This window comes from Heterodontus francisci, chromosome 25 (assembly GCF_036365525.1).
Source record: "Heterodontus francisci isolate sHetFra1 chromosome 25, sHetFra1.hap1, whole genome shotgun sequence".
In the NCBI taxonomy this organism is placed as follows: Eukaryota; Metazoa; Chordata; class Chondrichthyes; order Heterodontiformes; family Heterodontidae; genus Heterodontus; species Heterodontus francisci.
In genome coordinates, this window is record NC_090395.1 from 42,983,885 (window position 1) to 43,101,045 (window position 117,161).

Sequence of the window (117,161 nt, forward strand, 5' to 3'; positions counted from 1 at the left end):
GTGTCAAAATCCTGGAACTCCCTTCCTCAGAGCACTGTGGGACTGTGGGTGTATTTACACCAGATGGACTGCAGTGGTTCAAGGCAGCAGTTCACCACTACCTTCTAAAGGGCAATTAGGGATGGGTAATAAATGCTGGCCTTGCCAGCGGCGCTCATATCCCATGAAGGAATAAAAAAAACTGAGACAATTGGAGCTTTAAAGACTAAGGTATATAGAGTTTTCCTCAGTAAAGGCATCAAGGCATATAAAAGCAAATCAATAGAGTCGAGGTGCAGATAAGCCACAATCCAATTGAATGGCTTGAGGGTGTAATACTGGTTCCTAATATTCCTATGTTCATTATGAAGATATGTCCATGACAGTTTTGGCTCATTTATGAGCCCTCACACCCCAACTTGTAATTCCAGCATTAACACTTGAAGAAATTTGGATAAGTTTTCCTTACTTTGTGTTCGAATTTCAATTTACTTCAGTTCCCAAAGAAATAAAGAGTAGAACTATATACACTGGAGATCACTCAGTACAAACAGCTCTTGATGAATAGGGGCCTCAGCCTGTGGCCTCTGCACTTATATAAGGAGCAATTTATTGGTTTGTACACACAAACATGAATCCCTTAAGTGTCATTATTCTATTATTTCTATACTATCTAATTGTGTGTACCTGGTTTTAAAATTGCCATTTTGTAAAGTAAGGATTTGTTCCTCCCAAATGGGGTACTTCCCCAATATTCTGATGAAAAATAGATTTACATTTGGTCCATTTGCACTGGTAGAATGTCCTAACAGTTATGGCAATGATTCATTCTAAACAAGTTAATTGTTTGTGTTGAATTAGCTCAATAATCTTTGAAAAGCAGAGCCTTCCCTATCTTTCATTGATTGCTAGTCTCAGAAAGCAGTGGTTGTCCCAAGGTTTTCCTCTCAACTTTTTCCTTGTACAGTTGGTGAGTCGACTACGTTCTCTTCTTGAAGCAACTTGAAGGTTTTTCAAGCACTTAAACTATGCACATGCCATCCAGTTTACTCTCACAGTTGACAGATTATAATTACCAATGTTATTAATTTGGATCTTAAAACCAGAGTCTGTAATATCAACAGTTTTTACTGTTACTCCAATTGAATCAACTGAGCTGATTTCAGCCAAGCTCAGCACAATCACTGGATCCTTCAATATACGATGTGGAAAGTTAACTTCCCGAATGTGTGGCCAAGCACAGTTCTCTAAAGTTTCACAGAAAGTTCGTACTTCTCCTGAAAGACCTGTTTAAAAAAAAGATAAGCAACATTGCTAAGAAATATTTTCAGCCACACAAGTATCTGCATAGCATCTCCTGAATGTGCTGGCTCATATTTGCTACTAAAGCTTCTAAAATTAAATTGCATTCATGTTTACAATTTTTTGAAGCAAACTTTCATTACAATTACAATAAAATCAAAAATAATGTTAGCGGTAAGGATGGAAAGTCTACGAAAGATAGTCTTATTTAAAAAAATATAACTGATCCAATCTCACCCAATGACTGAGGGGGTTTATCCAGTGAGTAGCCAAGCCATACATACCAAGAAAGCCCTAGATCTGTGCAAAATAGCTGATCTCAGACAGTACAGTGGCTGGGTTTCTACAATTGGCTTCAGCATTTCAGAGTTGGTGTGGGGAAAGAAAAAACATAGGATTTCCTCTCCTGATCACTAACCAACAACCCTTTTGGATGATTATGTGCATAGATGTTGAGCTCAAGAGTGAAGATTATGGTAAAATAGCTAATCAATAGCCAGAGGTAAGGCTCACACCTGAATAATGGGCATCTGGACAAGCTACTGGAGGGAGAAGGGACCCACAGAACCACTACTGCAGGTACATTCAGGCGAACAGGAGAAAAAAAAATTAAATCCAGTTATCTTGAGAAAAGGGTCACTGAATTATTCATGACCAATAACAATCCTCAACTCCCTGATGTGGCAATACTTACACTGTTCTACAGTGCTCTTGAGAGATGTTTCAATTTTCCCCAAGCTTTTTTGTAGAGTATGAAATGCTTGATCCAAAGCATCTGCCAGCTCTTTACTTTGCTTAATCCCACTACTTTCAACCTGTATTAAAAAAAAATCACAATGTCAATGATGTAGTTTAATTTATATAGAACTCACATGGTATGATCAGTAGATGCATCTTGTGCCAGTTTGTTCTGCTGACTGTCAGTTCCACAGCCATTTTGAGTGGCTGTGCTACTACATAAGCCATGATGTTACATGTGTGGATCTACACAATTTAACAGGGTGTATATGGTAGGTAATTAAGATTACAATCTCTCTACTGTTATGACAGGTGAGATCGGGTCTAGGGGTTCCCTCTCAGCCTTTGCCTGGTTTAACAGTAACAGGGTTTAATTTTAGAAACACCATGTTTTTAGCTCCCCCTCAGGTGAATCCTTGTTCACTGCTCCAATTGTAAAGCAAAGAAATCAGTCAGGTTTCCTTAGATTTAAACAAGAAAGGTAGAAGTTTATTAATCTTAAATTCTAATCCAGTTAACGACTATGAACATGCAACGCAGCCATGCTAGCATGCATACGTGATAAACACACACGCAGATAGAGACAAAAAAAGTAGAAAGAATAAAGGATAACAGCAGTTTGAGGCAATCTGTTAGTTATTTACTGTCCTTTGAGTTCAATGCGGAGTCTTGGGTTGCCAGTAAATCCTGCTGTTCGTTGGGGCCCAGTTCACACTTCAACTGGTTTCGATGTAGGAATTTTTTCTCTCGAGGTTTACGTTGTCTTCCATGGGTCCGGTAGCTTGGGAGAAAGCGAGAGAGAGCCAGCCAGGAGAGAGGCTTGCTTGTTCCAGCTTCAGTTGCAAAACTGCCTTCTCATTTCAAACGGTCCTGTAACTAGTTCAAAAATCCTAGACCAGCCAGTTAGTCATGTGACCAACTGATTCAACCAGTCCTGGCTTTCCAGATTGTATCATCTTAGCAGGACCTGGACTGCACTTCTTTGCACCTTCAATGTTTGGTGATCAAAATCCATTTAGGTTAATTGGAGCAGGGAATAATCCTTTGTCTCCACAAGCAACGGCTCTTAGTATGAAAATGTCCTTCCAGTCCAGTGTCTGGTGATCTTCAAACAAGTAATTTCTTCACTCCAGCAACAGTTTAAAAATCAATGTTCATATGACAAAATTAATATACCTCATTTTTGGCAGGTGGGGGGCGTCTGCATCACACAATAGTTGCAAATATTTAGCTCTTATTCACATCCTATCTGCAATTGGATATGTGTAAAGATAGCTGGAAAAGTTGGGTGAAGAATGGAAATCCTAAAGAAAGCTTGGCCAACAGATGTCAGAGATTAAAGGCCAGGGTCTAACCCACGGCACCACACAATTTTCTATTTGCCCATTAATGTTGCCATCTTTATGCCCCCAATAGTGTACACGATCAAATTTGAGATATTTCAGTCACCTACAGACATATAATAGTTAACTAGCTATCAACTGCGAACTATGTTACGAGGTTATGACACAAAGGGTTTAGGTTTGATCATCATTAACATCTGAGTGTATTAGACTTGTATAGTATTCAGTTATATTGTGGACTGTGTACAACAGTTCAGTTTGTTCTTTTTCAACCTTTAAGTTTTGACATTCAGGTTTTAATGTTTGAACTTACTTCCTGCTATTGCTATTTAATTTTGGAGGGCAGGCTTTTAATATTCTGCTGCCACTGCCGAGATATTTCCATTTGGGTGATGCCTTCCATTGCTCCTTCTACTTCTTCCAATTACCCTCATTGAGGGTAACAACATAGTGCAGAAAAGTGCTACAAAAAGTTTAAGCAAAATAGCACAAACAAACTGGTACAGTAGCGCAGTGGTTAGCACCGCAGCCTCAAAGCTCCAGCGACCCGGGTTCAGTTCTGGGTACTGCCTGTGCAGAGTTTACAAGTTTTCCCTGTGACCGTGTGGGTTTCTGCCGGGTGCTCTGGTTTCCTCCCACAGCCAAAGACTTGCAGGTTGATAGGTAAATTGGCCATTATAAATTGCCCCTAGTGTAGGTAGGTGGTAGGGAATATGGAATTAATATAGGATTAGTATAAATGGGTGGTTATTGGTAGGCACAGACTCAGTGGGCCGAAGGGCCTGTTTCAGTGCTGTATCGCTCTATGACTCTACTTTACTTATGTGAATGTCACCTCGAGGGTTTTTTAAACCCTCGTACAATCAGCAAAGATTTCAAGTGTCCGAATATCCCTAGAGACTGCGCATCCCAGACTCATCTAGTTTCCATGCCAAATGAAGCCAAACATGGTGTAACTTGCACTATTTGTGTGAAACTAAAGAAAAATGACAGCCAGATTGTGGTTGGCTTGGACTTGGATGGAAAATGTTACACATGCCTGCACAGACATATTTGGATAGAGTCATTTGTATAGCCAGTGGGAGGAGCTTCAATCCTGGCAGGGAATTGCAGAAATGTGCACGCAAAGGCAGAGATGTCTTTAGCAAGACTTTTATAGTCTGTACAAGACAGAAAAGGTCCACAAGAGGATTTTCAGTGAAATGTAAATGTTTAATTTGAAAACAAATAGATTATTGGGAGTTTATTACTTTTATTATTGGTGAATAGAGAAAAAAAAATCTTTGCAATTACGCTCTTACATTTCCCATTAACAATGTGCATTGCAGTCAGTCAAATTATCCCACTGTCTACCAAACCCATATAATGCCAGAATACATTAACCAATCGAGTTTCTTCCAAGCACACTGCAGCCTGCCAAGTTTTACTGACTAGCAGATATTATAGTGAATGAAGAGGAACTTTTTCAAATCTCCTGGTCTCATTTTAGTATTCACAGAATTCAATTACAACATCAAGAACATTTACAGTGCACTGTTTAAAAACAAAACAAACATACATAATTTGGATCCTTAGATCAAAGGACATCACACACACTTAAAGCTAAGATTCCAATTGTCCATTCCTCTCAGTTTGTTGTATTTGATTTAAGTAAATAAGTTTTACTTCTGTAATATGTTGTATTTACAGAGATTTTCTGTGGACCCTGCTCTCTAACAATTTGGTGCTGCAGGAGAATAGCAACAAGGAATTCCAACCCCAGCAGATCTTCTTCACAATATTCAGGTGCACTGTAGTTTTTAAACAGTCCGTTAGCTTTCCATTTGGGCAGAGATGCATTCCAATCTTGATGGAAAATACTCTACATGTTCACACAAAAATACCTCAAATAGGCACTTGCGTGAAGTAAATTTATACAGCAGCTGCTCCATGAGCAAAGTTCTGAAATGTTTATATTTCAATATTTGTTACCTTGAGCTGGTTACAACTCTTCAGAAAATATGTGGCACATAATTATATATTTTTGAAAGTAAAACCTGCCATTGGGGGGTCACTCCAAAGGGAGTGACTTCCAAAGTGACAAAATACATCAATTCCACCAAGATGTAGCACGATAAATTGCTTTTTCCTTAATCAGCCTGAATTTCTCCCAGCAGTTTTCATAAAACTTTTCTGTTTGGCCTATTTTTGGTAAAAGTGAGTTACAGATAAAAAGATCTTTTGTAAAAAAAAACACATTAAATGCTGAGGTAGATGTACCATGGGCCAAGCATTTCTTACTGATATAATTCTCAAGTAAAATAAATTGAAGACTCAACTTCCCCCACGAGCTTCGGGCACATCTACAGAACTGTTTGTGTAGGTTTACTACTGTGCTATGTCAAAGGAGACGTAAACAATTACTTCAAAATAAAAAAGGTTTAGTCCTCCCTACTAAGTCTTTGAAAATGATGGAAAAGCTGTAGGCACAGAGTTTTGGCTGCGTGCACAAACTTAGTTTAAATTTTATTCAATCTATCCAGAGCTCCCTCGGTCATGTGTTTATTCACAGAATTCTACTCAGTTGAAACACCAGACACAAACCTCAATCACAAACCTAAAGCCAGGAGCCATTTTGCTCAAAGCTTTATTACAACATAACACAACCCAACAGAAGTATGCAAATCTGGCAAGCTACTTTAAAAAAAAAACACAAAAGGAAAAGCACAATAAACTGGAATGGTGGAGAGTTCCGTCACGCAGAATGCGATAAAATGGTCTCCAATATCAACTTTATTGTGCTGACTGCCCGTCAGGCACATTAGCCATTGACTTATGAAGAACTCAGGAAGTGAATTTCCATTCCAGTGAATTTCAAAACAGAATAATGACTTCTTTAATCATGTTGATTAACTAAACCAGGAATTTCTCACAGCTAACCCTTTGGTGATCAAAATGCCTGATATCCAAAAGCAACAGAATATAATCCCAGTCTCCTATGGGAGGCTCCAAAATAAGAGATTTCAATTTAAAACAACAGACAATTCCTTTTGCGAGTAACAACAAAAGACATTAAGGATATCTTAATTACTCTTTAATATATGTAGTTTTGTAAATTTTAAACAGATACATGCTGAACATCCCAGATTAGTGAAATTGAATCTCAAACAACTTACAAAAGCTAGTTAGAAAATAATTCCAAGGAAACTTGTGGAAAGATAATATTTCTATCTTAAATTCTATCAAAATATCAAGTCACTGCCTTCCACGTTTAGTTGGAGGGCAGATATTCTAAATTGTCATAAAGTATTTTCTGGATTCCTTATCAAATATAAAGCAAGACAAAAACCTTACTTATTTTGACGAACATCTTTCTCTAATATTATTCCACTCGCATGAAGAATGCCAAATTGCAGAAATGAATGCTCTAACAAACAGAATCCATACTTATAACGATGGTAATCAATTTGGATTAATTTGGGGAGTTAAAACAAACATGGGGGCAGAAATCCATTTTGTAAGCAAACCACAGTTGGTAGGATTTTCTGGCAGGCATCGGGACCCCAACGTCGGACCCATATCATGGTCCCGAGCCCGCCCATGTCATCAGTGCGCCTCCTAATTCGCCACCTCTGTGCTCTCTGTCCCATTAAGGACGGAAAAAGTTGCTCCCGATGCAGCAGGCCAGATCAATCAGAGGGCCTGCAGTCCCACTGGGAGAGGTGGGTGCTGCCAAGGCAGGCAGATAAACACAAAGGTGCCTCAATATGGAGGCACCCTCAGCTGCCTGAAGAGAAGCAATAAATTAAAGAGGCCTGAAGCCAGTACAGCCATCAGGTTTGAGGGAACCCCTCCACAAGCCTATTCATGGATGAGACTGCGGCACTGCATCCCCGTGGCCCTGACATCGGGGTCTGAAGCCACTGGTTCAGTTGGCCCCTAGCCTGCCACCGAGGCTCTCTCGATTCAGGAGCTCGGGGCCTCCACACACAGTTGGGGGCCACTCTGCCTTTGGTAAAATATAGGTGTCCCCAAGAAGGGACTTAATTAGATTAATTGGCTGCCTGCCTCCTGACCTAGTTCTCAGCCCTCCCCAGGGAATGCCCCCCCAGAGATGGGAATGCGTTGGGGAGCCATCCCAACATGGCTTCTCCCATTTTCCTGGCCCTAGCCCCACAACCCCATCTCCATGGGACTGAGAAAATCCCCTCCAGTATTTCTACAGACCTGAGTGTGAAACAGCACAAAAGAACAATAGTTTCTTGTGGTTGAAAACTTTGTCATTGTAGCCTATTAATCAGCCAGGCTTTTGTTGCTATAGCAAAATGCAACTTAAAAACAATTCATGAAGTGACCAGCATAGAATTATTTCAATTACTGTAAAGTGGCTGTACAGACCGATCTTTCTAGCTTCTGTTCTGAAAATATAGAAGTAGAAATGCTTCTCGAAATCAGGTAATGAAAAATCCAGATGGGTCCACTTTCAATGATGCCACTTAGTTTTGGTGCAATACAGAAGTATTCACAATGGTTTGGATTGAGCCAGCACCTGAGCACAGTACTCAAGTAGACATGTGGACCAACCTGTTAAGGGAGCGGCTCCTCAATAATTTTTATTGTAGCTAATTAATCAATAAAAGGTGATTTATTGAAGCTGAATGACCTGGACCTTTTAGCATTTACCTTTGTGATGTGATCCTGCAGATTGGCTATCACTTCATCCATTTTACTATTTCTGTTGTGCAGCTCGCTGACATCATCAACTACAGTGCTACGAACAGCATTCTCCAGCTCTTCCACAGAGACCTTCTCTGTTTGCAACCGATAGGCAAGTTCCCTGAAATGGATGCAATACATTATTACCCAAGTAATACTCATTTTGTGCAGAACACAGAAAATCTCAAACAAATCAGAGCTGGGATTAATCAGTCGGAAGTTAATGGCTGCTAATATTGGCTTCTTAATGTTATATTTTCCTTTCAGTGTATTCAAATCAGAATCAAAAACATGGTTAAACCTGATATTTTCCAGCTCTTTTTTACTAGAGAGGTGCTCTGCTTGTTGGACTGATGCAGTCTCTTTAAGTCCCAGTAGTTCCTTGCTATGCTGCACCATCTGTGACTGTATAGCATCAGTCACCAGAGCTGTCTGATTCAATTGTTTTGTTAATGTAATCACGCCATTAGAAAGGGAGGGAAGACTATGGTCCACTAATTCTTTGACTGCATTCATATCCTCAGCACGTTGTTGAAGAGCTTGAAGGTCCTGTCTCTCTACTTCAAGGCTTGTCACTCGACTTGTTAAACTTAACAATGAGGCAGACAGTGATTTTACACTTTCTTCCACTTTTGAGCTTGTAGACTTCATACTTGCAACTTGCTGCTCAGTCCTTGCAAATTCAACTTCTCGAAGTTCAACTGCATCCTCCACATACTGCAAATCAGTCTTTGTGAGCAAGTCCTTCCTGAGTTCGCTCAGGCTTTTACTCATCTCAGTTTGTAGTGTAGTCAACTTATTATCCAAGTCAGAGGATTGAATCTGTGCCACAGTTACTATTGTCTTATCCATTTTCTGTTCAGAATCAGACTGAGCAACCTCGAGATTCATCAACCTTTGTTCATATTCTTCTGTGATTAACATCTGAAATAAGCAAAAATATTTTTCTTCAGAGGAGGTAAAAATTGAGAGAAATTTTCCTACTTTTTAATCCATGCATAATCCATCTTCAGATCAACTCTATACTGAAAACAAGATTTTATGTGCATTTCTCTTCCAAAAAAAGCTGAACATTTGTAACTAATTCTTTCCCATTTACTTTTTCTGCTCTTTACTCTCTTATTTTTCCTGCCAATAATTACTTTAGAATTCAAATCCACTTCAATGAAGCTGAAGAGATATAGACAGGAAAAAAAGGCTGCACAAATTTTTGTGGTTGAACACACTTATTTTCATATTTTTCTACCATCATAATGGATGCAAATTGCCTGTAGGTACAGGAGTAATGGAATCAAGTGAGACTTTGTCAATAGCCAAAGCAAGCCTACATCTCTTTCTGGAATGAATTTGGAAGCTTGTCTCAAAGCAGACATATGCTCATGTTAACTATCTAACTGCAAATTATTTTTTCTTTCTTTATTCACGACCTGATAATACTGTATGTGTGTGTCAACTGCACTGGTGATCAGCACTATTATGGGATGCAAGCTGCATAAAAAGGAAAATTTAACAGTCTGCATTGTCTAATAAAATTAGTCGGGATGAAAAGATAGGGGTTAAGTGTTTGAGCAAGGCCATGGTTATCGGTTGAGTGGTTCAGGTTCTCTGTTGAGTTATTATTGATGGAAGACAGCCCTATAGTATGTTTACATCGAACCACAGCGATGCCTTGGATAGTGAGGAGGTGGCAAACACTGCTTTCAGGTGAAGCAGCGATTTACTTGTACTTCTTTCAATGTAGTATACAGTAGTCATTGCTCACAATGTGGTGTCCTCGACATTGGGGAGACCAAACGCAGATTGGGCGATCGCTTTGTGGAACACTCCTGCTCAGTCCGAAATCATGACCCTGAGCTTCTGGTTGCTGGCCATTTCAACACCGCTGACCCCGCCACACCCCCCCCCCCTCCCCCCTCCCCCCCACACTTCCACTCGCATGCCCACATCTCTGTCCTGGGCTTGCTGCAGTGTTCCAGTAAACATAAATGCAAGCTCGAGGAACAGCATCTCATTTACCGATTAGGCACGCTACAGCCTGCCGGACTGAACAATGAGTTCAATAATTTCAGAGCATGATGGGGCCCCCTTTTTATTTTTAGTTATTTTTTCTTTGTTTATTTTATTTTGTTTCATCATTCTTTTTTTTAAAAAAACACTTTTTTTTTTCATATTTGTGCTTTAGGCCAGGGCTGTCCATTTTTCTGTCAATTAACACACTCTCTGATCTAATGCTTTGTCTTCACCACACCATTAACATACCATTTGCCTTTGCTCCATGACCTGGTCAGTTATTCTCTGTGACCCTCTGTCCTATCAACGCCTTCCCTTTTGTTATCTCTTGCCCCACCCCAGCTTTATTTGCTTAAAACCTATTACATTTCTAACCTTTGCCAGTTCTGATGAAAGGTCACTGACCTGAAACGTTAACTGTGCTTCTCTCTCAAATGTTTCAAAATCTGGACGCCTTTCGATCAACGTCCAGGAAATTTAAAAATCCTATTAAAACTACAGGTTATGATAATCATACACACTCACTATTTCCTAATCTCTTATAAACCCATTCTCCAGGAATAATCGTGATAAACTCCTTACCAGCTCCAAATTGAAAAATTAAGCAGGGGGTTATCTGTCAAGGTAAGTGCATACCTTTTGGTTCAGCTCATTCACTTGAGCCTGGATCTTTTCAAACTGAGTCAGTTTCTTTTGCAGGATTTGGATGGTTTGATCCAGGTTGCCTATGCTTTGGAGCTGTTGCTGAATGTACCAGCCGCCAATGCCGCAGCCAGTGACAAGCAGCAGAAGGAGAATCCACAGCAAAAACACATCGGCTGCAGTGGAGGGGGATTCGGACACATCTTTGCTGTCAGGTCGGCTGGAGTTTTCCTCCCCACGCTGGCCGCCTTTCCCTTTCCGACTTCTCATTGTTGCAAAACTTTCGCCAAAAACGTTCCTCCAACTTCCACTCGGGACCTGAAATTGACGTGATTGACCGGCGGCTCCGAGCCAGTGATAGGCTGTTCCAAATCCGATTGCCCAGTCAGAGGCGAGGCACTGATTGATGGTCGCCGGAACCAATTATACGAGGACACCCGACTTTAGAGCAACGTCAGTGCACCAATCACAAGCCTGGACTGCAATCCTGCTAACAGAGTCAGAGTGTTTTCCACATGTATTTCAACTGTTTTGAGCTCATCTGAGCTCTGCTGAAAGCTGTTTGAAAACAGTAAAAATCAGCATGTAATAGGTTAATGGTAAAATATGTTGTTCGTTGAAGTTTAGTAATGACTTTATTGTGCATAAATTGACTGCAAAACAACAAAGACTATACTTCAAAAGTGATTAATTGGCTTAAAGTACACTCGGATGCCCAGAGGACGTGGAAGGTGGTGTAAAAATGCAAGCTCTATTTTGGATATAATTTGATGTTTGCTTGGAGTTGCTCATGTTGAGACAATAGTGTGCTGCCTCTGTGCCTTGGAGCATTTTTCTATGTTAAAGGTGCTGCATAAATTTGAATCATGTTTGACATGCTCTATTTGCCCGCCTTTGTCATTATAATCTTGCTGTCTCCCTCTTCCACCAACCCTTCTTCTACTTTTTCTCTTTATTATTTGTTTTTCATGGGATGTGGGCATTGCTGGCATCCATAATTGCCCTTGAGAAGGCAGTGGTGAGCTGCTTTCTTGATCCACTGCAGTCATTTGTGTAGTGGTTTTGTACAACTGAACAGCTTGCGAGGGCAGTTTAGAGTCAACCACATTGGTGTGGGTCTGGAGTCACATGTAGTCCAGACCAGGTAAGGATGGCAGATTTTCTTTCCTAAAGGATATTAGTGAACCAGATCAGTTTTTATGACAATGATAGTTTCATGGTCATTGTTACAGAGACTAGCTTTCAATTCTAGATTTTTATTAATTAGTAATATATTACTTGAATTTAAATTTCACCAGCTGTCATGGTGGGATTTGAACCCATGTCCCCAGAGTATTAACCTGGGTCTCTGGATTACTAGTCCAGTGACATTACCACCACGTCACTGTCTCCCCTTTTTGTTGCCTTCTGTTTCTCTTTCTTTCCTCTTCTGCTTCTCTCTAAACTCTTTCCCCCCTCTCTCCTGTCTTTGTTCGATTCTGTTCCTTGGCTGTTTAACCACCAGATCCTTCAATAAGCAGCAGTCCCATGCTCACAGACTGGAGTACCAGCTTGGATCATTACCCCAAGTCCTATTTTGGGAGCTTCAATCCACAACTTTCTGACCCAAAGTCAAGTGTTCCACCAATATCGCTGACCCACCATCGATGTGTGCATTAAATGTGTTGTCAATGACCATATTAAAGTATTGATCTTAGCACTATTTCCCAGACATTCCACAGTAACAAAGTGTTAGCATGGTTTCATGTTGCCCTCCTCACAAGTTCATCAGCTACTTCTGACCAGTGAATATCCTCTTACCAATCTAGCTCTCTAACAAAACCTTGCTATTTTCTATATAGCAAGATGCCAATTACTTAACTATCAGTTATTTTATTCGTAATTCAAATTAGTATATCTTACATGGCATTGCTCACTGGCAGTCTAGGTCTTGGAGTACAGTTTCTAATGTTTACTCCAATCCCACTAAAACATAACCATGATCGTGGTTTATTTATTACTAAAATATAAATTTATCAGAATAACATTTGACTGAGATAAAACATTATGCACCTTACTGATACTGAACGATATAGGTCTCACAGATATAATTGTATTACTATTTACCTATCTTTTTATGGCTTTTTAAAGATGCAAATAATTTTATTCTCGCTCAAATCCTCTTAATTTCAGCTATTTATTTGTAATAGTTTTGAGGGTTTTCTTATAGTATGGACTTTCTGTTAGCATTAAACTTGCTTTCTGACACATTTTACTTATCAGACTTCAGATGTCACAATTTAAATATTGTTTTGGAACATTGTAAATGGAGTTATGGGAAATCTGCTATTATAAAATATTTATAACTTTCTCCTGCCCCTTCCACTGCATGGACGATTTGGCTATTGCCTATAACAACAACATTGCCTATCATTCCACTTCAAAGAGAAATTGCTGATTTTCTTTAGGCCTTTGAAATTCGAGATATGCCACTGCATCTAACACACTCTAGGTACATGTTGGCCTATATGTAGCATCCCATTATTACAACATTTGCAGCGAAATATTGAGGTAACTAAAGAAAATAGACCTGTATCATCTTAATGTAACTCTAACTAGTGGTTAGAAAATATAAAAGCTTTCACCACAATGAAAACAATGTATCAGTCATGAACATCAACATTGCAACTTTTAATGTTTTATTTATACAGTTCAGCAAAGTCAAGTTAAGAACCTTAGCAAAGCTTTAGTTTTTGTATCACAGCAGCAGTATTTAAATACTTCTGTGAGCATAATGCTTCCAGCCATCTTGATCTGTCCCAGAAGATGCAGTTTGTAAATCACAAACTAGCTGATAACAATTTAAAGTACATTTCTCTTTAATCTGAAAAATGACAACTAGTCTGTTTATTTTCTTTGCATTTTTATTCTTTTTTCGCACACAAGGAGAGTATGATTTTTTAAAAATAGTGTGCTACAGTCCAAAGAAGGGAATTACTGTCGTTTAGGGCTTGGGAGTTTTAAGTTCTTTGGACAACTTCATTCCAATGCCATACACATATATTTAAAAGCAAACGTGTTAACCAGTTAGCTAAAAATAATGCAGTGATTAATTTAAACCTCTTTTTTAAATTTTATTTTTCAAAGTAAGCTGATATTTTGGCTGTTGCTATTTAAGTCACTTTGTTATTCTGCACAATCAGACACTTGTAGTCACTCTGTTGAGGTTAAAGTAACATTACAAAGTAGTTTTAAAGCCGAAAGCAACACTTGATTATTGCCTTTCCATCCTCAAATCCTGTGATATTCACACAATATACTTTTATTTGTAGTACCTCCAAGCATTGTAATTTATCCATTAAATGAGTATCAGGTAACTGTGATACTGAAAGTAATTTATTCAGTCATATCCATAAATGCTTGGAAAACACACTATTATACATATACTGAATGGGTAACTTTGAAAGATCATCTCCATTGGTAAGATTAACATGTATCCCATGGTTACCTACTGAGTATTTTGTTTCAATTCAAGAGCTTATTTTATAATACTTTTTGTTAAGTTTTAATGAGAGGGCACTATAAACATGGAGGACTGGTCAGAGATATTTGAGACAGTTTTTAATTCTCATCACAAGCTTTTGGGCTACATCTCAACAATTCTCAAAAGTGAGAAAGTAACTCTAATTGAAGCATTCCACTCTGAATTTCCGCTGCTTGAGAGACGGCGCAAAGTGATAACTTAAGCTTTTCACTAGAGTTAATATTCACAAGAATCATCTTAAGTCGATCTCCAATTATAACAGACAAATCTCCAGAGCATGTGTTTTCAAAGCGGGGTTCATGGACCATGAGAGTTAATGAGGGATCCTAAGGAGTTTGTGAGACCCATGGATTTCTGACTGGGGATGGGTATTTCACATGAAGCGAACATTTTATGGAACATTCTGTCCTTGTATGGAATTTTTCTGTGCATGGTAATTTCCACAGACATTTTGTTGCTCTTTGAATAGTTGGTAATGTATTTTGTATATTAGGGAGTTCCTGAAAATGGGTTGAAATGAGCAGAAGCTCCCTCACACAGAAGTTTGAAAATCATTTTTCTCGAAAACTACTCTCCATACATTTCTTATGGTGCTTTACTTCCGAATCCCATACTCACATTTATATAATTCTAAAATGTCATTTATTAATTATATATTAAACTCAAAATCATTTTAAAAATCCTTCACAATTTCTAAAATTCTATATTGATGAGAAACAGAGTTCTGAATGCTGTATTTAAGTTACATGCTTTCATAGTTGTGCAATAGTATAATATTGTAGTGACAGAGTGAAATAACTTATGGCTAATTTGTGATCAAAAGTTAACAAATTACTGGCTTTTATGACTTAACTAAATGGAGCAGACTGTATCATTCAACATAGTAAAATAACAAAAGGTTCTGCATATATTTCTGGGTTGAAAAAACAGAATATGCTGCAAAAACTGCAGTGCACAGCTTCAAGAAAACACTAGTGACTAGCGGAAGGATTTGTTATGCCAACTTGATTTAACTGAAAATAAAACCTGGCTTATTAGGAATATGGAATACCTATAATAAATCAATCAGGCCGCAAAAGCACCTGTACTTTCAACATTATGGGTGTCATTTTGCTACCAAAATGGCGTCCACGCTGCACGTGCACACTTTTGGCATGGTCTGCGCCAGACGCCATTTTGATAATGCATTATACAGGCATAAGAAGTGTGCAGAGTAGGCAGATCGTGGCATCAGTCAACTTGTAACACTGATTTGACTGCACCAGTCCAGCTAACGCCCTCTATTAAACATGCGTTCAGCAGCAGAAATGACCTTCCACCAGTGCTATTCAAAAGGATCATCAACTACTTTCAGGTTAGTTGCTGATTTAATTTCTACTGGCTCTGTCTGAGTTTGTAGAAGTGCTATGAGTTTTCTCGTGCTGTTTAAAGTTGGTCAAGTTGACAGGGAGTGATACTACATGTGGAGAAGAATTTGATTCAGACTTCAAGGGTTCTGGTCAGACCACTTTCTCCCAGTCCTGGGTGCTGTAGTTACCATCTCTCTTGGCTTACATCATGAATGGGAAATTGAGCAGAGGCAGCACAGAAGAGGACAAGTTGCTCACAGAGGAAGCAAGAAGAAGGGAGAAGGGCTGCAAGGATGAGGCCTTGTCGACCCAGGGTCTTCGGGAAGCCTTTCTCTTACACCAACTTAAGCAGGAACCGCAATGTACCATCTCCGTTTTATGAAGGAGGTGCTCCCTGAAATCTGCCACTTCTTGCAGGCAGACCTGCAGTGTCGGAGCAGGGCAAGGACGGCAATGCCAGTGACAATGAAGGTGATTGTAGCCAGGAATTTCTTTGTGTAGTGATTCTTCCAGACTGGAGTAGGTGATACCTCTATCATCTCCCAGTTCACCACTCACTGCTGCATAAGGGAAGTAACTGACATTCTTTATGCCAGGAGAGGGGAATAAATTGTCTTCTCTCTCACCAGACAGAAGTAGGCACAGCATGCACAGGCAGGTTTCCCCATGGTGCAGGTTGCCATCAATTGCACACACATGAATTTTCAGGTGCCGCAACTAAACACTGAAATATACTACGACTGCAAAGGGTTCCCCTCCTTGAATTTGCAACTGGTGTGTGACCATGCTGATCACATCAATCAGATGAATGCCTGGTATTCTGGCAGCAGTTGTGATGCTTTTATTCTGTACCAGTCTGCAGTTCCCTCCATATTTGAGCCACCACATCAAACCAGAGGGTTAGCTACTGGGTGACAAGGGTTATCTACTGACCACCTGGTTCATGACTCTGCTGTACAACCCAACCACTGGTGGCCAGCATACATATATTGAAAGCCATGCTGCCATATGAAGCATCATGGGGTGCTCAAACAATGGTTCCTCTGTCCAGACCGCACTGGAGAAACCCTCCAGCACTTGCTAGAAGGTGTGTCATGATTCATCATGGTCTGCTGTATCTTGCATAATCTTGTCATGATGAGGGCACAGCCCTTGTGACCAGGGATACAGTGAGCAGCTGAGGAGGAGGAGGAGGAAGAAGAGGAGGAGCAGGAGGAAGGGAGGAGACAACCAATACTTCCCCTTTCCTGCTAGGCTATCTGTGATTGCCTCATCCAATATGGTACCAATAAACATAATCTCAAATCCCCATTCAACAACAGTCACAAACCTTACCTTCCCTCTGTCACTGAGCATCACTGCGTCCTCTTGGCCACAATGCTGAAATAAATACCTCCAGAAAAGAACCATTCCAAAGCAACTTTATCAAACAGTCCATCCAACATTCCATACCAAAGTCAACTAATCACAGTTGTGCATTCCCTTAGTGCCTGTCTTCCAGGTACCTTTGCTTGGCCTGGTGCTGTTATGCTGTGCGACATCAGTGGCTGCAGCATGGCTGGTGGAAGACTGCAAACTTCCACTGGGGTAGATTACAGATGGCCTTGTAGGATGCCCACGAGCAGCTCTGGGTCTAACTTGCTGGAGTTCTTTGAGGAGGTAACAAAGAGGGTTGATATGGGTAATGCTGTTGATGTGGTGTACATGGACCTTCAAAAGGTGTTTGATACAGTGCCACACAACAGACTTATGTGCAAACGTTTAGCTCATGGAATGAAAGGGATGGTAGCAACATGGATGCGAAATTGGCTGAATGACAGGAAACAAAGAGTAGTGGTTAATGGATATTTTTTCAGGCTGGACGAAGGTTTGTAGTGGAGTTCCCCAGGGATCAGTGTTGGGACCCTTGCTTTTCCTGATATATATTAATGACCTAGACCTTGGTGTACAGGGCACAATTTCAAAGTTTGCAGATGATACGGAACTTGGAAGCATTGTGAACTGTGAGGAGGATAGTGGAGAACTTCAAAAGGACATAGACAAGTTAGTGGAATGGGCAGACAGGTGGCAGATGAAGTTCAATGCAGAGAAATGTGAAGTGATTCATTTTGGTAGGAAGAACATGGAGAGACAGTACAAAATGAAAGGTAAAAGAGGATGCAGGAGTAGAGGGACCGAGGTGTATATGTGCATACATCATTGAAGGTGGCAGGACAGGTTGAGAGAGTGATTAATAAAGCATACAATATCCTGGGCTTTATTAATAGGGGCATAGAGTACAAGAGCAAGGAAGTTATGTTGAACTTGTATAAGACACTAGTTCGGCCTCAGCTGTAGTATTGCGTACAGTTCTGGGCACCGCACTTTAGGAAAGACGTGAGGACATTGGAGGGAGTACAGAAAAGATTCACGAGAATGGTTCCAGGGATGAGGTGTTTCAGTTATGAAGATAGGTTGGAGAAGTTAGGACTATTTTCCTTGAAGAGAAGGCTGAAAGGTGATTTGATAGAGGTATTCAAATTCATGAGGGGTCTGGACTGCGTAGATAGTGTTACGACCAGGTGCGAAAGGTATCTAGGGGTCTGTTACTATCTTCATCTGGTCTTATTGTAACAGGGTTTATTTTAAACACACTGTGTTTTGAGCTCCCCCTTTGTGAATCCTTGTCCACAACTTTCCAGTTATAAGGCAAAGAAATGAGCACAAACAGGCTTTCTGTGGTTTAAAGAAGAGAGATGAAATTTATTCAACCTTAAACTTAAACTCTAATACGGTTATTGCCTACGGATATACGACATGCCCAGGCAAGCATGCACACGTGATACACACATGCCAAATAGGGACAGAAAAGAGCAGAAGTAAAGATAAGTAGGACAATTTGATGCAATCTCTTGTTACTGTGCTTCGAGCTCGCTGTATTCCTTGATTGAAGATATGGTCTTGCGTTGCATTGTGGCCCAGTGTTCCTTTTAAAACTTGTTCACATAGGAGACTCCTCTCTTTGAGTTTACATGTCTTCAATGGTTTCCGAAGTTGGTGAAAGCAAGATGAGGGCAGACAGGAGAGAGGTCTTATCCAACCAGGAGCCAGGAACTTTTTCTGATCTCAAGTACTGTTTTCTCCAATTTAAAACTCTTAGTTTAAACCTCTGCAACAGCCAGTTAGTCATGTGACTAAAACTGGTCTGATCACTTCTGTGTATTGGGGAAGCAACTATTAGGTCCCCATTGTTTCAACACTGTCTGTTACTATGCAAAAATATCTTTCCAGTCAGGGGCTTGCACTTTTTAAGTTTTAATGTTCATATAGCGAAATAATGTGTGCCTCAGTCTTGGCAGGTGGGGTGGGGGGTGGGGTTTGCCTGACAATAGAGAGAAACTGTTCCCACTTATTAAAGGATAGAGAATGAGAGGGCACAGATTTAAAGTATTTGGTAAGAGAAGCAAAAGTGACAGGAGGAAAAACCTTTTCACGCAGCGAGTGGTTAAGGTCTGGAATGCGCTGCCTGAGAACGTGGTGAAGGCAGGTTCAATTGAAGCATTCAAAAGGGAATTAGACAGTTATATGAAAAGGAAGAATGTGCAGGGTTTTGGGGAGAAGGCGGGGAATGGAACTCGGGGAATTGCTCTTTCGGAGAGCTGGTGCAGACACGATGGGCTGAATAGCCTCCTTCTGCACTGTAAAGATTCTGTGATTCTGAAAGCCTAGCTATGGACTGCACCACCTCAGCATGGATGGCAACACTCTGGGCTGGCTGACTGACAGGCAATAGCAGGCTGCTGGCAGTGGTGGCAAGGTGAATGCTGTCATCCTGAGAGAGCACAGAACGTTCCTGCTCCTCAGAGCTACTGTCGCTGGTACGGGGCAGTGCCTCAGCAATCCTAGAAATCTGCTGAAGGACAGATCGCTAGATTACTGTGAGACCTGAAAACCCCTTTGAATGCTGGTATCTGAAGCCCTGGTGGCAACAGTCTGAGCCTCCCTGCGAGCTCTGCTTGGGGGACCCTCCTGATTGGGCACTCTGTGGTCCACAGAGGGCTCCTGGTTGGAAATGACATCCCCCCCAGCCCTCACGACTGAACCAGCCCTTCTGCTGGGATTTGCCTGACTGGTCCGACAAGCCCCACAAACCAACCTTCATTCTGGGGCCCTCTCCCTGCTGGCTGGTCTGGACCTGCTGCAGATTCAGCATTGGCCACCTCTCCTGGTGGCGCTGCTGAGACTGAAGAGCTGCCGGCCCTCTGATTGGCCAGCAACTCTTGGAGCTGGGCTCTCATCTTTTAAAGGAACAAGAGCTCTGGCACCAGGCAGTTAATTGCCTGAGTGCTAAGAATTTCCATTGCGGGGGGTGGGGGGGTGTTGAAGGGCCGAGGCGGGGTTGCTCCCAGCTTTTCCTGCGCAGTGTCAGGACTCCCACTGCGGGAACAAAATTCAACCCGTTAACTCTGTTTCTCCCTCCACAGATGCTGCCTGACCTGAGTATTTCCAGCATTTTCTGTTTTTATTGCTCGACCACAATCTATGCTTCCAAAGCAACATTGAGCCATCTGCTTCTGCTTGTGCTGCAATGGAAGCACAGGCATGAGACATCAAAAGCTGCAACATGGTTGGGTCTACAAGTGTTCACATGGAGTTGACCATGCTGGAAAGGATGGGCTCCATGCTCTGCACAAAGCTTTGTGCTGAGTAGGTGCCTCCATACTCCTTAACAGTCACAGCAGGCTTTCTGGCAGGCTTGACAATGCCCAAGTATTTCATTGAGCATGCCCATCAGCCTCTTTCCCTCTGCCGCCCCATCAAAGTCCTCATCTGAATCCACTGAACAAAGAACAAAGAAAATTACAGCACAGGAACAGGCCCTTCGGCCCTCCAAGCTTGCGCCGATCCAGATCCTCTATCTAAACATGACGCCTATTTTCTAAGGGTCTGTATCTCTTTACTTCCTGCCCATTCATGTATCTGTCTAGATACATCTTAAAAGACGCTATCGTGCCCGCGTCTACCACCTCCGCTGGCAACGCGTTCCAGGCACCCACCACCCTCTGCGTAAAGAACTTTCCACGCATATCCCCCTAAATTTTTCCCCTTTCACTGAACTCATGACCCCTAGAAATTGAATCCCCCACTCTGGGGAAAAAGCTTCTTGCTATCCAACCTGTCTATACCTCTCATGATTTTGTACACCTCAATCAGGTCCCCCCTCAACCTCCGTCTTTCTAATGAAAATAATCCTAATCTACTCAACCTCTCTTCATAGCTAGCGCCCTCCATGCCAGGCAACATCCTGGTGAACCTCCTCTGCACCCTCTCCAAAGCATCTACATCCTTTTGGTAATGTGGCGACCAGAACTGCACGCAGTATTCCAAATGTGGCCGAACCAAAGTCTTATACAACTGTAACATGACCTGCCAACTCTTGTACTCAATACCCCGTCCGATGAAGGAAAGCATGCCGTATGCCTTCTTGACCACTCTATTGACCTGCGTTGCCACCTTCAGGGAACAATGGACCTGAACACCCAAATCTCTCTGTACATCAATTTTCCCCAGGACTTTTCCATTTACTGTATAGTTCACTCTTGAATTGGATCTTCCAAAATGCATCACTTCGCATTTGCCCTGATTGAACTCCATCTGCCATTTCTATGCCAAACTCTCCAGTCTATCTATATTCTGCTGTATTCTCTGACAGTCCCCTTCACTATCTGCTACTCCACCAATCTTACTGTCGTCTGCAAACTTGCTAATCAGACCACCTATACTTTCCTCCAAATCATTTATGTATATCACAAACAACAGTGGTCCCAGCACGGATCCCTGTGGATCACCACTGGTCACACGTCTCCATTTTGAGAAACTCCCTTCCACTGCTACTCTCTGTCTCTTGTTGCCCAGCCAGTTCTTTATCCATCTAGCTAGTACACCTTGGACCCCATGCACCTTCACTTTCTCCATCAGCCTACCATGGGGAACCTTATCAAACGCCTTACTGAAGTCCATGTATATGACATCTACAGCCCTTCTCTCATCAATCAACTTTGTCACTTTCTCAAAGAATTCTATTAAGTTGGTAAGACATGACCTTCCCTGCACAAACCCATGTTGCCTATCACTGATAAGCCCATTTTCTTCCAAATGGGAATAGATCCTATCCCTCAGTAACTTCTCCAGCAGCTTCCCTACCACTGACGTCAGGCTCACCGGTCTATAATTACCTGGATTATCCCTGCTACCCTTCTTAAACAAGGGGACAACATTAGCAATTCTCCAGTCCTCCGGGACCTCACCCGTGTTTAAGGATGCTGCAAAGATATCTGTTAAGGCCCCAGCTATTTCCTCTCTCGCTTCCCACAGTAACCTGGGATAGATCCCATCCGGACCTGGGGACTTGTTCAGCTTAATGCCTTTTAGAATACCGAACACTTCCTCCCTCCTTATGCCGACTTGACCTAAAGTAATCAAACATATGTTCCTAACCTCAACATCCTTCATGTCCCTCTCCTCGGTGAATACCGATGCAAAGTACTCGTTTAGAATCTCACCCATTTTCTCTGACTCCATGCATAACTTTCCTCCTTTGTCCTTGAGTGGGCCAATCCTTTCTCTAGTTACCCTCTTGCTCCTTATATATGAATAAAAGGCTTTGGGATTTTCCTTAACCCTGTTTGCTAAGGATATTTCATGACCCCTTTTAGCCCTCTTAATTCCTCGTTTCAGATTGGTCCTACATTCCCGATATTCTTTCAAAGCTTCGTCTCTGTTCAGCCACCTGGACCTTATGTATGCTTCCTTTTTCCTCTTAGCTAGTCTCACAATTTCACCTGTCATCCATGGTTCCCTAATCTTGCCATTTCTATCCCTCATTTTCACAGGAACATGTCTCTCCTGCACGCTAATCAACAACTGCTCCTAATCTACATTCCCCAGCTCCTGCCGAATTTTGGTATAGTTGGCCTTCCCCCAATTTAGCACTCTTCCTTTAGGACCACTCTCGTCTTTGTCCATGAGTATTTTAAAGCTTACGGAATTGTGATCACTATTCCCAAAGTAGTCCCCTACTGAAACTTCAACCACCTGGCCGGGCTCATTCCCCAACACCAGGTCCAGTATGGCCCCTTCCCGAGTTGGACTATTTACATACTGCTCTAGAAAACCCTCCTGGATGCTCCTGACAAATTCTGCTCCATCTAGACCTCTAACACTAAGTGAATCCCAGTCAATGTTGGAAAAATTAAAATCTCCTATCACCACCACCCTGTTGCTCCTACACCTTTCCATAATCTGTTTACGTATTTGTACCTCTATCTCACGCTCGCTGTTGGGAGGCCTGTAGTACAGCCCTTACATTGTTACCGCACCCTTCCTATTTCTGAGTTCTGCCCATATTGCCTCACTGCTCGAGTCCTCCATAGTGCCCTCCTTCAGCACAGCTGTGATATCCTCTTTGACCAGTAATGCAACTCCTCCACCCCTTTTACCTCCCTCTCTATCCCGCCTGAAGCATCGATATCCTGGGATATTTAGTTGCCAATCATGCCCTTCCCTCAACCAAGTCTCAGTAATAGCAATAACATCATACTCCCAGGTACTAATCCAAGCCCTAAGTTCATCTGCCTTACCTACTACACTTCTTGCATTAAAACAAATGCACCTCAGACCACCACTCCCTTTGCGTTCATCATCTGCTCCCTGCCTACTCTTCCCCTTAGTCACGCTGACTTCATTATCTAGTTCCTTACAGGCTTTAGTTACTACCTCCTTACTGTCCACTGACCTCCTCATTTGGTTCCCATCCCCCTGCCACATTAGTTTAAACCCTCCCCAACAGCGTTAGCAAAAGCACTCCCAAGGACATTGGTTCCAGTCCGGCCCAGGTGTAGACCGTCCAATTTGTAATAGTCCCACCTCCCCCAGAACCGGTCCCAATGTCCCAAAAATCTGAACCCCTCCTTCCTGCACCATCTCTCAAGCCACGCATTCATCCTGACTATTCTTTTATTTCTACTCTGACTATTACGTGGCACTGGTAGCAATCCTGAGATCACTACCTCTGAGGTCCTACTTTTTAACTTGGCTCCTAACTCCCTAAATTCTGCTTGTAGGACCTCATCCCGTTTTTTACCTATATCATTGGTGCCTATGTGCACAATGACAACTGGCCGTTCACCCTCCCCCTTCAGAATGTTCTGCAGCCGATCTGAGACATCCCTGACCCGTGCACCTGGGAGGCAACATACCATTCGGGAGTCTCGTTTTCGACCACAGAACCGCCTATCTACTCCCCTTACAATCGAATCCCCTATGACTATAGCCCTTCCACTCTTTTTCCCGCCCTTCCGAACAGCAGAGCCAGCCACGATGCCATGAACCTGGCTACTGCTGCCTTCCCCTGGTGAGCCATCTCCCTCAACAGTATCCAAAATGGTATACTTGTTTTGGAGGGAGATGACCGCAGGGGACTCCTGCTCTGCCTTCCTGCTCTTTCTCTGCCTTTTGGTCACCCATTCCCTTTTCTCCCTCAACAATCCTAATCTGCGGTGTGACCAATTCGCTAAACATGCTATCCACGACCTCCTCAGCATCGCGCATGCTCCAAAGTGAGTCCATCCGCAGCTCCAGAGCCGTCATGCGGTCTAACAAGAGCTGCAGCTGGACACACTTCCTGCACGTGAAGGAGTCAGGGACATCAGCCGTGTCCCTGAGCTCCCACATTGAGCAAGAGGAGCATGACACGGGTCTGAGATCTCCTGCCATTTTTAATCTTAAGCTTAACTTAGCAGAAAAACCCATGTGTGACCTCACCCTCTGGGGTGCTGGCATCAGTGCAACACTTTTCCTCCTGCCATGCCTGCAGACCACTCCTGCCCAGTGATTCACCAAGTGCAGATCCTGCCTCTAAGATACCCTCTAAAGAATGCATAGTGGTAGTATCTAAGCTGGTGGCTGCGAGTGTGAAATCGAGTGATGGTGTTTTGTCATCATCAGTATCCTTCTCCTCTTAGACTTATCTGTCTTAGGGAAAATGTTAGAAGCTATTATTAAAGACATTATAGCAGGGCACTTAGAGAAATTGAAGGTAATCAGGCAGAGTCAACATGCTTTTGTGAAAGGGAAATCATGTTTAACCAATTTATTGGAGTTCTTTGAGGGAGTTGCATGTGCAGTGGATAAAGGGGATCCGGTGGATGTATTGTACTTAGATTTCCAGAAGGCATTTGATAAGGTGCCACATCAAAGGTTATTGCAAAAAATAAAAGCTTATGGTGTTGGGGGTAACCTATTGGCATGGATAGAAGATTGGCTAGGTAACAGGAAACAGAGAGTAGGCATAAATGGGTCATTGTTAACGTTTCGGGTCAGTGACCCTTCATCACTGCTTCTCTTTCCACAGATGCTGCCAGACCTGCTGAGTGATTCCAGCATTTCTTGTTTTTATTTCAGATTTCCAGCATCCGCAGTATTTTGCTTTTATATAAATGGGTCATTCTCTGGTTGGCAAGATGTAACGAGTGGTGTGCCACAGGGATCTGTTTTGGGGTCTCAACCTTTTACAATTTATATAAATGACTAAGATGAAGAGACCAAAGGTATGGTTGCTAAATTTGCTGCTGACACAAAGTAGGTTGTGAAGAGGACATAAGGACAAAGGGATATAGATAGGTTAAGTGAGTGGGCAAAAATTTGGCAGATGTGGGCAGATGTATAATGGGGAAAATGCGAAGTTGTTCATTTTGGCAGGAAGAATAACAAAGAGCATATTATCTAAATGGTGAGAGATTGCGGAGCTCTGAGATGCAGAGGGATCTGGGTGTTCCAGTGCATGAATCGCAAAAGGTTAGTTAGCAGGTACAACACGTAATTAGGAAAGCTAATAGAATGTTATCGTTTATCGCGAGGGGAATTGAATACAAAAGTAGGGAGGCTATGCTTCAGCTACACAGGGCACATCTGGAGTACTGTGTACAGTATTGGTCTCCTTATTTAAGGAAGGATGTAAATGCATTGGAAGCAGTTCAAAGAAGGTTTACTAGACTGATACCTGGAATGGGTGGGCTATATTATGAGGAAAGATTGGACAGGTTAGGCTTGTATCCGATGGAATTTAGAAGAGTAAGAGGCGACTTGATTAAAGCATGTAAGATCCTGAGGGGTCTTGACAGGGTGGATGTGGAAAGGATGTTTCCCCTTGTGGGAGAATCTAGAACTAGGAGTCATCAGGGGTTGCCCATTTAAGACAGAGATGAGGAGAAATTTTTTCTCTCAGAAAGGCGTGAATCTTTGGAACTCTCTTCCTCAAAATGTGGTGGAAGCAGAGTCTTTGATTATGTTTAAGGCAGAGGTAGATAGATTCTTGATAAGCAAGGGGGTGGAAGATTATTGGGGATAGGTGGTAATGTGAAGAAATCAGTTCAGCCATGAACTTATTGAATGGCGGAGTAGGCTCGAGGGGCCGAGTGGCCTACTCCTGCTCCTAATTCGTATGTTCATATGACTTCATACTGTCACACCACTGCCTGACCAGGTGGCAGTTCTTGGGTATCTGAAAAGGGAAAGGCACATGGGTAGGGTTGTGGTAAGGGAAGGGGGAAAGCAAGAGGTGAATGCTTACACCATCTGCAGCTTATATTTCAGAAAAAATTGTGGGATAAGGGGGAAGTAGAATGTGAGATGATGGATTAGGTAGGAACATACCGTCATCTTGTATGATTTCAGCCCCGCGCTTGTCATGATCTCAGTCATGTTCACTCCAATGATTGCCAGCACCGTCTCCTCCCTGGGGCTGAAAATATACAGCTGTACCCGTTCCCCCATCAGTTAAGTGGTGTAGAGGTTATGCACCACCTTGTCCTGAAAGAGAGGGAAGTGTGTCAGTGGGTGTGGCGCAATGCATTTGGGTGATCTGCCTGTCATAGTTCAATAGCTTAAAGTGTGTGCAAGCTGAGGGATGTGGATGTGACCCTTGCAACAGTGCTAAGTGTATGAAGGTGAAGTGAGGCTATGAATGTTACGTATGAGTCACACTTGACAGAGAATGTTGGTAGGTGAATGAAGGTGAGTGTGGTGAATAGAGTCATAGAGAGATACAGCACTGAAACAGGCCCTTCGGCCTACCGAATCTGTGCCGACCAACAACCACCCATTTATACTAATCCTACATTAATCCCATATTCCCTACCACATCCCCACCATTCTCCTCCACCTACCTACACTAGGGGCAATTTACAATGGCCAATTTACCTATCAACCTGCAAGTCTTTGGCTGTGGGAGGAAACCAGAGCACCCGGCGGAAACCTACGCGGTCACAGGGAGAACTTGCAAACTCCGCACAGGCAGTACCCAGAGCTGAACCCGGGTCGCTGGAGCTGTGAGGCTGTGGTGCGAACCACTGCGCCACTGTGCCGCCCCCGAATGGAGCAGTATGTGTGGCTAGTGGTTCATTTGTAAGGATATAGCATTTGGAGATACATTCACTGACCTTGACCACTCATGTGAGGTCATTAAGCTCCTTCCTGCACTGCATCCAGGTCCTTGGTGCTACACTGATTGCATTGACAGTGATGGTTGTCTGGTCTCACTGCCTTCTCAGTGTCTGTAAGGAGGGCCTTTTAACTCCCTCTGGGTAGAGGACCTCTCCTCACATCTGCCTCCTGCACTAAGGTCTCCACTAGTGCATCAGTTAAATTTGGAGCATGCTCTCTGCTCTTTTGCACCATTTTCACTTTTTGTCCTGCTCAGATTCTCTTCCACAAACAGTTCCAGCACCCGCTGCACCCAGAATGTACCTCCTCTTTAAGAGGTGCAGGTTGGCTTTAGTTGGTGCTGGCTTGCACAAACTTGGGTCCCCTGCAAAGGTATGCAGCCTCTCAGCAGTGCATTTAGCACCGGACCGCACACTACTATAGTTTAAATTAGAGGCAACATGAAGTTTGTGTGTTGCGTGCATCACAACGAATGGGCGCAGGTTAACTGTGCATTGTGATCTCCATGCGCATTTTTGGGCATAATCCAATATTTCCCCATCAGTATCTGATCATTAATTAATACACATGCCACAAAGTGCAAACCAATGTTTTATAACTAGACTGAAATCACATTTTACAATCCTCCCAGTGTAGTATGTTTTTATTTCTTGCATGTTTCATTATCACTTCTGCAGATGTTTCCATTCGTTGCATGAACAGCTCACTATATATCAAACTATCAGTCAGAAATGAGAGTTTACTTTGACTCAAAGTAATGATTTGATCAAACTTTCTTCTTCCATCTGGGTTGCTTATCTAAAAAGGGCAAAGTTCTTTGCAAAGTTTATTCATTCTGTGTAACAAAGAAAAGTGAAACAATCACTCTTTGTGTCATCTCTTTGATCATAATTCGTTATATCACATGAATCAGTACATTAAAATAATATTGCATGAGAATTTTAATCAAAAGCTTTTGTTCCTTTCTTGTTGAATTCTCACAAAGGTATATACATACATGAGTGAAAGGAAAGTGTAGCAGCCAAAACAGTATATGAGCAGTTTTTTAAAGCTGTACTGATATATATTTGGGCTGAATTTTACCACCAGGGAAGAAGTTCCACCACCAGGACTGAAAACGGGAGCCAACCCCATGTCAGCAGGCAGCGGGGCCCTGTGGTGGCATTTTACCAGTGGCAGCCAATTAAGAAGCTGCCATGGGGACTGCCGTCCAATTGAGGATGGTGCCCTACTCCCAGAGCTATCGGCCCAATCAGAGGGCCGGCAGCCTCAGCAACGCCACCATTAGAGGTGGTCACTGCTGAGGCTGCAAGATGAATGAGAGAGCATGGTCTTCGAAGGCAAGGTAGGTTTGTTTTAATGAGCTGGGGCAGGCCCCGGTGATTGGGGGTGGCACACTTTCAAGCATGACACTGTAGCTGTGGGAGTGGCCATTGCCACCATGGGGGTCCCCTCTGTGAGCCATGGAGCAGCCATAAAGGAGGCCCCCCCCCAACCAGGAACCTGCAGGGAAGCCACTGGGATTTATCTGGCAGTCTCCCCAGGCAGCAGTGACCCCTCCCAATGCAGGTAAAATGCTGATGGGGCAGGAAGCACTCTTAATTGGGCACTTAATTGCCTCACAAGACGGCCACACCATTAAAGTTCCTGCCACTGATAATATGCCATGGCAGCTGAAAGACATCAAGTTCCCCTCCAAATGCCTTCTGCTGCCAGTTTACCAGCCCTCTTGCCTCCCAGACCGTCTCCATAGAGCTGGTAAAATCCAACTAAAAGTTTAAGTTTGCAATTTTATGGTGTTAGATGCTTAGCATGATATACAATTTAAGGTATTGTTATGGAAGTGCCTCTGTTTTGTTAAATATATTTTTTGAGGATTCATTTTTGAAAGATTGAAGAAATGCTAAACTTTTGGGTTTTCAAAGGGGGTCATGTAAAGGCCACTTGACTTTGAAAAACAGTCCCTCGAAATGTCTTTTAAACAAAGTGATTCCTGACATCGCAGCCAGCCACTGACGTCATCAGGCTGCGCCAAGGTGCGCACATGCGCAGACGGTCTCCTGCTCTCTGCGCGTGTGCTGCGTTCCGACTTGCCAGGACTGGTTAGCACATGCACCGATGACGTCATCGCGTGATGTGTGCATCTTCGGGCAACGCGCCTGGTCAGCCTCTGCGCATGCGCTTTACGCGTACAGCAATGCAACGCTAACCGGTATTCACCCATGCATCAAGCTCTGCTCCCCACCCCCCCTCACAGCTCTCTCCGATTGCTCCGCTGTTTCAGCCACTCCGCTCCCCCCACCCCCACCCCCGCCCCTTGCTGCTCTCTCCGGCCACTCCGCTCTTTCGGCCGCTCTGCTCCCCGCCCCCCCCCTCGCTGCTCTCTGGCCGCTCCGCTCTGCCCCCCACCCCCACTGCTCTCTCTGGGCGCTCTGCTCTTTTGCCTGCTCCGCTCCCCCCCTCGTTGCTCTCTCCGGCTGCTCCACTCTTTCCAGCCGCTCTGCTTCCCCCCCCCGCCGTCCCCGGCCTGCTCGCTCGCTCGCTCACTCCCTCCTGCCATTGTGTGCTGCCATGTGTTTAGGTTAGGTTGCCTTCGTGTGATTATTTGAGCAGCGCCATCTTTAGTCCTGGCAGCTGCCTGAAGTCGCAGACTGTGACGTTTTAGTGGCATATGCTGCACTTGCCACTGCAGCGTCACCTAGTGGTAGCATTGTCAGCAAACGCAGCCTTTTTTAAAAGGGGCACTGAGAGGTCTTGTGAGGAAAACAAGAATTTCTGGGAAACCGCCTGACCTCCTGCAATAACAACAAACCTTTTCGGAAAACCACCTGAATTCCAGTTCAATAAGCAACAGAGAACTTTGGACACTTGGAGAAGTTGTTTACGAAGAAGTGACAGGTCAAGATTGATGAAGGTCAAAAGGTTGACCTCCTGTTGTCAGTTTCGCTTTTGAATTGTTCTGGGTTGGGGTTGAACAGCATAAAAAGGGAGAGAACTTTCAAGGAGAGAAGAGAATTCCCAACGAAGGAGAGAAGACCACAACCCAGCTCAGCTTTCCAGCACCTCTCTAAAAGACCCTCAGAAGTCCAGTCTGTCAACCCATCTCATCTCCTATCTTTGAAGAAAAGCCTGCTAAATTAGTTCTCAATGCTGTCTGAAAAGAACTGTTCTAAAAGATCCCAGTGACCCATCTACGTGTACATGGAGGCCAAACTGTATGTCAGTTTTAGAACACAAAATATCTCATCTGCTGTTTCTTCAAGAATGAGCAAGTATTCAGCCTGTGTTTTTTTTTGTCTGTAATAGAGCTCTTAAAACAAAAATCCCTTTATGTTTCTGGTTAACTGGTATATACGTGTGTGAGTGTGAGGTGCTCAGGTAAAAAGGAACTTTCATCTTTCAAACCGTGTGTTTATGCTTTACTTCATTACTGGTTAAGCCTTGTTTTATAATAAACTGATAATTTTGTTGTTTATTAAAGAAACCTGTTGTATTCTGGGATAAAAATAGAGTTTATGATTGACAGTAAGTGGGAAAAATTTAAATATATGTTGTGAACCCGTGGAGAAGTGGAACTAGAATAAACAGTGCACTCCTCCCGCCTCAGTCGTAGCATTATTGAATAAATTTCTGAGCTAATGCTGTTGTTTGCAATGAGGTTTATTGCATTGTATTCAATCCACAGGGAAATAATTTGATGCTGACTTTGGGCATTGTGCCTGGAGTCAGTGGAGTAGATCTTGACTTTATGCGGTGTATAAAAATTGTCAATAGAGTCAGCAGCCTGTTGCACATTTCTTCCACTTTTTAATTCGACTGAAGTAAATTGAAATAAGAGCAATGTAAAACAGACTGTCAACTCGCTATTACCTGTTTCACACTATCGCACAAAGACAAGATCTACGCTGGTTAGCCAGATCTGAATCAAGATGATTGACTGTTCAGAAGCTGGTCAATGAAGAATGGACAATAGGAAAATCTGGGCAAAACAACAGCAATAATGGTTTCATTACAATCTACAAATCCACCATGGAAAGTATGAGGGAGAAAATATATATTTTATACTCATATATCTGAGGAAAATACAGGATTTATGTTTCATAAATGACTGGAAATAAGAGGTTTTGAGGAAGGAAGAGGAAACAAAGTTATTTGCATCTTAAGCAAAGTTGCAAAGTGCCAGATAAATAGTATTACCAATAATATATTTGTGAGGCCAATGTCTTTCAGTATGAGCATGCAATATTATTATTTCAAATCAATCAGGGTACATTACTGTATTACAGTGAAGAGGAAACTGCCATTATGAATATGATTCAGGGCACCTCACTAAACATAATAAGGCAGACTCCAGTTATCAGAGTACTTGTCAGACACACTTCAGGAGATCTACTAGTTATCATCAAAATATTTTCACAAATCCACTGTCAACTGGAATGAAGATGCAAATATGCTGTAGGCTTCTTTGCCATGCATAACACAAAATGAGTTGGACTGTTAGATTCTTTTTAATGTAGCAAGTCTCCATCCCTTGCCCCCAGCCATGGATTTCTTTCAAACTAATAAATTCAATTATAGTCTTAGGATTCAATCATTAGCCAAAAGTAGCATTTGAATCTAATAACACATGAGACAAACATCTTATCTTCAACATTCCCATGGCTGTTTGTATATAAAGAATAAAAATTCTGAAATGCCTCTAATTACCTCTAACCAGTAATCTGGCTGAGGAGATAGCTCTTCCAACGGAATTCTCTGCAATGGCTGTGTATTCTCCAGTTTCTTTTGGACTTGCACCAAAAATGCAAAGGGAACAAACCCCATAGACATTTGTTGACCAGAAGTTTGCATCGTCCATGATATTTATATTATTTTTGAACCAGGACACTTTAGGTGGAGGGAATCCTTTAACAGCGCAGCTCATATTAATGTCAGATCCACTGGGTGCAATGTGACTCTTTAACCTCACAGTGAATTCAGGGGCTCTCGTATTGTTCAGAGCCTTGTAGTTTGGCAAATTTAAAGTAATTGGATCTGTAAAAAGAAACAGAATAGTAAATTAATGGCTATCAAAAGCAATTCCTTGTATTATTTCAGATCTCTGACATTAACATTTTTGGACCATATTAAAATAGTTCTGCTTTTTTTATAGGCTAAGTGCTGCCAGTTCGCGTGGAACAGCACAAAGTTGCAACTCTTGGCTGGAAAAGTGTCAGAACCATTCTGGCGTGCTACAGAAGGACATCTCATGTCAGGCTGTCGTCGCATAACATTGACAAAATGCCTAGAGAATAGGATGCAAAGGTTGGAGACCTCCATCCTGCAGGCAAAACAGAGTTGCTGGAGACCATTACTGGGAACAAAATGCCTGAATATTCAAACTAAATATGTGATTTTATTGCCAAATTGTAGTGCATATTATGCATCTATGAAGGTTAGTAGGAGGAAAATGAAATGTTTCCTGGTTCTAGGAGCCTGGATGTGAGTCATTCCATGTTTTACCAATTTTAACAGTAACTGTTGAGGTACTAAGTGATTCAGTTTTCCAGTAGCTGAGTTTTTTCAAAAGGAGCCTAACTAGAGAAATCTGGTCAATGAGAATTTGCCTGCAATAATGCTTATTTTGTGCCTCTAATTAACCAATTAAGGCAAAAGATGTCAACCCAGTTCCAGATAGCTGCCGCTTATATACAGATCCATGGTGCTAGAACCAAAACTGATTTGCTTTGTATAGTTAACCCTTGAATTTTAAAAACAAAAATAAAATGTAAGCTGTAGCCCAAGTTTTTAAAAAATTTAGGCGCTGTTTTCTTATGAATCTTGCATTGAAAATTATATCTAGATTATAATTTCCTGATTAGTTCTGGCCTACTTTGTACTTATAATGATTTTATGAACAGTCAAACCTTGAGATTTTACATTTCCAGTTCAGTAGTTGAACAGGCACCAGGGTGCTTCAACAGTTTACTGCTCATTGGTTTTAAGTGCCCTAAGCAGATTGCCATTTGGCGAAGTGACACTCCTCTTTCTCTCTCCGCAGTTGTTGCCTGACCTGTTGAATATTTCCAGCTTTTTCTGTTCTTATTTCAGATTTTCAGCATTTGCAGTATTTTGCTTTTGCAACAGAAAATTTGAGTTCTGCCTCTGTCCTGATTCTACGTTGGTCAGAAAATGAGGTTTTAATGTTTGCAGCCAGGTTAGGTTCATATTCAAGAAAGAAAGTTATTAATAATATTAAAACTGAATTGATTCGCAGCAGGAACTAAGAGCTAGATTTATTCTTTGTGGAGATGATCACAAAGCTCTAAATTCCTGACAAACTTAGTGTTAATTAAATAGCTTCACTCAGAGTCCAGTAGGACAAAACAGCAGGAAGTGGAAAAGTTACAACAGAGTTTTGGAGAGGGATATATGCATTTCAGAGGCTGGGTTTTAGATATGGCTGTGTTTGCAGACAATGCAACCACTAGGTGGCGCAGTACTAGCACATGCGCAAATACAGTCTCTTACACTGAAACATCACTGTCTGCGACGCTACAGGCAGCTTCCAGGATTAAAGATGGCACTGCTCAATTTATCACAGAAAACAAATTCAATCTGAAAATCCCATCCATAGTTGCCATCCCCGCCTCCATCCCACCCCCAACATTCCCATGCTCCCTCCTGCCATTGCGTTTCTGTTTGCTGGTCCCTCCTGTGCCTGTTGTCTCGCCGCTTGCTCCCCGCTGTCCGGGGGGGTGGTGAAGCAGTGAGCGAGTGGCTGAAGGCGGGGGGGGCGAACAGACGGAGAGCGGGGTTGGGTTGGGGTGGGGTGGGGTGGGGTGGGTGGGTGTGGAAGCGAGGAGCGGGGAACGATCAGCTGAGGTGGGGAGGGGAGCAGTGGCGAGGTCTGGAGCGAGTGGCTGAGAGGGGGAAGAGGCAGCCGAGGAGGGAAGCAGCTGGTGGGCTGGGAGCGAGTAGCTGAGGGGGGGCGGGGGGAAGCAGGCGGGGGGGGGAGCAAGTGGCTGAGGGAAGGTGGTGGGGAGCAAGCGGGCGAGTGGGGTGAAGCAGCAGGGATGGTGGGAGGGAGTGGGGTACTGTTTGGGTGAATGGAGACAGCTATTGAGGAATGAGGACATCATAGTGTGGTGATGTCATGCGCGCGCATTCATACTGGCAAGCTGGCAAATGTTCACACGCACTGTTGATGTCTGCGATCGCTCTGCGCATGCTCTGCTTTGTCAGGAGTCCCTTTGTTTAGTGGTATAAGTAAACACAAAAGTAGTTTGATATTGCTCTTCTCCTCCTGCATATGAGATTTGTTTAATATTATTGTTGGATAAAGCATGGAAACAGGTTTTTAAACATTGTCATTTATCTTTAACAAATACACAACAATTTGGTTAAAATTGGTGCATGAAATTTTGACCTGAAATTCAATGATGGGTTCATTATTTTAAGTGTTTCTGCAGTGAGAAAAAATGGCTACAAATATTTCTTACCTCTTTGCTTTGAAATGCACCATGGCTCTCGTGTCTCAGAAGCTTCACTATAACCCATATCATTTTTTGCCAAAACTCTGAAGTAGTATTTAAACCCTGGAACAACATTTATGATTGTGAATTTGTTGTTGAAGATGTTATCCCCCACTGTATGCCACTTCAGTCTGCTCGAATCGTTTTTCATGACAACATAATACAAATGGTCATCTAGAGGTTCATCTCTGGATGGTTCCCAAGAAACTGTCACTGTGTTAGGGACATTTTCATTCAGTGTTATTGGACCTGGAGGTTTGGGGACAGCTGCAAAATAATACATGCCAGTATGTTACAGAAGGATATAAAATTATTTGAGACTTTTAATCAATTTTACAATAAAAGTTGCAAGGTTAAATATAATTTCTATCCAGTAACATTCTGTAAAACAAACTACAGATTATTCAGATTTACTCTTGGCCTCATGGTTCACTAGCACAAGAAGGACAAGCTAAACAAAGCTGCTTTCACAGTATTATAATTTAATTTTTTGCTATGGGCTGGATTTTACCAGCCCTCCGATATCGGGGGTTGTGTCGGGGGCGAGGGGGGCCCGGAAAATTCTTCCGGGAGAGGCCTGCCTTGACCCCCGACACCGAGAAGGCCCCGCCACATTTTACCGACGGCGGCGAGGCCTCAGTGTGGCCCTCCCCCTCACTGCATGGAGGCAAAGCCTTCATTTGCCTATTACAATTAATGCAAATAAATGTTAATTAACTTACCTGGACCAGACGGCCGTCTCATGCCTATATTCCGGCCGGTGGCTGAAAGTCCCGCGCCTTCAGATTCCCGTTTGGGGATCCGAGGTGAGACACTGGTGGGGAGAGGGGAGGAGTGTAATTCTCAGGGCAGCTGTCGGGGGGTGGGGGTGAGGGAATCTTTTTTGATTGGTGGGGGGATGGTGGGAAGGGGTTAAAGGTTTAAAGTTGTTAAAGGTCAGGGGGAAAGGTCGGAATCTGTTTAAAAGTATTCTGAGGGGGGACATGTCCAATTAATGAATCAATTCTCCCTGGGCAGTGTGGGTGAGGGGAGTGAAAATGTAATTCTATGTGTAACTGCACTTTTCCACATTCTTTGACTTTAAAAAAATGAGAATGCACCTAAAGAGCTTGAAGCCTTTTAAAAATGGTTCCAGCGCCTGTAGGGTGGCGCTAGACTCCATTGCTGGGGACGGAGAGGCCACCATCTCTGCGTCATGGGGGGCAGCCGCACTGCCCCCTCCATTTAAATGAGCCCCTATGCAAAATATCGCGGGGCTCAACGGCACACAAGTCGCGCATGCGTTGAGCCTTCTACAAAGCTCGCCACCATTCTCAGCAGTAAGTTTATAAAATTCAGCTCTATGTTTCAATGTATTTTTTCAATTCAGATGAAATTGTGTCGGGTTATTACAAGTTAGGACTATTCCTCAATACAGTGTTTGCATGTACGTGCAACATAATTAAGTTCATTTTTTAATAATTTGTATCATGACTTTCTGCTCACTTTCACAATGAGCCTCCTTAAGATTAATTCTAAGTTGATATAAAATGATCTTAAGAAATATGACAAAGAAATATGACAAAATACTATGAAGAAAAGAAAAAGTGTCGGAGGGATTTTCTGTCAATATATGGTGACTAGGTACTTTGAAAAAAGTTTAATTTGGTTTTGCAAACCTTCTTTCTGCTTTACAGCAAACCTATTACGATCTCTCCAAAATCAGGAAACTATTTCCTTCTTGAAAAGTTCTACATTCATGGCATATTCCATCATTATGAATCAGAACAGCACAATTTGATCATCATTTTTCATTTAATTAATCGACTCTACATTGATTTAGCTGCCATCATCACCAAAAACAGATTATCTGGCCACTTGTTCAATTGTTGTTTATGAAACCTTGTTGTTTGCAAATTAGCTGCCATGTTTGCTTACAAAACAACACTGACTGTGAAGTGCTTTGGGATGGCCTGAGAATGAGACACTGACTCAGTGGTGACAATGTCTTATCTTATTGCTGTTTGTGAGATCTTGCTGTGTTTGAACTGGGTGTCATATTCCCTTATATTACAACAATGAATACACTTCAAAAGTACTCATTAGCAGTGAAGCACCTTGGAACACCCTGAGATTGTGAAAGGCGCTCTATAAATGCAAGTTCTTTACTTCATATAAAAGCAAATTCTTTCAATTTTTATATGAAAATTTAAGATTCAAAGTGCACTTAATTACCTGTAACTCTTATCTCAAAGCTAAAGGATTCTTGTCCAAGAAGATTCTTCAGTGTTACAGAATAAATTCCAGAGTCTGATCTCTGGGAAACTGGAATAAAAAGCTGAGTGCCATCACTGCTACTGGTCACTGTAGCTTGCTTTGACAGCGAAAATCCATCTTTTAGCCAAATCACTTCAGGAGGAGGTGATGCCTAAAAATGTACATAGAAATCACCAAGCTTTAAACTTGTAAGTTATCTTTCAAATGCAAAAATAGATAAACCAATTTATGGAGTTCCTCACTTCAAATGGCATTTGGACTCGAATTGCATTTCCTTCTTTGATGATCATAAAACCTTTTACAGATCCATCCATTATAAACTTGGGGCACACTGAAATGTAAGATAGAAATAAAAGCATAACTTTGCAGAAGACACAGGTAAATATAAACCTGATAAATTTGAAAGACATCATTGGTGTATCTCTACAATGATACAGTCAGGGATGAATTACAAATGTGTAGGTGGCTTTTGTTGGCTTTGGTTATATGTGCATGACTGGGTTATTTAAGATTATATATAGAAGTCCAAGAGCAAAAGAGAATTCAATACACATCTATTATCCTAGTCATCACTTATCCCTCAACCAAACCCTAACAGATTATCTGGCCATTTATTGCATTGCTGTGTGTGGAACATCACTGTGCATAAAATGATTTCCACATTTGTCTACATATCGACAGTGACTACATTTCAAAAGTACTCTCGCTCCACAGATGCTGCCAGGCCTGCTGAGTATTTCCAGCATTTTCTGTTTTGATTTCAAAAGTACTTTATTGGCTGGGATAACTCAGGATGTGAAAGGTGCGTAGAGAGAAGTATTGTTTGATTTAGTCTGGGAAATGAAATGGCACAAATAACAGAAGTGAGAATAAGAGAAAAATTGGGAAATAGCGACGACAACATAATTAGGTTCAGTGTGAAAATAGAAAAGGATGATTAAGAGTCAATGATAAAACATACTGGTCGGAAAAAAGAACATTTTCAGTAAATTAGAAAGGGATCTGGTGAAAATTAACTGGGCAGGAATGTTAGCAAAAAGATCAATGTGTCTGCAGTTAGAAATTTTCAAAAATAAAACAGAATCCAAAATAGATAAATTCCTATAAGGCAGAAAACAGAGTGCATGAAGGAATGACGCTTCATAGATAAATTGAGAAATTAAATGTAAGTAAGCTTTAAAAGGGAGTCATATAAATCAAGACTAAAATAGTACAGATAATCAAGAGGAATAAAGAAAGTGTAATGGGGAGGTGAAAAGAGAGTTTAGAAGTGCTAAAAGGGAATATGCAGAAATTATTGAAGATAAACACAAAAGGAAATGGTAAGTGTTTTGATAAGCTTATGATTTGTTCAAGTTGAGGTAGAACAACTTACGGATGAAAGCGGAACTCTAATTATGGAGCATTAAGGCGTGGTGGAGAAATTAAATAAATATTTAGCATTTGTTATTTATTAATGCTGATGGAAGTGAAAATGTAGAAGACATGGAACAATTGTTAGAGCTAACTATAAATGAATTGCTTCTGAAAAAAACTAGCAAAATTCAGGGCAGATAATTCAGTGGGCTCTGATGGAAATCACTCAATGCTTCTGAAAGAAATCAAATTGGGGATAGGAGAAGCTTTGGCCACACATAGATATACAGTCATGGAGAGAGAGCTGGGCAGTAGGGTTTGTTTTGGATTGATCTAGTGAAGGAACCAGATGGGCCAAGTGACTCCCTTCTATGCTATAAACTTCTTTAGTTCTGTGAGCAGGTACTTCTGTCCATCCCCGGAATGCCCTGCTGACGCAAGTCATTCTTCTGGGTGTTAGGACTTTTGAATAGGTGAGGCAGGCTCCCTAGATTCTGCTGAGAAGTTGAACCGAACATGAACCAGGAAGCTACAGAGAAGAGCCTGCCACAAGGGAGGAAGAGGCAGTCTTCAAACTGCCTAAAACACTCTGGGTTTATTTGAGGCAAACTTTGATTGCTGCTCCTGGGACCTGTGCAGGACAATGCTCTGAGAATGACTGCGCAGGGCCCAGTCCAAGCACAAGGTTAAGTTCGCCTCCACTGACCTTAGACGTTGAACGCTGCAATTTAATGGGCAGCTCCTGTGTCCATGTTCAATGAGCACACATTAAAGTTAAATAAATTTGCATACAACCCATCCATGTATGGGTGAGTACATTTCCAGCCCATTCTCACCAGGTCAACTGAAAAACCAAGAGAACAGATCTGCAGAGCCTGGACCACTAAACCATTTATATAAACAAAAAAATACATATAATTTGATAGATTAACTGGCAGAATGAGGTATTTTACTTTTTTCCAGGACCTGTGTTTGAATGTAACTCAGCTAAGAATAAAGTCTATCTTATGAATTTGACCAGTATTGGTCACTTTCCTGTGTCCTGGGGTCCCTGTCTGACTCTCTACACAGAGCAGAAACATTGGACTATATTTTACCAGCCCTTTGGAAATGGAGTGGGAGGCGGGAGGGCTGGTAATATGGCAGGGGAAGGTGTCGAGAGAAGAGACCAGCATCTACCCACCGCCGTGGCATATTACCAGTAGTGAGAACCTCAGTGGCGTGGCTGCCTGCCAGGTGGCCAATTAAGCCACTCAAGTGACCAATTAAGGGTCACTTCCTGTCTGTTAGCATTTTGACCATATCAGGAGGGGCCACTGCCAAGTGGGGAGACCACCAGTTAAACCCAGGTAGCCTCCCAGCTGTTTTCTGGGGGAGGGGTGGGGGGTGGCCATCGTTATTGGCTGTTCCATGGCCCATGGACGGGTGCTCCAGCTGCAATGGACACCCCCACAGCTAAGGCGCGACACTGGAATATTCCACCCTCCCCCCACCCACCCCATGATGGGGCCTGCCTGTCAGGCCCTATCTTGCTCAGAAGAACTTACCTCATCATCGAGGGCACCTTTGCACCTTAATTAGCAGCCACTGGAAAAATGCTGCCCCCGGGACCCATCACCAACTGCCGTGGGGTTGGCTCTCGCTTTTGGTCCTTGCAGCGGGGCTGCTCAACATCTGAGAAAATTCAGCTCATTCTAATCCTCAGCATTTTTCTATCTTGCCTTAGCATACAGAATATATTGACCTGAAGGATTCTACTAATCCTTTCTTTATAGTCATGGCCAATGAACCATTACAGTGTCTGTTTCATCTTTCCTGAGACTACAGTTAAAACAATAAGGTTAATCCATAAATGCAATTACCTGGTGGGGGCATGGCAAGGACATAATTATCTAATTCTATGGGTACGCCCATTCCACCATCATTGATAGCTCTTACACGTAGAAAATGCATTCCCATTTTCTTTAAATCTTTCACTGTATATGAAGTCAATCCCACAGCAGCAGTGTTGCACCTAGTCCAAGTAGTACTTCCAGAAGATTTCATTTCAACAATATACCCTTTAGCAGCATCATTGCCATGGTTACTTGGTGGTGTCCATGCTAGTGATATGGTTGAGTAGGTGGAGTCTGTTACTCTGAGATTTCTCACAGCTCCAGGTAGCTCTGCAAGCAGAAGGTTGAGTAAAATTGTCAAGACACATCTCGACCATAGTTTGAGATTGACTTAAAAATAATTGCTGAAATTAGAAAATGTTTCAAAAACTCTAAACCCTGCATTTCCGAAAATTATACTATGATTCTCAAAAGGGTTGTAAATGGACAAGGTTAATTGCTTCACCGTTAAATAATTAGTCACTTTTAATCAGTGGAGCTGCAAAACCAGGTACGTGTGCCTTTTATATAAATTTGATTTTTTGGACATAAATGTGGCTAGAAAAGTGTAAGCTCTGGAGGCATCATGAGAGGTTTGATTCTCAGCCCTCAGTTATACTACTATAGGGAGGTATTGAATGGAAGTGCAGCATTTTACTCAAGAATGTAGAGATAATTAGGAAGGAGAGACACACAGTGCAGCTCTTATTCACCTACTGGCTGCTGAGAATATGATTTTGGCAGAAGGCTGGGAGTAGACCATCTCACTGATCTTGTTCTGGGATGATATGAGGCAGAGAATTAGAAGTGCTGAGGTTAATTGCTATCTTAGAAAATGCTTTGAATAATCATACCCCTGTCCACTATGAGTAACAAAATTACAAATACTTTTTTTATAAGCCGTGTAAGATTTCACTAGGTTCAACAAAAACCTTATCTATGGTAGGATACAACAATGACAAGGTGACATCACTACAACATTTTCCCTAATCTTCTTGAGCATCAAAGGAACTATAAACATTATTGAATAAAATAAATTTGATCAGTAGAAAACAAATGCAATTTTATACCAATGTATTATACATTGGGCCTGCCCATTCATGAGAAATGAAACATGGGGCTGAATTTTCCCAGCCTTGTGGAGACAAGGTTGGAGGTGGAGTTTGTGGGGGCGGGGGGGGTTGCTGTTGGGGGGACGGGGGATGCAGGGGGTGCTTGAAAAATAGGGGGGATTGGCATTGGGACATTCCCGCTACTGAGGACATTTCCCAGGGTCAGGCTGGTAACAGGATAGGTTGCCCGCTCTACAGAGGTATGCATCCACTTAGGGTGGCTAAGGTCTCAGTTAGGCACGATTTTGCAGTGTCGCTGGAACTTCCCACCATCAGAGCACCACCGCACCCTGCCACATGCAGAGACTGTTGGCTCATTGGAGGCAGCCTACCTGTGGCAGGCGGCGGTGGTCGGTGGAGGGTGGGGGGGGGGGTTGCGGTGGGTGCGGTTATTGAAGCCAAGAGTTTTCATGCCCCAATGACGGGGCCATGTGGATGAAAAGCCACGATCATGGAGGGAGTTTCCTTCTATCCCAATGTCCCTTCCAGCTTTGGGAGTCTTCAGTGCAGCCCTTCTGTGTTGGCTGGCAAGGGCACCTCCATGTTGAGGCACCCTTGTGGTTGCCGACCTGCCTCAACAGCACCCACCTCTCCCGGAGAGGCTGCTGAGGCTTCAGAGCTGCTGGCCCAAGGATTGGGCCTGCAGCATCGAGAGCCCGCCTGCCGTCCTTCATAAAATGGCAAGCACGAAGGCAGCCAATTAGTAGGCTGCCTCCCAGAAGATTATGTTGCTGGTATCACTGCCTGAAAGAGCGGGCTCAGGACCCCCATTTAATCCCGACCTCAGGACCCCCATTTAATCCCGACCTCAGGGTCCCAAAGCCCACGGGAAAATCCAGCCCGTAGTTTCACTCATAATACTATCAACATTTATACAATTTTAGCATCTGATTAGCTCCACTTAAAGGGATTATTATAGATTACACTTCTTGATATGTTATATTTTATATGCTTTATATTTCCTTATTATTATACAATATATTTTGTCTTTATTTCTTGCATTATTTCATATTATTATGATGAGCTATTATCCCTATTTGTAAAGTACACTGAAAGTACTTACTTATGAGCTCACGAGCAAACACTGCTTCAGTTTCACAGCTGGGCTCCCCTGGACCAGAGGAGTTCACTGCAATCACTCGGAATTCATACTCCAGCCCTTCAACAACATCAGTGACCGTCCACTTCTTACCTACGTAAAATTGGGTTCAATCATTTTAGAAATCACAGCAACTGCTTAAGATGCCTTTTTGCCCTACTTTCAGTTAATATGTAACTGAATAAATGAACTGGATGTATTAGTAATATGGATGTTGGTTCTTAACTTGTAACCTTTCAGACTTTCAACATTCAGATGAGTGTTCTTTATTTGTCTGTACGCCAGCATCTAAAGCATGAATGGTGTTTTGTGAACATTGTGAAATAAAATGAACCAATCGTTATTCGGTTCTACCATTGCAGCATTCACAAAAAAATGGGTTTTTAAAAGACAGTTATGGTTATACACAACACAGACAACAAACTAAAGCACTGAATTGAACTCTTTCTTTGTTCATGGAATCTGAATACATTGACAATCTTTTTTTATATATTCACATTCCATAAAAAAGCATGCTAAGAGTCAAAATTAGGGTGATGGTTGCATTCAGTCTCAAAGACACTAATTTTGTTCTCGCAAAGTAACACCTGCAAATATGAACATTTTCTCTTCAAAAATGATTTTTAGAGGAAGTGACTTAATACATAATAATCCTTCAATAGGTTAGCTGAAAATTTCCGTCTCATTCCGACTGATGAGTTTGGCATATTAGAACTAACTTCAGTAATCTTGTTGGATCAGCTATATTACATGCAAGGTAAAGCTTAATTAAACTTTTTGATTTATGCTTTTTTAGAGAATTAATGCCATTTTCTTGCATAAAATGATGATCTATGAGAAATTAGGTATTGAATATTAATTATTATGTACCATGCATTTAAATCTTTAATAATGTTAGAGTAAATTCTGAAAACAGTTTAAGACTGTGTCCTAATTGTTGCATCAAAATGGCTGAGAGTTGATATTACCTGTAACTGGAGAGTCAGTGACAGCATTCCAAATGTTGCTCCCTTTCTTACGCTTTTCTATGATATATCCAATTATTCTGGAACTACCAGTTTTATGTGGTGGAGTCCATGACAATGTAATGGATTTGCTGCTTGCATTCAGGATGTTTGGTTTTACTGGAGGTCCAGGAACAGCTGGAGAAAAATATTTGCACTAAACATTAAATTTGGTAGTTATTTTGCATGAAAACGATTTGAATTGTCCAACTGCTTTATATATCAATGTAGCCATAAAATGTTTGGGACCTTGTCCAACAATACAAGAACCTACCTTTTCTACCAGCTGTGACTGCATCCGATACCAATGCTTCACTTATGCCTTCTGAATTCACTGCCAAAACTTTGAATTTATAATTCTTTCCAAGCTCCACTTTGTCAAAAGAGAATGTTGTTGTTGACTTGTCCACTTCACCAACTTTGGTCCACGTGCTTCTACCAACCTGTTGTCTTTCAATTACATATTGTTCTATAGGTATACCACCATCATCTTTGGGTGGTTTCCACTTAAAGGAAATACAACTTTCAGAACTTTCTAGAACTTCTACAGGCCCCTGAGGTGCCTGTGGTTTATCTGAAACAGGACATCAATAAAACCTTCAAAGATTTATTTCAAATCAAATCAAACTAAATGCTAATATTTCTGTCATAGCAATTGATATCCTGTAGTTAAAGGCTTCAGATGATGTCAACAAGGTTTGGTATAGGTTTGTAAAATTCGCAATTCTGAGTTATATAAGTAAAACATTTTAGTAACGCGTATCTGAAATTCTTATTGATTCAACACAACAAGGATTAAAAAAAATACACATGATGGCCCCAAAATGCCATGGCTTTAATCATGGCATTTGTACCAGGGTCATGGGCAACTGATGCCCTCCCAGCGCTGACTCTGTTGGAATAATCAAAGATAGGCAGGAAAGTAACTTGTGAAGAGGACATAAGGGGCTACAAAGGGATATAGATAGGTTACGTGAGTGGGCAAAGACCTGGCAAATGGAGTATAATGTGGGAAAGTGGGAAATTGTCCACTTTGGCAGGAAGAATAAAGAAGAAGCATATTATCTAAATGGTGAGAAATTGCAGAGCTCTGAAATGCAGAGGGATTTCGATGTCCTAGGGCCTAAATCACAAAAGGTTAGTATGCAAGTACAGCAGGTAATTAGGAATGTTGTCATTTATTGTGAGGAGAATTGAATACAGAAGTAGGGAGGTTATGCTTCAGCTATACAGGGCATTAGTGAGACCACATCTGGAGTACTGTGTACAGTACTGGTCTCCTTATTTAAGGAAGGACGTAAATGCATTGGAGGCAGTACAGAGAAGGTTTACTAGACTAAAACCTGGAATGGGCGAACTGTCTTATGAGGAAAGATCAGTCAGACTAGGCTTGTATCTGCTGGAATTTAGAAAAGTAAGAGGCAACTTGATTGAAACATATCAAGATCCTGAGGGGTCTTGACAGGGTGGATGTGGAAAGGATGTTTCCCCTTGTGGGAGAATCTAGATCTGGGGGTCACTGTTTAAAAATAAGGGGTCACCCATTTAAGACAGAGATGAGGAGAATTTTTTCTCTCAGAGGGTTGTGAGTCTTTCGAATTCTCTTCCTCAAAAGGCAGTGGAAGCAGAGTCTTTGAATATTTTTAAGGCAGAGGTAGATAGATTCTTGATAAGCAAGGGGGTGAAAGGTTATCGGAGGCAGATGGAAATGTGGAGAAATCAGTTCAGCCATGAACTTATTGAATGGTGGAGTAGGCTTGAGAGGTCGAGTGGCCTATTCTTGCTCCTAATTCGTGTGTTCATATGCTCGTAATTGGGGGATAGCATGGATTGGCAGGCACCTGCAGCACTATGGGTGCACCTTGAGCGCCCACTTGCCCCAAGCTACTGGGAGATCTGAGGCTTGATTTTTAGGCCCCACCAGGGCCAGGATTGGAGGCTGGTGGAAGCTAAATATAGCCTCCCCCCCTCAAGCCAGTGCATCAGTTCCCCGGCTCTATCCTGCCTCCACACCATTTTTGCAGAAGTGGAATGAGGGCTGCAGGGCTATCTGCCCACATGTGACGGGTAGCCAACCTGGCTTGATAAGGGCCACTTAAGGCCAATTAATGGATTCGGACTGGAATTTTCCAGTTGGTCTCCAGGTTCCTGCAGGCGGCGGGGGACAGTTTAGGTGCCTGGAGGCAGCTTCCCAGGCAGCAGAATGAAGGGGACAGCCAGAGGACCAGGCAGGCTTAGAGGCCCTCCCTGCCTTCCTGGGTGTTGCAGAAGCCACAGGACACCCTGTAGAGGGGCTCCCCACCCCTGTTGTGTGATTGCCCTTAAGAGTGATGTCCCTTTAAGATCTTAGTATGCTAATGAGCTACGCACCAGGGCACAGTCATGTGACTACTTGCCAGACTCACTCTGCAACTGTAATGGCTAGAGGCAGGTCCAGTAAATAGGTAGCTCTGCACTGTATGGTAGTTTAGCTGTTTAATAAACCTGTTTGAGATCTTCAACAACTGAACTCCACACTTCTCATTTATGTTGCATCAGACAACATCAAATGCTTCTCATTACAACTCCTCCCCCCAAAATTGGTGATCTGGCTGCAAAGGGCATTTTTTAGTTGAAATTTTAAAAAGGTTGGAGAGAGGGCACCTTCATTTTGAAGTGTCCTCTCCCTTACTTACCTTCCTTTGCAGCCTGTAGATTCTTTCAAGCTGGAAGGCCTCTGATTAGACCTCCAGTTCGAGAGCCCACCCACCGTCCTTAGTTGGGGGGTGAGCTTATCCTCTAGCCATTAATTGGCCGCCCTGGGGAAATTACCATGAGTGACTGTTTCCCAAATTGTCCGGGTTTCATTTCAGCCTGATGGCAGGGTTCAGAAGCCCACAGGGAAAAATCCTGCCCCGGTCTCTGCTGCCAGATTCAGCAAAGATACCAGGGGTTGACCCCACCCTAGTGCAAGGAACATGAAAATTGGCCTCAAGTGATTCCCTTGGTAAGGAGGTTGCATTAACTTTAAAAATAAGTTCACCCATTGTTATGTTTTTGAGGTCCAGGTAGTTCCATGGAGGTTATTACTTGCACTCTTGAAAAGGCCTGTACACCTTTTATCACTGAGTGTACCAGCATCAGAGTGTATCTCGTCAGCAGACGTGGTCTCTTCAGACTACTAGAAATGATCGGATGTCCACCAAAGCTACTAAGTATCATCACCTCATTCCATGACAATATGAAAGGCACAATTCAGCATAGCGGTGCCTCATCAGAACCCTTTCCTATCCTGAGTGGCGTGAAACAGGGCTGTGTTCTCGCACCTACACTGTTGGGGATTTTCTTCTCCCTGCTGCTCTCACATGCATTCAAGTCTTCAGAAGAAGGAATTTTCCTCCACGCAAGATCAGGTGGCAGGTTGTTCAACCTTGCCCGTCTAAGAGCGAAGACCAAAGTACGGAAAGTCCTCATCAGGGAACTTCTCTTTGCTGACGATGCTGCATTAACATCTTACACTGAAGAGTGTCTGCAGAATCTCATCGACAGGTTTGCGGCTGCCTGCAACGAATTTGGCCTAACCATCAGCCTCAAGAAAACGAACATCATGGGACAGGACATCAGAAATGCTCCATCCATCAATATCAGTGACCACGCTCTGGAAGTGGTTCAAGAGTTCACCTACCTGGGCTCAACTATCACCAGTAACCTGTCTCTCGATGCAGAAATCAACAAGCGCATGGGAAAGGCTTCCACTGCTATGTCCAGACTGGCCAAGAGAGTGTGGGAAAATGGCGCACTGACACGGAACACAAAGGTCCGTGTGTATCAAGCCTGTGTCCTCAGTACCTTGCTCTACGGCAGCGAGGCCTGGACAACGTATGTCAGCCAAGAGCGACGTCTCAATTCATTCCATCTTTGCTGCCTCCAGAGAATCCTTGGCATCATGTGGCAGGACCGTATCTCCAACACAGAAGACCTCGAGGTGGCCAACATCCCCAGTTTATACACCCTACTGAGTCAGCGGCGCTTGAGATGGCTTGCCCATGTGAGCCGCATGGAAGATGGCAGGATCCCCAAGGACACATTGTACAGCGAGCTCACCACTGGTATCAGACCCACCGGCCGTCCATGTCTCCGCTTTAAAGACGTCTGCAAACGCGACATGAAGTCCTGTGACAGTGATCACAAGTCGTGGGAGTCAGTTGCCAGTGATCGCCAGAGCTGGCGGGCAGCCATAAAGGCGGGGCTAAAGTGTGGCACGGCGAAGAGACTTAGCAGTTGGCAGGAAAAAAGACAGAAGCGCAAGAGGAGAGCCAACTGCGAAACAGCCCTGACAACCAATTTTATCTGCAGCACCTGTGGAAGAGTCTGTCACTCTAGTATTGGCCTTTATAGCCACTCCAGGCGCTGCTCCACAAACCACTGACCACCTCCAGGTACTTACCCATTGTCTCTCGAGACAAGGAGGCCAAAGAAGAAGAAAAAAAAGAAGTACCAGCATCTACTAGTTTGTTGTGAGAGCAAGGACATGGGAACTCCCAGCATAGGTACCCTCGGAAGAGCTGGCTGGAAGTTCCAGTAGGGCAGTAGAAATTTCCCCCAATGGTCCATTCATAAAAATGTGATCTTTTCATTTTAAGTGGTTTGTTCAACGCATCTCAAGTCTCTGCAAAACAAAAAGATGCATTGTTTCTCGAGACAGAAGGTATCAGAACATAACAGAACAGTTTGAGGCATCAATACATGAAACCATGGAGACAAGTCTGACGAACCACTGCATTCAGTTCCCAATCGCAGCCATGCTGAATGGGGACTAGCTTTATCCCCCTTGGTCAAAGGAACCATTGAATGAGAATTTCCACTGACCCATTGTTGTTTCCTTCCTGCCAGCCAGTCAGCCAACACATAGCTTCCTTGAGGGGACTAGTAAGAGTAAACTTGTGGGAAGAGAGGGTAATGCATCATCATCATAAGATGCTGCATATAATCTAAATTGTATGAACAGAGATTTTATGCAGCTGAACACAACATTGAATATGACATAAATCTAACTTATGAATAAAAATGGAATAATATATCAAAGAAAACAGCAAGAAATGAATACATTACCAATAACTGCCAGGCTGATGTTTGCATTTGTTGTACCACTTTCATTCTTCAATTTAATTGTCATCTTTCCACTGTCCTTTCTATTACAGTTGGAGATTGATAATCGTGTAAAAGTTCTACTGTTGTCAATGCTGATTCTGCTGTCTTCAAACAGTTCATCCCCATTCTTGTACCAAGACACCTTTACTGGTGGCTTTCCTGAGAATGGCACTTTCACTGTTGCAGTATGACCAGCCTTAACAAGTATAGGTTTCTTTCCAAGTTGGTCAAGCACATCCTGATCAAACTCTGGAGGATCTGATGTTGAACAGTAGCATTAAAGACAATAATTAACAATCATCTAATAATTTCAAATTCCCTTACACTAAAATGTTTCAACTGATGCACAATAGTATTTGTTCTACTGATCAGTTCCTATTGCTACCACTTACTATGCGTGCTTATATGGAAAAAATAAGGGCACAGATACTAATTAACTGCCATGTGAGTAAGGTTATTGATGTTGGCTGGAGGAGATTGCATTGTGTTGATTTAGTAGAATGTGTAACAGCATTCTATAGGACCAACATATAGTTTATTTATGTTATTTTTCATAATTCATTCAATGTGAAGTGCTTTAAAATGTCTTAAGAGACACATTAATGTCATAGAGTCATTTACAGTAGAGAAGGAGACTATTTAGCCCAACAGGTCCGTGCTGACTCTCCACGGAGCAATCCAGTGAGTCCCACTCTCCCTCTCAATCCTCATACCCCATAATCCTGCAAGCTTATTTCCTTCAAGTGCCCATCCAATTTCCTTTTGAAATCATTGGTTGTCTCCACTTTCACCACCCTCGTGGGCAGCAATTTCCAGGTCATTACCACCTGCTGTATATAAAATTTCTTCCTCACGTTCCCCCTCTGTTGCCCAAAACCATGAATCTGTGTCCCCTAGTCCTTGTACCATCGGTTAATGGGAACAGTTTTTCCTTATCTAACTTATCTAAGCCTGCCATAATCTTGTACACCTTTATCAAATCTCCCGTCAATGTCCTTTGCTCCAATGAGAACAACCCCAGCATTTCCAACCTAACCTAGTAACTAAAATCCCCCATCCCTGGAACCATTCTGATAGATGTAATATATAAATGGAAGTTCTTTCTGGAATTTATACATGGGCTGTGTCTTATTGCTAAAAAAAATGGCAAATGTTATGTTTACACATAGCTATGTTTAAATTTGGCAGCTGTCAGTTTGAATAGAATTTGTAGCACAGATTCATGCTATTTGTCCTAACAGTCAATGTCAGCATTTTTATACGTGCATCTCCACCCATTCTAATTACCTCTTCCCATCCTTCCGCATGATCAAAACTAAACTAATTGACAGGCAATGCACAATAAAATAGTCTACCTCCAAAATATAAACTCATGTAGAGGACATGATGGTGTGTTTGCAAATGACATTCTGCTAAAGAATGGGATAACAATATTCCTATACCTTAGCAAACGGAGTTGATTCACAATACCATACTTCATCTGTCACTCATTCAGACAGCACTAAAATACCAGATTCAAATGCTCTAATGTGTCAACACATATGAAATCATTTGTTTCAAACTTCAGTGAGAAATGAAAGAGCGCTTCACTGAATTGATCAAATACAAAAAATTGCCAGATTGTTCTTAGCCACTTTGCAAGACCAAATTATGAACTACAGTGCTGGTTAATCTCCAGGCTATGTGTTTAAGCTAATGTAAGCTCAGTGGAAACATAAAGGCTATTCAATTTTCTTTAGCGAATGCTAAGATTTTAGGAAGCAACTTGTAAAAAGTGCAAATCTGGAGCATTCGGGCTGGATTTAGTAGAGTCAGCGGGGCTCCTGTTGCGGGTAGAAAAGGTGCTGGGAAGCCCACCTCAGCCATTCAGAGCCCCACCCGGCTCTATTTAATGCTGCCCGGGCAATTAACTGCCTGGTGAAAGGGATGGGCATCACACCTCCAAGAGCTGCCGACCAATCAGAGGGCTGACAGCTCAGTAGTATCGGCAGCACCACCGAGAGAAGTGGTCATTGCCGGTACTACAGGAGGCCTTGGATCCAAGCCTAGCGCTAGAGACCTAGACTAAAGCGAAGTGAGGCGGTGTTGCTGGGGCGTGCCGGGTAGACCCTGGCGATTTGGGAGGGAAGGTGGGCATTGAGTGCAAGGGAGGGGGAGGTTCAGGGAGGTGGGTTGTTTTTTGCTGGGTGCCCTCCATGGGCCACAGATGGCCCAGGGAGGAGGCCACCCCCCAAGCCTGCAGGGAGGCTACCTAGTTTTACTGGGTGACCTCCCTGCGTAGTGGAGGCCCCCCACCACTAACTTAATGTCAGCAGCAGGGGGAAGCGGCCCTTAAGTAGCTGATAATAGGCCTCTTAAGGGCTTCAATTGGTCTCTGTGTGGGAAGGCCGTCATCAGCCTATCCCACCTCTGATTTAATTATGGTGCAACGGGAAGGACAGGCTCTCCACCTTCCCCCGCGCCCCCCCCCCATCTGCCTGTCGCCGCAATTCTCTGGGCCCCTCCGCCTCCTAGCCCGTCTCCAGGGGACCCATTACATCCAGCCCAAAATGTGCATCCATCAGATATTTTGAAGACTTTGGTAACTTATGAGTCACACTGTAAAGCAATTCATGTTGTGCTAAGGTTTGTACAGTCTGCAAATTTAATATTCTGCACTTCTGCTGTTGTTGATTATTTCATACAGAAGGAATATATTGAGAGGAAGGATTTCAGTTAAAGGAATAGTTTGCATTCAAATTCTCTTTTTTTCTACTGTTGTGCATACTTGTTGGTTTACTGTGGATTTGAATTTATTTGGTTGCCACAAAAGCTATGTTATTTTCATAAACATTGTGATTTACCTTCAACAAACAGAGAGGCTTCAGTTTTCCCTCCATCAGCTTCAAATGTATACGTCCCTGAATCTTCCTCCTGGACACTGGGTATAGTCAATTTCTGTACTGCTCCCTCCTTAGTAACTACTTTTCCATCTCCTGAAGTAATCTATAGTCACCCAAATATAAACAAATATAGACAAGTTTACTTCAAAAACAAGAAAAAAGGAATGGGAAAAGGAAGGTCCCAGAACATCCCCATCCTCAATGATGCCAGAGCCCCGCATGTGAGTGCCAAAGACTCGGCTGGAGCATTTGCAACCATCCTTACCCAGAAGTGCTAAGTGGATGTATCTCAGTTTCCTCCGCAGGTCACTACCATCAAAGAAGGCAGTCTTCAGCCATTTGATTCGCTCCATGTGAAATGGCTGAAGGCACTGGATACTGCAAAGGCTATGAGCCTCGACAGTTTCCAGGCTGCATTGCTGAAAATTTGTGCTCCAGGACTAGTCACGCCTCTAGCCAAGTTATTTCAATACAGCTACAACACTGGCATTGAAATGATAAAGTGGAAAATTGCCCAGGTATCTCCTGTTCACAAAAAGCAGGACAAGTTCAATCTGCCCCATCAGTCTACTCTCAATCATCAGCAAAGTGTTGGAAGGGGTTGAGGACAATACTATCAAGTGGCACTTACCAATAATCTGTTCACCAATTCTCAATTTGGGTCCTGTCAGGATCATTCAGCTCCAGACCTCATTACAGCCTTGTTCCAAATATGGATAAAACAGCTGTATTCTAGAGGTGACATGAAGGCAGCACTTGATGAGTGAAGCATCAAAGACACCTAGTAAAATTGAAGTCAATGGGAATCGGGTGGTTGTGGGTGGGGAGCGGGAAGTAAGTCTCCAGTGGCTGGAGTCATACCTAACACAAAGGAAGATGGTTATGATTATTGGAAGCAAATCATCTCAGCCCCATGACATCAGTGCAGGAGTTTCTCAGGGCAGCGTCCCGGGCCTAACCATCTTCAACTGCTTTATCAATGGCCTTCCCTCCATTCTAAGGTCAGAAGTGGGGATATTCACTGATGATTGCACAGTGTTCAGATCATCTGCAACTCCTTAGATAATGAAGCAGTCTGTGCCCGCATGTTGTCCAAGTCTTGCTACATTCACACATGGACTGGTAAATGGCAAGAAACATTTGTCACACAAATGCCAGGCAAAGACTATCTCCAACAAGAGATAATCTAACTACCTCCCCTTGACATTCAATGGCACTATCAACATTGAATTCCCCCAACATCAATATCCTGGCAGCCACCATTGACAAGAAAGTTAAGTTGACCAACCACATAAAGAGTGTGGCTACAAGAGCAGATCAGAGGCTGGAAATTCTGTGGCGAGCTACTCACCTCCTGACTCCCCAAAGCCTTTCCACCATCAGGCATAAGACAGGTGTGTGATGGAATACTCTAGCCTGGATGAGTGCAGTCCAACAACACTCAACGAGCTCGACACCATCCAGAAGGATGCAACCCGCTTGATTGGCACACCATCCATCACCTTAAACATTCACTTCCTCCACCATTGGTGCACCGTGGCTGCAGTGTGTACCATTGACAAGATGCATGCAGCAACTTGCCAAGGATTCTTTAACAGCACCTCTCAAACCCCCAACCTCTGCCACCTGGAAGAACAAGGGCAGCAGGCGCATGAGAACATCATTAGCTCCCAGTTGCCCTCCAAGTCACACATCATCTTGACTTGGAACTTGACTGTCACTGGATCAAATTCCTGGAACTCCCTCCCTAAATCATTGTGGGAGTACCTACACTACATGGACTGCAGTGTTCAAGAATGCAGCTCACTAGGAGCTTCTCAAGGGAAATTAAAGTTAGGCAATAAATGCTGGCCTTGCCAGTGACACACACAGCCCGTGAATTGATTAGAAAAAGTTATCCATGCAAATCGGACCGTGAGGAGACTAAAATCAATAGCTTTTAACCTACTTACTCAGTTTTAAAATGTTTCAGTAAAAATAACTGAACTACCTTTGTACCATTCTTAAACCAGGTGCCTTGTGCATTTTGATTTGCCATTACACAGCAAAGATCAGCTGCTTGTCCCTTTCGAGCACTCACATCTGAAAGTCCACTTTTGAAACGCCGAGCTGGCTCTATGATAATGCACAAGAAAATGTCACATAAAAGTCAAATGTTTGCTGTAAATTAGAAATTAATCTGTACTTGAATAGTTCACCTGTTGAATGTGGAAGCATATTTTTTTAAATTGCACTACTTTAACTCATTATATAAATCATGTGTAAGTTTCAGTCACAGTCCCTGGGCAAGTTGAATACATTCATGGCTTGGCAATATCTGGTTTCTAACAAAATTCTAGTTGAGGTCAAAGCTTTATGATGACTGTATAGATGAAACAAATATTTATACTTCACAGTTACCATTAGATCCCAATGAAAGGTCAAATATCTCCCATTCTATGATATTGAAGTCTTCCTTTTTCCTGTATTCCCAGATTTCTTTCGCCACACATACTAGTGACATAGGGACGTTATTCAATATTAAATGTATCCAGATATTTTGATTTTTCCCCTGCACCTAACACTAATAACATAGCTGACCACACAATACATGCAATTGTAAAGATTTCATCTCAAACCCTCTGCCAAATTATTAATATCAAGAGCATTTGAAAAGCACTATGGCCTTGAATTTCTTCCCGGTAGCATTTTTTTTCCCAGCACAATTCACCCAAAATGGGCCTAACCAGTGGCTATAATCATGAAACTCCAAGCACAAATTGTGGCCAGCACAAATTGAGTTTCCATGAGTTTTTTTGCATCTGTTTAAAAAAACTGCGCTAGAAGCTGACCATGTCCCCAGATCGAACTCAGCACCATTGCAAGCTTTCGCTAATTGCGCCCGTTTGCGAGCCGTCGAGGGGGTGCTTAAAGTTAAACTTCTTTCGGGCACAAGGACATAAATAAGCTTGTTTTAAAAGGTTTTGATTATAACTTTTTGTTTTTAATTTACCAAGAAACTGACTACTGTACTCCAATATAATTAGTATTGGTTCTGTATAGCTTTTCAAGTCATTTTCACATTTAAAATCAGGTTACTCACAGGTGGTGGACTAGGTACTCTGATTTAAAAAAAATGCTTTTTTGTGATAAACCCATGATGAGCTATACTAATAAAATTGCATGAGTTTACCACTCTTAAATATATCAAACAATATTTTTAAAGCAATTTTAAAAAAATGCATTCTTATATGGCATATTTTGCCTTCTGTGATATACAAATAAGTTTGAGCAGAAACTCAAGAGAAAAAAAAGTTCTCCAAACTAGCACAATTTGGGTCTCAATTTGTGCCCTGACTACTGATTGCACCCAAGAGAGAACTCCAGGTCTATATTTCTAATTTGCTGAAAATATCCATTAAGTAGGATCTAAAAGCTAAAAGTAACTTAATTTCACAACGTTCTTCTAAAAGTACAATTTCATCATGCTTTGTAATCACAAAATGTGCCATTTGACTCATTTCCTGAAAGATTTGTTCCAGCTCTTTTACCTTTGTTCTTGAGTTTCTGGTCTGCTGTAAGTTCACTGATGTCACTTCCAGGAAGTCTTCCTTTTATTCTTCGAGCACTACCACTCTGTTGTCTCCGAGATGCATCAGAAGTCAACAAGTCTTGCTTACCCCGAGCCATGGATTCATTTTGAATTGACATTTCGTCTTCTCCCAGTAAATCTTTCTCGTTGCCCAATGATAATGCATATCCACCTTTTGCAGATTCATCACTGCCACTCATGTTTGATAGATTACCAGACATACTTAAGGCAGTAATGTCATTAAGACAAAATTGACCTTTATCACCTGATCCAGCATCGGTGGAGTCACTGCACCCTGTCAAACCATCTTTGTATTGATTGGAACCATCAGCTAAGTTGTTTTGCATTTCTGTCCATCCTGATGTGTCCAATCCATTTTGGCCTCCTCCTTTACTGCCATCCAAACCTGCAAGGTTATTTATTCCACTGCCATCCATTCTGTCACTACCATCTTTTCCTATTCCATCCAAACTGCCCTTGCCATCTCTTCCCATTCCATCCAACCTTCCTATGCCATCTTTCCCCATTCCATCCAATCTGTCCTTTCCATCTTTACCCATTCCATCCAATCTGCCTTTGCCACCTTTTCCCATTCCATCCAGCCCTCCCATGCCATCTTTCCCCATTCCATCCAATCTGCCCTTGCCATCTTTCCCCATTCCATCCAATCTGCCTTTGCCACCTTTTCCCATTCCATCCAATTCTCCCATGTCATCTTTCCCCATTCCATCCAATCTGTCCTTTCCATCTTTACTCATTCTATCCAGCTCTCCCATGTCATCTTTCCCCATTCCGTCCAATCTGCCCTTTCTATCTTTCCCCAATCCATCCAACCTGCCCTTGCCATCTTTTCCCATTCCATCCAATCCAGCGGAACCATCTTTTCTGACACTAATTAAGCCACCACTGCCATCTTTTCCCATTCTGTCATAACCACCACAGCCAATTTTGGTAGCACCATCCAATCTATCCGTTGAGGAATTCAGCAAGCCTCCTCTATCAAATGTAATGCTGTCATCTTCTGATGAGGAGTCACCTTTTCCCTTCAGATCACCTTTAGTTATTAAATCTTGGTCATATAGTGAGCTTCTTGTGGTGACTTTTAAACCATCTCTGTTTGCATTTTCCAGCTCTTCTTTCAAATTAATGTCTAATGAGTCCCCTTGACTACGTTCAGAATCCATTTTTATATTTCCCGAAGGTGGTGACGCAGTGTCTGGACTTTCTAAAATGAGAGTTAGTTCACATGATTAGATAATATAATTTCAACATCATCATTGAAGAACATAAAAGAGAAATATTAGAATCAGAAGAAAATTTAAATTATTTGAACAGCAATAGCTATTTTTAAAGAATTAGAGGGTAAACGTGTAAAAATTTAATTTAAATATTGCATATTAGATTTAAAAATTAGATTTAAATGAACGTAAACATTTTGGAAGTTTTTCACTATAAATATCTAAGAAAGTTGACTCAAATTGGTTCAAATTTCAGGATATTTTTCCAGACCTCTGTATCTATCTCACACACATAGGGCTGGATTTTATCGGAAGGTAAGTAGTCCCACTGCCAAGACAGAAAGCGGGACACGATGCTGTTCAGGTGGGTGGTGGGATCCTGGGTGGCATTTTACCACTGGCAGCCAATTAAGAGGCCTCTGCCAGGACTGACGTCCAATTCAGGGTGGCAGCCTGCCTCCCAAAGCTGCCAGCCGAATCAGAGGGCTGGCAAGACTGCCGCCTCAGCAATGCCATTGTTAGAGGTGGCCATTGCTGAGGCTGCAGGAAGGAAAGGGCACCTCCATGCTGAGGCACCCCCGAAGACAAGGTAAGAATTTTTTCTTACTGTGCTGGGGCCAGGCAGGCAGGCCCCGGCGATCGGTGGGGTTGAGGGACCACTTTCAATCGGTGGTGCCATAGCTGCTTGGGCAGCCATTGCTATCGGACAGGCCCCTCCATGTGGCATGGAGCAGCCAGAAAGAAGGGCTCACCCCAACCAGTTACCCCCGGGAGGCTGCAAAGGTTAACCTGGTGGTCTTCCCACGCATCAGCTGCAACTCCTGATAAAATGCAGGTGGGGGCAGGAAGTGCCCCTTAATTCAGCATTTAATTAGCCCAACTGGCCACCCAGTGGGTAGCTGCGCTACTGGGGTTCCTGCCACTGGTAATATGCCACGGCGGTGGGAATTCGTTGGGCTCCCCTCCCGACAGCTTCCGCCGCCATTTTACCAGCCCTCCCGCCTCCTAGCCCATCTCAGATAATAAGAGCCAGAGTGCAATGATAGGCTGGCAACCCAATTCTTAATGTCAGTTACAATGATTTATTTCCTCCTGACATCACCTGCTTCTGCAATGATTAGATGAAGGGATAGTTGTATCACTGGTCATGGAATGAAATGCAGGAATATTAATAAAGCAGGTGGGATGAGGAGGAGGTAGGGGTGGGGGAGTTTGGAACAGGGAAGCCCATGGTTTCCGTGTAATGCATGAAACAACACTCCTGCTTCTCCTGGCTCAGAAGGAAATTAAAAGAAATTTCTAAAAACTTAACTTTGCTGATTACCTTTTGCATTGATTGCTGTTCTTAGCAGGTTTGGCTTGGCAGAAAAGCCACCACTGCTCTCTGTTCAGGCCTTATATTAAAATAGCAGATCAGGCCCCAATAATGTCACTGGAGCCCGATCTTCACGTATATAGAAGACCCCGCTGGCTTGGGGTAGGTGTCCTTACCACCTACAATTTAAAATTGAAGTTATCCAGATCAGGGCAGAAAAGGTTGGTTAAGGTAACTTGGGAAATTGGACTAAAAGATATGGGCTGGGATTTTACCCTTGGCGGACGGGAGCCGTCCACCGACTGAAAACTCGATGGCGAACCTGCTTTCGCCTGGCCTGGGGATCCGAGCCATATTTTGCGGGTCCCCGGCCTTTAATTGTTCTGAGGCAGGACTTCCACCCACCTGAGGCAGGAAATCCCGCATAATAGAGCTGCTGGCCAATCAGCAGGCGGGCAGCTCTTAGTCCCAGCAGCACCACTGGGAGCAGTGGCCACTGCTGGGACTGCAGCCCAGCTTCAAGACGAAGATGTCGGGGAACCCGGAACCAAGGTAAGTTTTTCTTGCCTCGCCGGGAGTGATTGGTTGGGCCCCGACGAGGCAAGGGCGGTCGATTGGGGGGACGGGGGGAGCATGTTGGGTGTTGGGGGTGGTTGAGGCAGCGGGGACGGTCCTCCATCAGGCACAGGGTGCCTGATCATGAGCATCCACCCCCCAGGCTGTCAACATTCCTGGTCACAGGGTTTTCAGACAAGACAATGAGAGGGATATTAAAGGAGAGGGGTCGTAATATTGATTAAGGAAACAATTATAGCTGTGAGGAAGGATAATACAGTAAACGGATCATTAAATGAGACCATATGGGTTGAACTGAAGAACAAGAAAGGAGCAATCACACTACCGGGGGCTGGGTTTTATGGAGCGCCGGCGGGTGAAAAAAATGGCAGCCCGCATGTGTGGGCTGCGTGCCGCCATGGTGCCACAATCTTCCTTGCAGTCGCTCACAATAATATGCCGGTCGGGCTGCCCTCCCCAATCACGTGGAGGGGGTGGGCTCTCTGATGCCAGCTTTAGCATCAGTTGCCTGTGTACAGGCACTGGCGCCATTTTTAAAGCCCTGCTGCCTAATTTAAATTTTCAAAGTTATCCCCCCCTCAATCTGCTGCCTCTTTCCCACCCCCCAATAACAAGAAAATTCATTATTTGCCCTCTCCCCCTCCAAAGCACTTACCTTCTCCAAATTGAACAAAGTGCACAGGTGACCCCTTCCTACCATCCCCTAACCTGCACTAAAAATCTTAAGCAAGTTTCCCTCCAAGTCACACACCATCCAGACTTGGAACTATATTGCCATTCCTTCACTATTGCTGGGTCAAAATCCTAGAACTCCCTCCCGAACAGCACTGTGGAGGTCCCTACCCAACATAGGTTGCAGCGGTTTAAGAAGGTGGCACACCACTACCTTCTCAAGGGCAATTAGGGATGGGTGATCCATGCCAGCACACTCACATCCCAAGAACAAATTTAAAAAAAAGTCACTTGGTTTTATTAAAGGGAAATCCTGTTTGACAAATGTATTAGATTGTTTGAAGGTGTAACTCATAGGGTAGATAAGAGGAAACCAGTGGATGACCATATTTAGATCTTCAGAAGGCATTTGATAAGTGCCATACAAGAGGTTGTTACACAAGATTAGGGCTTGTGGGATTGGGGGTAATCTATTAGCATGGATAAAGGGTTGGTTAACAAACAGAAAACAGAGAGTGGGAATAAATTGCTCATTTTTGGCTTGGGAGGTTGTAACTAGTGGGGCACTGCAAGGATCAGTGTTTGGGGTTCAGCTATTTACAATCCATATCAATGATTTCAAAGAGGGGACAGGAATGATAAGTTATTAGGTGGGGTCAGAGTAAGGAAGAAAGTAATAAAGTCTGATTCAGGGTTAATGTGTCTGTATGTGAATGCATGGAGTGTGGTTAATAAGACTGGTGAGGTACAGGCGCAGATTGCCATGTGGAAATATGATGCTGTGGCTATAAAGAGACCTGGCTCAAAGAAGGGCAGGACTGGGTGTAAATATTCCTGGATACAAGGTGTTCAGGAAAGATAGGAAAGGGAAAAAAAGGGGGCGGGGTGGCAGTATGGATTAAGGAGAGCATTGCAGTGCTGGAGAAAAAGAATGTCCCAGAGGGGTCAAGGACAGAATCAATTTGGCTAGAACTAAGGAACAAAAAATGTGCAGTTACATTGCTCAGTGTTGTCTATAGGCCACCAGCTAGTGGGAAGGACGTGGAGGAACAAATTTGCAAGGAAATTACAGAGAGGTGCAAAAGTGATAAGGTAGGTATAATGGGGGACTTTAATTATCCAAACATAGAGTGGGATAATAGTAGTGTAAAGGGCAGTGAGGGGCAAGGGTTCCTAGAGTGTGTCCAGGAAAATTTTCTACAACAGTATGTTGCTAGTCCAATGAGAAAGGAAGCACTGCTAGACCTGGTTCTTGGGAATGAGGTGGGCCAAGTGGATCAAGTATCAGTAGGCGAGCATTTCGGGGATAGTGATCATTGTATCAAAAGGTTTTGGCTGACTATGGAAATGGACAAAGAGCAATCCAGGGTAAGAATAATTAACTGGGGAAAGGACAACTTCAATGGGGCAAGAATGAAGCTGGGGCGAATAAATTGGAGTCAAAAGCTGGCAAGAAAACTGGTAGATGATCAATGGGCTACCTTCAAAAAAGAGATCATTCGGACACAGTCAAGGTATGTTCCCTCAAAGGGGAAAAGTAGGGCAAACAAATCCAGAGCTCCCTGGATGACATAAGAGGCAGAGATTAAGATAAAAAAGAAAAAGTGTGCTTATGGCAGATGCCAGGTAGAAAATACTATTGAGAACCAGGCTGAACATAGAAGGTCCAGAGGGGAAGTGACAAAGCAAATAACAGAAGCAAAGAGAGAGCATGAAAAGAGACTGGCAGCTAGCATTAAAGGAAATCCCAAAGTTTTCTATAGGCATATAAATAGTAAAAGGAGGAGTGGGGCTAATTATGGACCAGAAAGGGGATTTACATATGGCGGCAGAGGACATAGCTGAGGTATTAAATTAATACTTTGCATCTGTCTTTACCAAGGAAGAAGATGCAACCCAGGCAATGTTGGAAAGAGGAGGTAAGTCAGACACTGGAGGGGTTCAAAATTGGTGAAGAGGAAGGATTAGATAGGCTGTCTGTACTTAAAGTGGATAAAACACCAGGACCAGATGAGATGCATCCAAGGATATTGAGGGAAGTAAGGGTGGAAATCGCAGAGGCACTGACCATAATTTTTCAGTCTTCCTTAGAAAGGTGGTGCCAAAGGACTGAAGAATTGCAAGTATTGCACCCTTGTTCAAAAAGGGTGTAAAGATAAGGCCAGCAACTACAGGCCAGTCAGTTTAACATCAGTGGTGGGAAAACTTCTGGAAAAAATAATTTGGGACAAAATCAATAGTCACAAGGACAAAGAGAGGAGACTGCGGCATAGTGGTAATGTCACTGGGCTAGTAATCCAGAGGCCCAGGCCTAATGCCCGAGGGACACTGGTTCAAATCCCACCATGGCAGCTGGTGGAATGTAAGTTCAATTAATTAAAATCTGAAATTGAAAGTTAGTCTCAGTATTGGTGCCATGAAACTATCATCAATTGTTGTAAAAACCCATCTGGTTCACTGATGTCCTTTAGGGAAGTAAATCTGTTGTCCTTACCTGATCTGGCCTACATGTGACTCCAGACCCACAGTAATGTGGTTGACTCTTAACTGCCCTCTGAAATGGCCTAGCAAGCCACTCAGTTCAAGGGCAATTAGGGATGGGCAACAAATGCTGGACTTGCCAGTGACAACCAGGTCCCACGACAGAGTTTTTAAAATGTGTGAGTTAATTAAGGAAAGCCAGCATGGATTTCTTAAGGGAAAATCATGTTTAACTAACTTGCTGGAGTTTTTTGAGGAGGTAACAGAGAGGGTTGATCAGGGCAATGCTGTTGTTGTGGTGTACATGGACTTTCAAACGGCATTTGATACAATGTCGCACAACAGACTTGTGAGCAAACTTGTAACTCATGAATAAAAGGGACGGTAGCAACATGGATACAAAATTGGCTGAGTGACAGGAAACAAGAGTAATGGTTAATGGATGTTTTTCAGACTGGAGGAAGGTTTGTCGTGGAGTTCACCAGGAATCAGTGTTGGGACCTTTGCTTTTCCTGATATATATTCATGACCTAGACCTTGATGTACAGGGCACAATTTCAAAGTTTGCAGATGATTTGAAATTTGGAATGTGAACTGTGAGGAGGATAGTAGAACTTCAAAAGGACATATACAAGTTGGTGGAATGGGCAGACAGGTGGCAGATGATGTTCAATGCAAAGAAATATGAAGTGATTTATTTTGGTAGGAAGAACATGGACAGACAATGTAAAACAAAAGGTACAATTCTAAAGGGGGTGCAGAAGTAATTGAAGGTGGCAGGACAGCTTGAGAGAGCGGTTAATAAAGCATACAGTGTCCTGGGCTGTATTAATAGGGGCACAGAGTACAAGAGCAAAGAATTTATGTTGAACTTGTATAAGACACTAGTTTGGTCTCAGTTGGAGTATTGCGTCCAGTTCTGGGCGCTGTACTTTAGGAAAGACGTGAGGGCATTGAAGAGAGAGTACAGAAAAGATTCACTAGAATGGTTCCAGGGATGAGGAATTTCAGTTATGAAGATAGATTAGAGAAGTTAGGACTGTTTTCCTAGAAGAGAAGGCTGAGAGGTGATTTGATAGGGTTATTCAAAATTATGAGGGGTCTGGACAGAGTAGATAGAGAAAAACTGTTCCCACTCATGAAAGGATCGAGAACGAGAGGGCACAGATTTAACGTACTTGATAAGAGAAGCAAAAGTGACATGAGGAAAAACTTTTTCATGCAGTGAGTGGTTAAGGTCTGGAATGCTCTGCCTGAGAACGTGGTGGAAGCAAGTTGAATTGAAGCATTCAGAAGGGAATTAGATAGTTATATGAAAAGGAAGAATGTGCCAGGTTACAGGGAGAAGGCAGGGGTATGCAACTGAGGGAATTGTTCTTTCGGAGAGCCAGTGCAGACACGATGGGCCAAATGGCCTCTTTCTGCACTGTAATGATTCTGTGATTCTGTTTAATATATTCAAGATTGTTGCTGATACAAAACGAGGCGGGAAAGTAAGCTGTGAGGAGGATGCAAAGAGGCTGCAAAGGGATATAGACAGGTTAATTGAGCAGGCAAGAAGCTGGCAGATGGCATATAATGTGGGGAAATGGGAAATAGTTCACTTTGGTATAAAGAATAGAAAAACATGTTTTTAAAAAGATGAAAGACCAGTAACTGTTGGTATTCAGAAGGATTTGGCCTCCTTGTACACAAATCACAGAAATTCAATATGCAAGTACAGCAAGCCATTAGGATGGAAAATGGTACATTGGTCATTATTACAAAGGGCTTGGAGTATAAGGGTAAGGCAGTCTTGCTGAAATTATATAGGGTTTAATGTGACCACATCTGGAGTATTGTGCACAGTTTTGGTTTCTTTACCTAAGGATATACTTGCCCTGGAGGAAGCACAATAAAGGTTCACTAAATTGATTCCTGGGATGGGAGAGCTGTCCTATGAAGAGAGATTGAAACTATATTCTGTGGCATTTAGAAGAATGAGAGGTGATCTTACTGAAATATATATTTTTCTGTGAGGACATGACAAGGTTAATGCTGAGAGGCTTTTTTTGCAAGGCTATATTGTCTAGAACTAGTGGTCATAGTCCCAGGATAAGGTGTCTGCTATTTAGGAATGAGATGTGGAGACATCTGTTCACTCAATAGATTGTGATTCTTTGGAATTCTCTACCCCAAGGGTTGTGGATGCTCAGTCGTTGAGTATATTCATGACTGATATTGATAGATTTTTGGACACTAAGTAAGTCAAAGGATAGGGTGTGAAAGTGGAGTTGAGGTAGAATATTAGCCATGATCTAATTGAATGGCAGAGCAGACTCAAGGGGTTGTATGGTCTACTGCTGTCCTATTGCTTATGTTCTTGGTTATGTCCACCACTCCATTTTATTAGCCTCCTTCCCACCTCCAACCTTCTGCTTGGCGAGGTGATTTAAAAGCAGCTCCAGTCTACCTGAAATGTCAGCCCTGGTCAGGTAACAGATCATTTTTGTTTTTAAATTTAATTGGTCATTTAGCTGATAGAATTTGCAATATTTAAATTTTTCAAAATCTCATGTTCTCTATACTTCGATACATTGCTTCTGAACATAAACGTGTACTTATGGTACTTTTTCGCAAAAATTTAACAAAGTCAGATTTTGCATGCTTATATAGTACAATCTTATAAAACATGAGACTTACTTTCCACTATAAGGTATGCACAAGAGGATCCAGCTCCTGCTGAAATCGTATACACTCCTTTGTCCACAGGGTGTACATCCTTCACAATCAGGCAGTGTGTTAAACCATCTGGTGAGACCTTAATTTGATATTTATCGCTGTTTTCCAGTGACAGCTTTTTGTATGACCACTCTACTGGAAGGGGTAATGAAATGGTGCACTCAAAGACACCATCTTGGCTCTCCTTGCATTGGACATCTTGTAATTGGTGTTTAAAGTCAACTGGGATAACTGCAATAAAAAAAACAAGCAGTGCAATTGATAAATATAACAAAGGTGTTTTATCAGAATACATAGGGAATGGTTGTGTAATAGGAAATCATGGTACTTACGACTGATGTCCATTTCTGTTACAAAAACAGGTGCATCTTCAACATTTACCTTGTACAATCCAACATCTTCAGGTTGGAGATCTTTGATGCAGAAGGTATATCTTTTGCCTACGTGTTTAAGATTATGCTTTTTGTCCTTGCCCAGCGAATGTGGGATCAGTTTTTCATCCTTTAATAAGCATCACAAACAGCTTATTGCTGAATTAATGTATGTGTAGAAAGCAAAATTATTTACATTTTTCGTTCAAAATTTGCTTTGACTACTTTGATCACAAACCAATCATGCTGTGTATTCTATCCTTACAAAAGAGAAACCACTGTCCAACTGTAGCATTGCCCATCCCATTGCATTTCCAATTCTGTCATATTGTGGAAGTCAGAAAAGAACAGAAGCAAAAGAATAATAAGTGACAGTCACCAGATACAGGACAACTGAACAAGTATAACCCCATCTATAACACTGTAAAATGCATAAGCAGACACATTTTAATGATCTTGTTAATTGGAAGGAGACAGATTGATTGAAGGTAAGAAAAATAGCCTGCAATGAAAGTACCAGATATATTACCATGGTCACAAAAGGAAAATATACAGTAATGTTGTAACCAAATTATTGAAGCAACTGTATTACATAACAAGGTAATACCTTGTCAATTGACTTCTCGATGCAAAATATTGAGTTTGGTGCCACAGATAATACAGATTTAATGTTCTGGCCTATCTCTGATGCACTGTATATTACTGTTGCAACTTCATTAAGGCAAACCTAATAATCACCTTGTATAGATAAATTTTTAGACCTGGATATTTGAGCTCCATATCAAATCCAAAGCTAGCTGATCCATCCGGCTTTGCTTCAACGTGTTTCAGATTACTAATTTCTTTCACATACTAGAAGTAGGATAGAAGAGATAAGAAAAGAAAATTAGGAGGTACAATAATCAATCATACATCTATCTGCTAAAGTTATTAAATGAAAGTCTGAGGACCTGATTAAACATACTGGAAAATACCTTCATCTTCAATATCTGAATCTGTGAAGGTGGCATATTCTTCTGAATTACAGTGTTACTGTAGCCAATTGAATGATATAGATTTTCTGTGTAATCTAATGATGTACATCCAGTTCAGAGTAAACCAAAATAAAGTCAAATGTATAAATCCCAGTACAGCACAACATTATGTATAGGAGTCAGAGGGGCTCATGAAAAAATTGTATAATGCTCTCATCAGATCCCACCTTGTGCACTCTGTCCAGTTCTGGTTGCTAAGTATCAAGGGAGACATTCAAGCCCTGGAAGTGGTATAGAGAAGAGCCACAGGGCTGATTCCCAGTCTTCGACATCTTATTGATGAGAAAAGACTAGAGGAAGTTGGACTCATCAGCCTTGAAGGAGATATCTAAGAGATAATCTTGTAGGGGGATGCAAAATTGTAAATGGTGTGGAAAAGGTAGATCAAGACAAATTGTGAGATTAAGTCCTTGGTCAGAAGCTTAAACTAGCAAAAGGCAAAATTTAACATTGATATCAGGAAGTGTTTCTTCACAAAAAGAATTACCAGTGCACAACATTAACTCCGAGATACAGTAGAGGAAGGACAAACCCTGGCATCATTTAAGAACCAACCAAACTAGGAATAATTAGTTATTTTAGATAAAATGAGATAACATTAGGCAAGTGACTGTCCTCATCCATAATTCTCTTTTCATAGTACTCTGATGATGTTAGAAGTTTAGGTTCTATTTCTCTCACTATACAATTTAAGAATTAAGAAAGCTTGATAGTTACATGAAGAAAATAGCAAGAGATGGTCTTTCCAGTGTTAAATATATCTCAGTTCATGGAGAAAATAGAGGGCACTAATTAAGTGGCTATTTAATAATATTGGATGTTTAAACAATCACAAGACACCAAGTTCAAGTCCCACTCCAGAACTTGAGCACAAAAAATCAAACAGACGATTCAGTGCAGTACTGTGAGAATGCTGTGCTATCAAAGATGCTGTCTTTCAGATGAGATGTTAAACCAAGGCCCCTCTTATGTGGACGTAAAAGAACCCATGACACTATTTTGAAGAAGAGCAGGGGAGTTATCCTTGGTGTCCTGGTCAATATTTATCCTTCAAACAACATCACAAAAACAGATTATCTGGTCATTGTCTCATTGCTGTTTGTGCAAGCTTGCTGTGCACAAATTGGCTGCCATGTTTCCTAAATTACAACAGTGACTACACTTCAAAAGTATTTCATTGGCTGTAAATGCTTTGGGATATCCCATGTGCATGAAAGGTGCTATATAAATGCAAGTCTTTCTTTTTTTAAATATATTTTCTGGTTCCCATTATTGTCAGTGCCAGAGCACATTAGATACAAATATGCCTCAAAGTGTATATAACCTGTATTTTTCAACAGCCATTTCATACTCTGATTCACAATGACATGACCAGTATCCCGGGAAACAGAGGGCTGAACCGACAGCAGACGAAAACAATGGCGGACTGCCTGTGTGAGCCGCACATTGTGGAACCACTGCAATATTAAGAATGGCAGCTCACTTAATAGCCGGGGCAGACCACCCCCCGATCACGTGGAGGGGGCAGGCTGCCTGTCCCCGGCAATGGCTTCAGCTGCCTGTGTGCAGACACTGGCGCCATTTTTAAAGGGCTTTGATCCCTGCCATTCAATTTAAATATTTAAAGTTACAATGAGTTTAAAAAATTAAATAAACTTATCCTGCCCCTCTCCCACCACCCCCCATAACCATAGAATTAATTCTTGCCCTCTTACCCCCCAAAACACTTACCCACCTGAACATCCACCCCCGCCACCCCCTCCCCCCCACAAAGTGAATAAACTTTACACTATAACCCTTCCCACCATCCCATACACCAATGAAATGACTTTGACCCTGCCCCCCCACCCCCAGCTCCCACGCAGAGTGTCAGCCAGCAGCACAAAAATTGCACTGGGACAGATGGTGGGAACGCAAAGGTAATAAATGCATTAACTTAAATTTATTTATACATGTTAATGGCGGTCCTGTCACCGAGCAGTAGGGGTCCACCACGAGGCCTGGTCGGCAATATTGGGCCGGCCCCTCCTGGCATCGGGGTGTTTGGCTGCACTCTCCCGGAGGCATTTTCCACGCTCCCCGACATTGTGGGGGTCTGGAAAATTTAGCCCAGATTGTACAACCGCCCTTTCTTAGTGGCAGGTGACAGAACAGTAAATTTCCCATGCACTCACTTGGCGCAGCCCCTTATTCATCAGGAATGTGTATTGGGAAATCCCACATATGCAGCACACAATTTTCCATCCATTCATTTTGGTGGATGGAAAATTATGGACTGTACGAACACAATTTCACAGTATGTGCACTGGGTGGGTTAGACTCTGTTGTGGGAGTGTGTAGTTGAAAAATCTACTCTATATGCTTCAGAGGGGAGCGCAAGGGAGAAAAGTATGGAAACACTTTAAGACTGAATTTCCACAAATATCTAGATATATTTACGTGTGTATATAGATGCAGCCAGAATTTGCTAAACTAATCAGTGATGTTATTTGATTATAAGTTTAGGGTAAAAATCAATTGTTTCTTTTTGATTGAAAAAACTGAGAAAATTGTCTGGTTATAGAAGTCTTCATTGTGGCACCACTATTGTAGAATTATGATTTCTGTATCTATAGTTATGGAACACCAATCCATAATATGGTTTAAGCTATTGTGACATATTTTGCTAGGCCAAATGCAAGTTAATATTGGGGAAAGACCTGAGCTAAACTAATATGTAGAATTAGCCACCAGCTGTGACAAAGATGCATTACCTTTGCTTGCTTTTCTTCTCTTTGCTTTTTCATCTGCTGCAGCTTCGTCAGCAGGCCTCGAAAATCAGTGAGACCATACTCCATGCAAATCTTTTCATAGTCTTTCTTGTCAGCATGCATTAGAATTTCCCAGATCCGGTTATCTGGAACCTTTCGTTCTTTCTTTACAGGTGGCGGAGCACTGCAGAGTATGTCAATGTAAGAATGAATGATTGAATAAATTCATTTCAATTATATATCCAAAACTGAAAGGAACAGAATTTACTAATATTTAATACATTGAGTCAGCAAATGACAACAGTTTGAGTTTTCTGCCCATGTCCTTTAGTTCATAAAGATCTGGGCCTTGATTTTCATTTGAAAAATTGCCTATTTTTGACTGATTTCGAGATGGAAAAAAAATCTCATCCAAAAAAAAAGATCGAGAAGATCTTGCCTCAGAAGACTGTACCTCCTTACAGAGGCTATTGAGGAGCTCAGTTTGCTGAAGGATTAAGATCTCCAGTCCACGTTAATGAGGAGTATTATTTGTAGCATTGGAAGTGATCACTGCGTCAATTTATTTGCCACTGGCTTTTCTGAGGCAGCCTTGAGTGATTTTTGTCACATCAGTCAGGCAGCAGTTGACCACCCCTATAGTTCCCTCTGCTCCTGCATGCTCTTTAGAACTGTGCCATTAAGTATCTACTGCCTCTCCCTATTGCCAAAATGCATTAATGCATAATAATGTCCATGTAATGAGTACTGAGGGTTGCTAGGCAGTAGTTGACTGTTCAACTTTTGGTTTTTATAAGCCTTTGTGACAATTGTTCTCCATCTTTTTTTCTGGCAGCAGGACTTTTGCTGCCACCAATACCCTCTGGAGGAAGAAGAAGAAAAGTAAAGGAGCAAGGTATATAGGCCAGACTTCACCAGATATACTCTGTGTCCACTTGTCAGTGCTTGCACATCTGTAGCTGCAGACAGAGGCACACAACCTGCACTTTCACAGAATTAGTGCTCCTACTCCCAAAGGAATCTGGGATAGCAAACCGAATGACACAAATAATATATGCAAATACCTGATTAACTGTTATGCTGAATTCTTCCTTGGAAACAGCCAATTACAGTACATTATGCATTCATTGGCACTGCATGCAATAAGTAATGCCAGCACAGCCTGCTTAGCCACACTCGCCAACATTTTAGCAACTACACCTGTAGGCATTACTACATCTCCCTGGCTGAGCATCCGGGCCAACAAAGAGCCAGATACAGAGCTGTGCAATGTGTTGCTAGCACATGGGTAGCATAGGGCTGGCGCAGCCAGTGATAGTGACTGTCAGCTGAACACTGACATCTGCCTTATCTCCCTCTAAGCATGCTGAATACTGACCTATGATGCCTTTGGCTGGCAAAAGGGATCTCTACTCACTTCCTTCATTACAACAGTGACTACATATCAAAAAGAAAGTACTTCACTGGCTGGAAAGCATTTTGGGACATCCTGAGGTCATGAAATCCGCTATATAAATGCAAGCCTTTCTTCTTCTCTCTTCATGTAGGAAATAGGAGGCATTTCAAACTTAGTACAAGATAACAATTTGATTCAGCCCACCACAGTAAAACCAAATTGTCTTAACTGCAAAGATAAGTTACAACCTTGGAATCAATTTACAACATCTATTATTTTTCCAGTACATACTGGGAACTGCAGTCAATTTTGGCTCTTTTTGCTCTCAGTGTAAATTCCATTTGCTGGCACAGCAATATAACATATCAGCCATGTCTCATTTGGTAGCACTCTCATCCCTGAGTCACAAGTTGTGGGTTTAAGTCCCAGTCCAGGACCTGAGCACAAAAATCTAGGCTGACACTCTAGTGCAGTACTAAGGGAGTGCTGCAATGTCGGAGGTGCCGTCATTCGGATAGGATGTTAAACTGAGGCCCTGTCTATACTCTCAGGTGAATGTAAAAGATTCCATGGCACTATTTTGAAGAAGAGCAGGGGAGTTAGCCTCAGTATCTTGGCCAATAGTTACTCCTCAATCAACATCACAAATAAACAGATTATCTGGTCACTATCGCATTGCAGTTTGTGGGAGCTTGCTGTGTGAAAATTAGCTGCCATGTTTCCCACATTGCAGCAGTGAGTACACTTCAAAAGCATTTCCTTGGCTGTAAAACACTTTGGGGTCTTTGGTGGTTGTGAACAATGTTTTCTTTTAAACACTTGTTTTTCAGAATCTAATATTATTTTCATTGACCACAAAATTATATTCTTAAAATGCTTACCATTTTTTCAACATCTTTCGAAAATCCACTGGATCTGTGTTTTTATCTGCAGAGAATACAACACAAAGGCCATAACGTGTTTAATAGCGGGGCTTTAAATTATTAGATATATATTTATATGTTCATAAACACAGGATTAATAGTTCCAGCTTTACGCAATCAAAAATTGTCACGTCAGCATAATTTTCTTTGCCTAGAAAGAAATATAGATCTGCTCCCACATTATTCTATCACTGTTAACTGTAATATTCCAGAACCAGCCATTTGTCTCTCCTTAAAGTCAAAAGGTAATATTGAAGGACACACCAAAATTTCTTCCATTGTAAAATGCAGTAAAAAAGGTGTTAAATGTTCCAAAATCTATGAAGAAAGGGTTAATGAACTATTTGTCCAAATTTAATGCTTCTCACATAACACCTATACTTCCAAAAATGAATCAAGGAATCTCAGTGAAAAAACGTGGAAAGGGCACGACAGAGAAACTGCTGCCCATAAATAGCATTCATGCATAATTATGCACCTTGGAGTTTCTTCTAAAACTGAGCATTTAGCTTCTGTGCCTATTACTGCCTCAACATATAAATGATTTGCAGTTACCACTAAAAAATAATTTGCATCAATGTCCATTTCCTAGGGGTTTGCATGATGCTTTCATTCCATGTAAATCAAATATGATGCAGCTCTTTGAATGAGAATAAAGGATCGATGGCTGGCTCCTCAGAAAAATGGCATTGCAACACAAAGTTTGTTGATTAGATCACTACACAGCACTTTTATCCCAGGACAGAACAGCCACAATGATGCACCTGGACAATTCAAGGTTCTCATTCAGCTGACATTTGCAATGTTAAAGCAATACTTGGTTGGTCAAAGAAACAGCTATATGATATTAACAAATTATAGCACTGTGCACATGCAATCCATTATTGCTGTGAACAGAAGCCTTACCAGGGGCTTGAATGAGGAGCAGATATAAAGTATGAAAGAGTATTGGGATTTTAGTGTGCAGCATCCATCAACATCCCAATAGGTACTGCAGCCAGGGAGGCAGGCATGTCAGTTAGCAATACACAGTTGTTCATATCAGCACTATTACTTTGCATTTGAAAGATCTACATTCACAGTGTGATCTGATGTGTCAGCCGAGATCAGTTGGTGGCACTCTTGCCTCAGAAGGTCACTGGTTCACATTTTACTCCAGGATTTGATCGCATAATCTAGGCTGATATTTTGGTACAATACCCAGGAAATACTGAATTATAGAGTTTCTGTCATTCAATGAGACATTAAACCTGGGCCTTAGCTACCTGTTACGTTGGATGCTAAATTGTCACTAATTAAAGAGGTGGAATGATTTCTTCCATCGCCATCCAACATCGTCAAGAATAGTTTAATTGGCATGTTTTGCAACTGCTATACATGGGACCTTGATAATTGCAAATTGCTACTGTGCCTGCCTACATAACAACAGTAACCATTTTTCCAATAGTTGAAGATTTCTGGAAGGGTTGACAGATTTAATAAAGTATTATATAAATGCAAATTCCCCCTTTCTTTACTATTTGTCTTATTGGCTAACTATTGGAGAACTTTTTGTGTTCTATTTGTCATCTGGGCCACCTACATTTGCTATTCTGCACAATAAAGAAAGATAGCTTGGAAGATATGGAGGATTTCTCCTATTTTATTAATTATACATGCTCACCTTGTACTTCTCCAGGTCTTTTAAGTTTCTTCTTGAAGCCATCTAATTAAGAAAATATATCAGTACCAGACAAAAAGAAAATAAGTACATTAGTTGAAATTCAGAAATGTTGAGGCAAAGGAAACAAAAGCAGTTTTGTATTCAGCAATTGTATATTCAATAAGTAAATGAACAATATAAAATTAGCACTGCCTACATATTATTCCGTTGAAATAATAGCCTTTGGAATTGGAAAATAGCTTAGCAGGGATAAAGAGAGCAGCATATGTTAGTTGTGAGCAAAACAGCAATCCAGTCTTACCCTGTTCTGAAGTCTGAGGTAATGCATTTGGGGAAGGTTAACAAGTCAAGGGAATACACAATTTATGATAGGATACTGGGAAGTGTAGATGAACAGAGGGACTTTGGAGTGCACGTCCACAGATCCCTGAAGGTGGCTGGACAGGTAGATAAGGTGGTCAAGAAAGCATATGTGCCATGGTGGCACAATGGTTAGCACTGCAGCCCCACAGCTCCAGCGACCCAGGTTCGGTTCTGGGTACTGCCTGTGTGGAGTTTGCAAGTTCGCCCTATGACTGTGTGGGTTTCCTCCCACATGCCAAACGACTTGTGGGTTGACAGGTAAATTAGCCATTGTAAAAATAAAAATTGCCCCTAGTGTAAGTAGGAGAATTGAGGGAAAAATGGGGATGTGAGAGGGGAAAATGGGATTAATGTAGGATTAGTATAAATGGGTGGTTGATGGTCAGCACAGACTCAGTGGGCCAAAGGGCCTGTTTCAGTGCTGTATCACTCTATGAATTGTCTTTGTTTGATAAGACATAGAATATAAGAGCTAGGAGGTTATGCTGGAACTGTATTAAACACTAGTTAGGCCACAGCTGAATACTGTGTGCAGTTCTAGTCAACACAATATAGGAAAGATGTGATTGCACTAGAGAGGGTACAGGGGAAATTTATAAGGATGTTGCCTGAACTGGAAAATTTTTGTTATGGAGGAAAGATTGGATAGGTTAGGGTTGTTTTCTTTGGAACAGAGGAGGCTGAGGTGAATCATAACTGAACAAAATCATGAGGTATCTAGATAGAGTGGATAGGGAGGCCCTATTCCTCTTGGTTGAGGGGCCCATAACCAGGGGACATAGATTTAGGGTAAGGTAGGAGGTTTAGAGGGGATTTGAGGGAACTTTTCACTCGGGTGTGGTGGAAATCACTGCCTGAAAGGATGGGAGAAGCGTAAACCTTCCTAATGTTTAAAAGTATTTGGGTACGCACTTGAAGTGCTGTAACCTAAAAGGCAACGGACCAAGAGCTGGAAAGTGGGATTAGGCTGGATACCTATTTGTCAGCTGGCGGGGACATGATGGGCCAAATGGCCTCCTTCTGTACTGTAAATTTCTATGATTCTACGACTTTTCTACTAACCTTGTTGAAGACAGGAATTTCTACCCCAAACAGAGGATATGTCGTGACTAGCAGAACAAGACAACTTTGCCTGTGAGCCTCATAAATCTCAACATGTAAAAACATCATGCGTCCAGAGCCTAAAATTTAGGCTCAGGTGGACAAAATCAGGATACATTTTTAACTGTGTGGTATCACCAATATTCACATTGCCTAATACTTTATATACAGTTTATTGCTTCAAATGAGTAAAGAACATGCCTGTGGTTTCTACAAATACAAATTAAAAGTTTGGTGTGGGATGTGCTTTTTTTCATACTCATCAATCAAAGGTAGTGAATTTTAATAGTATCTATGTTAAGCTTTAAATTATGCACTATCCAAATATAAAAAGGACTGAATCTCTTTGCTAGTGAAGTGTAACAAAATACAGTTTAATCATCTACTTGGTTTTATCCCTCAGCTGGTATAATTGGAAAAAAATAAGCCTGGAAAATCCCAGCAGTTGCTGGAATGTTTTAAATTTCAGAAATGCATCTGTGAGCAGTATTGGAATGGACTTACAAAACAGATCACAGTTGTAGGGTATGGTGAGGTTAACCATGACAAACTTCCAACTTTGTTATTCATAGTTATTGAATTATTTCCAAAATTGGAGATATTTATCTTATCTGACTGCCGGCTCTGATACTTATTTTTCGATAATGGTTTCCTTAATATTTTGTATTCATTCTTGGGATGTCAGCATTGCTGGAAAGGCTGACTTCTATAGCCCATCCCTAGTTGCAACTGAATGGCTTGATAGGCCACTTCAGAGGGCAGTTAAGAGTCAGTCACATTGGTGTGGGATTAGAGTCACATATAGGCCCGAACAATTATGACATATTTCCTTCCCTAAAGGGCATTAGTGAACCAATTGGGTTCACGAGTTGGGTATTATTCCCGTTGTGTAATGTCTTTGCCTCATAATAATTTCTCATGCAATGCTATATCTATTGATTGCCACAAGAAATATCCAAGCAGTATCAAAGATTATTCATGTGTATTTTAAGTATTTCTTTGAGTTAGTAACTTGTAAACATTAGGGGTATTGTGCTAGATTCTTACCTTCTATAACATTAAGATTTGTTGTACATTTGGCCTCTCCATATTCATTAGAAACAGTGCACTTATAGGAACCAGCATCATCTGTAGCCAGTTGTTTTATCTTAAATAAAAATACATATAAATTAATTCATTTTCTGTCTGTAAAACTGAAACATTTTCCATACACCATATTCTCTAATCAAGTGATCTCAGTGTAAACGAGGACTGTGCTTCTCAACCCATAGGTTGTAACTCATGAGGGGATGGTATGACGGATAGAGCAGATGGTAAAACCACCTTTATAAGTTGCAAATTTTCCTTCACATGAAAGTTATAAACAGGTAGTTTTTGCCACTAGATTGTAAGGACCATTTGCTTCTGAACAAAAATGCAACATTGTTGACGTTATACTGCATTATTGGCTATTTACATATATGACCATAAAATGAGGAAAAACAAAACTCAAGATTATGATTAGCATACTATGTCACAAACATTACTTAATTAATAATGTTAAACAAATTAAATTTGATGCAGGGTTCAATGATTTTGAATCAAGAACTCCAGCTTTTTCAACTGAAGTTCTTTACAGATATCTGTTCAACATGGATTTATCTGCAATTGGTACATTAACTGGTTCTGTGTAATTATTGCCTGGAGAAGGATGCAGAGAATATAGGCTGTATTACAGATGGAGCACCTATCCCACAAACTACCATTGAGCTGGGCACTTAAAAACAGTCTATTGCAAATGTGCAGCACTTGACCTCAGGGGCCCCATAAACAAACAGTAAATATTTGAAAAGTTCCAATGTTCTATTCAGCTGTGTATTTAATTCACCCTCCTAGAAAATCAAAAATCTCCAAGATTGGGATTTTGAAATAAATCATTATAAATACAAAAGGGACTATAATTAACTAAAAATATAATTTATATCTAATTTCCACTACAAATTACACAAACAGACATTTTTAAAAACTTGAACTGTTATTTACTCTTCATTTCTGATTTCAAAACACAGAAGTTTTGATTGAACACCATGGATTTCTAAAGTACTATTTCAGAATTCAGAAATAGTCATATTAATATAATAGATTCCATAAATTTGCTGCTCCAATTAAGTTCCTACTGTTTCCTGCCTGTTGTAGCTGGGGCTGTAAACAGACCAGTTAGGAAGTGGCTGTACAAAATGAACATGTGAGCCCTAATTAGCCAAATTTCCTCTGGAAAGATTAATTAGCTGCAAAGTGCAAACTTAACCAGTATAAAACTGTAATTATCATTTCCACATGTTGCCATTAAAATAAACAAAACAACTGGGGAGACTAATGCCCAGCCTCAAAATGAAAGGAGCAAAACAAACACCTTGAAGCAATATACTGTTAATCAGAACCAAAAAGAGAAGGTAACGATGGGATGAACTATTTTAATCTAAAGCATTTACACCCATATGTGTTTCCTTCCTGAGTTTCTGACTTCTTTTTGTATTGCTCCTTATTTGATGGTTTCCTTCTTTGGACCCAAAATATAGACTGAGATTGAAAGAACTTCACTATCCAAAGGGATGTGTTTGTAATTCAAAATGAACTTCCATAGCTGATTATTTTATTGATTGATTGGGACTCAGAGCAGTGACATATAGCTGGTTTTTCAACTGGCTGCATAATCAAGATCAGTGCCGGCAACTGGATGCCCAATGCGAGGGAATACTGTTGATCATCAGCATTCTAGGCTGATTGAAATATTTTCTCTGTTTTCTACTGAAGTATTCCTCAGGAAGGGTCACACTGGGAAAAACAGAATAAACCATGATATTGAACACGCCAAGCAGGAAGTACTATTCATACCTGCAAAATATGTTCATTCATAATCCTGTCATAGTAGATCTTATATTTGTTACTGTTACTGAGATTTTCCTCTTTAAAGTTCCAGATTACAGTAGGCTCTGGATTTCCTCGTACAGCGGCTCTAAAATTAGCACTTTTACCTTTTAAAGAAGCATTAACATAAAAATATTAATGAAACCATTTCGAAACCACATAAAATGTTTCATTACAATGTGTAAATAATGAATTTATCAGCCCCTTTTTAATGCCGGGGAGTACATTCATATATTACATGTAAAAATAAGTCGGCCTGTTAATTTATAACTGGCTTTACCTTCTTTATATTCCCCCTTCTGGAAGATAGAGGAACTAATATGGTACCGTATGTGAGATCACAGTACGCAGTACATTTATCAAGACGTCCCATTATTATAGTGCCTGGTAGCACTATTGTTTAACTAGACAGTACAGGTACTTTGTAGGAACCACGAGGTCAACTTATGAAAGTGTCTAGTGATAGACCTCCTGACCACTTTGCAATCCAGGTTTGAATCATAGGGTGGAATTTTGTGGCTAGTAAGGAACTCCTGATGTTGGGATGCAAAGAGGGTGGCATGGCCGCACGGGCAGACGGCGGAAGATGAAAGGGAATTTTATCAGGGCTGTCCAAGTAAATGCCAGCAGGTATGAAAGTTGGCCAATAACGGGGACTGATAGGGAAGCCAGACAAGGTGGCAGTAGTGCAATGAAGCTGCTGGAGGACATGAGACCCATTGTAACTTGCAGCACTCGCCTCTTAAGGCCTCTCATTCCCCTTACTCTGCACACATATAGACACAGCTCGGAAAGACCCGTCAATCTTTATGCCTCCGATGTGTTTGCTATGTTTGCCCAGCCTTCAACTCGTCAATCCTGCGCTTTATTCACTCACGCTCTCCCTATACTACAAGGCTGCTCTTTGCAATGACTGCCAACTGCAGCCAACCCTGATCTGCTGCTGAGCTCCTGCTCCATAGAGCTGGGTGAGGCTCTGAAGCTCCGTTCTTCATGTGCACCCCTGAAAAAAAATTGGAAAATCTCTGGAAAATACCCATTAATTTGTTCTTTAACAGTCTCAATTGCCTGCCCGCCACCGATAAGCGTGGTCTCCACCTGGCAGCCCAGCCGCCTCCAAGAAATTTCAACAGTGGCGGAACATGTCAGGTTTCCATACCAACACGTTCCCTGCCATTTTTCTGGCCCACCTGCTTCCAAGTCTGTCGTCCTGGGTGCAAGAAAGTTCCGCCCATGGAATTTACAGCATGGAAGGAGGTCATTTTACCCAGTGTGCCTGTGTCAGCTCTTTAAAAAGTTATTCAATTAGTCTCACCCCTCTGCTCTTTCCATATAGCCCTGTAAATTTTTCCCTTCATATATGCCAAGTTATCTTTTGAAAGTTACTACTATCTGCTTCCACCAACCTTTTTGGTAAGGCACCCAGATCATAACTACCCACTACATAAAAAAAAGTTCCCTCATCTCCCCATTCAGTCTTCTGTTAATTATCTTAAATCTGTGTCCTCAAGTTACTAACGTTCCTGCCAGTTTCTTCTCAGTAACTCTTTCAAAATCCTTCATAACTTTGAACACCTCAGAAAACTGAAAACCTCTATTAAATCTCCCCATAATCTCTTTTTTCTCTAAGGAGAACAATCCCAACTTTTCTCTATAGTATGTCATATCCTGTATAGCATCAAATAAAGGTGGGATGAGATTACCTCCTCAGAGACGTCTCATTCTACTTCTCTCTGGAGTCAGGTCATGCCCAGATATTCAGATTTATAGTCACAGTTTAGCAATCGTTATAACCTCCAAATCACATTGTATCACTGCCAAATTGGGAGTGTGAATGCACTCTAAGGTAAGTAGAGATTTTGGGCAAGATTTTCTGAAGATTACATTTGAATATAAGTACAGTTGACATAGAAGATGTCTTTTTAATTCCTTACCCTCTTGCATGGTCTGCGGGATTGGTCTGCGTTCAATATCAGGTCCGCTGCAGCCTTGTGGGATGTTTTCTGTGAACTCTATTATTGTAACGCCTGGAATTGATGACTTCTTATTTTTGCCACCTAGAGTGTTTTAATAAAAGCAAAAATAGTTTTGCTAAAGTGGAAGACAAACTCAAACCCTACAGTTTTTGTCTCAGTAAAAGACTTTGAACAGTGGTTTTCAAATTATCAGGAACCCCTCGCAAATATTGATGCACAAGTGTCCTAATTTCCAAATGGTACTGTTGAATATCCAAAAAGAAAATGTTGATTGGAGACGCCACTTTTCATTAATATGTTGTTACGACTGAGGTGGGAGGAGTGCATTGTCTTTTCTAGTTCCACTTCTCCACAGGTCAACACTTATATTTAAATGTTTACCCAGTTACCAATGCAGTCAATCATATACTCTACTCTTTATCCCAGAATAAAATACACCAACCAGGTTTCTTTAATAAATAACAAAATTATCAGCTTATTATATGTTATAACCAGGTGAGAAGGGGTCTAGGGGTTCTATCTCAGCCTTTGCCTCATTTAATGGTGACAGGGTTTAATTTTAGAAACACTGTTTTTAGCTCCACCTCAGTGAATCCTTGTTCACTGCTCCAATTGTAAGAAATCAGACAGGTTTCCTTAGATTTAAACAAGAAAGGTGGCAGTTTATTAATCTTAAACTTGAATCCAGTTAACCATTATGAATATGCGACGCGACTACGCTAGCATGCATACGCAATAAACACACACGCAGATAGAGACAGAAAAAGTAGAAAAGAATAAAGGGGAAAAGTTTGAGGTAATCGCTGGGTTAGAACTACAGTCCTTTAAGTTCAATGTGGAGTCTTTGGTTGCCGGTAAGTCCTGCAATTCGTTGGGGACCAGTGAACGCTTCAACTTGTTTTGATGTTGGAGTCTTTTCTCTCTTGAGGTTTACGTGTCTTCCATGGGTCCGGTGGCTTGGGAGAAAGCAAGAGAGAGACAGCCAAGAGAGAGGCTTCCTTGTTGCAGCTTCAGTTGCAAAATTTAGTCTCAATTCAAAACTGTCCTGTGTCTCATTCAAAAGCCTGGATTAGCTGGTTAGTCATGTGACCAGCTGGTTTAACCTGTCCTGTCTTTTGTGGATTGTATCATCTTAGTTGTCCCTGGAATGCGCTTCCTTACACCTTCAATGTCTGGTGATCAAAATGCATCGGGGTTAATTGGCCCAGGGAGTAGTTTTCCACAAGCACCATCACTTAATATGCAAATATACTCCAGTCTAAGATCTGGTGATCTCTTTAAACAAGTCATCTCTTCACTCCAGCGACAGTTTAAAATCAATGTTCATATGACAAAATTAATATGCCTCATTCTTGGCAGGTGGGTGTCTGCATAACATATAAAACAAGACTTAACCAGAATGAAGCAAAGCATTAACACACAGATTGAAATATGAAAGTTCCCTTTTTAACCTCACAATCAAACTCACACCTGCACTGAAAAAATAAAGACATTCTCTCTGCAGAGCTTTGTTACAAAAAATTTTTTTTTTAAATGTAAAAAAAATATTTTGGCCAAATACTTGCTAATTTTTGTAGAGAAAAAAATGATATGGAAAAATGTCAGTTGTCCCTTTTGGCCTGACGTCCAAATACATATAGACGGGTCACTGGGATCTTTTCTGGAGCAGTTCTTTTCAGGCGGCATTGAGAATTAATCTGGCAGGTTTTTTCCAGCTTCTCAGGAGAAATGTGGCATCAAGGGTTTGGTTGTCACAGTGAATACACAGGGTTTTTTCAGCTACAGGAGGAAAGAGATGAATTGGATGTTTTTTCCTTGGCAGGCTGATCTTCATGTGTCTTCAAAACAGTTCACATCCCAACTGAACTGGAAACAATATCCAAACCCCAAACAGAAAGTTAAACTCCTGTCCTCCATAAACCTTGACATGTGTCTTCTCTGCAAACATCTCCACTTAGTCCAAGGTTCCTGTTGTTTATTTGTCTTAAGGCAGGTGATCTCCAGTACAGGCTGTTTTTAGCACTCCTTGATTCTTCGAGTAATTGTTTTCACAGTCAAGTGTCCTTTCAATGACCTCAGTGAAAACCCAGTCCAGCATTTCTTCAGACTTCCAAATGAATCCATTTCCACAATTTAAATGAGTCCTTAAAACATTTTTTTTTTAAAAAAGAAGCATTCTCATAACAATATGGCAACAGCAGTAAAGGTGCTACTAAATCAGCAGACTTTGTGGATCTCCCTCGAATTCTTTCTTGGGCCCACTAATGTCTGGGAAGCACTGGGGACACTGACATACAAACACTGGTGTTAGTTCAGGGAGGAGCCATGATACTGAACCCTCACAATACAGGACTCACTGATGAAAATTGACAGCTGAAACTTTGGCTTTTCAATCTTGAAAGGGGGCAACTGAAAGGTGACTTTCTACGTTCAGAAAATGGTAAATGATGTGGAAAAACTAGAAAGATACGGGTGGAATCTTATCATTGCCACGGCGTTCTCGATGGCGGGACCGGAAATTGTCGTAACTTCCGCTCCTGCTGCAAATCCCGTTTCTCACGCAATTTTGTACTTAAATTAGCCATGCGGCAACGGGCACGGGGAACATGTGGAATCTTGCGACGGGGGTGGCCTTTCATTGGTGGAACCCGCCATCGCTGCCACAAGCGCCATGATTGCCACAGATATAAAACATTCTTTGCTTGCAGCCTCAAGGATCAGCAGCCTTCCTTTCATGGAAGTATATTCAGAATAACTTAGTTGAAGTTTTCACTGAAATCAAAATGTTTTTGCCTCCCTTATTTTGAGAATGTCACCACCAACTTCACATCATTTCTTTTCCTTGCAGCAAAAGTGAGTCAGGTGTCAGCCAGTACCCTCAATTTGCCCCACAGCTCTACAACATTGACAGCATTCATTCCTCCCTTTAGGCCCTTGCCAAATATCTTCACACTGTACTGATCTAATCCACACACTACCCCCGCAGCCAACAAAATGCATCCTCACCATTAACATCAACCATTCAAAAGCCTGGACACTCCACTCCATCCTCCCCTGCTCCTCGATGCATCCGATTAAAGAGGTGGACAGTTTACCCGCACTTTCAGAAACTGACCAGCTGAATGCAGGCAGGCAAAGAGTGGGGAGCCAATCAGGGCTACCCCACGTCATCACCTCGGCCCCATAAGAGGGTCAGCGGGGCAAAGGAGGGCTGGACACTTGGTAATGGGGGAGGTGCCTTTGCTGCTGCACAGGTGGCAGGGAGAGTAGGCACTCAGTGCCCGGGCTTTGAACGGGGTTGCTTCCACCCTGGCATTGTGGGGGCAAAGGAGCAGGGAGAAAGGCTGCCAAGGACAATTGGGGAGATGGTGGAATAGTGGTAATGTTACTGAACTAGTAATCCAGAGGCCTAGGTATGCCTTAGGGGACCTGGGTTCAAATCCCACCATAACAGCTGGTGGAATGGAAATTCAATTAATTAATAAAAATTTGGAATTGAAAGCCATGAAACTATTATCGATTGTCTTAAAAAACCATCTGGTTCACTAATGTCCTTTAGGGGAGGAAATCTGCTGTCCTTACTTGATCTGGCCTACATGTGACTCCAGAACAACAGCAACGTGGTTGACTCTTAACTTACCTCTGAAATGGCCAACAAACCACTCAATTGTCAAGGGAAATTAGGGATGGACAACAAATGCTGGCCTCGCCAGCAATGCCCAGATTGCATGAAAGAACAAAAAAAAGCTGGCAATGGGGACACAAAAGTCTGATTTTACGGCCAGTGGGGATGAAAGGCAATCCCCCATGCAGGAAGGGCAGAACCCTGGGCATCAGGAGGGCACAGGAGTGGAGGGTAGGAAGGAAACGGAGGCCAAACCCTCAACGCAGTATTGACTGTCGAAGACAGAGCTACCTGGAGATGACCAAGAACCAGCGCTGCAGGAGACTGCAACTCTACAGGTAGATGGTCACAGACATATGTGCCCTCATCATCAAAGATGTCGCACCTTGCTGCGCTGGTAGCCATTCCCTGCCAGTGGCCATCAAAGTTACTGTGGTCTTGAATTTCTTCACTTCTGTCTCCTGCCAAGGATCAGTTGTGGACCTTAGTGGCATCTCAAAAACGTCTGCACATCAGTGCATCTCATTGGTTACTGATGTCCTCTTTGCCAGAGCTGGACAGCACATTCATTTAACAATAGACAAGGTCTCGCAGGTACAATGGGCATTGGGTTTCGCTTCCATCGATGGATTCCACCCAGCTGCAGGGCATCTTCAATTGCATCCATGTGGCCATCAAGACACCCAGAGACCAGCTAGTGAGATCCATTAACAGGAAGGGCTTCCACTCCTTCAATGTCCAACCGGTCTGCAACCGCAACAAGAGTTTCCTCCATGTGTGCGTTCATTTTCCTCGCAGTTGCCATGACTCCTTCATCCTCTGTCAGTCCAGGTGGCCTCAGATCTTCACCCTAATCCCCAAATTCCATGGATGGATCCAAGGGGAAAGTGAAATTCCATGGAGAGCTGGCTACTGATCCCTCTATGGGAGCCCCAGACAGAAGCACAGAGGCCTGCTCACTATGACAACCATTGAGCAGGCCATCAGGCTTCTGAAGATGCAATTCCGGTGCCTAGGCCAGTAGGGTGGTACCCTCCAATACCCTCCTGCAAGGGTCTCGGTCTGTGCTCTCCATAACTTGGGCCTCCAGAGAGGTGTGGATCTTGAGGACGGTGAGGTCATGGAAGGAAACAGCTCATCTGGGGAGCAGCAGGAGGTAAGAGAGAAGGAGGAATTGGAGGTGGAGGTAGATGACACTGAAAAAGAGGTGCCCCTGCTGCACGACGAGGTGGCCTCTTCCTGCCATCCTCCAGGAAGAGAACCTCCCTTCTCTCCCTCATTGCCTCCAGCGTTACATTCAGGTCAGTATCGATGAAGCAAGGTTCTGCCCTGCCCTGAGTGCCAGGTCTCTGGCTCCCCTGTGACATCTCGCTTCCCTCTGGTGCAGTGGAAGGCTTTGGCATAAACAGCAGATCTCTCCCTCTGGACAACCAGCAGCCTCAGTGATAGCTGTTGTGTGGTGTCTAAATTAGCCCCACACTTCATCTGACTCACCTCCATTTTCAATCCCACTGGCTCTAAGTGGACAGGAAACCCATCTCTATGTCAATTAAGTATTCATCCCTGTGAAAATCTGAACTTTAATCAGTTTCCCACTGGAGGTGAGCTCCTGACTTAAATAATAGACCTGGCTCCTGTTTCCCACCTCCATGGCGAAAATTCAGTCCCAGATGTTTGAAAGGTACTGTTTTCCCATGTAATAGTCTATGAAAGAAAGTCTGATAATAAAGATAGAGTTATACTAGCACATGTTCTGATGCAAAGTGGCTTCAGGTGTAAAATGTCAGCAAACATGGCAGTGTAGTTCAGTAATCAGATCAGTTACTTATGTTCTGACAACCATAATATGAGGAATTGGAGATTGTCTCCAATATGTAGTCCCACCACTTAAAGTCCAGCCTGGTGCAAAATCCCATCTTAAAAATGCACAAGGTGGTCATTGTACTTCCTGAAAACATTATAACCTTATTCTTCAACCTATTTAACATTAGGAGAAAGCAGATATCCTGCCCATGCTCTTGAAAAGCATTACCTGGTGTGGAGCTTTTTACTGGCTGATTGATCACTTTCTTGTCCATTTTTGCTTCTTACCCTCCACTTAAGATTATGATGTCAAAGCTGTTAATTGTAAAAACGTGATACAGATTAATATTGTACTTGCCATTCTTTCGAAATTATTCCTAACGTAAAGTTGAAGTGTTATTCATTGAGTTTAACTTAAAATAGGTCACTATGTTTGTATTGAAGATACAATTGATTTCTTAATTGCACATACATTTACTACAGCATTAATTTCTCACTATGTATGGAGATCTAAAATTTCTAATCTCAGTCATGCGAAGCACTGTTAATCTCCCTTGTGGACTTCCCAGAGATGTAGGTAGCATTAATGGGGAGTAAGTGAGAGCATTTTTTCAGTTTACAAGGGTCAAATGCACACCATCTCACGTAACTAATGTCCATCATAAATTCAATGTATCCACTATCACCACAGTGCACTATTTGGTGCCTGAGAGTGCATTACACTTCTGCCCCAATCATTTCTGTACAACCAAAACCACTGACTCAATAATATATTAAATGTTTGCAAATTTAGCCTGAGGGTAAACTTTCTCCTTTTTTAATCCTCCCCTTTCCTAGTTATTCCAGGTGATGCACTGGAGGCAGTTGTTCATGGATCTGTTCCTACATCAGACTTGTCTTCCTAGTTGGTGTCTGTGACCTTAATGTTTAAGCAATATATATAATGATGAGGATCTTAACATTAACAGGCAATATCCAAGAGTAATATCACCAACCAAAGCACTGATGTTTCAAACATATGAAAATTCAAACTCATAATACACATATAAATACACACAATTATACTGAAATATAACTAGCAGTGTGCGACACCTTGAGAATTATTTAGAGAGTCCTTCAACTTGTTTTAGGAGCCACGTGCCCATAGACTAAACCGAATATTTTGAAATTGACACTGTTAATAAAAGCATTCCTTTCCCCAGGCTAAAGTTCATAATTCACTCTTCTTCTTTGGCCTCCTTATCTCGAGAGACAATGGATAAGCGCCTGGAGGTGGTCAGTGGTTTGTGAAGCAGCGCCTGGAGTGGCTATACAGGCCAATTTTAGAGTGACAGGCTCTTCCACAGGTGCTGCAGAGAAATTTGTTTGTCGGGGCTGTTACACAGTTGGCTCTCCCCTTGCGTCTCTGTCTTTTTTCCTGCCAACTACTAAGTCTCTTCGACTCGCCCCGTCTTTACGGCTGCCCGCCAGCTCTGGCGAAGGCTGGCAACTGACTCCCACGACTTGTGATCAATGTCACAGGATTTCATGTTGCGTTTGCAGATGTCTTTAAAGCGGAGACATGGACGGCCGGTGGGTCTGATACCAGTGGCGAGCTCGCTGTACAATGTGTCTTTGGGGATCCTGCCATCTTCCATGCGGCTCACATGGCCAAGCCATCTCAAGCGCCGCTGACTCAGTAGTGTGTATAAGCTGGGGATGTTGGCTGCCTCGAGGACTTCTGTGTTGGAGATATGGTCCTGCCACCTGATGCCAAGTATTCTCCGGAGGCAGCGAAGATGGAATGAATTGAGACGTCGCTCTTGGCTGACATACGTTGTCCAGGCCTCGCTGCCATAGAGCAAGGCACTCTGGACACCATAAAAATAATTCACTCACACCTCCAGATATCCAGGGCCTTGGTGAAGGAACTGCCAGAACTCCATTACTAATGAAATATTTTCTATTTATACCACCAAAGAGGCCAACACCAGTTGAATTCTCTCCATTAAAGCAACAAAGTGTTAAGGTTACCTGGAACTCAGCATTGCACCATGACAACTAAGCATGTCTGACCAAGGTACTGAGAAACTTTGGTTATCTATCTCCTTTGTGAAAGGGAGTGGCAATGTTCCATTTTATTTAACTAATGCTAAAAGTGATGACATTTGGATTGTTTCAGCCAAAATCGTAAAAGAATAGTTTAGTGCTGCAAGTTTAAGTTTTACTTGAAACTGTTTAAAGTTTTGTTTCTTTAGAAACAAACTAGTAGAATGATTATTCTTAGGTGATGACAGCTGTAGCTAGCTAGAAAAGGGGCCATATCCAGATGAGGCCTCTGCAACAGTGGGAGAGCAAGTGTATAGATACTTAAAACAAATAACCATACTACAAAGCTGTATTAGGATTTTCATTTAAACTTGCCTAATTAAGATGCCTGATGGAATGTACAGGTTAATTGGTATGTAGAAATAGAATCAAAGTTACTTTAGTGAATCACTATGTTTCAAGAGTCCGATGAGAAATAAGAACAGCTGAACTGAATGATCATTATGGACAACTCGTTAACAGGCCTTACGAACAACTTTAGACATAAATAACTGATAATAGAACAGATACAAATAATGGAACTTCTGCATGTAAGCTTTGATGGCAGAGATGGACTGTTTCTTGGGAGGATGAAGCTGATTGGGAGAAGAACATGAGATGAAATAAGGAAAAGATTATGTTAAGGCCTGATTGATCAAGGACAGAGTGTATGCGTGAAAGCTGAAGAAGCTAATGGCAGGTGGATAACATCTAGGGCAGGCTTTTACCCATGGTTTAGATAAAGAACTCAACATTTTATTGGGCATTTTGTAACAAAGTGAGTCTTTAGAGGACAATAAGCCTCATCAGTAATCCATCCAGGTCCACCCCTGAAAAGAATATAAAATAAGAGTCTTTGGGAGGCTTCAGTACAGTAGGCAGTTGAGAGAAACTCCTAAGGGTAGATCCAAGCTAACACACTTGGGTAGTTTGAGAAGTCGTGAACATCGAGGGAAAAAAAAAAGAAAAAGCTGTTCGCACACGCCAGCAGTCCTGTCCGGCCTGGATCAGTACTCGCTACTTGTCACGGACATTTTTTGCTGTATAGAGGGTGGTTGGAATCTGGAATGCACTGCCTGAAGGGGTGGTAGAGGCAGGAACCGTCACAACATTTAAGTAGCATTTAGATGAGCAGTTGAAATGCCATAGCATACAAAGCTACAGGCCAAGTGCTCGAAAATGGGATTAGAATAGATAGGTGCTTGATGGCTGGCACAGACACGATGGGCCAAAGGGGCTGTTTCTGTGCTGTATAACTCTATGACTCTATGACTCCAACTTAAGCACTGATGAAACTCAACATACCCAGCATATTGGTTGTAGCTGATCCTGATTGATCAGTAATTGATGACAACAAATTATGATTAAATTAACATACCAACAAATTGGAAAGATTAAAATCACGACAGGGCGCTTATTAGTACTTTTGTGATGTAAACTAAGAACCCAAAGTTCCTGTGACTGGTCAACAAACAGTGCCTGCCATTAATTAAATTGCCCTTGCCCATTTAAGGCAATGATACTTTGCCCTAGAAGTGGCTGGAAGTGAGAGACAGAAATGGTGCAGTGTCCACTACAGAGCTTCTGGGATCAGGGGTGAACCGGGCAAGCAACTGTCTACCTTCCTAATCAATCAGATTGAAGGACTGTGAAATTAACAGTGCAAGGACCGAGAAGGAAGTGAAAATTAGATTGAGTGAATTCAATGTCAAATTAGGTACAGAAAACTAAGTGAAGAGAGAGGAAGAAATATTGGATTAAGAGAGAGAGAAAACAGGGACAGAAAGAATTTTTAAAAATGTATTTTTTAAAATCTCCAACAATAATTAAAAATTGAAGGAATGAGACTCCACACTTGTACTAGTTAATTTTCAGTGTCAGATTTGCAGTAATTAACACTTACCCAGTCATTAAAAGTGTTCTTAGATTTGAAATTTGAAATAACAAGTTTACTTTGTATCTGCAGTATGACCACAGGAACATTATGTTAATCTTCATGTTAATCCACATAAAATCACAGATTAAAAGATTTAAATTTGAGCACAGAAGGAGATCACTCTGTTCACTTTCCAGCTCAACATCAGACCTAGCTAATATAATCCTATTTACCTGCTTCTTCCTCACACCATTTTCTTCTTTAAGTGTTTATTTAATTTCCTCTTAAATGCTATGACAAATTTAAAACTTTGAAAAAAGACATATAAAAAGCATGATTGATAAACAATGACAGACTTGGACAACTAGTTCATAAAACCTGACCTGTTTAAGCACATTTGCAGCCACTTTACATCCTCCTCACAGCTTACTTTCTCACCTGGCTTTGTATCACCAGTAAATTAGGATATATTTCTCCAAAACGTTCAATGGAGCTAAATATAACCGTTCTCCATTTTATTTTTTAAAAGAAATGTACTAACAAAATTGATCTTTCGCAATTCCTTAGATACTGAAGCTATCTATGCCTCATTGCAGCATGACCTGGATGATATTCAGGCTTGGGTTAAAAAGTGGCAAGTAACATTCATGCCACACAAGTGCCAGGCAATGACCATTTCCAACAAGAGAGAAGCTAACCATCTCCCCTTGACATTCAGCAGCATTACCATGGCTGAATCCCCCACCATCAACTTCCTGAGGGTTACCATTGATCAGAAACTTAATTGGGCCAGCCAAATAAATACTGTGGTTACAAGAGTAGCTCAGAAGCTGAGACTTCTGTGGCAACTAACTCACCTCCTGACTGCATGTGTTAGGAGTGTGATGAAATACTCTTCACTTGCCTCCATGAGTGCAGCTCCAACAACTCTCAAGAAGCTTGATACCATCCAAGACAAAGCACCTGTTCGATCAGCACCCCATCCACCACCTTAAACATTCACTCCCTTCACCACTGGGGCACAGTGGCAACAGTGTGTACCATGTACAAGATGCAATGCAGCAACTTGACAAGGCTCCTTTGACAACACCTTCCAAACCTGTGAACTCTACCACCTAGAAGGACAAGGGCAGCAGATATATGGGAACACCACCACATGCAAGTTCCCCTCCAAGTTACATGCCATCTTGACTTGGAACTACATTGCCGTTCCTTCACTGTCACTGGATCGAAATCCTGCCACTCCCTCCCTAACAGCACTGTGGGCATACTTACACCACAATGGACTGTAGCAGTTCAAGAAAGCAGCTCACCACCACCTTCTCAAGGACAATTATGGATAGGAAATAAATTCTGGCCTTGTCAGTGACACCTGCATCCCAAGAACAAAGAAAAAAAATCATTATTATTTTGATTTGCAAGTAAGGAATAAAACAAAATGAAATGTCCTAAGAAAATATGAACCTGTTAAGATATTATATGATATTTGAGTTTTGTGAGGTGATTGACAATTAATTAAAATCTAAATTCTATGTTTTTTTTGTCAATTGTAAGTTATTGTGAATTTCAGCACACTCATTAAGCATCTTTGAGAAAAAAAAACTGTTGATAAATTGTTCGACTATTCATTAAATATTCCTTTAGCTCCAGCTATTTGCAATATAAATGATCAAAGTTGGCCAAATTGAATAGAATCTTATGGTACAGAAGGTGATTATTCAGTCCATCGTACCTGTGTCAAATACAAACATGCCAAATTAAAAACAATCTATACATTAAGGAAATAACTTTAAAGTACGAATATTAAATTAGCATATTTAACAATTAGCAATTTGAGGTCCTGCAAACTATCGGCACACATTATCACAACATTTAATGATCTGTTGATTTTATTTATGCCCATTTCTTATATACTTGAAAGATTTTGAGCTGTGCTTCAATTCTTATTTATACAACTAGAATCATTTCTGCATTCAAAAAATATTCAGCAGCTTGGGGGCTGCTAAATATTTAAAGCTGTGAACCTTATTAGAAATTGATGGATTTCATAACTTTTGCTTGGACTGGGTAGGAGTCTTTTGATGTTATGCAAGTAATAAATCTGCAGACAAACTGGACCATATCTAACTATCTATCCATACAACACTGTTAGAGTGCTATAGCAGCATAATATATCAAGCTATTTATAAAACAGATGCTCTTTAACCAAACCAGTCATTCTGAAGCTCTATGTCAATGTGACATTAGCGGAGATCCCAAGCAGAGGTGTAAATTCAAAGGCACACACAGTGATTGCTTACCTTCTTGTTTAAGGTCAGTTCACCTGTTATTGATACAATCTTATTTTGGAATATGTGGATAATCTTATTTCTATATATTTTGGTATAAAGTAGAACAATATCCTGGTACCAGAACCCAGAGAATGTTCAAATATTTACTCACAACCAAATTTTCTTCTTCTTCTTCTTTGGCCTCCTTGTCTCGAGAGACAATAGGAAAGCGCCTGGAGGTGGTCAGTGGTTTGTGGAGCAGCGCCTGGAGTGGCTATAAAGGCCAATATTCTGGACTTATAACCCGTAACTGCTGCCTTCCGTGTTGTTTCGGTCGCTGTGAGGCGACTATGGAGTCACCTCTCCATGGCACATGCCTGGGCAAATGTATGGAGGTTGAGAGTTGCCCAAGCGTCAAAACCCCCCTCTCGGCCTTTCTGGAGGGTTCCAATTATCTCAACTATAGAGGCCTACAGTATGTTCAATAGAAAAAGGTTCAATTGTAACTCAACTTTTATCCACTAGATGGCCCCATACAGACACAAAACTCCAGAGCACCATCGTCATCTTTCAATAACATACATTTATATTGTGCATTTACTGCAGGAAAATTCCCCAAGTCATTATTACTTGAATATTTTGCTTTTATGTTTTACTTCACTTTGGTAAATGGATTAGTTAATGAGGTAATAGTTAAAAGAAAGTATTCCACTGGCATGCTATTGATCTTAAGGAAAGCTGCCCACGGAAATCCACCAGTCTTTGTGGTGCAGACTTCCCCTTTCCCGACGTTAATTTGAATCTATTGTCAAGCCAAGGGGATCGCCAGGCATCCAGCAACAGCTGGGTAAGCAGCCAATCACATTGAAGTATTCTCACAGACTGAAAACCAGGAAGTAAAATGCACGGATTATCCTTCACTTTTACTGAAATTTCACAGACAGCATAACAAATGATTGGGACATACACATTGAATCAAGGTAAAAGCCAAAATATCATGTGGATTTTTTATAATGGAGAAATTTGACATTCCACAAATAAAAAAAACACTTTTCTGGGGCAAAGAGGCTTTTCAGCAATAAATATGAACTTAATGCATCATTAAAAATGCAGTAACACTTCATTCAACAAAGGTTTTTGCAGCGAGACTAACAGCATAAAAAGACAAGTTCTCATTCGTTGAGTGATTTCTATTTGATGGCAATCTGGTTGGGTACGCAATAGCACAGCCTATGGAGAAGCATAGAAACACTGACAGCAACTACTGGATTTACATGTTTAACTGCACGATTGTAGACTCCAGAAGTTTCTGTCAGATTCAGTGGAGTAATGTTGGTGAAAGCTAACAGTTTCACCATCATTTAGCCTGCAAAATCTGAGCCACTGGTATATTTCTTCATTATAATTTCTACAAAATCCTGTTTTTAATGGTGAAGTCATTTTATTTTGAAGCTGTCGATATCTCAACCTCAACCTTCCCCATATTAATCAGTTAATTATTTATTTCCCAACTGGAGTCTACTCTGTATAAGAGTAGTTTCATTTTAATTTCATACTGTCATTTTATTGTAAATATAAAATAAAATTTTTCCTGAGATTTTTTTTTACATAATACCACACTTTATCTTTTCTTTTGACAACCAATGATTTTGGTAGATCACTTAACTGGAGCACAATATAAAACATGTATACTGCAGATACTGATCTAAGATTGGTATTTACTAGCTGCAATGCGCAATCAGCACACTGGACGTGTATTGCAGACTGACCTCAGTCTGACCATTATCAAGGTGCAGCAGCAGTGGAGATCTGCACAAACATGTTTAATGGGTGTGGAGAGCTTTTTTCATCAGGTGGCTAATTTTTGATCTTAAAAATGAACGGATGGGAATGCCCACTTTTTCATACCATTTCAAAAGTTTTGCACGTTCCGAGCAGTTTCACTGAGTCATCGTTTAGAATGTAATTCTACATTAGACCAGAGATATATTTCAGCTGGTCAAGCTGGAAGTAATGTGAGAATGTCTCCTGAAGAGGGTCTCGCAACAACTTCGCTCAGCTTGCATATTTGGTCAGTAACTGGCCACAGTTCTTCCACCACTTTTCAGAAAGTCGTGAGCCAAAAATTACTTTGCATTGATGCAATTACTTTTTAAATACATTCTGTGCCACTTGTATTTAGCACGACTGATATGTCAGCCTGGAGTTTCCACTCAGTTGTACTGTCTTCTTGGAGCCATTCACTCGAAGTCAGCAAAACCAGTGAAAAGCATTGCAGAATTTTAAGTGCAAATTACATTTATCACAAATTGAGGTCGTTCCTAACGCAATTTTTTTTCCTAATAGTTTTTTAAAAAAGTGTGCTAGAAGAAGACTCTTCCCACAAAACTGGACACATCCCTAAGGTGAAATAGTAATCATTGGGAGTTTCCATTAATTATGCTCTGTTAATTGTGCTTGTGTGCCAGTCTTCAAGGAGGCTATAAAAATTAAGCTGGTTCTTTTGGGCACAAGGAACTAATAGGCATATTTTAAATGATTGTGAACATAATTTAATTTTACTAGGAAACTGATTACTGTACACCAGTATAACTAGCAAATAGTTCTGTATAGTTCTTAAAAGTCATTTTTAGTTGCTGAAAATCAGGTTACTCACATGCGGTGAAGTAGCACTGGTGAAATTGCTTTTTTTGTGATAAATCATTTTCAAACCGCTTTAATCAAACCGCACCAATTTACCACCCTTATATGTATCAAGGAATATCTTGTAAAGCAAAATATTTTTTTAAAAATTGCATTCTGGAACACTGCACCAGATCACGGCAGACTTAGTGTTTAGTGATATATAAATAATTTGAGTGAAAACTTGAAGGAAAAAAAAAACACTTTTCAAGAGGGGAGCGATTTTGGGTTCAATTTACTCCCAAAGCAGAAAGTTTAACTTGACCGTCAGTGTAACCAATCTTTTATAAACCATATTTTATGAAAATAAATTAGATGAGCAACAACAGCTTACCTTTTGATTTTTCACTGTAGCTTTTGGTCGCATGCTCAATTTTATCATATTTGCACATGTAAAACATTTTAAATTTCGGTTGCAATAATTAACTGATTTATGACTGTTCTCCTAATTCTCATATAAATTCATATTTCTTCAACTTAAAAAATTGTTCCACAGCAACAATAACATCAATAATGAACTCAGCTATACGTGCAGCTCTGGAAAAGAATATTTTACCCATCACCCAAAACTATCATTTGTTAAAAGAGGCTACTTAAAGGAGTTTTCATGATGTCCTTGGAACTGAAATACAAATACCACATGAAATTATTAGAATATACCAAGCTATTTCCAAACTCACAGTTATTTTACTTCAGTCTGCCAAAGGTAGCATTTGAAAGACACAAATGTTTTCATTAGACATTGATACTCTCACACGTAAGTTTTCATGTGAAGTGTGCAACTTGGTTCCGAATGGGTGAATGTGCTTTATCCCTGAGGGTTCTGCTTTTCAGTCCCCAGTAAATACCAACGTTCCATGGGCCTTGCCAACAAATCTGTCAGAGATATGAAGCAAGAGTAATCAAGTTTCCTCCAGCTATTGGTGGATAGTGACTACTTTCCGTCTGTCACACCCTCAATACTCTCAGGCTATAGGTATACTGCAGCTGCTGATCTGAGGGTGGTGATCCGCAGTCACCAAACTGAGTTCCAAGGAGGTGCAACACGTGTGTTTCTATACACGTTACTCCCTAAAAAATACCCTCCTAAAAAATATTCTACATTAAATTTTAGACATTCCCAGACAGTCTAGTGGATCATTGGGAAACTTTTGTAATGTGGCTTGGGACCATTATAGAGTTGTGATATAACTTGTGAAACCTCGAAGTAGGTTTGTGGAAGATCTGCGAAAAGGAACCTCACTTAGCTTTACAGCGTTCAGGTATCAAATTGGGACATTGACACCTGAGTTGTACCATTGTTTTATGCATCAATGCACACCCAAAATAAATTTATATTAAAAGAAAATTGGCAATATAATTAACCCTAGATCTCTGGCTAATAGATATGGGATTGAAGGGAATGCAATGTAAATATAAACAAAGGGATTAACCAAAACTGCCAAATGCACAGTAAAAATATAAATATTTCTGTACGTTCCCTTAAACAGATCATAACATTCAAGAATTATTAAACCAAAAGCAATAAATTACTATGCAGCAGAATTTTTACAAATACATCAGAAGAGGAATTTTTTAAAAATTCATTTTCGGGATGCGAGTGTCACTGGCTCGGCCAGCATTTGTTGCCCATCCCTAATTGCCCTTGAGAAGGTGGTGGTGAGCCACCTTCTTGAACCGCTGCTATCCTTGGGGTGTAGGTACACCAACAATGTTGTGAGGAAGGGAGTTCCAGGTTTTTGGCCCAGCGACAGGGAAAGAATGGAGATATAGGGCTGGATTTTAAAGGCTCTCCGATGCCAGGAATGCTGGCGGGGGGAATGAAGATCACAACAGAGGAGGCCCGCCACCGACCCCGATGCCAGCAGGCCCTGTACCAATCTTGAGGGGGGGGGGGTGGTGAGGCCTCGTGGTGGCCCCCCTGCCGCTTGGCGACAGGACCACGATTTCCATTTTGAATTAATTCACTGACCGGAATTAATGAAAGTCCCGTCGCCTCCTTATTCGCCACACCGATCTTCATTCGGGCAGCTGGCATTGCCGAGGCGTGACTCTTGTGGGGAGAGGGGAGGAGATTACTTTTCTCGGTGCGGAAGGAGGGGAGCAGGGACAAACTCCTCGGATTGGTTCAGGGCATGTTCACTTCTTCAAGGTAAGTATTTTAGGGGGTGAGTGGGCAATGAATTTAATGGGAGACTACTGGGAGGATGTGAGAGGGGATGGGAAAAACTTTCTATTAACATTTATCAATGTGTAATGTAATGTTGCTTTAAAAATTTAAAGGCTCATTTAGGGCTCTAAGCCCTTTAAAAATGGCACTGGTGCCTGTGCATTGGCGCCGGACGCCTTTGCTGGAGATGACTCGCCCGCCCCCTCCATGTTATCGGGGGAGGCAGCCACCCTGGCCATGCAAATGAGCCACCGCATTTCGAATTGCAGCGGCTCCGCAATGTTGCCTGCTGGCCGCAAATTTGTCTGCCCGCCGCCAGTTTTGGCAGTGGGCTTTCATGATGCAGCCCATTGATCTAAGTCAAGATGCTGTGTGACTTGGAGGGGAATGTGCAGGTGGTGGTGTTCCCATGAATTTGCTGCCCTTGTCCTTCTGGGTAGTAAAGGTCACGGGTTTGGAAGATGCTGTTGAAGGGAGCTTGGCCAGTTGCTGCAGTGCATCTTGTAGATGGTACACACTGCTGCCACTGTGGTGAGGGGAGTGAATGTTTAATTTGGTGGATTGGGTGCCACTCAAGCGGGCTGCTTTGTCCTGGATGGTGTCGAGCTTCTTGAGTGTTGTTGAGCTACACTCATCCAGGCGAGTGGAGAGTATTCCATCACAGTCCTGACTTGTGCCTTGTAGATGGCAGATAGGCTTTCGGGAGTCAGGAAGTGGGTTACTCGCCGCAGAACTTCCAGCCTATGACCTGTTCTTGAAGCCACTGTATTTATATAGAGTCAGAGAGTCATACAATTATACAACACAGAAACAGGCCCTTCAGCCCATCATGTCCATGCCAACAACTAAGCACCTAACTATTCTAACCCCATTTTCCAGCACTTGGCCTGTTGCCTTGTATGCTATGGCATTTCAAGTGCTCATCTAAATACTTCTTAAATGTTGTGAGGGTTCCTGTCTCTACCACCCCTTCAGGCAGTGTGTTCCAGATTCCAAACACTCTCTGGGTGAAAACAGTTTTCCTCAAATTCCCTCTAAACTGCCTGCTCCTTACCTTAAATCTATGCCCCCTGGTTATTGACACCTCTGCTAAGGGAAAAAGTTTCTTCCTATCCACCCTATCTATGCCCCTCATAATTTTGAATGGCTTTATGAGAACTAGGAGCAGGAGTAGGCAATTCAGCCCCTCGAGACTGCTCCGCCATTCAATCATGGCTGACCTCATCTCGGCCTCAACTCCACTTATCTGCCCATTCTCCATAACCCTTCAACCCATTACTAATTAAAAATTTGTCTATCTCCTCCTTAAATTTACTCAATGTCCCGGCATCCACCGAACTCTGGGGTAGTGAATTCCACAGACCCACGACCCTTTGAGAGAAGTAATTTCTCCTCATCTCTGTTTTAAATCTGCTACCCCTTATCCTAAAACTATGCCCTCTCGTTCCAAATTGCCCCACAAGACGATACATCCTCTCTACATCTTCTTTGTCAAGCCCCTGAATCATCTTACATACCTCAATTAGATCTCCTTGCATTCTTCTAAACTCTGGAGAGTAAAGGCCTAAACTGCTCAATCGCTCTTCATAAGACAAGCCCCTCATCTCTGGAATCAATCTAGAGAACCTCCTCTGAATTGCCTCCTATGCAACTACAACCCTCCTCAAGTAAGTGGACCAAAACTGTATGCAATACTCCAGTTGCCGTCTCACTAATGCCTTGTACAGTTGCAGCAACACTTTCCTACTATTATACTCTATTCCTTTCGCAATAAATGCCAAAATTCCATATGCCTTCCAGATGTTTTCTGCAATTCATGCATGAGGACCCCCAGATCCCTCTGTACCGAGGCACTCTGAAGTTTCTCTCCATTTAGATAATAATTTGCCTTTCTATTCTTCCCACCAAAATGGATAACCTCACGCTTATCCACGTTAAACTCCATCTGCCAAATTTTGGCCCATTCACCTAACCTATCCATATCCATTTGTAATTTTCTTATTTCTTTATTGCAACTTACTATCTCACCTATTTTAGAGTCATCTGCAAATTTGGCTATAGTACCTTCTATCCCTGCATCCAGGCCATTAACATAGATTGTAAATAGTTGAGGCCCAAGGACCTGTGGCACCCCACTAGTTACATCTTGCCAACTAGAAAAAGACCATTTATCCCGACTCTCTGTTTTCTGTTGGTTCACCTCTATCCAAGCTAATAAATTGCATCTAACCCCATGTGATCTTACCTTGTGTATTAACCTTTTGTGTGGCACCTTATCAAATGCCTTCTGGAAGTCCAGATATACTACATCTACAGGATCCCCATCATCCACTTTGTTACATCTTCGAAGAACTCTAGCAAATTTACCCTTCATAAAACCATGCTGACTCTGATGAATTGCGTTTTGACTTTCTAAATGTCCTGTTATTACTTCCTTAATAATGGATTCTAACAATTTCCCAATGACTGATGTTAAACTAACTGGTCTATAGTTTCCTACTTTCTGCCTCCCTCCCTTTTTGAATAAGGACATTATATTAGCATTTTTCCAATTCACTGGAACCTTTCCCACATCCAGGGAATTTTGGAATATTATAACCAATTGATCCACTATCTCTGCTGCCACTTCCTTTAAGACCCTAGCATGTAGGCCATCAGGCCCTGGGGACTTGTCTGCCCTCAATCCCAATAGTTTGCTCAGTACATTTTCGCTAGAGTTGATGACTGTTCGAAGTTCCTCCCTTTCTATAACCTCTGCCTTATCTGTTACTATTGGGATGGTACTAATGTCCTCCACCGTCAAAACTGAGGCAAAATACTGATTTAGTGCCTCCGCCATTTCTGTGTTCCCTTCTATTAACTCCCCAGTCTCATCTTCCAGGTGACCAACATTCAATTTAGCTACTGTCTTCCCTTTTATTTACTTAAAGAAGCTTTTGCTATCCATTTTTATATTTTGTGCTAGTTTTCTTTCATAATTTACCTTTGCTCTTTTTATTACTTTTTTAGTAACCATTTGTTGATATTTAAAAGTTTCCCAGTCTTCCAGCCTGCCACTGGCCTTTGCAATATGTTATGCCTTAGTTTTTGTCTTTACGTTATCCTTAACTTCCTTGCTTAGCCATGGATGTTTTTTCCCCCTCTTACAATCTTTCTTCCTCTCTGGAATATATTTTAGTTGAAAGGAATTGAATATCTCCTTAAACATCTGCTACTGCTCATCAGCTGCTCATAGCTAGGTAAGCAATAGTTCACCATTAAGTTGGAATTGAGTCCAACAATGGAGCTGCCAATTGTTAAAGGGCGGCACAGTGGCGCAGTGGTTAGCACCGCAGCCTCACAGCTCCAGCGACCTGGGTTCAATTCTGGGTACTGCCTGTGTGGAGTTTGCAAGTTCTCCCTGTGTCTGTGTGGGTTTCCTCCGGGTGCTCCGGTTTCCTCCCACATGCCAAAGACTTGCAGGTTGATAGGTAAATTGGCCATTATAAAATTGCCCCTAGTATAGGTAGGTGGTAGGGAAATATCGGGACAGGTGGGGATGTGGTAGGACTATGGAATTAGTGTAGGATTAGTATAAATGGGTGGTTGATGGTCGGCACAGACTTGATGGGCCGAAGGGCCTGTTTCAGTGCTATATCACAAAACTGTCCTACCTTTTAGTCTTCCTACCCAGTCCACTAGGGCCAAATCTGTCCTTAAGCCTATGTAATTACCTTTGTTTAACTCCAGAACGCTAGTGTGGGACTCCAGTTTCTCACCCTCAAATTGAATTTGAAATTCTAGCATGCTATGATCACTCTTCCCGAGAGGATTCTTAACTATGAGATCATTAATTAATCCCACTTCATAACAATACCAAATCTAGAATAGCCTGCTCCCTGGTTGGTTCCAAAACATATTGCTCCAAAAAGCAATCTCTCATGCATTCAATGAACTCTCCCTCGAGGCTACCCTTGCCAATTTGATTAATCCAGTCAATATGTATATTAAAATCAGCCATGATTATTGCCGTACCTTTCTTACAAGCCCCCAGTAGTTCCTGGTTTATACAGTGCCCCACTGCGGAATTACTGTTTGGGGACCTATAGATTACTCCCACCAGGGACTTCTTTCCCTTGCTATTTCTTATTTCTACCCAGACTGATTCTACGTCTTGATCTCCAGTGCCTATATCATTTCTCCCTACAGCACTGATCTCTTCCTTTACTAACAAGGCTACACCACCTACTTTTTCTTCCTGACTACCCTTCCGAAATACTGAGTACCCTTGGATATTCAATTCCCAAACCTGGTTTCGCTGCAACCACGTCTCAGTAATTGCCACTAAATCATACCCATTTAGGGTAGGACAGTTGTGCTTCTGATCAATGGTGACCCCCAGGATGTTGATAGTGGGGGCTTCAGCAACAGTAATGCTGCTGAATGTCAAGGGGAGATGGTTAGATTCTCCTGTTGGAGATGGTCATTGACTGGCAATTGTGTGGCGCGAATGTTACTTGTCACTTATCAGCCCATTTATCAGCACATTTGTTTCAGATGTATCAATGGCTGATCTTTTTTCAACTCGTCAAAGGAAGGATGCCAATTCTGGGGATTTAAACACACAGCTCCAGTCAGATAAAGCTCTTTAACCACTACCTTGACAGTATGCTGGAACTACATACTGAGAGGAGCTGGTATCACATTTTCATCTCCCTCTTTCAGTCAATATGCTGAGTAAGTGGCAGCTGGTGTTGAATGAGATGCAAAATAAATCTTTGTAGTTGTTTAAGTTGGATTTTTAACACAGAGCCCAGAATTAAAAGAATGACTAAAATCTCTGTGAACTCTACTTAAAAGCTGACTTTGAATTAATATGGAGGATTGTTTCATAAAAATTTACATTTTTGGAAGGAACATGGGTGATTTTAAACAGTACATTATTTGTTGTTTCTTAGTTCTTCCAAATGATCAAAGTTAATCAATGACAGAAATCTCACAAAAATACCTTCCTTATAATTCTCAAAATTATAATATAATTATGAGGTATTCATGGAAACCTAGTAAGAAATCCTTTTTATCATATAATAGATGTCTTTACTTTCCACATTTTCCTACTTCTCAGTATTTAGTGAATCAAGTGAAAATACAATAAATCTGTTTATGTGGACCTATATGCAAGTGTTGAGTCTATTATGTGCCAAATATATTTCAGATATCATACCTTAAATTTTCAAGAGTATTTAAGAAAGAAAGGAAAACTAGTCATTCTCTGTTAGTTCAGGTAATTTTACACCAGATGGGATAGAAATGGTAAACAGGTGTAAAACAGGCACGGCAAGGCCCAATTTTAGGCCCAGAATCCTGGGCCCAAAGATCACTTGAAAAATGCCAGACTTAAAATTGGATCAGGCTATATTTCAGCTACCTCAGCAACCTCCTAAAACAGACATTAAGGCTGGAATTTAACGTTGAAGTGCTGGCCCCATCCACCAGCTGGAAAGCCAGGTGAGAGCCCGCCTCCAACGGGCTTGAAAGCCACACTGTTATTTTGCACAGCCCAGGCCCTTAATTGGCCACGGTCGGGGCTTCCACCTCTCTGAGGCAGGAGTTCCCGCCTCTTAGAGTTGCCAGCCAATCAGAGGGCTGGCAGCTCTTCAGTCCCAGCAGCGCCACTGGAAGCGGTGGCCAATGCTGGGACTGCAGCTAGCAAGAACAGGAACGATGGATGTCGCCCTTTAAAGAGGTAAGCGGGGGTCGGGCCTCGCTGGGGACAATCAGCTAGGTCCCGGCGAGGGGGGCAGTGGGTGGGTCGGAGAGCAGGGCACGGGTAGTAGTTTTAGCAGGGGAGGCCCATGGTGCTCGGGGGGGGTGGTGGGGGGGTGCCCTGTATGCAGCACAAGGTGCCTGATCAGGAGGGCACCCCTCCACAACTCACAAGGAGGCTGCCAGGTACGACAGGGGGGCCTTCTCAAATGCTGAAGTGCCCATCTGCCGCTGGTAACATTACAGCGACAGCTGGAAGAGGCCCTTAAATGGAAATTAATTGGCTACATAAGGGCCTCAATTGGCCTAAGGGTGGGCTGTTTGCCACCTCGCCTGCTGTGGTAAATAGCAGCGGGGGCGAGTAGGCGACAGGTATGGCACCTCTCCACACCTCACACGATTTTATGCCCACTCCTAGCGAGGCGACGCTAAATTCCGGCCTAAGTCCCTTACATATGTAAATGAGTGTCTAACATCTGTTATACCCCCCTTACTGAAATTACCCCTCTCAGGAGTCTTCACAAATTTGCATCAACCACTAAAGATTATTTAAAGCCTCCCTGTGGAGGCAGGAGAAGCAGCAGTTATTCCCCAGCTGCAGAATTTGCGATTAATTCCTCTTCACCTGGAAATAGGTATGGCTCATCCTACATTGTGTGATCCTCTGCACATGAGATCCATATACGCCAGAGGCAATATCAACAGGCAGGTGTGATCCACGTAGAGGCCCCTGGTCATGAGCAGCACCTCCCAAGGAGAGCCCGCCATTACAGTTGCTGTGCATCTACAGGCCCCACATGACATGCCATTGGATGTCACAGTGTCAGAGGAGATGATGGTGCATTTAGAGAGGGTGGTGACACATCTCTGTGCCCTGCTCAAGTATGACCTGCAGCCCATGAGCTCCGATAGACATCCCATGCCTTTGTTCCTCATAGTGGCAGTGGTTCTCAAGCCTGACACCTCTGCAGCCTTTTAGAAGCCCATCAGAGACCTTTGTGGGGTCACACAGTCAGCAGTGCACCACTGCATCAGGAAGGTCACCAATGCCCTGCACCAGAGGGCCAGTGAGTATGTCTGCTTCAGGACGGACTCTCACAGCCAGGTCCAGAGGGCCATCAGTTTCGGCACCATTGCTGGAGAACCATAGGTTGTAATGTTCATAGACTGCAGTCATGTGGCTGTCAGGCCTACTGCCCAACTGCAGACGTCACCATTAAAGGAGCCCTCTCAATCTAGGTGAAGCTGGTCTGTGAACACCGCAGATGCTTGCAGCGAATGTGTGACTGCTTTACAGGCAGCTGCCATGACACCTGGATCTTGCGCCAGTCCCTGCTGCCACCGCTGTTCACTGAACTGGCTCAGATGGAGGGATGGCTTCTTGTAGATAAGGGCTATCCTTTGCAGATATGGCTCCCAACACCAGTGAGAGACTCCACCACTGCTGCAGAGGAGAGATACAATGCCAGCCACTGAGCTACATGAGCCACCATTGAGCAGGAGATCGGCATGCTGAAAGAGCGCCTCCAATGCCTGTATGGATAGGGTGATGCCCTGCACTACGAGCCAAAAAGGCCAGCTCCTTTCTTTGCTGCTTTGCACAGCTACACACCAAATAGGCCTGGCATACTGAGGAGAGACGTCAACAGGATTCCTACTCGGACTATGAGGATGTTGAGGACCTACAATATGAAAGACGCATGGGAGGGCAGATGGCACCCAGGCTCTGCATGCAGGGCTAGCAGTGAGCTAGGATGTACGGCAGTGACTTACCAGACAAAGTCTGTCTGCTCCATAGGAACCGACATGAGCTCTGCTAACCACATATCACCTTCGCTCACCTGCTGTGCACCAGTCTACATCTGCAGCATTCCTGTGTAAACCATTAGAGGCAGCAGCAACTGAGCCAATGGTCATGTCACTGCATCCGTGGAGACACTCATGAATAATGGTGGCATAGCAATGATGTTATTGCGTATATTGGCTCTTCTGAAGGGCCAACGGTGCAAAGGGATGTGACATTGTGCTACATGCTGGCACACATCATTCGCACAGAGAAAAGGACACACATGTTGGTGAGGAACATTTAGTGAAAGACATATTTAATTGCTGTGGCATCCGTGCATTCCCATTTGTGTCAGTGTGTTCTCTGTAAACCTCTGTAATACCTTTTATGGTCTATTTAAGTCTCACATCCTGGAATGTGCAAAATTAACATTATTCACTCAGGTGCGGCACGCCTCCAAGAAGGAATCTTACACTTGAATGGGAGAAGAGGATCGCAACTTCACAGAACACTGGGATACAGCAGGGTAAGTATGTGGCAGCAAAGTGGAAAGTGCTGGGGTCACTCAGCAGGTCAGGCAGCATCTGTGGAGAGAGAAGCAGAGTTAACTTTCAGGTCTGTGAACTTGGACAAGTTAACTCTGCTTGTCTCTCCACAGATGCTGCCTGACCCACTGGATTTCTCCAACACTTTCTGCTTTGCTGCCAGATTGACAGCAGCCCCACTCTTCAGCAGTCAGGTAAGTATTTCTTTGACAGCTGTCAGGAAGCAGGTGCTGCGGTTCTTAAAATAGGGCCCCAGCATCTGCTGCACAGCTGTCAAAGACTCTCTCACTGCGCCGAATGTCCCGCCTCTCCCCATGTAATATGGGGAGGGCGGCTCGGCACCGTGATTCTATTGAGACCCCGTGATTAATATCGCGGGGGCTGGGTGGCATCTGGAGAATGCGGGCGTGCCACCGAGTTCAAAGGGCGCCGCTGTAAAATTCAGCCCGTTTTATGTGCCTACTGGTTCAGTGCCTACCCAAGGAATAGGTCCCTGTAAATAGCAGCTGTGATGATAATATCACACACTTTGGCTTAAAAGGTACTGCATTGGCTTCTAGTATTTGAATGAAAATAACACAATCTTCATCGCAAGACTGTCTGAATGAGTTTGGTGGAGTCAACATAGTTGAGAACTCTATCATGGTTTTGACACAATATTTACAGCACTACAAACATAAAGGGGACATAAAAATCCTTATACTGCAAAGGCATTAAATGCCTCCTGTGAAGCATATTGAATGCCTATTATTGCCATTGTACATTCATAGTCCTTTTTATGTTTAACAGAGCTTTTATCCATAGTCAATAAAATCATATTTAATAAGAAATCTCTTAGTTACTCTGAAGGAACACGTATCCTGGTGTGCATTCAGCTCAGTGGTAGCTCCCTCACCTCTGAATCAGAAGGTTGTATTATTCAAGCTTCACCCTAGTACATTATCTAGGCTGACAACACAGTGCAGTACTGAGGGAATGCTGTCTTGTGCACTGAAGGTGAGGTGCTCTCTTTCAAATGAGACGTTAACCCAAGGCCTTATTCCACTTTTGCAGTTAGATGTAAATGGCCCCAAGACACTTTTTTAAAAAACTGCTGGCTGCCTTTAAGTGGGGTCAGTGATGGCTGATTTCCTGATCCCCCAAACAGACAGGTAGCCAATAAATAGTACTGAGTGTGCATCTGATTTACTTTAACAAGTTGTCTGCACAGATTTCACACTCTCCTTACAACTGCGTGAGCAGGTGCATGCAGTGCACGCCCTGCTAACTGTACACCATTTTCCAGGTGCGATCAGGTTTGTAGGCCACAGGCTTTTGGGTTACTGAGAACAAAACAAGAGGTAAAAGTTTTTCAGGGGGAACTTTTGAGTGATTTATGGGGAAAGGGTAAAACACTACCTGGTGGTTAGAGCATAAAGTTACGAAACAACAAATGTAAATCTGCTCATTCATAACTGGAAAAGTTGACATAGGAGTGTGACACCAGAAAGTAAACTTTTGTAGACAGGAAGTGCATGAGGAAGTGCATGAGGACATGAATGTCTTAATAAAATAGATATTCAATCACTATCACCTTTAACATCACAGACCACTCCATCCTTCTGCTCTTATCTTTTACAAAGCAAACATTAAATCATCTTCAGTAGTTTTGTATGTCCATATAGTCAGCTGCAATGCTCCATAGGGCTCCATCCTTACTTCCCTTTTCTTTACTTGCATTGTTTAATCCATCTTGACAATATCAACTGGAAAAATGATGCCAACCTCTGCATATATAATGTGAACACCCAGATCTCCATCTCTGCTTCCTCTGCGTGTCCAATGAAAAGACTGCTGGGGTGAGCATTTCATTTCTCTGACAAGGGACCAGTTGGATTCAGTTGGCCAGAAAGAAAGAAAAGCAAGGATTTCAAAACTGTGGTTTTCCAGTCGGAAAAGAAAAAAAAGACTTACATTTACGTAGCATCTTTCACAACCGCAGAGTGTCCCAAAGCACTTTACAACTAATGAGGTACTTTTGAAGTGTAGTCATTGTTGTAATCTAGGAAACACAGAAGCCAATTTGAACACAGCAAGCTCCCACAAACAGCAATCAGATAATCTGTTTTCGTAATGTTGATTAAGGCATAAATATTGACCAGGATACTGGGATCACTCCCGTACAAAGTAGTGCCATGAGATATTTTATATCCACATGAGAGGGCAGATGGATTCAACACCTCTGACAGTGCAGCACACCCTCAATACTGTATTAGAACATGAGCCTTTATTTTGGGCTCAGGTCCTGCAGTGGAATTTAAACCCACAACCCTCTAACTCAGAGGCAAGAGTGCCTACCAACCAAGCAAAAAGTTTAAGGGCTGGATTTTACCTTAGGCGGATGGAAATTCACCACCAACGTGAAAACCGGTGGCGAACCCGCTTCCGCCTAGCCCGGGGATCCGTCCCGCATTTTACAGGTCCCCGGGCTTTAATTGCCCCGAGGTGGGACTTCCACCCACTTGAGGGAGGAGGTCCTGCCTCAGTGAGCTGCCAGCCAAACAGCGGGTTGGCAACTCATAGTCTCAGCAGTGCTATCAGGAGCGGTGGCCACTGCTGAGACTGCAGCCGACACCATGGATCCAGGAGGGAAGGTAAGTAGGGGTTGCCTCACCAGGGGGATCATTCCTTCCCTGGTGAGGCTGGAGTGGTCGTTTGGGGGGAGGGGAGGCATCTTGGATCCTGGGGGTGGGTTGAGAGGCAGGGACAGTCCTCAATCGGGCACCCTGTGCCTGATTGCCATGCCCAAACCACACCCCCAGGGCGTGGAAAGGCGGCGACTATCGCTGGGCCCGATGCCGTAAACTTGGCCAGAGGCGGAAGCAGGGTGGGTAGGCCTCCCGGAGCCTCCCGCTCAATTTTATACCACCCCCACGCCACCATCCGACCCGCTGGGGCGGCGTAAAATTCAGCCCTAACTGTTTGAACTATCACGTTACTCATTGATAAATCAGGATCCATCAGGTAAAAGCAGTGATTTAAATAATGATTCACAGGCACCAGAATAAAGAAATTACACAAATAAACATGTGATCAACATTAAAATAGGTGTAATTACAATTTGTTTGCTATTTAAGGCAAAGTTATTTTGAGACAACAATACGACTGGAGGCTGATCTACTCACACAGTAGTCAGGAGTACTGCCCACTGGGATTAAGGTCTATACATATGACCTATGAGGAATTTATCAGCTTTCCAGTAACTGAATTTGTTTAGTAAAAATTAAGACAGTAATACAAGTGTGACTTTCAGTAGCAATGTCTGAATTTACTGCACTGTAGAAATGTTTACTTACAAATGACAATACAGCTGAATTTCTTTAAGTGTATTTTTGACAAGTTTCCAACATAAATTACTGTGAGCATGAAAATGTTTACTTTATTTGTATCATTTCAACGATTTAAAATCATGAATAATTGTTCCAGTATTCAGCCGAGACAAAAGTCTACAGAAATTAAGCAAATTTCCAGTGATCTGAAATGCATAGCCTGACAGAGGGATGGAAGTAGATTCAACAGAATACCTTGAGAGAGAAAACAACAGGGCGATTGGAAAAGACCAATGGAGTGGGACTAATTGGATAGCTCTACCAAAGGGCTGGCACAGGCACTATGGGCTGAATGGCCTCCTTTTGGGCCGTGTCATTCTATGATTCTATAAATATTTAAAATAACTGTTGATTCACAGGAGCCTTAACCAATATAACGAGCAGCATACTTCTGTGGTGAATGAGTACAAGCACAACGTCTGTAATATTGGGACACTTAGGTAGCTGTTTAATGTCTGTAAAATGGGATCAGAATGATCCTAGTTCTAAGTGTATAAGTTCAATTATTTATTTATTTAGAGATACAGCACTGAAACAGGCCCTTCGGCCCACCGAGTCTGTGCCGACAACCACCCATTTTTACTAACCCTCCAGTAATCCCTTATTCCCTATCACCTACCTAGACTATGGGCAATTTACAATGGCCAATTTACCTATCACCTGCAAGTCTTTGGCTGTGGGAGGAAACCAGAGCACCCGGGGAAAACCCACGCAGACACAGGGAGAACTTGCAAACTCCACACAGGCAGTACCCAGAATCGAACCCGGGTCGCTGGAGCTGTGAGGCTGCGGTGCTAACCACTGCGCCACTGTGCCGTTAGAAGTCCTGATTCTAGCATTCTACATTATAATAGTAACTACACTTCAAATAACATCACAAGTTGTGAGATGATGTGGGAACCTTTGGAAATTATGAAGTTGGCAATGTCCAAGTGTTCAGTGAGTTTTTTTTTGTTTGATAATGCTTCTGTGAATTATCTTGGGAAGTTTTTCTAATTTAAAGATGCTATATAAATGCAAATTGTTCCTGTTAAAGCTGCTCTTTGTTTCAACATGCTATGATATGTTAATAATACAGAAGGATATAAAGAAAACAAAATATACAAATAATAAGAAAGCAAGAACAGAGAAACATAGAAAATAGGAGCAGGAGTAGGCCATTTGACCCTTCGAGTCTGCTCCGCCACTCATTATGATCATGGCTGATCATCCAACTCAATAGCCTGTTCCCGCTTTCGCCCCCTACCCTTTGATCCCTTTAGACCCAAGAGCTATATCTAGCCCCTTCTTGAAAACATACAATGTTTTGGCCTCAACTGCTTTCTGTGGTAGCGAATCCCACAGGTTCACCACTCTCTGGATGAAGAAATTTCTCCTCATCTCAGTCCTGAAAGGTTTACCCCATATCCTTAGACTATGACCCCTGATTCTGGACTCCCCCACCATCGGAAACATCCTTCCTGCATCTACCCTATCAAGTCCTGTTAGAATTTTATAGATTTCTATAAGATTCCCCCTCACTCTTTGAACTCCAGCGAATATAATCCTAACCGACTCAATCTCTCCTCATACGTCAGTCCCACCACCCCAGGAATCAGTCTGGTAACCTTCACTGCACTCCCTCTAGAGTAAGAACATCCTTCCTCAGATAAGGAGACCAAAACTGCAGGTGTGGCCTCACCAGGGCCCTGTATAATTGCAGCAAGACATCCCTGCTCCTGTACTCGAATCTTCTCGCTATGAAGGCCAACATACCATTTGCCTTTTTTACTGCCTGTTGCACCTGCATGCTTACCTTCAGCGACTGGTGTATGAGAATACTCAGGTCTGGCTGCATATTCCCCTCTCTCAGTTTATAGCCGTTCAGATAATAATCTGCCTTCCTGTTTTTGCTACCAAAGTGGATAACCTCACATTTATCCATATTATACTGCATCCGCCATGCATTAGCCCACTCACTCACCTTGTCCAAATCACCCTGACGTCTCTCTGCATCCTCCTCACAACTCACCCTCACACCCAGTTTTGTGTCATCTACAAATTTGCAGATATTACATTTAGTTCCCTCATCTAAATCATGAATATATATTGTGAGTAGCTGGGGTCCTAGCACTGATCTCTGCGGTACCTCACTAGTCACTGCCTGCCATTCGGAAAAAGACCCATTCATCCCTACTCTTTGTTTCCTTCCGCCAACCAATTTTCAATCCATCGCAACACACTACCCCTAATCCCATGCGCTTTAATTATACATGCTAATCTCTTATGTGGGATTTTGTTGAAAACCTTCTGAAAGTCCAAATAAACCACATCCACTGGCTCCCCCTCATCAACTCTACCAGTTACATCCTCGAAGAATTCTAGTAGATTTGTCAAGCATGATTTCCCTTTCGTAAATCCATGCTGACTCTGCCCGATTCTACCACTGTTCTCTAAGTGCTCTGCTATAAAATCTTTGATAATGGACTCCAGAATTTTCCCTACTACCGATGTCAGGCTGACTGGTCTGTAATTACCTGCTTTCTCTCTACCTCCCTTTTTAAATAGTGGGGTTACATTAGCTACCCTCCAACCTGTAGGAACTGTTCCAGAGTCTATAGAATCTTGGAAGATGACCACCAATGCATCCATTATTTCTAGGGCCACTTCCTTAAGTACTCTGGGATGCATTCCATCAGGCCCTGGGGATTTATCGGCCTTCAAGCCCATCAATTTCCCCAACACCATTTCTCTACTAATACTGATTTCTTTCAGTTCCTCTTTCTCACTAAGCCCTGTGTTCCCCAACATTTCTGGTATGATATTTGTGTCCTCCTTTGTGAAGACAGAACCAAAGTATGCATTTAGTTGGTCAGCCATTTCTTTATTCCCCATAATAAATTCCCCTGTTTCTGACTGTAAGGGACCTACATTTGTCTTCACCAATCTTTTTCTCTTCACATACCTATAGAAACTTTTGCAGTCAGTTTTATGTTCCCCGCAAGCTTGCTCTCGTACTCTATTTTCCCCTTCTTAATTAATCCCTTGGTCCTCCTTTGCTGAATTCTAAACTGCTGCCAATCCTCAAACAACAATCTGTTGTTTTTCCTGGCAAATTTATATGCCTCTTCCTTGGATCTAATGCTATCTCTAATTTCCCTTGTAAACCATGGTTTTGCTACCTTTCCCATTTTACTTTTGTGCCAGACAGGGATAAACAATTACAAGAAATGCTGGAATCACTCAGCAGGTCTGGCAGCATCTGTGGAAAGAGAAGCAGAGTTAACGTTTCGGGTCAGTGACCCTTCTTCGGAACTGACAAATATTAGAAAAGTCACAGATTATAAGCAAGTGAGGTAGGGGTGGGGCAAGAGATAACAAAGGAGAAGGTGCAGATTGGACCAGGCCACATAGCTGACCAAAAGGTCACGGAGCAAAGGCAAACAATATGTTAATGGTGTGTTGAAAGACAAAGCATTAGTACAGATTAGGTGTAAATACACTGAATAAACAATTGTTGCAGTTCATCCATGCGTTCTTTAAATGTTTGCCATTGCCTATCCACCGTCATCCCTTTAAGTAACATTTCCCAATCCGTCATGGCAAACTCGCACCTCATACCTTTGTAGTTTCCTTTACTAAGATGCAGGACCCTTGTCTCTGAATCAACTACGTCACTCTCCACCTTGATGAAGAATTCTATCATATTATGGTCGCTCGTCCTCAAGGGGTCTCGCACCACTAGATTGTCAATTATTCCTCTCTCATTACACAATACCCAGTCTAGGATTGCCTGTTCTCTAGTTGGTTCCTCATCGTATTGGTCCAGAAAACCATCCCGTATAGACTCCAAGAATTCCTCCTCTACGGTATTGTGACTAATTTGATTTGCCCAATCTATATGCAGATTAAATTCACCCATAATTACAGATGTTCCTTTATCGCATGCACCTCTAATTTCCCGTTTGATGCCATTCCCAACATCACCACTACAGTTTGAGGGTCGATATACAACCCCCACTGTTTTTGCCCCTTAATGTTTCTCAGCTCTACCCATACAGATTCCACATCGTCAGAGCTAATATCTTTCCTCACTATTGCGTTAATTTCCTCTTTAACCAGCAATGCAACTCCACCGCCTTTTGCTTTTTGTCTGTCCTTCCTAAATACTGAATATCCCTGGATGTTCATTTCCCAGCCCTGGTCTCCTTGCAGCCATGTCTCTGTAATCCCGACTATATCATACCCGTTTACATCTATTTGCGCGATTAATTCATCCACTTTATTGTGAATGCTCCGCGCATTAAGGCACAAAGCCTTAAGGCTGTCTTTTTAACATTACTTGTCCCCTTCCCACTATTTTTCACTGCTGCCCTGTTTGATTCTGGCCCTTGATTTCTCTGCCTATCACTTTACTTATTCCCCTTACTGTCTTTTGTTCTTGCCTTTGATCCCCCCTCCTGTGACTCCATCCCCCTGCCATTTTAGTTTAAACCCTCCCCAACCACTCTGGCAAATACTACCCCTAGGACATCAGTCCCGGTCCTGCCCAGGTGTAACCCGTCCAGTTTGTACTGGTCCCACCTCTCCCAGAACCAGTCCCAAAGCCCCAGGCATCATAAACTTGCACTTATTTAATGCTTTTTACAACCACAGAATTTTCTAAAATGCTTCTCTGCCAATGACATACTTTTGAAGTGTGGTCACTGTTGTAATGTAGCAAATTCAGCAGCCAGTTTGTCTACTGCAAGGTCCCATAAACAGTGATGAGATAAATGCCCAGATAATCTACTTAAGGTGGTCGTTGAGGCATACATGTTAGACAGGACATTGTGAGAACTCTGCTGCTCTTCTTCACATATTGCCTTGGGATATTTTACCTACGTTTAAGTGGGAAGATGAAGCCTTGGTTTAACACCTCATGCAAAAGATAGTGCTTTTAACAGTGCTGCACTCCCCATAATACTGCACTGAACTGCCAGGCTAGATTTTGTCCTGATGTCTCCGGAGTAGGGCATGAACCTACGAGCTCCTGACTCAGGCAAGACCACTGAACCAAGACTGATGCTACATACAATATGCACCAGACAAATTAAAATCTTGATATTTTGGACTGAAATAGAAATAAAACAAATCTTGCTGCAAACAAGAATGAAGAAAAAAACTCCACAAAGTTACTGAAAAATGATCTATCCTGATCTTTCATAATAGCAACTGCTAAAACAAATTACTGACTCTCGACAGTGAGCAGGACCTTGGTTCTACCTTGAGTTTACAAAATTTGTTTTCATCTCCTGAGCCATGCTGTAAGTCTAATACTGTGAAGAGTATCTGATGTCGGACTGGAATGGAGCTCATTATCTCATTTTTTTAGGCTGTTTACAGCATGCTGGATGACATTTTAAAGAGATATAAAATGATATGCTGTCAGGGAATAAGCACGACACCTTATTAAACCTGAGTATGTAATTTGATCCTGACGATGACACACCACTTTTTACTTAGTGATTACAGTGCTCTTTTCTACCTTAATACAGAGCTCACTTCATAAGCTCCTATGGGTTATAATTTCTTCAGAGACTGGCTTGCATGAAAGCATCAAGTGGTTCATATCATGTGAGGTGGTGACATGTTGAAGTTCTATAGGGATAAGGTTGTTAATCTGGTAATCTTCTGGATCAGGATATCCCCTTTACTGTCAAGCTAAGTTCACTAAATATAGTGAACTATAATTCCTTTCACTTACCAAGGTAGTCATACAAAAAACTCTTAGTTAACTGAAGTTGTCCCTTGAAGGTGTAGCAAATACTGTTGAGTAAACTCATGACATAGCAATTATGTGTTAAGAGCTAAATTACGGGGGAAATTTTAACCTAGCCAACCCATTGGGAAGCTGACTGGTGTAGTGCTGGTTTTATATCTCACCTGATTTCTCACTCCATCGAAGTGAATAGGAAGTAAAAGTCTTTTTTTACTGGAAAGTATTAAGTAATCAGTATTTCACTTGATCCCATTGGTTTGCCTATCAGCGAGTTGGTTACAATTGCCCTCAATGTACCTAGAGGACATCTACACCAATTTGTTTTGCTTTACACTCTATGAAGCACTGTGGACCATTTTTCTCTGTTACAGGCACTATATAATTGGAAGTTGTTGTTGTTTACTCCCGCTAACACAGGAAAGACAAGAACAGACCACCGGAAATGGTGAGCTTATTTTGCTGAGTAAAATTTATTTATTTATTTATTTAAAGATACAGCACTGAAACAGGCCCTTCGGCCCACCGAGTCTGTGCCGACCAACAACCACCCATTTATACTAACCCTACAGTAATCCCATATTCCCTACCACCTACCTACACTAGGGGCAATTTACAATGGCCAATTTACCTATCAACCTGCAAGTCTTTGGTTGTGGGAGGAAACCGGAGCACCCAACGAAAACCCACACGGTCACAGGAAGAACTTGCAAACTCCGCACAGGCAGTACCCAGAATCGAACCCGGGTCCCTGGAACTGTGAGGCTGCGGTGCTAGTGATAATGTAATCTTGCATTGTGTGTCTCTTTTTTTATATGCAAGATTATTTTAGCTCCTTTACAATTTTAAATATATTTTACTTTGGAAGCGGAAATGTCTACACACATGCATACAGTAGGTCCCAGACCAGATTCTGGAGCCCAATAGCATCAAAAACTTTAAAATCACTTATAATGTGACATGGGAAAGTCCCACTTTGTCCATGATGTCAGTAAAGGTCAACAAATTAAGACTACTTCCTCATGAAGGGAAGGGGAAGGAAGAAAATCAACAGATAGATTCATTCTGTCCAAGGGAGAAGCTATCTTCATCTGATGAAAGATCATTGACCTGAAACGTTAACTCTGTTTCTCTCTCCATAGATGCTGCCAGACTTGCTGAGTATTTCCAGCACTTTCTGTTTTTATTCTAATAAACCCTTGGTATTGGTCACTTGGGTTAAATACCAAAAGGTGCCAAGATATCTGTACAGCCATTGCAATCACACATGGAGAATGGCTCCTAGACTGAATCTGGTCACTTGAACATCCATTCCATTTGCTACTATTTCAGGATTTTGGTAGGCTGTCACTGAAAAATTGCAGTCCTGCAGATGAGCACAAATTGATACAACCATTCAGATATAATTACCAGGCCATGGGTCACCAGGTATCAGAACTTCATTCACACCTACCTGTGGTGCTGCAGTTTCTTAACAATGTAAATAACACTTAAGAAGTTTTAGATGAATGGATGGGAAACCTAATGGATAAATTTGAGGTAAAGCAATTATAAGGGCAATAAGTGTCCTGCCTCTCACATTTGGAAAAACCCAGACCTCCCTTTAAACCCTTCTTCAATTTTTCCTGCACTATCTCATCCTTGGCAGATAGCAATTGTCATGCCCAGTAAAGACATACCATATTCCTATTTTTAAGATACGACTTTATTTAATGTGGACACTTTGAAATTTACTTTTCCTTTAATAAGGTGGACACTGTGCTGCAAAGCTGGCCACCAAAGGTCAGATGACCTAGCCTGTGTATTCAAACTCAAAATGATAAAATATACATTCCAGACTAAGAGTTGTTAACTGCAGCCACCCTGAAACCATCAAGAGACGTTTCTGAATTGAATGGGTTCTTCTGAGACAAAGAAGGTTTGAAGTACCCACATCTTAACAGAATGATAATCATCCAGACATCAATTGATAACCATGGAGTCTACATCATGATCTATTGCGTGGTCACACAAGGGGAGAAGGCCAGGTGTCAAATAACAAAAATGCTAATGTGATGAATTTTGACCTTAAAAGGTAATCCTCTGAAGAGAGGGAGATATCACAGCAACATCACAGAAGGCAGTCCAGCCAGGAGATGCAGTAAGATCCAGCCTAAACAAGAAGAAGCTATCCTGCTGCTAATTCTACACTTCAACTTGGTATATCAGAAAACTGAAAGTGACCTCCACCTCCAGTCTGAAATCTTAACCACCAGAAATCTACAAGTTCAAGACTACAAACACCCTGGCCAGCGCCTTTAAAAGAGACCATCCTACTTAGAAGATTTAATAGGTTTACCATAAACCACAAACACCTACCACACCTTAAACTCTTACCCTTTACCTTCTATCATCTCTTGAGAGTGCATGTGAAAGTGAATGCATGTGTGAGTGGTGTTGCGAACATTTCAGGGAATGAATATTGTTCAATAAATTGTTAATCTTCTGTTTTAAACCTACAAGAAAACCTGTCATTTATCTGTTTATTTGACCCTAACATATTCAGGGGTTAACTCATCATTTTAAACAAAACACGATTGTGCTCAATTGGGAGGTGAACAGTGGGAACCACCCACACCCCTTACCTACCTGTCCGTAACACAATCAATTATAATTGAAACTTTCATCCTATTTTACAAATATTAAGACACTTGTCAGTCTGTGTGCAAAATGATTTGCCTGACTAATCACTGAAGTGTTACATTTCACTTGCTTCCTAATAAAAATGAGACTAGCTACAAAATATGTGTTATAATAGCTACTATTATTTCAACAACTAACGGTATGAAACATTGAAAACATTCAAGGTTTATTAGCAGTGAGATTCCTGGCTGGTGAAGTGTGATTCTTAACCGTGAGCATCCTGCACGCTGTAGTTACCAATTTCAGACAGACAGCTCAATATGACTATAGCCTATAAGTATTCAGTATGATAGTGAGTTGGAACTATATACCTAACCCTAGTATTAAATAAAGTATGTTCCGTATGCAAAATGCACTTTGATGTAAACTGTTGCAGTCTGAATATTTGTCGGAGGTAGAAAGCCACCTGCTAAACCCAATAAAGCTGAGCAATATATCAATGGAAAGTCAAAGTTAAAATATATTTATAATCGCTGTATCTAGCATGAAATAATTTAGTGTGCACGCCAATGAAAACAATAAGAAATAAATTAAATCTACATAATGGAAAGCATTCTTGGTAACCAATTAATAGCAGTGAAGGGCTGACCTTTCGGCATAATAAGATTTATTATGGAACAGAAACATCAATATGCTACTCTATCATCAGTGTGGACATTTAACGTTACCAGCTAGAAAGTATATCATCTAAAATCTAAACCATAGAAACAGGATTACATTCATGCTTGAGTTATGAATTAGCTTGTCAGCAAGAGATTACTGAACTCAATGTAATGCTTGGTAGCACATATTTACAAACAAGTTAGCAGCTAACAGATCTCAGGCCAACTGTGAGCAATGTCACTGGAAATCTTGCAGCATTTACAAAGCATTTGATTGATGCTGAATTCTGCTGCCATTTCTGTTCATTTTTTTCCTGTGAATGTTGATGACTAAAATCTGGGATGAATTATTGAGCTGGATTTTAAGTTTGGGAAGTGCTGGGAGCGGGGACTCCAGTAGCACATGGAAAACACAAAAATCACTACCGCACTGTCCGTGTCTTTTTAAACCTAGCAACTGCATTACTGTATGATTTTGGGTTTCCCAACCAATTAGCATCAGCGGACGTGATGACGATCCACATGAAGCAATTTCAACTCCACTATTTAGAGGGGCATTTCAAACGTTTAATTTGAAGGGGTTTGGAGGTGGGAGCCAAAGAGAAGGAATTGTAAGAATGGAGTCCAGAAAGTCAAAGACTGCACCTTAGTTCAGTGATGCCTCTCTGGATGTGCTATTGGGGGCTTTGAGGACCTGGAGGGATATACTGTTTCCTAGCAATGAGACAAAGAAACCATCTGGGGACACCAAGATGATGTGCCTGAAGGTGACACGAAAAGTCAATATTAGGCATGCTGGTGTCATGCTGATGGATACAATGTAGGAGGCGGTTCAATGACCTAGGCAGGGCAGGAAAGGTGAGGGCAATGGTACATTCACCTACATCCCGATGTGCATATCAATCCAAACCCCTCACTCTGTCTTCTCAAGCCTACTCTAGCACATTACTCCTTACACCAAATTACCTCGCAGTTACACCCAACCCTCTCTGTCTATGCACTTCCTCACATCCTTAACTGTCCAACCACCACTGACAGCCTGATCTTTATGCAATGTCGTACTGCTCCCCTCATAGTCATCCTCAACAAATGATCTCCATCCATCTTTTCAACACATACTATAGCTCTCACTCATAGGTCTCTTCTTTCCCTCCTTACACAGAACACCAAGGAGAGGCAGAGAACGGGAGCTGACCCTGCACAGAGCTCACAGCTAGCAAGTCAACAGCGAGTGAAATATGATCATGGAAATAATGATAATGTCAAACATTCATACCATGAGAATAACGTTACGTGTTTTATCTCCCACAAGGTCTTTGCATGTCCTGCAGGTCCAGCTGATGATGATGATGATGACGATGACGGTGACAACTCCTCAGAGGAGGTCACTGCAACATCACAAGACTCATGCAGACCATGCAGCAGCTTCTAATTATACTTCAGTGGGATCAGTAAAGCTGATGCTTGGGTTTTCAGCTGGTGACTCACACATCACAAGTGAGCAAAAGTAGATGGTGGAGACAGAACAGTATTGGAGAGTCTGGGTTGAAGGGCATAGGATAATCCAAGCTTTGCTCAGCTGAATGCAGATGCTGTACCTTGCGGGCCATCAGCAAACACAATACTTCTGGAACAGCAGCAATGAATGTACGATGTACTGGCAGGCATTCCAGCTGCATTGTAGAAGGTTGCAAAGAGATTGGAGGAGTACGTTTCGAGTGTGAGTGGCATAACGCCAAAGGCCTTTGCGATGGCGTCTTCATCCATGGAAAGAGTGGGCACCTGCATGGAACATCAAACACGGCAATCAAACAAGCGGATGCAGCCACTCACCATTGGCTTGCACACTATGGGCT

At 42.1% G+C, this 117,161-nt stretch overlaps 2 protein-coding genes across 2 annotated transcripts in view; both read right to left on the reverse strand.

The window, feature by feature from the left end:
• Nucleotides 1-11,071, reverse strand: part of LOC137383849 (tropomyosin-1-like) — a 15,610-nt gene extending 4,539 nt beyond the window's left edge. Inside the window, exons 1-5 of the mRNA XM_068057153.1 lie at nt 10,704-11,071; nt 8,359-8,981; nt 8,025-8,178; nt 1,976-2,096; nt 1-1,265 (exon numbers count right to left, since the gene is read on the reverse strand). The exon at nt 1-1,265 is cut by the window's left edge and continues 4,539 nt beyond it. Of these exons, the coding sequence (XP_067913254.1) occupies nt 1,006-1,265; nt 1,976-2,096; nt 8,025-8,178; nt 8,359-8,981; nt 10,704-10,979 (1,434 nt within the window). The 5' untranslated portion in view covers nt 10,980-11,071 and the 3' untranslated portion in view covers nt 1-1,005. The remainder of the gene's footprint in view (nt 1,266-1,975; nt 2,097-8,024; nt 8,179-8,358; nt 8,982-10,703) is intronic.
• Nucleotides 11,072-31,656: 20,585 nt separating this feature from the next.
• LOC137384019 (immunoglobulin-like and fibronectin type III domain-containing protein 1) lies at nt 31,657-93,052 on the reverse strand. The gene is made up of 25 exons (XM_068057586.1): nt 93,005-93,052; nt 87,746-87,802; nt 86,333-86,438; nt 78,306-78,428; nt 76,339-76,478; nt 74,512-74,611; nt 72,001-72,042; nt 70,296-70,341; nt 68,022-68,202; nt 64,973-65,086; nt 64,196-64,364; nt 63,825-64,094; nt 54,820-56,085; nt 53,280-53,404; nt 51,251-51,392; nt 48,369-48,665; nt 43,552-43,851; nt 43,242-43,415; nt 42,238-42,366; nt 40,051-40,353; nt 37,075-37,163; nt 36,791-36,983; nt 34,544-34,843; nt 31,770-32,096; nt 31,657-31,679 (listed from the first exon to the last, which is right to left on the reverse strand). The coding sequence occupies exons 1-25, from the start codon at nt 93,050-93,052 to the stop codon at nt 31,657-31,659; spliced, it is 5,064 nt and encodes a 1,687-aa protein (XP_067913687.1).
• Between the last annotated feature and the right edge of the window lie 24,109 nt (nt 93,053-117,161).

Excerpts from the sequence above, each read along its gene's own strand:
- LOC137384019 (XM_068057586.1), bottom strand. The coding sequence starts at position 93,052 with ATGATAAAATTGAGCATGCGACCAAAAGCTACAGTGAAAAATCAAAAG. Across the intron at positions 65,087-68,021 it reads GAGAAGAAAAGCAAGCAAAG|TATGTGAAAGAAATTAGTAA; the intron begins GTAATGCATCTT and ends TCCTACTTCTAG. Across the intron at positions 51,393-53,279 it reads GGTTTAAGAATGGTACAAAG|ATTACTTCAGGAGATGGAAA; the intron begins GTAGTTCAGTTA and ends GGGTGACTATAG.